Source organism: Streptopelia decaocto, assembly GCF_964273445.1.
Source record: "Streptopelia decaocto genome assembly, chromosome: 3".
Taxonomy (NCBI): domain Eukaryota; kingdom Metazoa; phylum Chordata; class Aves; order Columbiformes; family Columbidae; genus Streptopelia; species Streptopelia decaocto.
In genome coordinates, this window is record NC_138656.1 from 111,050,670 (window position 1) to 111,194,848 (window position 144,179).

General features: G+C 39.6%; 1 protein-coding gene across 1 annotated transcript; it reads right to left on the minus strand.

The window, feature by feature from the left end:
• Window positions 1-1,187: 1,187 nt before the first annotated feature.
• On the minus strand, window positions 1,188-121,429 carry LDAH (lipid droplet associated hydrolase). Its single transcript, XM_082047427.1, has 7 exons — window positions 121,299-121,429; window positions 105,771-105,929; window positions 88,084-88,218; window positions 68,236-68,405; window positions 42,337-42,577; window positions 19,684-19,766; window positions 1,188-4,447 (listed from the first exon to the last, which is right to left on the minus strand). Exons 1-7 carry the CDS (start codon window positions 121,330-121,332, stop codon window positions 4,256-4,258), a joined length of 1,014 nt encoding a protein of 337 aa, XP_081903553.1. The 5' UTR covers window positions 121,333-121,429; the 3' UTR covers window positions 1,188-4,255.
• Between the last annotated feature and the right edge of the window lie 22,750 nt (window positions 121,430-144,179).

Below are 144,179 nucleotides of genomic sequence, written 5' to 3' on the forward strand. Positions count from 1 at the left end.
GGCTCTAAGGTGACTTTGTTGAAGATGTTCGTAAACAGGGAATATGGGGGGCACCCTCCACTGTCTCTTTCATTGTGAATCACTCCAAGTAACATGGCAAAAAAACCTCCTTCGAGCATCTGACTGGCAAACACTGCAATCGGATACAGAGTAAGTCAGAAGTTTCAAGCAACGTTCTGCATTTTATTAGGTACTGCAAACTACTTTCCACAACACAACTACTTTCCTGCAGTAAGCGGAATGGGAAAACCCGGCATTTACCATCAGCTTAAGCATTTAAACGAAGTCTCTAATTAAATCTCTCCTGCCTGGCCCATCTGAGTGTGCGTGTTAGCTTGTTTCATAACTTCTGCATGATGCTACCGAGAGCAATGATCGCTTCTGGCAGCTCTATCTGCTGCTTGTACTCAAACCCCATCAGCTGCTCCAGAAGTACACGCTGGTTAAATAGTTCCTGGTCACTCAGAAATGTTCTTTGGATTCTTGTAAATGCGCCAGGAAAGGCAACATTTGCCTGCAAGTAAAGAGCCTCAGAAACTCATTGTAGTTGGGAGTCTGAGTGTGACCCGTGACACAGAGTAGAACAAGTCTCTTGGGTCTGGTAAGTTTATCTAAACCCAGTAATAGTTTCAGCAACTTTATTAATGATAACATTGAACATCTTGTTTAAAGTCTCTGCTGGCAATTAGCTAGACCAAAGAAAGGGAAGGGGAGCGGATGCACATATAAACCCATTTTCTGTAAAATAAATACGTAAATGACCTCAGCGGCAGAGAAGAGATTATCTGCTGTGGCTCATGTATGCAATTTGTCTCCTGTGAGTCAAGAAACTGGTATTTATCTTCGAGTCCAACCCCAAATTCTTCACCATAAACACTGGGCGAGCACTCATCAAGCTTCCTGAAGGGACAAACCTCACTAATCCACACAGTCTATGGCTCATTCAAAGCAGCAAACACAGAGCTGGAGGGAGCAAGAGGAAAAACTTATTATTTTGGAGTGGTTCTGGATAAAAATGCTTAAGTGAGTCAGGTGCCTACCACCCTCTGATTTTATCTGTGCTCAGCAGATGTCTACATCGCATGTGAAATTTGGGGTTTAGCAAGTGTTTTTGTTAAATTTTGCGTGGATGAAGTAATGAAGAAGGTAAACTAACACTAAAGAAGTTATCAAAATAAAGAATCAGGTTGCATTTTACAATAAATGTCTTTATTTTCATTACTGGAGTCGTGTACATTTTCATAAAAGGTATTGATCTAGCAAAACACTTGAACATGAATCAAAGCTCTTGAAGCTAGCAGGGTTACTCATGTGGTGAGAATTAAGCACAAATGTGAATGACAGAGATTAGGTGCTACTGCATACAGTCAATTCATTTGTGACAGGTTTTCCAGGAATTCTAAAACAGTCTAAAACAGGCAAGACCACACTGTGTTTTCATGGTAAGTTGGCACATTCGGATCATAAGCACTTTTGACACTCTTTGCCTGGGGTCACGGTGAACACCACGGGCTTCAGAGGAGCTGGATTCTCATTGAGTGAGATCTGCTCCTCTTACAAAATACATCTGTGAAAACCAGACCCGTGTTTTTTTGCAATGAGTAGAATAGCAAATTTTCGGATTGTAGCCTTACGGTAAGAGCTTCTAGGAGGAAGGTAGCAATTGAATCACTATGGTTTGGATAATCTTAGAGAAAATTCTTTTAAGAAAATCGTAAGGCATTATTCTGCAGTAGATCTGGTCATCACTGACCAGACCTAATCTCAGTTTAGGTCTCAATGCAGTCAGTAGGATTGATTACAACGGATTAACATTTGTATAAAAGGAATACACAAGTCAAGTACAAGTATTGCTAAATTAATTCCTCATACAAAGTATATGAATAATGTACTGTAAACAACTGCTTCTCGTAAGTGCTTCAGTTTCCAGGCTTTAATAGTTGCTTGTCATCTTTGGTTAATGCAAGATTTTTTCTGTCCTCAGGAGATCCACTACAACAGCGGAGCCTTCACAAACTGAGTCCTTCATTCCATGTACTTTGAAGAACAATTGTTTTGTTCAACCAGATCAACATGTAAACCAAAACAACCAAGTGAACTGTATTTTGATGTTGCTAACATACGAACATGTGCATATGTATATATATATACGTGTATGTATATGTATCTCCACGTATGTGAACACCCCCCCTCCCACTCTGTTCACAGGGAGCACCTTGGCCAACAGATGCATTTAGCGCCTGCCCTAAGGCCATCCAAAAGGAATGCCAACATCTGGGGGCTATTTAAACACACACAGACACACAACTATGGATTTCCAACGTGAGCACAAGAATTGTTTCGATCATGACTGAATACGGCCCTCCAGAGAGAAGGAAAGTCCCACAACTCTCTGATAAACAGAATCAGTTGCGCAGTCTCAATCCCTTCACGCTGAACGCATCTGGCTCTTCCCCACGCTGCTGCACCCGTGGTCTCAACGCTCCTGCCTCAAGGTTCAGTATCTGCTTCATGATGTGGCAGTGTAATCTGAAAATTCACTGGCTAGTCTCAAAAACTAAACCAGTTTCTGGTGTGAAGAAGGTCACTTAAGTCCACTGTCTGGCTAGAGGTTTGCAGACTAGTCCAAAATATCCAGAAATTTAACTCTATTACAAATTGGTCTAAATATCGGTGAAAGATTTAAAGGGGATTTAGGAAGTGGAAGGTGTGTACATAATCGTGTAGGAAAAGGAATTAATTGGTCTTTCTGCATCTCAGAGAACATTCTCCAGTACCATTCTCTCTAGTACCATTTAAAAACTGTTAATAAATCATATAAGTCAGATACCCAATGCATCATCTAAAATCATCTGTTTGCAAGGGCAGGACTTCCCCTGACTATATTCTGTAGTGTTTTATTTATTTAGAAATGTCTCTATGAACTCCATAGAGAGAATACTTCACAGGTTCATGGCTAGAAAGCTTTTCCTGATTACACTTGGCTCTGTTCCCCTTCATTATTTTCATTTCTAACTATCGTTTGTAATGTCTTCTGTTAACAAAACTGGCAGGATTTTTTTTTTTCCTTTTTTTTTTTTTTTAATATCTATAAAGGAGAGGGATGAACAAATGTGAGGAACAGTGTACTTGTCAGCAACGTGCTTTAGCAAGGATCTGGTTCTCTATAGTAACACTTCATGCCATTTCATGGGTGCAGCCATGGCAGAGTAATAGCCATTTTCTCACAGTGGACTTAGCTAATTTGTGGCTTGGGATAAAATGTCATACTTCAGCCTTTGGAACTGAAATTTAGGCATGCATCAAAACTGGTTCAATTCTTTTAAGTTGCTGAGCAAGTACTGTTCCCATGGACTTCATTAGGACAGTTAGGCCACCTGTAAGTAGTTATATATGAATTCTGCAATCTGTTTTAACCTTTTAATACTGGCACTTTTCACTAGTGTCTTTTACCTTCTCTACAGTCAATCAAAAAATGAAATACTTGGCCACGTTCCAGACAAGAGCTCCATAGGTATTCTCTTGCTGAGCAGCCACAGTTACCTCACAGTATTTTTAATACCCTGCGGAGTCCTGGCAGCACCTTAAACCCCTTCTGAGATTTGGAGAAACTGCACACCTGCTCTGCACATCTCCCTTGTACTCATCCAGAACTCAGCCTGACCTCCGATTGACCACCAGCCCCATCTGACCTGGAGGAGACACCATTAGGCTTGTCCTGGGGCCTTGGGTTGTTCTGGCTGTCATGTACCAGGGTTACATGGAAGATGAGACATATAGAGAGGGCCAGGTCTTTCATAGCACACCAGGATCCATCACCAGGATCCATCCACAGGGGGATTTTTATCTATACGGAGCAGCCTGGTATTTCTTACTACAGCAGCCCAGCTGGGCTGCCCCAAATCCACCCCTGACAGTTCTCCAGCAGGTGAAGGAGGTTGTAGTAACTCACGTTCACCTGTAGCCAGTGAATCTAGTACCAGTGTTGTATAGAGTGCTGGCAGGCAATAATATTGCACCCTTTGCCAAGTCCTGCAGAGTCCTGAAGACACAGGTTGAAGGTACATCACCACTGAATCATAAAACTATACTTTGGACCAGCCAGTCTCTCTTTAACTTTCTTTAAAACATCTCCATAGAAAACAAGCCATAATCTATAATAAACAGAAAAAAAAAATAGGACAGACTCTCTCACAAAAAATTACACGTTCACAAAATAATTACATCGTTTTCTTGTTAATCACTAAATCCATGTTTATAATTTGGTGAGATCATCCCGTAACCAGTCTGTAATCATGGCAGCCATCTCCTTGCTGGCATCCAGCACGAAGGCGTGGCGGAGCCCCTTCTCACAAAGCCGAATGTCCCCATCCGGAAAATCCATTTTGATCTCATCGTAGTAGTGCTGTGGACACCATTTGTCTCCAGTTCCATAGTAAAAAATCAGCTAGAAATCAAAGCATATCAAATCATTAATTTGAAAAGTTACTGATGAAGCAAACAGTATGCGAACAAAGAACACTGAATTATTTGGAAATAAGTGATGCTTCATGACCCAAAATATGCTGTAAGGAATAGCAAATTAGTAGTTCTTGGTTGTTTCCATGTCTGTAACTATGACGAAGCCAGTTAAATGCTCTGTGACTCAGTTTCCTCATCAGTAAAACTGTGGAACACAAAAAACAGAGATCTGCTGATGAAAGCCTGAATGTCTTAAGAAATCCGTTATTATAAATCAAATAATTTAGTTGTCCATGGAATTGACCTCTACCAGACAAGCTGCTGTGTTTTCCCTAGCTATTAGCTGTTTTCTGTGTTAGCTTTCTACCTATTTAATCAAACAGCAAAACTACCAGTAAACTTGATGCTATGTCCCAGCTGAAGGTGCTAACCATTAAGGCTTTCTTCTGGATCTAAACTAAGAGAAAGCAGGAGGCTACTCCACCATCTGTGAGTAGCTCAGTGTGGCATCTGCTAGGTGTGATCTCAAACCACCCGCCTGCTTGGGGCCTTAGGCGGAGCAGTACCTATTTTTCTTAAACTCAGTGTTAGATGTAAAATAGAGGTGATTTACTCAGCCATGTTAGAAGAACAGCAATTATGGTCATTCTCCGAAGCAAAACTTTTTTGTGTGGAGAATTTTATAATCACAGAATCTCAGAATCAGAGAACAGTTTGGGTTGGAAGGGACCTTCAAAGCTCACCTAGTCCAACCCCCTGCCATGAGCAGGGACATCTTCACCCAGGTCAGGTTGCTCAGAGCCCCGTCCAGCCTGGCCTTGAATGTCTCCAGGGATGGGGCATCCACCACCTCTCTGGGCAACCTGGGCCAGTGTTTCACCACCCTCAGTGTAAAAAATTTCTTCCTTATGTCTAGCCTGAATCTACCTTCTCTAAAACCATCACCCCTTGTCCTATCGCAATAGGCCCTGCTAAAAAGTCTGTCCCCATCTTTCTTATAGGCCCCTTTAAGCACTGAAAGGCCACAATAAGGTCTCTCCAGAGCCTTCTCTTCTCCAGGTTGAACAATCCCAACTTTCTACCTTATTTTTATTAAGTGCTGCCCATGAAGAACACAGACACCTCCCAGAGATCTATAAGCAATTTTCTTTTCGGTTGTAATGTGGAACTAAAATTCTACCACAGTCCATTTTGTTTTGATCTTGACCAAGTAACCTTGTTTAATGACACACATGAAGCAGGTGCTACAGGGCCCACCTAAACACAAAAGTGATAAATTCCAGGCAAATATCATATTCAATGAAATGTCTTTTCTCTCTGTTAGAAACACTCAATGTCACTCTTTCCCAAGTCATCATTTCACCTCATTTCATCTAAGCTTTGCATGCTATATCTATGTTTTTCAATTTCTATAAAGTATTTGGAGGGATGGTGGTTGTCTTGGAGATTAAAAACCTACAGATTAAAAACTATACAGAAAAAAGATTAATGATGAGGACTCTTTATACTATAATGTTCAAATGCAGGTACCAGAAGGATGTTGATTGCTCAACGTATCACACACACAGCCTGGCCCAATTCCATCACTCTCATTTGTTTCATATTTCATTTCTGTACTTCAGTGAATAACTGAGCAATGCTAACATGAATTAGGGGACAAGAAGTTTTCCTTTCATCACAAAAATCTTCAATTCCATAGTTTTTTTTTAGCCATGTGGAATATTAATAAATGCACCCACTGGGGCAGAGGTGGGCTAAGAGCCCAGATTGCATTTCACAAAATGTTACAAGTTTTTGTCTAACTCGCTTTTCTCTTGTTGAAGTGTACCCAAATCTTGGACATTACTGATTATTCACTGTATGCAAAATACAATATCTCAGTTGCTCAGACACCACCCCAAGTTACACTCTACATATATGCAAAACATAGAACATAAACCCATCCCATGTTAACAAACATTATTGGTTTCCTTTGTCAGTCACTAATTTCTGGAAACAAGGTATGCCGTTTGCTTACTTTAGCAGAAAATTTCATAGAATCATATAATCGTTTAGGTTGGAAGAGATCTTTGAGATCATCAAGTCCAACTGTTAACAACCTAACACTACCAAGTCCACTTCTAAACCATGTCCCGAAGTGCCATATCTACACATCTTTTAAATAACTCCAGGGATGGTGACTCCACCACTGCCCTGGCAGCCTGTTCCAATGCCTCACAACCCTTTCCGGGAAGAAATTTTTCCTAATATCCAATCTAAACCTCCCCTGGTGCAACTTGAGGCCATTTCCTCTCATCCTATCACTTGTTACTTGGAAGAAGAGTCCAACCCCCTCCATGCTACAACCTCCTTTCAGGTAGTTGCAGACACTGATAAGGTCTCCCCTCAGCCTCCTTTTCTCCAGGCTGAACAGCCCCGGCTCCCTCAGCTGCTCCTCATCACACTAGTGCTCCAGACCCCTCACCTGCCTCCCTGCCCTTCTCTGCACTCTCTCCAGCACCTCAAGGTCTTTCTTGTAGTGAGGGGCCCAAAACTGAACACAGGATTTGAGGTGGGGCCTCAACCAGAGCTGAGTACAGGGGGACGATCACTCCCCTAGTCCTGCTGGCCGCACTATTGCTGATATAAGCCAGGATGTTGTTGGCCTTCTTGGCCACCTGGCCAAAGATCTTTTGATCTTGCCTTCTATTCATAAATCACAGGATGTCACACTAGCAAAAATTCTTAACAAAAGCCAATGTAAAATGGCCAGCTGTATTCAGGCCTTTTGAAAGCCAAACATCTGACTGAATACTGTTTAACCCTGGGCTCCGTTACCAAGAGATACAAAAATAAAGATTATGAAACTGAGAAAAAAAGAAATGGAGCAACACCAGTTTAGTGGAGTAGTCCTTGAAATTATTAGATATTTTGATAGGCTAATCGTTGAGTCTCATCATATGATCATCTAGAAAAAGATGAAAAGCCATTTACACTTATAAAGGTGGATAAAATACTTGGCTTAGTCTGCATGAACTGTGAAATGGGCTGTTCTCCAGGTAGGGTTGTAAACTCGAGAACTCACAGATTTGGAAATGCCTAAACAAAAGATTTATGTGCATTCTTAGCCTGCATCTGGTATATTTGCATTATAGTTTAATCTTTCATTGCATGATCCAAGGGATCCTTGACTCATTCAATCCACTGACAGGGTGACGTTCAGCTGATGAGCTGCTATTTGATAGTATTTTTTGCTTTAAATTTTGTGTGTGGTCTGAGGATTTATTTACGACATATTTCATGTTTTACAGACAGAATCTAATTTCTTATGTGCATTCCTCTGGCACACACCACAACAGGATTTGCATGCTCACATTTATTAATTTGGTTTTGCAACACCTTAGTGGTAATTTTTTAATCAATTTTGCAGATGGGGAGCACAGAAGTTAATTACATTAATTTGTAAGTATATAGTGTAGTTGAAAACACCGAGAGCTGGTTTTCCAGTGTGAAGAGCATTACACAGTATTGAGTATGTTAAAAGGAGAGTGCTCCTGCACTTCATTTGCGAGTGCTCTGAAACACTGTTTACCTCTCCATAAAACAGTATTCAAGGTCTTAAATGAGACAGGTACAAACTGTGACCATCTATGAAAAATATTAATGACTTCACCACCAGCCCATTCTTGGATGTGAAGTTTGGGTGCACTTACCACGAAGCTATCTATTTTTACTTAATATAGTTCCCTGTTCCTTTCAACAGGTGTTTTACTGCTTCTGCCACAAAAGAGGTAGTTCTTCATCCTGCTGTCTCCTTCATCACACAGGTCTTTTGGTTAATGAAACAGGAAGAACGAAAAGTGACGTTTTAGTGAAAGACCAACTCTTAATGCCTCATAAGAGGCATCTGAATTAAGATTGGTGCTCCCTAACTTTGAAATGCTTGGTAATGCAGTATCAACTGGTTGTAGCAGAGCTTGTGCATATACTCTGCTGGACTTCATGGAGGTGAACCAAAACCCAGGTATTTTACATGGCTCCTACATGAACTGGCAACAGTGTTGGCACCTCTAGTTCTGCTGCTTTAGGCCTCTGTCCCTTAAGGTACCATGTAACTGGAAAAAGTAGCACTGTCAGCTTCGGGCCAGAGGAACATGGGACACCTTCCTGCTGGGTGTCACACTGGAGGTCTCCAGCACAGAAATTAGTTATTTAGTTTGGATCTACTGCGTGTTTTGGAAGCAAATATCATGTTTGTCCAGAATTGCCATGCTTTGGTTCACGTTGTGGAGCAGCCTTGGAGCATATGGACTCTTTTCACCTGAAACTAAGGAAAAGATGCTCTTCAGGATCACACTTAGTGAGCTCCAGTCACTAATGGACATGGGACCACACAGCTGTTGGCTAAAGTAATAACCCTCTAGAGATGCCCACATTGGGAACATCAGGTCTTCATCACTCACTGTTTATCTCTACAAATTCTCTTCTATTGTGTTGCTCCTGTTTTGAAGGCAAATATAGCCAAAGGCACCTGCTGAGAACAGAAACAATAAGATTTTGGAAATTTGAATCCATTCTAAGCAGAAAGGGTGGAATATTTACCAACTACTCGCCCCGCTGCCCAGTTGTTTGTCCAGTCTTTCAACGTATGACTTCTTCTGTCTTGTCCCTTTGTGGTCTCAGGACTGTTCTACCTGGCTTTGGCTCATTGTTTCAGCTCTGTTCTCCTTACCTAGTGTCCTGGTGTAACCCCAGCTGGCAACTAAGCATCACACAGCTGCTGGCTCACTCCTCTCCACAATGGTGGGATGGGGAGGAGAATTGGAAAAAAAAAAGCAAAACTTATGGATTGAGATAAAGACAGTTCAACAGGACAGGAAAGGATCAGAAAATAACAAAAATAATAATAATAGAATATACAAAACAAGTGATGCTCAACACAATTGCTCATCACTTGCTAATGATGCCCAGTCCATCCCTGAGCAGCAATCTCCTACTTTTTTCCTACTTTATGTACTGAGCATGATACTATATGGTACGGAATATCTCTCTGGCCAGCTTGCATCAGCTGTCCTGGCTGTGCTTCCTCCCAGCTTCTTGTGCATCTCCAGCCTTCTCCCTGAAAAATCCTTCACTTGGTATGAACACTGCTTGGCAACAACCAAAACATCAGTGTATTATCAACATTTTTCTCACACTAAATCCAAAACACAGCACTATACCAGCTACTATGAAGAAAATTAACTCCATCCCAGCCAAACCCAGGACACCTAGTCATTTCCAGTTTCCTTCTGCTTCTTATTCTAGTCTCAAATTCTTGCCCTGCCAAACTCCACATTTTAGTCTTCTGGTTTCTTTGTTTCATTCTGAGTCTCAATTCCAACCCTAGTTGCCTTTTGCCCCAGGAATTCTCAGTCTAGAACCTCTATTTCCCAGCCCTATCCCTCAAATATCTTTCGAACTATCAGTTATTCCTAGTGTTAGGGTTGGGTTCAGTCCAGCAAAAAAACACAGGTAACTGTGTTGTGGTGTTTATATGGGTACCAGGCATCCAAATTCCCACCATACACTTATGAAAGATATGCTCAATAAAGTCACTGGAGCTTAGAAAGCTATTCAGCTGAAACAGCAAGTGTCTACTGTAAGGTGGGTGAAGCTGCACTTTAGGGTCAACTCAAGTGCCTAAGAGTAGGTACCTACTGCCATTTGACATGCCCTAGATATCTAAGGCATCTGCACAAGACTGGCCAGTATGATCCACAGCTTTCTGGAAGAACAGCTGGAGGCCAGATGGGGATATTCTACAGTGCCCCAAACTAAACCAGATGTCCATGTTTAAGGGCCAAATTCCACCTTGACTTCTTCAATAGATTTCAACTGACTTTAATGGGGTCATCTGTACCTTAATGCCTACTGCATCTGTATATTCCTACAAGTAAACACATAAAGCATGATTCAGGTGCCCATACATAAATATCTAGTAGCGTGTTAGGTTAATGGTTGCACTGGGTGATCTTAAGAGTCTTCTCCAGCCTACATGACTCTACAATCTCACAAAACTTAAGATTAAAACGGTAGCATAGTCTGGTCTCCACTGATGATACAGGTAGCTCGTGTGTCTCCTGTGCCAGTCTTGCTCGGGTAGCTCAAATCTACCCCCTCATACAGCACCAGAAGCCCACCCTTGGCCAAAGAAACTGAGCCTTTGTGTCTTCATGCCTCCTCCTCCTCTTCTTCCTCCTCCCTGTTTACCCCTCACTCACCAGTTCCCTCTACACCAGCTCAGCACGTATTCCCCCTGCACTGGAATAAATAGATTCCTGCTCCAAGCCAAGAATTTTTACCATGAGAAAATGATGCATTTTCCCCTGAGCCTTATTTGTAGACATTGTAGAACCTTTTGGACTGAAATAAAAAATAAACAGTCAAGGCAGGATAAACACTTGTGTCATATATGCAGTTAAAGTTTGGGCACATTATAACCAACTAACAAAGAACAGTTTGGTAACAGGAAGACTTCAGGAACTTTATTTGTTGCTGCAGTTATTTTGTCTGCTTATTTAGTGTGCATTCTGTGTATCTGTGCGTGTATGCCTGCAAATCGAAAACGTTAACACACATGTTTCTTAACTAGAAACTGCCAACAGAATTCAGAATTGTTTTCAAAATGCTTCCCTATTAATGGATTATGCAATAAAATCTAAAAGCAGGGTTGCAATTAAGGTGTAAACTTCCAGTGATCCAGATGGTGGTACAGGGCAAATGAAACCTGGCAGATACTTGACTGCCGTTTGTGGCACTGAGGGCTTTGGTTTGAATGACAAAACATCTGTGCTCTTTGCCTATGGCACACACAGCCACATAATATACAGATGTTAGGATGCTACCTATTTTTCTAATATATCAAGACAGATTCATTTTAAACATATTTAAACAGAAGTTTCCAAAGTCCAAATGTTCTCGTCTTCATTTTAACCTCACACAGGCAGGCATAATTAACAAACCATGTGTAACCAGAGGCACATGGGATCCTCATTAACGGTAGGAAACACTATATGATTTGCATGGATCTGTACAGTACATATTTTCCTGTGGACGGTGCATGGCTGTAAAGACATCCTGAGTCAGCACAACCACTGTACCAGCAATGGAAAACTGCTGCCAACCAAAGCATTTAAAAATGGTGAGTCAGGCCCCCAAAATAATGAGAGCAGCTTAGAAATAAACAGATTTACCAAACAATAAATAGAATGTTCTTTCTATATTTCTTCTGGGCTTAGAGTTTTCAATATTTGCATTTTTAAACTTTTCTGCCATAAGGGTGAGAGGATTATTTTTTATTCTTTTGTAACATTGAATGCTGATACTTTCAGGTATTCCTGACTCAGAAGGGAAATGGCAGCTACCACTGGACATGACAAAGACTTGACATGATTCCCGATACAACACCCTGCTTGTTACGAGTGACTAAAACGTCCTTTCAGGATCTGACAATGAGGGCGGAGTAAAGGGGATGTGGGTTATCTTTGCCGGCCATTCCAATACCGTGTTTGAGATAGTTATGCAGTTTCTAATTTTCAAATAGTTTTAAAATAACAGCAATATTCTTGTAAGCTGTTTTAACATTAAATTGCTCAGAAGTATTTTCAGTCTTAGCTTCTGTAAAATGAAACACAAGTCAGCCTAGTACCCAGTAATATGGTATGTGTACTCAGACACTGCACAATGATGGCAGCTGCTAAGTAAACACCAGAAGAATCTGAGATTCATATCAACAGGATGTTTACATTTTAAACAGTTTCTAAGAAAATAATAAAGATTTCCTGCATTTGACTTCACTGTCACTTGCTTTACCATGTATGACAGTTCACAGAAGTATAAATTACAGAGAGATTTCTTTTATGCTTCTCCTGTAGCTGTCATAGGTCAACACTGAAAAACAAATCGAAAAAGTTAAAAAATATTAATTGAATTTCCTCTATCTTTCTGGAATGTGGTACATGTTATAATAACTTTAGGATCTTATTACACGGGCAGGCACCTCTCCAGCTGATGGCAAAGAGCAAAGGACTGATCTCTGTGGATATAAACTAGCGGCACATGTGCAATGGCAAGCAAGACCGTACCAGTGACCTTGCTGAAATCCTTGTCCTCTGATACATTAAATTTTTATCAGTGTTGCTCCCACGTGCATTCACTGGTTGAGACAGCAGCTTCCCTCTGGGTGACATCTCTCAACAGTAACCAGCAAACAGTTTCATTTGCTCTCAGATGACAACTAGCTTAAAAGGTATTAGCCCACAATTAATTTTAGCTTCAGTCAACGTTTATAGAAAATGACTTAGGTTCTCTGGAATTATGGAAGTGTCTCCACCTTATCCTGCCAAAAGAATAGTATAAACAACATGGGAACAGACTGATTTGGGACACGTGTTTTTTTCTTTGGACTTGCTTCAGTTGTGCTTTGGCTTTACTAATCAGCTTCTGGGAAGAATTCAAAGAGCTGGCACTGCCCTAGGAAGCCCTAAATGCTTTGGGATCTGGTTCTCTGAAACACCATCTCTCTCCCCTTGTGATCCTGCCGTGGTTGAGATCAGTGGGTTTGGTGGCAAAGTCTTTGGAACTTGCTTCTCAGCTTGTTTTACCAGAACTCAGATTTCCCAACTTGCCAAGGGCAGTGTGAAGCTAAACCTTTTCTGCTGGACCCCTTTGAGAAGAGGCAGTTGACAATCTGGGGTACACAATGTTTTTTATAAGTACTAACCTGTAGAGGGTGTAGTAAAGGTGTAATGCATAGTTCAGGTACTTGTGGAGATTTTATTTAACATAAGGAATGTGGCCAGTTTTGTTAAACCAACATAAATAATAAACAAAACCAGTTTCCCTGTCTGGAAAGGGAGTGGAGAAACATTTTAGAAAAAATTAGGATGCAAATCCTGAGACTCGGCCAGGCATAGTGGCTACTTTGCGCGTGATTCAAGATGCGCTGCTGCTCTCCCTGGTATCAGGTACGGTGTTCTACCAAAGGGAATTGGTGCTGGCTCCCTGTTTTCATGCTTTTGTCAGTGTTAACTGGAAATCTGGTAAATCGAGGAAGGGGCTGCTATTTAACTTTGCTGCAGTTTGGTAGCAATGCTATGGGCTGACGCAAGAGAGCAAGTGAGGCCACTTCTATATCCACTTTCTCAATGCAAAGTAAAAACGCCCTTTTAAAAAGGATGCACAGGACTTATCAACAAATCAGGGTGATTAACTTACTTGTACTATCCGTGTTACTTTTAAAAGCATTTTGAGGGTATATATTTAGACATATCAGGAACATGCATATTTCAGTCTGTATAAACACCAAAATAAAACCAAACAGACCCGAAACCACTATTTAAGCAATACTATTACCAGGCCAGATTCTTCCAGTCACATTCACTGTGAACGGTATTTCCCTCTGAACATCAGCCTGACACTGTCTACGTTCAGTGAGACTGTACTGAAGGTGAATCAGTCAGATATCTCTTGCAACATCAGGATCAGCATCTGGCCATAAATAGCGCTTTTGTTCCCTGCCATACAATGAGCTCTGTGGCAGAGGGAGAGAAGGTAAGTGATTACCGGGTAGCAAGGGTTGGACAGTAACTTCCTAAGCATTCTTCAGAAGGTTGGGGAAATATTGCTGTCTTTGCCCATTGTGTGTAGCACTCACCTTATATCCATCCCCAAAACCCTGCAAATTAATGTCATCGCTTATTTATTAGAATACCACACAGTATGAGCGATGTTAGCAGGAGCTCAGTTACAGGAGAAGTGAAATATCACAGGTAAGTGTATCGTGGTACATTGAAGTTTTTGAATGCTCACTGGGATTCTTTTCCACCGAGGAGAAAAACTCCTGATCCCAAATGAGGCGTATTCTGGTTGCTTCAAAGAGAAGGTTGTTCTTGTGGTTTAATGACACAGGCACCAAAGTCCCCAAGCACACGTGCGATTTCCCTGACTTCGACTCTGCCCCTCCAGAGAGCACAGGCCAAAGAGGATGTGAGAGCAGCCAAAAAAGAGGTGTTGGCTCGAGAGAGCACTTTGCACCTATTCAGAAAGAGTGTTTGGAAGGTTTTTCACAAATGTAGGCAGGCAACTCACTCAAGCAGTGGGCAGGCAAAGTATTTGTAGTATTCTTTCAACCACTTTTCTTCAGATCATGCTCCTCTCACTGGGAATAACTGTTAATACTAAACTCCTGTGGACGTCTACAGAGACCCAAATAAAAACACTGGGCAACATCAAGAGAGCTGCTTCAGGGCTCAAAATAGTTCTTCGTTGCTCAGTTTTAAAATTTTTCTCTAGTAAAGACAATTTTTCCAAAAGAGAAATGTAGCACTTTTCAGTGGAAAGGAAATACTTCATTTTTGCATTTTTTACCCTAAATCTCTGCATATAACTGTTTAGTTGATACATTTTCTATGGTATTATTGGTGTGACTTAAACTCGTGTTACTTTACATTCTAAATACACCATTGAAATAAGTAGGGAGTTGTAAACATAATTAATTAATTTAATTTTTTCAAACTGAATTTCTTCCCCACCTAACCACATAGATATGTGGTTATAAGCCACCCACAACACAGACTTCCTCAATCTGAGTGAAAACAGGTTCATGTGTCCACAAACTTCCAGTTTATACTTCTTCCCATTTGATTAAATATTGTTCTTCTTAGACTACAGTTTTGTTTTTTCTTTTCACCTTTGTATCTCTACGTCAGATGTTTCCTGTCTATTTCCTTATAAACTTACTGTATGTGCGACACCAGACCACTGGCAAAGCTAAGCTGAAGAAGCATATACATTTTTTTTTGGTTTAACATGCTAACCAAAAGAATAATGATTTTCAGTTGCTGGAGGAGATGATTTATGGTCTTAAGAAATTATGAGCCACTACAGAAAGTTCACTGCCAAAGTGATCCAAGACTTCCTGAAGTCTGCGGGAGCTCTTCTATTGATTTAGATGAGCTTTGGAGCAGATTTTACACTTAAAAATAGGACTACTGTGTACTATCCATGAAGTAATGAACAAAATATTTCTCAGTAAATATAAAATCTGAGGGGTGATTTTTTTAAAGCAGAATTTCCTCTGTAAGCACCATACTTTTTACCCTTTAATGCAGTATCTTCTTGGTTACAACAGGGTTATAAGTTCACTTGATAGAGTCAATAAGTCTTAAAGCAATTAATGTGGCACGGTGCAGATTTAAAAAGTTAAGTGCTATAGAGAGCCCCTTATGTGGAAATATCATTGTCCATTACAGGCATGTTAGTGAATGCCGAACATAACCATCTTCTCCTTCCTTTCACAATTTTTATTCAATTTGTAAAAGCTCCATCATGCTCAACGCTGATCTATTTTTTAACAATATGGAATTACACCCACTTCCTTTTGTGCAAAAATTACAATAAACTTCCTCAAATACAGTAGTATCTTTGCCTCCAGTTTCTGTTAGGAAAGGGAGTTGGTGTTATTACAGTGGAAGAACGTAGCTCAGCTGGCTTAGACACAACCACCTCATGATAATTAACCAGCAAAGCTGAGCTAATCTTACATCTGTACCCCTTACCTTATTTGTATGGATTTAGTGATTTATCACAAGTCCCTGTGTCATTGCAATAAGAAGCCTACATTCAGGTACTGCTTGTGCCAGACACATAGCTTTAGAGCCAGTATTTGAAATATTCTATGATATATTATTATAATAGAAGACAGGTCTCCATCCTCCTCACACAGCTCCACTGGTATTTAATGTGCATAACTTCTGTCTTTAGAAGATTATAAGTGAAATACCTCACTTAATTATCCAAACAATATTCCAGCTCCCATTCTTTCAACATAAATCTGAGCAATTAGCATTGTTAGACTAAGAATTTGAGGCCTGGAGATAGAGTTTCTCCTGGTCCCTAACTAGTAATAATTACAGTTAAACCTGGGCATGGAAAGATTGGAATAATTTAGTGTCTCTTCTTCTTTCTTCTTCAGATCACAGAATGCAAATAAGATCCAGAAATAACTTTTCTATTCCACAGCAGCTGGCAAAGTCAGGTGTTAAGATTGGCTTTTAGCATATGATCACAGCAACTACTAAACAGTATAAATTTTTTGAAGTGACAGCTTGCCAGTTCTATAGCAACTTGGACTACAGTTCCTGTTTTTATAAACTTCCAACCTTTATAAGTTAATCCCGTTTTCATTGTCAATACACTTCAAATTCAACATAATGCCAACTCAGAAATTTTTCCTTAATTCTTACATTCCCAGAAATTACTAAAAGATGAAAAAAGAGAAGCATTTAGCTTCATTTTTAGACCTGCTTTTTCTTCTGTTTGCCAACTGCTTATAAGCTTGCCTCAGCTTTTTGTTTTCTTATGTTTGCCACTTTAAAAGTATGAGGAATCAATAAAAGAAAGTTAACAGGTTTAAAAAAGCTCCTGCCTGCTGAAGCCATACTTAGATCGACAGAGTCAACAAAAGCACAGATGAAGCAGACTAGGACACCTGCAAACTCTTGCTGTTGGCTATGGGCCTTCATTCAGTACAAGAAATAAGTATTTTTGTAATGTGAAGCATCTGAGTAGACCACTTAAAGTCACTGGAGCTGCACCTGATTGCCACCATTATTGTCCTCATCCAACAAAGAATTTATGTGTAACTTCAAGCACGTGTGCTTGGGATTAAAATTTCCAAATGCACCTCAAGTCCTGATCTTGTAAACTCTTCGCTTTTGTACCCTAACACGGTGACCTGCAGAGTTTTACCCTCAGTTTCAGGGCACTATCAGACCTCACCAGCCTCGCCTGGGACTCTGATCCGCCCATGGGTCCAGGGTCTCCATCTCTGTCCTTTGCCTTTAGTTTCTGCCTCTCAAGTTACGTTGTAGGAGTATCCATCTCCAGTTCTGTGTCCTGTGTCCTAGATTGACACTGGACCTACACTGTACATAGCTTGTCACCTGGATGGACCCCACCTTGCAGCTTGCCTTCCACCATGTCTTTGGCTGTGCCTCCTGGATGGATTTTGGACCCATGTTGTAGCCTGGTCTCTAGTCCTCTCTCTGGCCCTATCTCCTTTGGCTCCTAACTGGATTCTCTGGAGGGACACTGGACCTGGTTTATTGCTTTACCTTGTAGCTGATGGAGCCCTGTGTCCAGTTCTGGGCTTCCCAGTTCAAGAAGACCATGGAATTACTGGAGTGAGGCCAATGGAGGGCTATGAAGATCATGAGTGGCCTGGACCATCTTTCTTATGAGGAAAAGACTGAGAGAGCTGGGTCTGCTCAGCCTGAAGAAGAGAAGGTTGAGAGGGGATCTTAGCAATGTTTATAAATATCTCAAGGGTGGGTGTCAAGAGGATGGGACCAGACTCCTTTCAGTGGTGCTCAACGACAGCATGAGGGGCAACGGGCACAGACTGAAGCACAGGAGCTTCCATCTAAACATGAGGAGAAACAGGAACAGGCTGCCCAGAGAGGCTGTGGAGTCTCCTTCTCTGGAGACATTCAAACCCACCTGGACACCTTCCTGTGTGATCTGCTTGGGTGAACCTGCTTTAGCAGGTGGGTTTGACTAGATGATCTCCAGAGGTCCCTTCGAATCCCAGCCATTCTGTGATTCTGTGATGGACCCTCTTACCTTGCCCCACCAGGGTGCTGTGAGACTGGACCCTGTGCTGGGGTCACCCTGGGCTCATGGCTCCTTCAGGGAACAGGCAAACCCTGTAGCTCCCTAACAGCTGGAGAGGTGATTCAGTCAGCAAAATCAACTAGTTTCCTTGAGTTCACTGGGCTTTGGATCAACCCATGGAAATTTGTGTTCAAAACAATGAGAATATTTGCAGTCTGCAAGATCAGCCCTTTAGTTTCTTCACTGAGATTCCCCTGAAGTGCAGAACTCTGAATGCTCTGCAATAAAAATGTGAAAAGCCAGGCATGCCTAGTGCAGTGTAGTGTTCCTTGTTCAGGTCTGCTATTTCGACTCCTTTAAAAAAACTAGATCTGAAACATGTGAACATACCTTTCAAAGTGCACAGAAGGCAAATGGGATAAGTAAAAAACAAACCCATTTTCAGCCAAAAAAGAAAGACTGATTTATGAATTGAACTTTGTACTATATCTATTTACAAGGCACAAAGTAATCTTACAGAGATCTAGGACCTCTGTCCTAGAAAATTCCATTCTCCAAGGAAAATCTCTGCCAGTGCAAAGTGCTGGAATCATTATTCCAGCAAAAACACAGGGATGATACCAAAAAATGTAGGGAAGGAAGAGGACACAGCAGAATAATATGTTATACTGATTATATACTCACAGGGAGGCTACACCAATAGCAGTTTATAAAATGTGACATTTTTTTGGCTCATAAGCCATCTGGAATTGTCTGATCATGGCCATGCTATTAAATTCTCTCAGCCTCCAAAACAGAGTGACCACATCAAAACTACAATTAGGAACAGCTCGTGGTCTGTGCCAACCCCTGAACCGTGCCTGGGAACTGGCTGGGAGAACGCGATCGGTCCAGACCAAAGCTGTATCATGATCTCTTTCAGCAATAAATCTGCACAGACAAGAAAGTTCAGTGCAGGAGAAAGGTCCCCAAAACTACTTGCACTACTTGCAAAACAGTAGTTCCAGTCCCCAAGGAATGCACTTTCTGTATCTTTCTCTTGCAGTTGAATGACTGAAACTGTGGAGCTTCAGTAATTTTGCTGACTCCTCTCCATTATGTTTTGATGTCATGGAAAAATCAAGCCTGTAGAATCCCATGATGTTAACTGACACCACACAACACAGACGGTACACGTTCTGCCTGACCTGTTCAGCAGCAAAGTCGGAGGATTTGGTCAAACAGCCTGTGCTTATGTCCTGGCTGGACACCTGCCCGTCTGACCAGAACCCAGGCAACCACTGGCCTCGCTGGGAACCACATCTCAGGCTTAGCCACAACATGGACTGTTCCACCTCCACCAAGGAAAACACACCAGATGTGACACTACATCTGATAGTGGTGAACGCTACATCTACAAAGCTATGGATCAATGACACTTCAGTTGTCAGTGACCCCTTAATGGCTTCTCCAAAGTCAATGGCATTACACTAATATAAAAGCAGAACCAAGCCTGCTGAAATTCTGGCTTTGCACAAATATAACCAGATATAACATTTCCTCATGCATGTGGGCTTCCTATGAAAACTCTGAGGATTAAATAGTTACCTTCTTTAAATTTTGCTTTATGGTTGTACTGTCTCTTTCCACAACCTTCATCATTTCTTGGCTTGCCATATACAAGATGTTGGCTGCAGAAAAAAGAAATATGCAATAATGTAAGTACATAGCAAATCTTTTAGAAATAAACAATATGGGCCCAACCCTGCAAAAAGGTAAGGCATGTAGAGCAGTCATCATCTTGACAATCCCACTGAAAAGAAAAGGCAGAATTTATCTCACCTAACTGAATCATTAAAGAGGCATATAGACTAAATCAAGTCACCCCACATGAGTTAATTCCATAATTAATGGAAAGGAAAAGATACATTTGGAACATAACTCTATTAATCTATCTTACAGACTTCTCAATCAGCCCATATGCAAGTAATTCAAATATTCAACATAACAAATAACAAAAGTAATAGCAAATACAAGTATCATTGAAATAATATTGCATGATATTGATGGTACTTACCAAGACAGGACTGAACTGAACACCAAATGCCTAAGCCTTACCTTTCTGGAATGTAAAGTATTAAAAGTGGCTCTGTACTATTTATTGTGATTTGGTCTGCAATATACTGTTTCAGAGACAGAAATGATTGAGACTAATGTTTGGACATATAATTAGAAGCAGTCTAATTTTATGAGGTGTTGAGTTCTGTCAGGTCCCATGTATGTTAGACAGCAGGAGGAACTAAATACTTCTGAAAAGTGAGTCAGTTTGCCTGAATGCTTAAATATTCATAGATTTAAACATTTTGACACAGAAGAATCACACTGTGTCCACCTACTCTGGCTTCTGTTACAACAGAACCTACAGAAGCTCAGCAAGACAAACCTTGGCTTTGAACAAACACCTGCCTGTTAGATTATAAGTTTTGCTGCTAGAATGAACCTCATGTGTTCAGTTGCAGAATCAAGAGTTGCTACATGACCATCAATATTGCATGATGTCTGCAGATAGTGAGGGTGATTCAGACTTCCCCAGTTTTAATGGGAGGTATCCATTTCTGACATCTGTGCTGTACTGAATTAGCACTTCGTTTACCCTTTTTTCTTCTCAGTCAGCTTACTGTGCTGGTAAGACAGCCAAGCCCCTCCTGTCCTCACAACCTGAAGCTTCTGTGCTTGTTGGATCACAGAGACATTCATAACCTATATGTGGGGATGAAGGGAAATATTCTTCTCTTTTCTGACCAGTTAGCAAAACCAATGGAAGACACAGAATGGCTAAATTACCTTAAAGCATTTCAATTTCCAGGCCCTAGAATGACTGAAAGTATCCTAAAATATTAAACCCTCTCCTGAAAACCAGGAGAAAATGGAAAGACTCTTGACACTTTTTAAAATGTGAACCAACGAAGTTTTGTTAACAAATAGTTAATGACAGTGTTGGATCTGACACTGCCCTGAGCCAGGAGCAATATATTCTCACAACGTGTGATAATGGAGGAAATGGCAATCACATAGGTCTTTGGTGGTGACCAAAACACTGAGTTGGTTGAACTCCAGCAGTGCTCTAAGGAAACAGAACGCCACCAGAGAGGTGACTGATGGCTCCAGAGATCAAATGTTATAAGACAAAGCCAGTGCTCTCAAGTGAAAAAAAAATAATCCTAGAAAATGTTATCTGTGAGCGGCCAAAGAAGATGCAATTCAGTTATAAGCCTGCAGAGCTCTGTCTTTTTCAAATAAAAGCTGAACGCAGCTAGTGCAAGTTCTTTCTTTCCTAAACAAGACTAAAGGGTTGCAGATGTGACATCATACAGATAATCCAGCAAATTTGCTGGTCTCCTCCTATTCTATTGGGCAAAGGAGACTCTGTGCAGTTTTGTGTCTAGCAACCCAGTCACCTAATCCTGTGGTGCAGCTGGCAAAAGTTTGTCCATTTGTTTGGCATTCTTAAGTTAATGCCCTGAGAACAGTCTTCTTTTTCTCAATTCAGCTCCAAACAGTGATGAATTATACACCTTTGTGTTTAGGACACTCATCTCAGAATGCACCACCAAAAATTATCTAGGAAAACATGAAGAGGTATGAAAGACAATGAGGAATTCCATAGGTATTTCACTAATTTCAGTTTGATTCCTGTTTCTAATGTGACAAATATCACTTTAACGCTCAAACACCTACCTATAAATGCACCTTTCTGTCAAAAGCACTGCTCTGTGTCAGAAGGAAGGGCAGAACATGGGGAGCAGCCTTTGCCACGCTAGGTGCTGGTTCTTCAAGTGATGGATGTGGCTTATTATGTATTGGTAAGATTTCACTAAGCGCAAGAGCCTGGATTTGGCAGGGTATCTGTGGCCATGGCACCTGTACCCAAGCCATTATATGAGGATTTTAACAGGCCAGGCCTTTTACTTTCCAGTCCAGAATAAGGTTGTTGACGGTAGGACACGGTGGATAGCCTAAATGCAGCCAGAACTTTTGTGATTGCCTTGCAGCACCAGCAGTGGATGTAGGCAGGGATGAAAATATGGGTGGCCACCAGTGCAGAACCTGACACATACCAGTTAATTCAGCTTCAATGGGACTCTGCAGGCAGCTCTCCACCTCCAGTTCAGTCATACAGCAAAAGTGGGCACAGACAACACTCCCCTGCTTCTCTTCTCCCATCTTACTGGCTTCTTTGTCCTACCTCTTGTTCTTGCTGTGTTCTGCTCATATTTCTGAGTTCCTCGCGTGTTTTTTTGCAGTAAAAAAATAAGAAATGAAGTGGAATTCACACTCTTAGCAAACTTAGATGAGTCATAAAGATCCCAAAAGTAAAACTGTAAGACAGTAAAGGCAATAAGGACACTCCTTTAAAAGGAACCGTCTCTGAAGGCTGGTGTCCTGTGCAAGGAAGGGAACCAGGAAGGCTGGATTAAGCACAACCGGATGAATGGCAGGGTTCAAGAGTCTATTTCAACCAAACAGAAATCCTTCGAATTTTGGAAACATGATCCTAGGGAAGCCAATAAACAGGAACTTAAACTTCAGCAGGCACTAAGTAAGAGGAAATTGCAAAGAGCAAAAGTAGGTTTCCAAGAACAAACATTAAAAGATCTAAAAATAAACAATAAAATATTCCTTAGGTATATCAGAAACAAGAGGCCTACAGCAGAATTTCTACAGGCTAAGGGAGTTGCTAAAGAAGATAATTACACTGATGGGAAGCCAAATGATTTTGCTATTTTTTTGCATGCACCGTTCTTGTTCAAAACATTCAGGAGGTTTCTGCTCTCTGTAATCTTTTTCTGGCCATACTACTCTTTGGGTGGTGAGGTATCAAGAAGCAGCAACAGTGGAGAATTCAGAACATATCAGGCCTAGAAGGTACATTTAAGAGTTTGGAAGAACCTGAAATACAGAATTGCTGAGCTAATAACAATCCTGGTACGTAAGAATCACCCCGTCCAGTGGTTTGGGGAGTTAAAAAGAGTGTCTAATCACTATTAATTTTACAAAGCAAAATGGCGTTTTGCTGATCTGTAATTTCTTGAACATTTCAATAAGCTCAACCAAATGACAAAAATGATTTGTTTTCTAAAAGCTCTCTGTTACATTTCATACAATAACCTTTGGTTGAAACTAAACAGTTGTAAATGAAAGGTTGTAACGTATTAAGCAATAGTCTGGAAGCAAGAAAAAAGATTAGGATTAGATTAGCTGGTTCTCATCACAGCACGGAATAAGGTCTAGATTCACCACAAATACAAAAAAAGTATGATTTCCGGGGTAGGTTAGATCACCTCTCAAGATTACTTTCTTTTCAGTGATAAGGCCTTTAGACCTTAACTGGAATTTAATGCCTAAACTGAGGTGGGATTAATCCTGGCCTAATATACTACTCTGGCTTTATAATAAAATAATGGCTAACTTATTTCTTAATGATCTGGTCAACGGATAAGTAGATTATTGAAAGCAATTGCACAGGACGCAATGTTAGTTAGTTTATGAGGACCAGGTAGTGGGAAATGTTAGAGAGACCTAAAGAAGAGAGAAAACAATCAATGTGCTAGCAAATGAAATTTAAATTGAATAAATGGTAAGCAACATACATGCAGAAAAACCCCTAAATATTATTTTCCCTTACAAGCTTCTAAATTATTGCAAGCAAGGGAATCAGAAACCCAAAGACCCCTAAGATGACTGTTGCTCACTGTGCCCATTTACTCAAAATTCCAATAAAATCATACATTACGTTTCATAAATCATAGGAGGATGATGATACAGAATTCTGCAATGCCATTATATAAACCACACAACACGACCACACCTGAAGAACTGTGTGTGCCGAGAGTCACAGCCTCTGTAACACTGACACTGCAAATCTGAGAACGGTGGCGAAAACAGTCAAAGAAGTACAATTAAAGATGTGCTCTTCATGTTCATAATACTTCATGTACTTCATGATACACTATTTTTCCCTCTCTTACAGCATAATACATTACAATGCAAAACAATAAAAGGAAGTACTTTTTAATGTAATATGCAATTAACTGTGAACCTTAGTGCCATAGGAAACTAGACGCATATGTATTTGCCACATTCACATCTAAGCATGTTGCCCTGAGCTTCTCTAATCATAAATACAGCTCATGCAATTAATTTTAGAGCAAATATCTACAAAGACCAGATAACTTAAACCTCCATCAGTCTCTCCTTCCAGATACTATCCTCTATGTCTGCTATCATTCTTGCTTGATTTCCTCTGGATACATTCAGTGGCTCATTTCTCTCTTGAATTTTACTGATACAGTATTTCAGCTTATGCTGGAGAGTGTCTCTCTTCAGCAGCAGAGCTGTGGTTCTTTCAGCCCGTGTACCTCTTCTTATGTACGAAAATCATATCTCACTTTACGGCACAACATATTAACCCACAGAAGCTTACGACCCACGATATTCCCAGTTGGTTTGTTTGGTTTTTTTCCTGCAGAACTACTGCTTAATCAGGGATTTACCATCCTTGTATTTAATTTACATACAGAACAACTCGTCTCTTCGAGGAATGACAGACAGCATTCTCCCCTCCTTGCCAGACCACTTTGCTTAGCTCATGAAGGTAATTTTGATCCTATCCCTCTCAGCATCTCTGCAGCATATTCTAGCATGGAGCTACCTGTAAACTCAGTAAACACGCACTGTATTCTGCCAGTTGCATCCCTAACGACTACTGAATAGTAAAGGAAAGAAGATAAAACTGTTATAAAACCCTACCAGCTACATCTTTCCAGTTTCAAAAATCCTCCTGAATCCCATTTTCCAAACAATAACACATCTGTGTAGTAGTTGTTTCAGGTATGTCAGATTTCCCAAACTTTGTTATAAGAACATAACAGGAGACACTGTAAAAATCTTTATTAAGATCAAAATATCCTAAATCTGCTGCTGCTCTCTAATCCACATGACACTGTAAGATGCTTAGTGTCTGTGGGAAGCTATACTGAAAGAGATACCATTATAGAGCAGGAACAGTCACATTCTCTCTCGCTGCTGTGGAATGTCAACCCGGGCTTCTTCGGAAAAGCTATTTTTCTCAAAAGCTAAATCACAAGTTCAGGGAGAAATCTCTCTGCTATTTCCTAATGCTATACTCTGCTAACCTTGGCATTTTTTGAATATTTAGTTCTTTCCTTTTCAAAAAAACCTCGTTCTGTTTCCTTATTTCACAAATACTGAGCTGCTTTTTCAAAGGAAATAACTCAGAAGAATTCACTCGCTTTTTGTGTGTAATTGGAAAATAATCTCGAAAGGCTCCCAGGGACTGTTACTATGAGCATTTCAGCAGCTCTGAAAATCAGGTTGTGAACCGGGCACAACCAGAAGCTGACGCATACCAAACGAATGGCCTCTGAAATCTTTCATTAGGCTACGCAGAGGAAGGTCGTCTTGTCAGATCACTTTGTCAGCGCTTGCTACCCGGTGCTACAGTCTCTGGAAAGACTTCCAACCTGTGCTAACACTTGCTTGACCTGAAAATCTCCAAACATTCCCAGAATCATTACCAAGAGTCGTTGAAAAATATTTATTGGTTTTGATTGTCATTGTTTCATGTAATATATAAAATGCAACCTGGAGCCCACGTGCTGAACGTCCCGAGTGATGAAGCTGTCCCGTCAAAATCTGCACAATTAGTCACTGCACAAAATAAAGCGCATCCAGGAGTTTGCAGGACCCTGGCTCAAAATGCAAATGTAGGGAATACCCATAACGGGCTATGTGGAAGTTCTGTTGGGAGTTGTGACCTTGGTGTCCATGCTGAAGTTAAGCAGAACATGTAGCTTCAATCTGTTTGGCATTCACCACTAGATTGCACTACTCACTGAAGAAAGGAACTTCTGGGGTTTAGTAAAGACAAAATAAGATTGAAATTAGCATTTTGAAAAATCATTGCATGTGAAAGGTAAGGAATTTTCCTGAACTACCACTGAGGTCCTGCGAAACTCTGTGCAGATTACAAAATCTGTGTGTTTCGGTTTCCTCATTTGAAAAACATGCTTCAGGCTGCTATGACAATGAAGTGGTTTTTGTAGACTGTCTTAAAAATACTTGAAGTGAAAAGCATTGTGTAAACATAGTGACTATTAATTAGTCCTTGAAAATTATATTTCTTTAACAATAATGAAATTTACAGAGCCAAATTGATCATATCCCATTAGAATTGCCCGGTACTACCTTGAACATTGTATTTTAGACTGAGCAAATAACAAAAACTTCAAAGCTATCCAATGAAGAATACATCAAAACCAGAGACAAGGGCTGGCCTGTAAGTACCCAAAGTCAAGATGTGTCTCTGTGAGAAAACTTTACTTATTGAACTTCAAATCTTTCTCTCAACTGGCTTAGTGAAGCCAGAGCAAAAGACTTGGAGGACACGATTCTGTGCACACATACACTTCTGCATATGACCTGCTGCCTCTTTGCTTTTAACAGGAATGCTTGAATTGATAACATTAAACACTTGAAGGATCAGAACTGTCCTGTAGTTTGAAATAGGTATCATAGAATCATAGAGTGTCTTGAGTTGGAAGGCACCCACAAGGATCATCAAGTCCAACTCATGTATGTCTTCCATCAATCCTTGATATTTGGTTCAAATGAAGTAAGCTGATTTGTCATAAAATGAAGGTGTATGCAGTGTTTGAATGAGCTTTATGAAAAGTTGTGCAGTTGATACAGTTTTCTACTGAAAGCAAACCAGTTCTACCTGCTTGCTGAAGGAGGAATTAGCTAATGATAAATCAGTGATAAATTCAGCATCTGAAGGACCCCACCACAGCACAGCTGTGATGCGACGTGTAAATGAGATGAACACCAAATATATTGGTTCCTTTGGTAACTTCAATATTCAGACCCCAAAATGATAAAGGAGTTCTCATGGACGTGAATGTGAGCACCACAGAACTCCTGTCAGAGACCCACACAATGACTTGAGAACACTTTACTTGGAACGGACAGTTTGCTACATCAAGGCTGGCACTGAATCCTAAATCCTGGCTTGCAGAGATTGTCTCAAGAAGCCTTCTCTATCCACTGAGGACACACAGACTGCAGTCCTCTCCCAAAACGACTTTGGAAGAAAGGATCAACATTTATTCTTTCCTCATCCGGTATGGCGCAAGCCCAGTACCTCTGTGCTCTCGATTCCCATCTGGAAAACACGCTCCTAAAGATTTGGTCTTGAATCAGCCTAGGATTTCTAGGAAAGGAATGTTTAGAAGCTCTTTAGCTTTTCCTGTCAATGCACTTTTGCTTATTCAACTTGTTTATCTGGTTAAACAACCTAAAGTCAATTTCAGCTGTTTTTTTTTCTTAATTTTTATTGTCTAGTCCCATTCCTTCAAATCTGTACTTATGCATATGGTGGGCTGACACGTTATGAGTTGGCCTGGGTTAGTGGGATAATCCAAAGCAAAGAAAGAGAAGCTTCTAACATGAATCTTTGCAGCATTGTGGCCTCTGTAAATATTCCTTCACATAGCAACTAGGAAAGGAAAAGCACTTCTCAAATTAAAAAAAACAACTGGCCAATGTACCTGGTGACAGCAGGAGAACTCCAAAGCATTTTTATTACATTTTATTCCATCTCAAGTTGCTGATACCCCTTGTAATTTATAACCAGGTCATCAGAGTTTAATGATGAAAAAAAATCTATTGTTAATTATATAATTATCATAAACAATAAAGCCTTAGAGCTTAAAAGTGAAATCAAAGTTTTAACAGACAAATATCATGTTTATCATGCTTTTTAACACATAAATGCCTTCCTAAACATCCTAACTTTTTATATGCAGATCTTTTATACACCCAGAAGCCCTTCATTTATTCCCAGGTCAGGCTTATGAAATTAACTGCCAACTTACTTTCTCCCCATGATCCTGCCAATGACCTTTCTCTTGCCCTGGTAGGATCATTCCCTCTCCATGGATTAAAGGTGATTAAGGATCAGTGTCAGTTTAGTCTCACACATTTGCTAAGCAGAGACGACAAACTGTGCCAAAATGTGTTTGATTTATTTGTGGTGGTTTTGTGATGGAGGAACCCTGATTGGACTCAAATCAAGGATCCAGAAAAGAAAGGAGTGCTTTATATCATTGGTAGCTCTTTAACCTAAAGTGTCACAGCAAGGACTTAATATCTTTCAGCTAAATTATTAGTTTGCACAAACAATAATGACTTAAATCAATCAAGCTTTTCAGAGCTTAGGGTTATTTAACCACCAATTCAATTAGCCAGTTGTTAGATTAATACCTGTATCTATTGAGCTGAACTTCAAACACATTGATAAATCCACAATGCAGACAAGTAAATAACATATACAATAGCATATTTCCTGATTTTGAAGAAAGACATGTCTTGCAGAGTTATTATTACTTTCTACAGATTTTAGAGCTATATCCTACACCAGTACATTGTCAGTTGACTCTATGGATATCAACAGGTCTCTGCTGGACCTTGGAAAGCTGTGCTCATTTCAGGGAAGAAACAAGATTCTAACTCGGGACAGATAAACTTTCTCTTTATACTTGATTCTTGAAGCACTACAGAGGTTTCCTGTACTTGGACTGAAGTATGTGTTTTTCCTGAAGTCTTTAAACTTCTTGCTTTATTATTGAATATCCAAAGATCATTTGCGTGCTTATTTGCAAGGAAAAAGATTAGATTAGGGCTAAATCAATGGCAAACTAACACTAGAAACCAATTATGTTGCCTGTGGAAATTCAGGATGAGTTGGATCTATGTCTGTATGGAAAGAAAGCTTAAAAAACAGGACTTACACATGGTGCACATATTCCTAAAATATAAAAGAGGGCTAAGTATTTCCAACTTAATGCTGATAAACTTTGAGAGATATACATGACCTTGATTAATTGAAAAATCAACTCTGTGTTGTGGTGCCATGACTAGATCTTGTTCTGTGTGGTTTTGCTCTGTAGTCGGTATCTTAATTATGTAAAAACAATATTGTATTCTCTGCTGGGCTAAGGAGATGAATTTACTGTGACAGAAAGAATAGACAGAACGAGATGCCATACTAATGAAACAACAGAGACAATAAGAAAGAAAAAAAAATTCTTTTCAACTTCATTGGCTAGTGAATTTCAGGAAATAATCATAATAGTTCCTTTTCCAACAAAAATGAGTGGTTGTGAAGATAGCCCTAATCTGGACACTTTAATGGATGCGCACACACATTCTTTAATAGCTTGTTCATCAGACTAAAATAAACATAAGACTACAAAGGGTTACCCGAACTCACTTCATTTCCCTACTGCTGTTGGCTTCAGATTATGTTGACTCTATCAACAAGATTGTGGCTCTCCGTGCAAATTTATTAAGTCCCACACATCAAAATATTGCTCTATTTTGTAAGTTAGTAGGAGTTATGCTCTGGAATGGGTACAGGGAGAAACATGAAGCCAAATTTTTACTTCAAGGTCCAGGCAGCACAATTTCAACAGCATTAACCTTGAAAGAACACACCATATGATTTTCCAGAGTGGACAAATCCAGAGAAAAAGGAGACCACAGCTCTACCTTCATCATGCTTCCCAAATGTAAATCTGGTGCCACTACCCACCATATTTTGCCCAACCGATTCCCTGAGCAGATGAATTCAGAGAGTGGAGAGATATGCTGTCTCACTAAGGCCACCATATACTAAGGCATTGTCATTTTTTCCACCACGAAATGAAGAAACTATCTTTAGCTAGAACTGGAGGAGGTCATAAGAAACCTGTGATCCTCTTGTGACTGTGGTGCAGGCTCTGGGTATTTTCTGTACTTTCAGATAGTTTTTTAATAAAAGACTGCTCATCGTGATTAAAACCCGCAAATCTGAAGTGCAACCAGGCCCAGAAGAGATCTTTTCAGTTCTTCAAAAATCTTTTGCCACTCATTTGTAATATAACGGAGCATTAACAGGTAGAAATATGAGAACCTGTAAAAGGAAATCTATTTTACAGCACATATGATACAGCACATAGGATACAGCCCTTTCTAGTAAGAACATCTGAGGGCAAATAAATTAGCAATTGATAGCAAAGACACTGAAGTCAACAGGTACTTAGAACTCTCTTAATAAACTGCAACCAAATTTAGAGCTACAGACTATTACAAAAGCCTCAGGTCTTAAAGTCTTTACCCCTAAGAACAATTAATTGGGAGACTTTTCTACAGCAGAGTTTTTTTCCTTTCTCGGAAGATTTTTGTTCTGACTATTGTTGGAAATGAGGGACTGGACAGGACGGATTTTAGATCTCATTTCCAGATATTAGTTCCTATGTAACTTAATAGTGTACTTCAATTACTATAATAATAATAATAATAATAATTATTCATCCAATCTTGAACTAATTTTTGAGCAATAGTTGTCACCATCTCTAAGAAAATATCCTGCTAGGTTAGTACTGTACTATCAGGGTCGCAAGCACTGAACATCAGTTCTGCTTAATTCAGGTAAAAAACTGAAGAGTCGCTACAACTTGTTTAGTTAGTCCACATTTCTTACATAGAACTTTCCCCTTAAACTCATCCTCAAGCCTTCTTTACTAAATCTTTCAACGTTAACCCCCTTTTCATGGTTAAGGAAGCCAAAGCCCCCATGACATTGGTCTGACTGATCGTGCTCCAACCTCCGTACACTCGTGCATACCTGCAAATATTCTTTCGAGGAAATATAGGGTTTTAATAACCCTGTGAAAAATACGCAAACTCATTATGCTGTCATTAGTTTCTCACTCTCTATAGTTTGTTTCCATACATCTTTAGTTCCCACATTGATATTGCAGTTTCCCAGGACAGTTCGGATGCTCTGCCTTGCAAACCCATCATTTACTGTCACGTTTTTTGCAGAACGCATCTGCTATTTCACCATTTGCCATTTAACTGCTATTATTGCTGTTACTTTAGATTGTTGTGTGTGTTGGCTGAGGACCACAGTAGAGACTGGGGACACGTTTTATCAGGTACTGCACATAGAAAAGCTTGAAATGATGCTTTCTTCTGTCACACAAGGGACTCCCAGAGAACCTCCACAAGTTCTTAATCTCCTTCTCTCAGAAGTCTTCACTGACACCTCCCTTAGTAAAACTGCCTATCAGAAGGATAATTTCACAATAATTTGGTGTTACAAAATGCTTGAGAAATATTTTAAAATATGCAAAACACTGGAAAATTTTAATTCCCATTCCTGGCCTCTGTAAAGGTAAATTGGACAACACAGAAATAAATGACAATTTGATGGTTATCGTAGCAAAAGGGAAGAGTCCTAACTGATTGCCTGGTTGGATAATTTTGTAACTAAGGATTAGTTATAGTGTGTGGGAGTGCTAAAGGCTCCAGTCAGGGGTTGGCTTCAGTGTCAGGCTATTCAAATTATCAGAAAAACCCATAATTTCTGCTTCACAGATTTTACGGTCTATTTTTGTATCCATAACTGCTCAACATTGAGTTGTAGAAGCGTTTTGCTCGTCCTTCTGAGGGGCTACAAGCAGAGAGTAGAGGCAGGAAGCAATTTTACTTCAATGGGACAATTACTTCCAAAGACTACCCTGTTTCCCTGAAAATAAGATACTGTCTTATACTAATTTTTGCTCCACAACTTATTACTTTTTTACATGTATAGCTGCCTGGACACTATTTAAATTGATATATTTTTTTAATGAACTGTAACTAGGGCTTATTTTTGAAGTAGGGTTTATATTTTGAGCATCCTGAAAAATCATGCTGGGGCTTATTTTCGGGGTAAACCTTATCTTCTGGGAAACAGGTACTACTTTCATGTGAAACAGAGCTCACCTGTACTTTGACATGCTGTAATATGACTCTTTCAGAACTCTAAAGCAAAATTGCTTGATTGCAAAGTGATGAATCAACTCTAGGTTGGATTCCCTAGCTAAGTTGAAATGCTCTGCAAAGAGTAGGTCAAACTTTTGAAAACAGGTTTTCCTCAGGGAACGTACAACTATCTGGTCAGATTTTTCTTCCTGGCAAATTGCCCTTCTTGTTGTAGGGTTCCACAAAGGAGTGTAACACTAGTTTCCTTTCCAGTTTATCCTTCACTCTGTAGGAAGAAATCTCTGTCACTCCTCAGAAAGAGTCAGAAAACAGTTCTAAAAACTAATAATACCAAACAGCAGTGTAATTTCCTACGGGGAAAACATATTTTCTACCAGTAACTATTGCCAACAGCAATCTTGGAAATATTGTATAACTTATTGTTTCAAACATCAAACAGAAGGAACTCCTCAGTACCAAGGATGACTAACGCAGGAACAAGTGCTTCCACACAGGCACATACACATTAGATAAAATGTTGATGTTTAGAGGTTTACAAGATATAAACATTGACTTTGGGTTCTGCTTAAGTTTACACTTGAATTGAGAATGAAAACACACCGATTAATATATAACCGTGATCATCACAAATAAGCAGAAATAGCTGCAATTGTTAGGACAGACTTCTCCAATCTGCCTGGTATTAAAGTTGCAGGAAGATCAGAACTATACAAGAAAGTCAGTCAGCGGGGCTTGGGAAAGCACAGTAGAGGCTGAAGGTAAAAATAAAAAGGTATTCGACAATTATACCCAGCTGTTGTACAAACAATAGATGCTTTGTTGAGGAGTGTGAAAAAGCCTCATTTACTTAGTGTGAGGAACCACGGGCAGGTGAAGTGAGGTGTGTGATGGAAACTGAAATGTCTATAGACTTAATCCTGCCCTAAGTTGTTTTGGAACAACTCCCATCACCTTCAAATGACATAACTACCCCTTAGCTGGAGAAATTAATCTCCAATTTAATTTCTCACAAATCCTCGCAGATGGCTGTGATGATGGGATTACTGCTAGGGTCCAGATTTTTGGTTGTGAAAGGCATCTGCTCTCCTACTTGGGGGTATGAGATGCTGGAGAGCAGGTCTGTGGAGAGGGATCTGCGGGTTCTGGTTGATGGCAAGTTGAACATGAGGCAACAGTGTCCCTGGCAGCCAAGAGGGCAACCGTGTCCTGGGTGTATCCAGCACAGCATCGCCAGCTGGGCAGGGAGGGGATTGTCCCACTCTGCTCTGCACTGGTGCAGCCTCACCTGGAGCACTGTGTGCAGGTCTGGGTGACACAGGATAAAAAAGATATTAAGCTACTGGAGACTGTCCAGAAGAGGGCTATGAAGTGGGTGAAGGGTTTGGAGAGGAAGCCGTATGAGGAGCGGCTAAAGTCACTTGGTTTGCTCAGCCTGGAGGAGACTGAGAGGAGAACTCATCACAATCTACAGCTTCCTCACAAGGGGAGGAGGAGGGGCAGGTGCTGATCTCTTCTCTTTAGTGACCAATGACAGAACCCGAGGGAATGTCAGGAAGATGTGCCAGGGGAGGTTTAGGATGGGCATGAGGAAAAGGTTCTTCACCCAGAGGGTGCTGGAGCACTGGAACAGGCTCCCCAGGGATGTGTTACAGCCCCAAGCCTGACAGTGTTCAAGAAGAGACTGGACAACGTCCTCAGACACATGGTGTGAACTGTGGGGTTGTCCTGTGCAGGGGCAGGAGTTGGACTCGATGATCCTTGTGGGTCCTTCCAACTCAGGACATTCTATGATTCTATGATTCCCCCCTGCAGCGGGGCACAGAAGGGGCTGGTGCAGGTTGTGCTCAGTCCTTCCAGGAGCAGCAAGGACAGACTGTGTCTGCAGCCATTTAGCATCTCTGCACTGTGGTTCCTGCCTGAGCTGTACCGGGAATTCATACGCTCTTCTAGAGAAGAGCTGATGCACGTGATTGGCCATAGGGAGGTCAGTTTAAGTGCTTTTCTGGATTAGAACCTGATGCTGACTCTTTCTTGAGGAACCCTGATGAAATTCAGCAACTGGATTACCCCTTCTTTGAATGAGGTACATTCCTCTCAGGTGAAGTGCCTTTGATTGGTATGAAAGGTGAACATTACACCACCCTTCATTAAACATAAACCACTATTTCTAAAGCTCATTTTAAATATATCTGACCATTGCACTAACCTGCAAGCAATCTCCTGCACCACTGGGTTTGCTCAAGATAACACCAGCACTTCTTCCACAGATCCATGAAGAATCTGTAGGCATTTTCTTCTTCTCAATATCGTCATGTTAAAGAATTAGACAAGGGAGATGGTGACTGCTGGTGGACATTTTCATGACAAGAAGTAGCTGCAAAGCTGGCTGCAATATTGTTTTAGATGACTGTAGGAATTGCATCCAGACTGGTGTCCCCTTAGGGTGCATCAAATGACAGCTATTGCATAGCTAGCAGCTTTGTAAATGTCATTTTTCAAAAAAAATCCTTATTCTGAGACACAAATGCCTATAGTTTACTCATGGGTATGGATTCGGTGAGTGTTTAAGTGTTTTGCTGTGACTGCATGATGAAGGAGCTCAACGAATCAAATTAAATTCCCAACCAGTAAATATAAATTATGACAAGAGCCACAAGCTCTGCTTCACATATTCCTCGGGGCAGTTTGGACAGACACCTGAGACAAAAGAAATGAGCCTCCTGCAGAAGGGAATCCTTCCTCTGCATCCAGGGTGCTTTGCATTGGGCCTAGGAAAAATAAAGTGCCAATCTGCAGATGACTATCTGGCCCTGGTAACATGAAACAACTATAACATCTAGCACTTAACTGGCGTACACTTATTTTCAACATCCTTTCTGCTTTGTTGATGTTACTCCTTCCTTTTTCATGCCATTCACAACACATCATTAGACTTGCTGCAAATTTGTGGGAGTAAATCGTATCCCTGGGGATGAAACCCCACCAGGGGTGAATAAACAATCTCCCGTTCCCCAACCAAATCCCAACTGTGCCTCACATTTCATGGAAATGATCAGAAGTTCCACTATCAAAACATTCACACCTTATGAGTAATATTTATGATGGGAGTTTTTTGTGTTGGGTTTTCCCCCCAAGAAGAAAAAGAGGAATAATTAACAGAAATAAACCCAATGAGAAATTTCCACATTATTACTATTATTTTCACAAGCCTTCCACAGGAAAGCAAAAGTTTTTGCAAGTAATAAAAGTCCTTGTTAAACATCTTTCTTTGATTTGGAAATGGGGTAAATTATGAAGCAGATTGACTTTAAAAAATAAATAGGGCTATAAATACATAAAAGTTGTTGCCTTCCGCCAGTAATTTCAAATGAGCATCCTACTCTGAACTAAGGAAAAGTTTAGTTCACTCACAAAAAGAATAAAGCAGATGTGAGGTTTTTCCGTCAGCTTAAGTGCTGCCTTGGTACAGTGAGTTGTCCGGCTACATAAAACAAACATTTTAGTCAGGCATCACACAGGAAAATAAACAGTAGCAGAGGAAACATGAAAATATTAAAGACTGTTATTCTTTGGCCCCTTTTCCTGCAAAGCAGGTGATAAAATATTACTGTGTTTCCACAGGTAAGGAAACACGCTCTTAAACACTTTGCAGAAATACATATTACGATCATCACTTAAAATGTCAGCAGTGGATAGGAGTCAGCAGTGACAGCCCAGAGGAGCCGGCCCAGAAACGCTGCAGGAGCAGAGGGTTTAGCACGGCGGGGCAGGCTGCTGGGCCACCAAACACAGCCTCTGACCCCCAGCAATATCTGGCAGTAGCAAATTCAGATATAGGCCAAAAACATCTTGTAAGAGACAGCTGTAGAGCTACCTGGTTTCAGTAAAGATGACTTCTCTTGAATCCTAACTGGATGGTAGTGAGAGGGAGGGCGATGGAAGATTGTCTGCTACACCATTTTAACTTCTTTCTGCCCCACTGAGTAGCAAAGAATGCACATAGGAATCACAGAATCATAGATTCATTTTGTCTGGAAGACACCCTTAGGATCATCAAGTCCAACCATGACCTAACTCTAGCACTAAACCATGTCCCTAAGAACCTCATCTACCTGTCTTTTTAGCCCCTCTGGGGATGGTGACTCCACCACTGCCCTGGGCAGCCCGTTCCAATGCCTGACAACCCTTACCGCGAAGAATTTTTTCCTAATGTCCAATCTGAACCTCCCGTGGCGCTACTTGAGGCTCTTTCCTCTTGTCCTATCACTTGTTACTTGGGAGAAGAGACCAACCCTCTCCATGCTACAACCTCTTTCAGGTAGTTATAGACAGTGAGAAGGTCTCCCCTCAGCCTCCTTTTCTCCAGGCTGAACTCTCTCAGGTCCCTCAACCGCTCCTCATAAGGGAGGTGACCTGTTGAGCTTCATCCTTCCTGCCCACCTGTGATATACTACACTACACTGTCCAGATTTAACATTATTTAGTTTATGTAGATGTAATTGACACACTATGTCAGTCATTTCTGTTCTCCACGAAATTTTGCCTAGTTATATACCATGTCTGAAATTCTATACATATTTAAATATAAAAGTAGAAAAATATCCTTGAAATGTTTTCTGTATTATAGCCAGAAAATATCTAAATTTAACATTTATCAGAAGAAACAAAGCAGTCACTTTTTACTGCCAGAGCTTTCATTTCAGGAAAATCAACTTGAAAATTTGCTGGTCTGTGTTCAAAGATCTGCACCATTGCCTATTGTCGAGGTGGGAGGGAAAGCTTTTATTCTCCTGCCCATGATGAAAAATGTAGGTGTGAGATTGCAAGGTGCTACTGAAATCCTTCGTGGTATCAGTTTCTGCCATAGAATCACAGAATGGTTTGGGTTGGAAGGGACCTTCAAAGGTCATCCTGTCCATCACCTTGTGCAATGAGCAGGGACAACTTCACCCAGATCAGGTTGCTCAGAGCCCCGTCCAGCCTGGCCTTGAATGTCTCCAGGGATGGGGCATCTACCACCTCTCTGAGCAACCTGGGTCAGTGTTTCACCACCCTCAGTGTTAAAAATTTCTTCCTCATGTCTAAACTGGATCCACCCTCCTTTAGTTTAAAACCATCACCCCTTGTTCTTATCACAACAGGCCCTGCTAAAAAGTCTGCCCCTCGTCTCTATTTTAAAATACATGGCATGGATGTCAGCCTGTCCAGCCACTGTGGTTTGTGGAAGCTGCACATATATATATATTTTATAAGGTTATATATATATATATATATATATATATATATGGTTAAGCAGGTTCAGTAGATTAACTGTTGCCCTGGGATGTAGATCTATGTACAGTTCTGCTGCTGACCAGCTATGTGATGGGCAACAGGCCCTTGCTTGCCTTGAATGCCAAGTTCTTTTGTGAATGTGCTACTACAGTGTTTGAAATAATAAGACCTAGATGAGAATAAAATGGGCAATGCCCCCTAGGCCTTACATGCCTCAATGGAGAGTTTTAGTTCCATACAACAAAATGAAAAGAGCTCTGCCTTCCATGCTGAATTTAGAGATGCTCATCATATCTTCTGTTACTTTTAGAAGTTAAGTTTTTAATTTCAGTGCAAGAAAAGAGCACAGTTTTAATTTAAAAACAAACGAAGAAAAAGAAACTAAATTTTAGCTATGTGGTTATATAGCTTTTTGTTAAATACTCTTTAGGGGCAAAGCACTCTTATTTTACCAATTCAGGTGAATTCGTTTATGAAGTGCCTACCTGATACATTAAACACTCTTTTTTAACTCTGAAAAATATGAGCAGAACAGGTGGAGGGGCCATTGAGTGCCAAGAACACAACAGCACACACTGTGCCAAGTATTTCAGTTAGATACGTATTTCTACAGCATTTTAGTCCTCAAAAAAAAGAGAGAACTCTCCCAAAATTTCCCATCTTACTTGTCAGGAAATGGAAGTGAGATGTAAAATGAATTTTCAAAGACAGCAGGAAACAAACAGGATTCACTAGAAACCAGCTGTAAATTCAACAGAGCCAAAGCATGGGATATCTGACTGTCCTGGCAGCAAGGGTAAAGGCTGTATGGATAATTCAGATCACATTGTTTTCTGATGTCTACAGCAAAACGAGCAGCCAGTAGATACAGAATGTATCTCCTCTGATTTTTGTTATCTAATAGAGCATGTCCTTTTGCGGTCAGTAAAGACAAACAGTCATCTGCAGGGAGTGATTCACCTGTTGTGCTTTAGATGCCAGTTGCTCAGACAGTATGATGTCTGCAATGGTCAGATGAAGACCACCCATAATGTCATATTTAAAATCTCGCTGATTAAGAAGAGAGAACTGGAACAGAAACAGATCTCAAGACACGACAACTCCCAAAGTTGGGATAATTCAAACCCAGAAGGAAACTTTCCAGTTGGCTCCCTGGAGATAAAATTTTTAAATAACTTAGTCAATGTAAAAGCTTGCATTTAATTTTCATAGCAACTGGAAGGCTACGTTTCACTGGCTTTTGATACGAATTTATCTCCCAGATGTTATTTGACAGTTCTGCAAATTTTATCCCACAGGAAAGCTTTTTACTCTATGGCACTTCAGGGATGTAATTTTGCCATCCTGTACGGCCAACAGAGAGAAGTGGCTTCCTGTACGGTCCTGTGGGCATAAGAGTGGAACGCCTGGAACTGCTTTAGCCCTTTTTTCTCTGTAAAATGAGGAAATGTAGACACTCCACATGAAATGTGAATGTCTCCAAGATAAAATCTGAATCCAAGTTCAATCTTAGTTTTTTGTCTTCTTACAACATCTCCTGGACGCTTTACATAACCTAGAAATCTACTGTCTCCAGCATAAACCCATCTGAAACCCTTGTTTCAGGTTTCTGAGTTCCCTCCTGCACAACCAGCCTGAATTGCACAAAACAGACCCTCCCCTGCCCCTGGTCGCCCTGCTCCCCAAATAGGTTAAACAAACAGGGAGATTCCTCCAGGCAAGTCACAGGTTCAAGATCACAAAGGACTCAACTGAGTTTGGGCCAGTTGGAGGTTTTTCTTGCTATTGTGCTTATCTGTATCTTCACTGTCATCCAGACGTTAACCTCTGACCTGCCAGCCCGTCTCTTGAAAAAGCCTTGCGGTGTTTACCCATTGTGTAATGTCTGTGCTTTTGTGGAAATTCTACAGAAACAAATGGAGGAAGTTTGCCAGTCAAACGGCTGGACAATAAATCCTGTCCCATGTAGATAGAATAGTTTACTGTCACTGTGAGTCTGCTACTGGCATCTGTCACCGAAGAAATGTTTACAAATTTCAATGTGCTGGAGTGCCAAAGTATTCCAGCATTGCAGGACTGTACAAGATTTGTAGAACAACCACCACTGTGCTAGATAGGGGTATCCTTGTTTTGCTAGCCTGAATAAACAGAGTGACAATGTTTCAGATAACTCAAGGTCACTAATGTCCAATTTTTCTGTCTACTAATCTCCTACGTTCATGAACACAAGTACCCAAATGCTAGTTTGTCCACTGCAATGTTTTTTCTGCCATACCATATCTTAGCTAGAAGTTAAACCCAGGTAGGCAAACTGTCTTCAGACCCCTTTGCTTTTTTCTAATACGTCCTTTATTATTCATGCCTTCCTTTTATTATCTATGTCTTCCCATCCTTCCTTATGATCCATTTTCTTTACAGTCCCTGCTGTCTCTCCTCTTTCTGCTCTCTGTCCTTTGGGACAGATGTTCTGTTATCTTACCCTTCTGCACAGTGTCATCGCAATGCCTTCTGCTGTGTTCCTTCTACATACCATCAGCTATAAAGTTAGGACAATGGAAAGATGAGTTTGGATAAGCAGCAGAGGCAAACATAATTTGCAACAGTGGGATAGATAGGTAATAAAATTCTTCCTTCACTGACTCCTTTAACCAAGGGCCTGATTCTGCTGCCGCTGAATGGAGCTTTTCATTCTTGATGTCAATGGGAGCCGCACCCGGCCTTACACTGCTGCTATAATTAAGTTTTCAAATCTCATTTCCTTTCAGAGGAGAGAAAACATTGTTGTGACTAAGCTTTGGATGTGGTAACAAATCCCTGGCAGGTTGGTTTGTTTTAACGGAGGTATTAGTTTTAAGGAAGCTTTTACCATCTTTTCTGCCCTTAATCATGGCTTTTATTACAATTACAGTAATGCAACACATGTACATGCCAAAGGCAATATGTGTATTTTTAATGAGTTGACATGCAACCTTCATGAAGAGGAGAAACAATTTCTTTTGCTGAATGTTTCTGAACCATATTTAGCAGTTAATTAAGGGACAAGGAATCAATCAGAAAAGCATTTACTGCAAACCAGGGGCTTCGGTAACTCAGAAGACAGACTCAGTAGTTGTGCTAGGTTTAGTAAATTTTTGCTGAATGGTAACATTTTCTATTGTCCGCAAACAATACAAGAGAGGTTAACAAGCAGTATCCGGAAAGCCCTAAGATTATTAATCCACACATGTGGTCCTGAGTCACTGGGCTGTAAAACATCACCAGTTTCCAAAGAATAAACCAAAGGGGAATTCTGCTTGAGAGAGATGTTATCACAAGTGCAAAGGAACCAGTTGCATCAATAAGGCCTATTTATGCAAGTTTTACAAGACGTTGGCTCACAGGGGTTTTCATTCTGGTATAATTAATTCAGTCAACAAATTGAACATAGACAGAGATCACATCCTACGAATAAAGAGCTTTTGGCCTGCTTTCTTGCTTCAGTTTACCTTACAGCTTGGACACGGATCAGGCACTGGTGCACACAGAAAATTACAACAGGCCGACATGCACACAGCAACCGGGCTCATCTACCTGGGGACTAACGAGCTCAGAGAGTCAGGATCTAGCAGCAGCACACAAAATCCATCCTGTTCAATTATTCCTGCCGCTGCTGCGGTCTGGGCCAAACAGCACTCACAAACAATGGCTGGCCACATGTTTTTTGGAGGTTATTGTAGGCCAAGGACCATTTGCAATACAACCCTGGATGTGGATAACCTGTTTTGAGACGTAAAAGTTTATCTGTGGGGACCAGAGAAGGATTCCTGGCTTGTGGAGATGTGATCTCCGCAGACCTTCACATACCTTTCTCTGAGACTAAATTACCAAAGGAAGAAGCCCAAAAGCCTAGTGTATGTATGACTGCAGGCTTGCCTTCTCCTCGGTCATCATAAAACTGACAGAAATTAATATGAACAGACCATGTAACTCCTATCAGAAGTTTACATTATCAACCAGAAGCCTGATTTTGTCAGGCACAGGGTACTTCAGTGCAGCAACTGTCTTCATGGCAGGTTTATACAACATAAACGGGGCTCTCTAGGCTTGTCAGCAAGAACAATCACTGCCCATCCTGTTTTTGGTCTCTATCCAGTCCCAGAGCGAGCCCCCAGTACAGACCAGCACATCCACAGAGATCCACCAAAGCTATAGGACCTTGCTGCAACCACAGTTATTCTGGCACATCTGTTTGGATGATTAGTAGGTAAAATTTAACTGATAGAAGACAGAGCACAACTGGAAATGTAGGAATGTGTTTTTACAGCTATTAATGCAATCAAAACTTCCTTCTTGCTATTATTACTGTGTTAGCACGTCAGTTCTAGTCCAAATTGTTTTCAACTGCTAACTTACCAAAATACCTGGAGTATAGCACAATCCACGTTCTGGTTGTCATTCTAAACCTAACATAATTTATCTGAAATTACTCCCTTTCTTAAAGTGTTTCTCTTGCTAGAATGTGCAAAATATGCGTACAATAAGCACCGGAGAAACGTCAATCTTCTTTCTTCATATGCCCCAAAAAGCACTGAAATTCTTCTGTGCATAAAATAACTTTTATGTGTCTTTGTACGCTGAAGGCTCTTTTCTGAATTTACCAATATTCTCATTCAGATGACAAAATCTATAGAGCTGGTTAAATCATAACTTTAAAAAGAGATGCAAAAAATCCTTTGTGAAACGTGTTCTGATTTATTTTCACCATCCAACATGAATGAAATGCAAAAAGTAAGTAGACACAAGTAACACAAAATAGATTGCAAACCGGTGTGTTTTAATCACACTATTGTTAGTAGTATAGGTCAGTTCTCTGTACATATTCTTTGGGGAAATATTTTACTTGCTGTTTTCCCCTTAAGACATTTTTTTTTACCAAATTGACTAATTTGAGATTTTCCTGTACCCACGGTCTTAACTTAAGAAAAGATTAAACCTGTTCTTCAAAATGCATTCATGCTTTAGTACTAAACTTTTGCCCATAAAACTACATCGACATTTACCAAATGCGAACAATAGAACAGTTGGTAACAAAAGAGTAAAATAAAGGGTGCTCACCAATGCAGTCCAGGCTGAAGAGATTCACAGAGGTTGTTATGGAAGATTCATCACAGGTCTTCATTCCTCGCAGAGCAAACCGCACCAGGGAGGCTTTGACTCCCTCTGGCAGAAAGGACAGCAGGTAGACGGGCATGTACAGCACGTAACGAAGTTTGCAGAGCAAAGGGGTCATGAGCTTTCCTTGAGGGGACTGAGCCATCCGCTCGATCGTCGGAAAGAGCAGCACAGAGCGAAGAACCTGTTGGGTCATGAGAAAACAACTGTCAGCAAAGCCCTGCAGCACATCTCAGCCTGGGAGACTTAATTTTTAAATGAGCCTCCACTGGAAATGAAGTTGAGTTTCCAGGCGCGCTGCACCTCAAAAACGTAGCCAGGCTTCATGGGGTGGTCTGGTTAAATTTTTTAAAAGACAAAGCAAAGAAGAATGTGGTTATGAAATGCTCAGTTGTATCGGTTTTGAACTAAGTGCCCAGGAGAGTGAGCACAGCCCCTTGCTCCGGGATGGGGACCCCAGCAGAGGGCAGCAGGCAGGAACCCTCCGCTCAGTCCAGGCAGATTTTTGATGTTAGCAAGAGTACGTGGCTTTTTATGGCATTTGGTGAACTATTTTAAGTAAATCAACCAAAAAAATTACAAAATGTCAGCCACTGTGACGGCAACCTTGCAGTTTGACAACACATGGAGTTTTAAATTTACAGTTCACTATAGGTAAATGTGTTCAGAACAAGAGTCTAAGCACGCATCCCCTTCAGTGATATGTGTACAGTGGTGCACAATATTGCTTTTTATATGTTCACAGAATCACAAAATGTTAGGGATTGGAAGAGACCTCAAAAGATCATCTAGTCCAATCCCTCAATGAATGAAACAAACATATTATAGAGCTGGTAATTATGCTATGATAACACAGGGTGTTTCAAAAAGATGGACCCAATTTGTTATTATACTGCTTTGAAACTGGGCCCATCTTTTTGAAACACTGTAGAATACACTGTAACCTTAAAAAATAATGGAATAATTAATTAAAAACCCACCCATACTAACTAAAAGTGAATTAATATCCCTATTCTCAATTATATTTCAATGTTAAGATCAAACAAATATTCTAAAATGATATCTGCTGTTTTTTTCTGGAAGTAAAAACATACTATAAGAATTCATATAGGAAAAACCCTGAAAGACACACGACTACGGCACCTGACAGAAGTATCAAAAAAGTAAAGTAAGAGAGAATGTGGACATGGCATTCGAAGACAATTAGGTATAAATCTCTGTGTTTCATTTGTCACTCAGTGTAAATCAAATAGATGTAGTTATATATGTCTGCTTACTGCACATGGCGCTCTACGTATTGCACAAATAATGTAAAAAATATTAAAAAATAATTGGTTTTATTCTCAGATGAGACTCAGCTAATGTATGTCACTGCATCTGTCTCAGCAGCTCCAGCAGAAGGCAGGACACCCCACCAAGGGATGCTCACAAGGTCTGTGCATTATAACACAGCAAACAGGAGAAATTTAGGAAATATCAATAACTTGCCATACTGTACTTTCTACAGTATTTAAAAACCAGACTTGGAAAGTGCTATACCGAATACAGAACTATTTTAAGAAATGCTTCAACTTTGCAGTTGACACTACTTTGGTTTTAGACAAAGAAAAATACATTCTCAGGGAAATCAATCCTGGGCCTCTTTTTATTAAAGGCAACCAGCAGCTGAAGTACAGGAATGCAAGACTTGTACTAAATTATATGGTAGTTTCGTGATATTTCAGCGAGTTGCTGAACTCAAACTGTTGTGATCAAAAGCAGATTTGACCTGTGTTCCCAGGCACACATTAATCCTTTGACATCACAGTTTATAGATACAGGATTAGTTGCTTGGAGTGCTGCACTAAGCGCTGAGGGAAGTTGCTAAACCTTGGAGGAAAGAGGACAAACCAAGAAAGCTGTTCCAGCCTCCCGTGCATTCCTGCACTTTTTAATGGCACACAAATTAAAAAGATGGTGGTAAGATGAAGGGCAATTTTATTTAATTTCTTTCTCTTTTTAATCTTTTGCAGACAATAACATAGAAATGTGAAATTCACGTTTTTCAGACCCTTATCAACTATTTCTTAGTTTACTGCTAGTTTCCCAAGACGGGACTTTGCAACGTGCATTTGACTGCAGAATTGCTTAAAGGTGTACTTCAACACCTTTGAAATACAATTGCAGATACAACAGATTTAACGTATTTTATTATCATCTCACTCATGTTCTTAGAAGTATGTCGTATTTGTGTCTTGAAATAAGAGAACTAGAAATATACAGGTAAAATGAAGGAAATTAATGAGATTCAAATGCTCAACGCCAGTTAATACACTTTTTACTTTTCAAATGCCAGGATCTTATCTATTAATAGATGCAATTTACACTAGCTGAAAACAAGCAGATGGCACAGAACTGTACTGGAGTTATAGCTTTAAGAATTATTATAAGAGCAGTCATTCTGAAGATGAAAGGACATTAACTACCATAAGCACCAGCTATTGGTGTACCTATGAATGCCACAGTATATACCATTAAATAATGTGTGAAGGTTGATGACACCTTTATTTAGGGAAACCATTCTCATACTTAATGATAGAAGTTTCTTGTGGTAGCAATCAGCCAAAATACAAACAATATTACACATAATGAGAGAGAGAAATTCAGATTTACCTGGCTTAAATTACCCCCAATTCAAAGTCCAGTTATTTTTATCGGTTAAGTACAGGGCAAAGCTGGGAGCTGGGTAACTAGAGACAGCAGTCACAGAGACCTGAGCAAAACTGGGGATTTCTGGAAGCTGGCCAGTTAATCTACAGAAGGCAAACACACCTCATTGCCACGAATTGCTGAGAGCTGTGGTCGTATCACCTACCCTTGCTGTGCTTTGGTCAACCTGAGAAAAATACGACGTGTATTCTTACATGTTACTGGAATCGTCACTGTTGATTGTTGTGACAATAAACAGTATTTGTAAAACTGTCATTTAACTTATTTAACAGTTATTAATTTAATATCATATTAAACTGCAAGATTTCAACATTCAAGATGACACACATATTAAAGATCGATGCGTAAGGAATAGATAACTCTTTGGGTTAGTCACCAGGTAGCTGCTTCTACTTTCATCATCAGTTTTTAACTCTTTAAATTACATGCAATTCAAGATCTGAATGGTTCAAGGGACTATAAACTACCTACATAAAGAACATATACGTTCCTGTACATCTGGGCTTTCTATCCAGCTAAAACAAGATGACAAGGTGACAACTGAGTACCATCAAGTCTTCACTAGATAATGGTTATATCAGCATGCTTTTGGATTCACAGAAACAGCTGAACGTTTTTTTGCTTGGAATAAAATCAGAACAGAGTACAAAAAGACAAACGAAATTACAACAAATTGTTGTTTATCACTGCATAATTTAATAGCCTCAACTACACCAGCAAAGGACTTTAAAAAATGTTTAAGTGGTTTCTTTATCAATACACTAAAAGTACGTAAATCAGATCAAGAAAAAAAAACAAAACACATTAGTATTTTTCATTAACGGCTTCTACCAAAAGTGTTGAAAGACATTTGTCAGCTATGATTTGAAGTTTGAGTGGGTAATACTACTTGTTACAAGGACTAGTAAACAACAGTACTGAGGGGGTAACATCACACCTAAAAACTGGATGCCACGTACAAGCAGTATTCAAAAAAATGACTCGATTTTCAGAGCTGTTAACTCCTGTGATGCCAACGAGAGGAGCTTAATACCTTTGAAATCAAGCAGTTTTGATTATGCACCAGAAATGCTGGTTACACCCTCCTGTGGCCACAGACACCAGCCAAGGGCCCAGAGAGGCCTGTCACACAAAGCTGCTGGTTCTTAATACAGAGTGACGTTCTGCTCAGAGAAACAAAATGGGAGAGAAAAGCCATCAGGATGTGAAAAGGCAGACGCTGACCGACAGAAAGGAGTAGGAGCCATTTTAAAGATTTGTTTCAGAAGAGACCCCAAGTAGGTGAATTCATTAATTACAGCCAGGCTGTGTCAGTCCCGCATCTTGGCTCGCAGGCACCGTTAGATCTCTGTACCATAGTCATAAACCAACAAGACTCTGACCTACTTAAGAAAATATCCCTTCTACACCACCAGAAAGCAAACCTCCTCAGAAATAACCTGCTGGTTCACTCCACTTCAGTGGCAGCAGTGGTCGCTGGAGGTTCACACTGACTCTTGAGTGGGGAAGGTTTTGGGAAATATTCACTCCTGCTGAATGATGTGTTCTTAATCACCGGGGGTGTAAAAAAGGTTAATATAATAGCCACGAACAAAAAGAATCACACAGAATCACAGAATGATTTGGGTTGGAAGGGACCTCTGGAGATCATCCAGTCCAACCCTCCTGCTAAAGCAGGTTCACCAGAGCAGGTCACACAGGAATGTGTCCAGGTGGGTTTGAACGTCTCCAGAGAAGGAGACTCCACAACCTCTCTGGGCAGCCTGTTCCAGAGCTCTGGCACCTCAAAGGAAAGAAGTTTCTTCTCATATTCAGATGGAACCTCCCGTGCTTCAGTCTGTGCCCGTTGCCCCTCATCCTATCGTTAGGCACCACTGAAAGAAGTCTGGTCCATCCTCTTGACATCCACCCTTGAGATATTTATAAACATTTATGAGATGCCTTCTCAACCTTCTCTTCTCTAGGCTGAACAGACTCAGGTCTCTCAGTCTCTCCTCATAAGATACTTCAGAGACCTCATCATCTTTGTAGCCTGTCACTGGACTCCCTTCAGTAATTCCTTGTCCTTCTTAAACTGGGGAGCCCAGAACTGGGCCCAGTACTCCAGATGCGGCCCCACCAGGGCAGAGTAGGGGGAGAGGAGAACTTCCCTCGACCTGCTGGTCACACTCTTCTTAATGCACCCCAAGATACCATTGGTCTTCTTGGCCATAAGGGCACATTGCTGGCTCATGGTCAACCTGTTGTCAACCAGGACTCCCGGGTCCCTCTCCACAATGCTGCTTTCCAGCTGGTCAACTTACGTCTCACCTGTACTGATGCATGGGAACATAAAGCTCAGATCCTGCCCCCGTTGTGCAACACTGAGCCCACAAAGAACCCCAGAGACCAGAAGCAGACACAAGGAGGTGATTGTTTACATTTGATAACAGACCCATTGCAGCGACCGATGCTCGGTGAGGAGCATCTCAGCCCAGCTCCACAGCCACGCAGTCCTATTCTGCAGCAGCAGCATCACTATCTGCACAGCTTCAAATCACAGGCTGGAATGGGTGAGGAAGTTTTATTCAAAATTCCTTCAAAACCCTACAGAAAACAAAAGCTCTTTGTCTGTCAAAAGTAACACTTCTTTTAATATATACTAGTCCATGCCATAAATTAGCTTGTTCTTCCTCTATTGTTTTGGCAGAGTAAAAGCTATTATCTGTCAGGTGAAAACTTGTAAATTTTTCAGAGATAACATAATGATGCACTTAATGGTAATCTACAGTCTACCCTTGACACGGAGTGCCACATTAATCACAACTTCTTTTACTCAGTATGCAGAAATCTGCCGGCAAAACAAGGAGAGTCAGGGAAGTATTCCCTGCTTTATTATCACAGCTGTGCTGAGCAGATTTCCAAGAAAACGCACAGGACAAACCAGTCAGAGTTGGCTTGGGCTTTCCTCTCACCAAAGATGGACTTTCTGGACTTGACCATTCACTTCGCTCAGTCATTAATTTATATATATAAAAGATTATGTCTATACTACGTAATATAATATATAGTTATATAATGTGTAATTATATATAATGAAATATAAAATGCAATTTAAAAAACTTTTAATAATTTAGTCTTCTGCTGCTCAAGCTGCCATTTGTTTTGTTGTATCAGCAAGTTGTCTGTCACAGCTCAATATGAACAAAACCTCACCACTGCACGACAGCAAAAGAACTAAATAATGAACACCAGTGACAAAATATTATTTCACTCCTGGTGTGAAATAAGAACATACTGTGTGTACTTTTTTCTATTTTATCTTATGGATCTCCTGTGATCCTAAATAAATGTTTGAGCATATTAAATGGGCAACAGAACAAATATTTCAAACACAGTTAACAGAAAATCTTACCACTGAAAATTCCAAAGTTCTTTATAAGAATTAAGTCCCATAGAGAAGTCTCACCATACTTATTTTAAGGATCAATAAACGTAAATTCAGGAAGTTACATGACTGCACATGAAGATACACATTGTGAAAATAGAAAGATTTAAAACAACTGAATGGTAATTCACAATTCTCTGCTCTAACCAAAGCTTACTTTTCAGGGTAATCAAACCGTTTCTGTAAAACAAAGTGGTAAAACAAATGTAAATAACCAACATTTTGTAGAAAAGCTTGCATTTTTTTACCATGGACGCCATGGTTTGTTAGTGGCTGCTTAGTCCAAGAAAGTCTGTTACCATCTTCTAAAGCCCCCTCTCAAAATGCTGCTGCCAGGCAGCAGCATCTGCACTTCACACTTTCAAACAGATTTTCTACATTTCCTAGTTATTGGTGCCCAAATTTTCACTTTGGCACCAGAATAATTTATTTCTTTCTGTTCCTTTCATTCCCGACTTGTCATTATATTACGTATCGTCTATAAGACTAAGTGACAGGAAGGATTTTTTTTTCTTTAATTTTTCTAAGAAAACTTTTGTATGTCAGGAGTATAATTTGCTCCCTGAAGAGCTTAATTTGTTTTCCAAACAAAATCGTAGTTAGTGTACGCAACCCTGTGAATGTGCAGGTAAAATTCTAAATAACAGACTTACATTTTCTCCGATGGGCAGAAGGAATTCTCACTCCCTGGGAAAAGCAAACCTTCTGAGTGCCACTGACAGGATCACGGCAATGTCTGCCAGCTCGACTTTACTAAGGGGTATTTGAGTTTTCATAGTTTGAGACTGGATTGGATCAAGACTCTTGAACACAGGACCTCCTGGTAGAGTTTTCCCAGGCACACTGAGACTAAGATAAGGATGGAGTTCTTCAAGGAACCGACTCGTGCAGGGCTGTGAAGGCACGTGGAGGACGTGCAGATCTTCATGGGCAGAATTTCTCTCACAGTGTCTGAGGAAATTATGGTTCAGTTGAGCAGAATTACTTAATGCCATATTTAAGCATGCAATGACCACGTCAGCCTTTTTATGTAGGTGAGGGCACAGTAGCGTAAATGCAACAAGATAACAACACAGAGCAATATCTTTAAAGATAAATACTATTTTAAAAGTCAGGATTTTTTTTTTCCTTTTATACAGACATATGTGAATGCAAATAGTAATACCCAAAATAAAAACTGTTAGCATATAAATGTCAATATAATGCTAAGGACTAAGCACAAAAGCATGCAAGCAGCCCACAAAATCCATTAGCCAAACAAACTGTGGTTTGAGTTTTGCTTGACAACTTCTGTGCGGTTACCACACACACACACTGCCCAGGTACATGCTTCCAATTCTTTACTTAATAAATACAGCAAAACCATCCAGTACACTTGTTACATGAATATTAAGGACATCTTATGCTAAAAAAGCGAATTCATGATACAGAGTAATGAAAAATACAGAACACGCTGATATACATCTTGTGAAGTTGTACATCATCTCCACAACTTCACAGTATTCTTCTGTGGTGTTAACTGTTGCAAAATATAAGGTCGTATTAAGATTTTTTTTTTTTTTTTAAAGGGAAGATTAAGCAGTTGTACTGTCAATGTTGTCCTCAGTGATATTAGAGAAAGTCACTATTCATAAATGGCACACAAATATATGTAAGACAAGCAACAGTTAATGAAATTTAAGGGGAAAGTTCCTTTTTGTGTATGCTGGTTCATTAACCACCAGTTTTCTTGTGCCTTCCTTTGATGTAATCAAATGCAATGCGATGGATCACAACAAACTGAATTGTTATCTCTCCCCACTCTACAGACTCTTTCACAATGTCAAAACTTTTTCCTTAGTTTTCATGACTTAATCAGAGAAATGTTATTTAAAAAAACATTAAGGAGCATGTCCCGCTATCATACTCTGCCCCTGCTATATCCTTTGCCTATGTCACCATTTCTGGGACAAGTTAGTTGAAGGCATTCTTTTAGCTGTGGCACATAGAGCAGCAACAAACAGCCATGCTATTCCTTACTAATGAAATGCAGAAGTAAAATTAATATGCCAAACCACCTCACAGGAGGTTAAGCTGTGCTGTAGTTTTTACAGACTATCCTGATAAAAGAAGACAGGAGTAATTTAAGATACAAACAGACATTAACTTTTAGCTGATTCTATTCAATGCCAGGAAAGCAGAAAAAACAACGTCCCAGCTGATGGACTCCCTTATGTAAACCAACAGAACTACAATGAATTGTTGTCAGCAGCAAAGAGTCTCCTTAACTGAGCTGCGTATCTAGAACAGCTTTGCTTCTGTTCTGTGTGATAAAAGTAAGAATTTAGCAGAAAAAGCAATTAGTAGGATGACTTGAAAATAAAAGTTAATGTACCTGTTCCACAGCATTTTAAAAATTATACTTTCTCCCAGTCTGTCCATTTATGACTCATACTAACATACAGTTTCTTATATTCAATATATCCAATATTATCATAGAAATTATACCTCCTTCAACATCTGAATTTGACTCACTATATTCAAATATATATAAACCACACATTTTTCAAATGAATGAAAACTTTGGTTTATTTTTTTACTATTTTCCTGCAGATTCTCCCTGATGATATTCTCATCTGTTCAAAACGCTCTACAGTGATCACGAAGCTTTTCCCTGTCCTGGCACCCTCTTTATTTAACATACATTATCCAATTTTATTTGAAGTACGTCTTAATTGCCCCAAGCCTCCAGCGCTTCCTGGCAGTTCCACTTGGATGGAAACAACATTCAAGGACCAGCATTTTTTTAATGTATTTGTATTTTGAACTGTAGTCTTCAGTGTAACAACGAATACAGTGCTGGATTCAATGATTACGACCTTAGGCATGTGGGTTCGAGTGTCATTTGCACCAAGGTGAGGTGTGACTAAATTTATGCCTACTTTAAGGCCACTTTGCACTGCCTTAGAATAAATTTGATTCTGAGCCTTATATGTTGGAATACTGTACCCAAACTCATTGGACCAGCCATATGAAGAGTCCTTTTAAAATGTAAATCAGATTTCTGCAGTGGTAACTTTGCTTAATGTTATCAGGAGTACACTAAAACTCATTCTGCAGAGTTTAATTACAGAAGAACTAAAATGGGATGACAATACCAAGTGAGAGACATGAAAATCTTGGTAGTATCTAACTTCAGCTTCCAAGAGTAGGAAATTACTTTGCCAAAGATGTGGCTGGTCGCAGGCCAGAGTAAACAAAAAGGCAGAGGCCTAAGGAGGCCGCAGCACGGTCGATATCCTGCTGAACGCTTCTGGATTCCACCCACTGTCCAACTGGGTGTGTGATCTTGCTCCCGTTGAAACTAGTCACAAAATCTCCATCAATGTGGTGGCCTTAATTCTGCCCCACGAATAAATTCTGGTGAAATTACTTACTTTTCAGTCATTAAGAATGGCAGTCTATAGTCAATTCAGATCTCACCAAAGACACAATATTCCCTGCTCTAGATACCACGATTCTCTTATCTATTCTTGGACAGACAGATCAAGGCCTTGGCTGCCGTTAAACACTTATCATGGTAGTTACAGAACAACTTCTTGCATTGAGAAGTAAATGGAGACCTTTCACAATTCCCTTCGAAATCAATGTGCTTTCAATCACATCTTTCAAGAGATTGTCAGTATCTTCTGCAATACCTGACTTCCAATGCTGGAAACTGTTTAATGACAACAGGAGAGGGACCATCCCGACCTCACCTTACAAGTGGGTCACAGCACAGGAAAAAATAATCTGTTGTTTTATATTACTTGAAATATTTTCCAGTAAGAAGTACTTCCAGATGAAGCCTAGAATTCTGCTAAACCTACAAAAGGCTAGAACCCAGAAGTGTTCTCTACAGACACTGCAAACCATTTCTTAGCAGGTCAGCTCTACATACTGAACTATTTGCGAATTATTAAAAATATTAAAAATATTAAACACACAGACTGTTCATTACATTTACTAGTCTCACAGGGCTGAAATGCAAATTACTCTGTACTACAAATATTTAGGTAACTGAAGACTTGCCCAAAATGTTTGGAAAAAAAAAAAAACTTTTTATGGGTTAAGGTAATAATGAGAAAACTGTTCTCCCAAAAATCTGTATCTTATTGTTGGCCTGGAAATAGTTTAATAGAGAAAATATTCATTGACAGAGCAGTATTTTACATAGAGAATTAAGCCCCATCAAAGTGGGCAATATCATTCCATCTACAAGGAAAGTGCCAGAGAAGACGGCCAAAATTTGCAACGGTGTGATAATACCAGCAGGGATGGATTTGTTGCTATTATGATTAAAGCATATAAACAGAAGAAGATTAGGAGGGGTGAGAGTGAAAAGAGAGGAAGAATAGTTTATTGGTTGGAAGAAGGGCAGGGAGAAGCTTATGTTGGAATGCCGTGTCACAATTACACACCATAAAGCTTTCAGTTGCTCCCATTACATGAATGTCAGAAAGCAGCTGCCACTTTCCAGGAGAAATTCTTTCCATTTTCATTTTGGAAGTACATGGTGGGATTTTTTTTTCAGTGTAGCACTCCCATGAGATCACTGCATTGCATCTGCAGGTACCCTTATGGTACGCAGACTGGTAAATGAGCTCCTTGTAGATGTGATCTGAGACACCACCTATGATGAACCATAGAATCATAGAATCGTTTTGGTTGGAAATGATCCTCAGGATCATCGAGTCCAACCATTAACACTGTCACTGAACCATGTCCCTAAGAACCTCATCTACGCGTCTTTTAAATACGTCCAGGGATGGTGACTCCACCACTTCCCTGGGCAGCCTGTTCCAATGCCTGACAACCCTTTTTGTGAAGAAATTTTTCCTAATATCCAATCTAAACCTGCCCTGGTGCAACTTGAGGCCATTTCCTCTTGTCCTATCACTTGCTGCTTGGGAGAAGAGACCAACCCCCTCCATGCTACAACCTCCTTTCAGGCAGTTGTAGACAGTGATAAGGTCTCACCTCAGCCTTCTTTTCTCCAGGTTGAACAGCCCCAGTTCCCTCAGCAGTCTTGTGCTCCAGATCCCTCATCAGACTTGTGCTCCAGATCCCGCACCAGCTTTGTTGCCCTTCTCTGAACTCTCTCCAGCACCTCAATGTCTTTACTGTCCTGAGAGGCCCAAAACTGAACAAGTTGGGGCCTCACCAGTGCAGGACCTGGCACTTGGCCTTGCTGAACCTCAGACAATTGGCCTTGGCCCAAAAGTGACCAGTAACCTGCCCTTAAAGTGGAGAGATGGCTCAGCAAGAAAAGAAGTATTAAGAACCGGACTTTCTGCTGTCTTGAACCAACTGCTTTCACAGTCATCAATGTACAGCCATACCTAGCATACAACAACAACTCATTCTGTTTGAGGAAAAGCGGCTGAAGAAAGTGAATGAGAAACCAGCCCTGCGATTATAATCTCATTTTGCTGATGAAAAGGGAAGGTCATGATTTTCCATCAGAGCCTTGAGATCCTTGGACTTGTATTTTTAAGTGCTCCGTGTAAGACATTTTGAAGGGCACCCAGTCAACCCAAGCCCACAGCCTTGCTTGGCTAGAAGGCTTAGTAGACAGATAAGAAAAGCTGAACTGACAGATGATGTCAGGAGTTCCGTCCATTCACATTTTAACCATTTTAAGTGGCTTATTTAATGACATAGTCTGAAGAAGAAGAGTAGAACAAGTCTGACTCATGATATCAGTGAGGAACAGAAGGATGAGTGAGCCAGGAACGATACACTGGGAAGAAATGGAACTCACCAGCTAAACTTTGTATTTTTGTGAAAGGAAGAAAAGACAAAAGTAATATTTGAGGTTCAAGATAGAACTTACACCCCAAAATCTTGTCAGAAGAAGAGAAAAAGAGAGGAGAGAGTGAGGAATTCTCTCAGTCAGCTCATTTTTCCCAGAACTATAAGCAATTTAAATAATAGGGAAAACTGCAAAATTCCTTGCTTCGCAATACTACAGACCGCTCCTAGCCTTAATTATTATGACAAATGGAATATAAGTAGGAATCTGCTAGAAGAGCAAAATTATCATATCTAATTTATCACACAAATAAAACTGCTCATCAGGTAGAAATGCTTTTAGTGCGACTGGGAACAGGAATTCGGAGAATATCTTTCTATTGCCAATGCCAGATAAAAAGTCTGAACTCTGCCAGATGCCATTAAATGTCATAATTCAAATTATATTTATTGAGATTTGGGGTTTGTACCTTTCATTTCAGTAAAATAGACTTACAGTAGTCACACTGCTGCTTTAAAATAAAGGAGCAGAAGTTTAATGTTTTCAAGAACAATTAGGCCACAGTGAATTCTACTCCTCATACAAAATTATGCTTCATTTTGGAATTTGAAATGGAGTGGAATGTTCTTACAATTTTCCAGTGACTAGAAATGTTGTAACAAAGTTATTAGAAGCATATTTCCGTTAACATTAATTGAAATTTCTTACAGGACTCCAAAGGTAACAAGTTTATTAAATATATTTGTGGTTCCTGGACTTCCACTTAAATGTATACTTAACACTGAATTCCACATGAAAGACCAAACTCCAAAGATTTTCTTTTTAATTTCACAGTTAAATAGACTTGCATCCAAACAACAGAAATCAAGCATTTCAAATATTTATATCTTGAAATAAAAGGAAAAGGAAGCAGACTTCTATTACATTTAATTTTGAAGATAACATCATAAGAGCATAGAGGGTGATTCTTAGGAAGAAATCTAGGGCTCGATTTGGTTCTCTAAACACAGCTGTACAGTCACTCAACACATCCTCAAGTTCCTGCTACATTGTGGCACTGGCAAAAATTCCCCTAAAATAATCAGTAATCAAAAAAATACTAAAAAGACAGGGAAAAGAAAAATCTCTATTCTCTAGTATTTATCTGAACTTTAGAAACAGCCTAAATGCAGTGAATGTGTGATTTAAGGTCAAGATCTTATAACTGTTCTGTATAAATTTTGTGTATTTTTCCGATTCCTCCCACTCCAGCAGTGAACTCTTCAAATGGGACGCAGCATTTGCCAAGGCAGAGGGACACATTTTTCCACTCTAGCTTCTAAAGCGAGCATCCCTAGACTCCACTGTAAACCACGGAGAATGAACAAATTAACAATATGCTGGAGCAGGAAATATTTGTTAGTTAAAGCACTGTCCATTCTAAGTAATCTCTTTTAACCAGGAGATCCAAGCCAAGTCCTTCCCCTGCTAGATGATCACACACAATGAGAGGCAAGAGCTGATCAACTTCTTTGTTAAGGGTTCAGGATTGCCAGTGAAATTACATTTTAATATAGCACTTCTAGGAACAGATATTGGGTACGAGAGTAATAGCCATGCTCAAAGTTTAACTACATGCTTGCAAAGTCTGTGTTCAAAAATTACACTTTGTCCCTTCACATGCTCCTTTCATGAACAATTATTTAATTCTCTGCTTTCCCATTTTTTCTACTCAATTTTGAATTAGCATGAAAACCACTGATTTCTAGCTGTATTGTCTTCTGTAAAGGCATATTAATTGCTGTAGAAAAACAAAACAAATTTAAGCTCTGTATGACATATTTTGATACTGAATTTTGATTGTTTAGTCCAGTTTTCTAAATAGCGGATCTCTGATTTTCAAGTACTGCGCATACACATCTGCAGCCAGGATTTCAGAAGATCCCACCCTTCAGCACAACAAGATCTCTGGGAAATCCAGCTTTCAGAAGGGTGTTGAGCTCTTCTGAAAACATGAGCTAAAAATCCTAACTGTTTTTGAAATTCACTTCTTGTTATATGCTTATGAATCCTTCACTTTTATAGAATCATTTCACTTTGTTATTACGATATGAATCCAAATTTTTAGAGATTCAAAATAACAAGATTTTATGAACAAATCTGTAAAAATCCACAGTACTTAATAAATCCTGTTATTCTGCCATTTACCATTCTAGCCATCTTTTTCTTTTTAGTCCTTAATTTCCTCTTCATTCTCATGTTTGACTTTGGATTCTTGATGAATGATCACAGAGTCCGTTTTTCAGTTTATTTTTCTTCCTTTTCTGTTTGTACATTTGGCTACTTTAATGTCTTTTAACTTCCTAGAAAAAATAATTTTTATAGGCTTATTTGAATTCTGACTGCATACATCTGAAATCAGATGTTTCATTAGCAGTGGAATAAACACACACAATGTTATTAAAAAATTCAATCAAAATTATTATACTTATGTTTTCCTATTTGCAATCATCACAGACCAAAATCTTGATTTTTCATATTGTTTCCATATTCAACTGAGCTGTAAGATAAATACATCAAAGAAGGTGACAAGTTGAACTGAACATTATGAACAAAATATGATTTTCCTCAGAAAGTCTTGGGAATTCATTTTTTCCTCAGGCCTTATGACAAGGTGATGAGCTAAACAAGCTAATCTTGATGCAATGGCACTATTGACTCCGAATCCTCACTCTTAAAAATGTGATCCATGTGAAAACCTGAAACATGTATTCATATGTTAGGTAATTACGTTCTGATGAATATACTGCTGCTGAGTTTGTCAAGCCTGTCTTTCAATTGCAACAGACACAAATTTTAATTAAATTTGCACTTGTGCTTTTAATTATCACTCTACTATTTACCAATCTCATCTGACCTTATCATAGAACCACAGAATCAATTTGGTTGGAAGAGACCCTCAGGATCATCGAGTCCAACCATAATCTTGAACATTTCTGGACTGTAAATTTTGCCGACTCTGCAAAGTACTGAATTATATGTAATCCAGTATTTCCCATAAATTTCTAGGCTTGAGCAGGTGGCATCTACCTACTTCACCCACCTCAAAAACACACAAGCTATGCTATGTATACACATGGCAGCACTGTTCAGAAATGAGTTATTTGTTTTCAAAATACATATAAGGCGGTATTAAGAATGAATTGTATTTCAAAAGACTTCATTAGAAGGCAAAACAGAGCTTTAATACTTACTGTACCTTATCTTTCTGGTATCTGTATTTCTGGTTTTAGGAGAGATATTTAGGAATCAAATTATAAGACAAACTGTCAGTGTTTGGCATTTATTTGGTAGAAACAAAAAGAGCAGATTTAAAAATTAGTTTTGTTTAATCTAACATATAACCCTTTTTATCCACTCTTAAGCTTGCCACATTGCAATCTTTAAGCTTTTTCTTTTCTAAACTGACTTTCTATACTGATGTTTTTCGGTCTGACACCCAACTCAACTAGGCAAACCCACAACTCAGCCACCCCTTCTCGAGTGTTGACAGTATGATGAACCACAGCTTCCATGTGGCTGAGAGGAGCTGAGCCATGGTGTACTAACACAATATAACAGAAACATGGCACAAAATACCAGTGAGCAGAATAAAACAAAGCAGTTGAAGTCAAAGTTAATTTCAAAAAGCTTTCTTTGGACCAGATAATTAGGCATGAGCTTTGGCCCAGTAGGCTGAACAAGAACCATAAGCCTAACCCAACGCTTCCATTCATGTGTTCTCGCTGTAATCTAGGTTTTGGTTGACAAGTTTAAGATCTCAATCACAAAGAAGATCTTGAAAAGTGGCATAGTTCAACAGGTAATCCTTCCCAACAGGGAACTTTAAAATTTTGCATGTCCCTGATCTTAAAGCTTTGTTGCCAAAAAATCAAGAATTTTATCATTATTCGCTGGTAACTTGACACTCACCTTTCGTTGTTTCTTGCTTGCTACCTCTACAGTTACAAGGAAGAACAAGTCTGGTTTGCAGATATATCTGGTTGCAGATATATAAAGTAGAGCCCTCTGGAAATCTCTTTTACTTTTAGTCTCTCTCCCTTTTTTTTGTGGGGAGGGGAGATAACTTCAAAGCATAAATCTTATTATCTCATTCTAGAGGGGATTGGACTGTTAACTAGCAGACAGTTATATACTGTTGACTACAAGATATTTGGTTAATATAAGAGTCTGAAGATGGCATCATGTGTAACAGATGACACAATGGATGATTCAAAGCTAATTTCTCTGCTTAAGAAAGCAGAGAACAGAAAAGCAGGCAGACACAAGGCCACAATGGCCAGGTATGTTCATACCATGACCGAAGACTCTTCTCAAGTTCTTAATCACATTTCAGTTCCTGATAGACTTAGTTGTTGGCTTATAATTGATAGTTCATGGCACTTTGGCTTATTTAATTTGCCCTCAGGCATTTTTACAAATGAAGACGTACCACCTTCAACAGTTTATCGCTCATGACAGTTTAACTTTACTAAATTTTTTTTGTACCTTTGAGATATGTCACATTCTTTTGTCCACTAAATTATAAGGTGGGTTGTTTGTCTGTGAAGGGAAGAGTAACGTCAGGCAGACCTGTGCAGCACACGGCAACCTGGACAGTGCCTGCTCCTATTTACAAAGGTGGCATCCAGTGAAGGTTATACAAAAACTCCCATCTGCCTGTTGATTGCTGCCTTTTCTTACAGTTTACATTTTTAATGCTTTATTTTGGTGGCAACATGCAGAACATAATATGACTGGGACTGTTAGGACTAGAGAGTCTGTCATCAAGCCAGAGAAAATAATGGTTGCTAATGGTCTCTTGGGTGAGCTGACACTCTCAAGCCCATTCCAGAACTATCAGCCTTATGCCAATGATGTTCTAGACTTCTGTTGAGCTTTTAAATTCAGGCCAGTGGCCTTTCATGAGTGTCTCAGTCAAAGGTCAGTACCTCTCTAATAAATCTCTGTTTGCCGTGAACTCACCCACTATTGCTCTTTGCTTTGCAGACTCCCAGCCCAAAGAGAGATTTTATGTTTGTCTTCACCTTTCACATGATGGTTGTTTCCATTTTTAACTCTTTTTTAAAAAATCTCCCCATAAATCTTTGTAGAAAATTCCTTGATGCTTCAAAAACACAGTATCTTATTTATTTTATTTGGTCAGGTTTAATAAATCATCTGCATTACGTCTTGCTTTGTCCAAATAGGAGAGCTGCACAATGTTTGCACACGCATCAAGTTCACATTGCTTACTTTTACTGGCTATTCCGCTAGATTTACTGATATTGCCTGAGGTGTCACTGAGAGAATATACCTGTCAGAACTTTTTGTCATCTGTTGCAAGGTGGATTATGCAGCCTCTGCAATGTGTGTATCACCAGCTCTGCCCTGGTGAGACCGCACCAGGAATATTGTGTCCAGTTCTGGGCCCCTGAGTTCCAGAAGGACAGGGAACTGCTGGAGAGAGTCCAGCGCAGGGCAACAAAGATGATTAAGGGAGTGGAGCATCTCCCTTATGAGGAAAGGCTGAGGGAGCTGGGGCTCTTTAGCTTGGAGAAGAGGAGACTGAGGGGTGACCTTATTAATGTTTACAAATATATAAAGGGTGAGTGTCAGGAGGATGGAGCCAGGCTCTTCTCGGTGACAACCAATGGCAGGACAAGGGGTAATGGGTACAAACTGAAACACAAGAGGTTCCACTTAATTTTGAGAAGAAACTTCTTCTCAATGAGGGTGACAGACACTGGAACAGGCTGCCCAGGGAGGTTGTGGAGTCTCCTTCTCTGGAGACATTCAAAACCCACCTGGACACATTTCTGTGTAGCCTCACCTGGGTGTTCCTGCTCCGGCAGGGGGATTGGACTGGATGATCTTTGAGGTCCATTCCAATCCCTAACATTCTGTGGTTCTGTGAACTAAATCAAATTTTAGTGTAACTGCTGGCTCAGACCACCTGTGCTTCTTTGTATATGGTCTCAAAGGCTTCCTTTCTATCAAGAACTGATAGAACTGTCAAAAATGCATGTTTTTTACAGATATAGTCCAGTTCAGTGACCACCTTAAGTTGGTCATCTGTAAAGTTAAATTAACACACTTCTCACTGAAGGCAAAACTGTGTTAGATTCCTTCTTTTTTTACTCCCTCAGCACTTAAAGGGGGATGAAGGTAGGTGTAGCGTTGTTTGCTTATTTTTTTAATATGCAGCTCATTTACCTGGAATGGACAGACTGAAGGAGAAGAAAAATACATCAGACTTAGTTTAGTTTTATATTATGGTGTAGAAATGTGCAGCTCTCTTCACAAGACACACATTTCTTTGAAATGTGTACCAATTCCCTTCTGAGGTCTGCTAAATATAGCCATCTATTTTTTTCCTGCATAATAATTTTGCGAATGTTGTCATTGGGTTTGTGTTACGGTAAGTCTTTTACTTATTTTATTTTTTATGTTGGTTTTTTGTTTTGTTTTTCTTTTTTTTCCACTTTATTATTTAAGCTTGCAAGTAACATTAAATTCATGTAAAAATAGCATTTCTCTATTCATTTTCTCCAGATCATGATCCTTACTGCTACACATAACCACATTTCCATATTCCACTCATCACTGCAATCCATTAAGGAACCAAGAGCAAATGGTTCTCAGCAAGGACAGATCAACACAAGGCTGCACAAACCAAGGACATTCATTCAAGCTTCTGCTGTGCTGTTGGTTACACCACATCCTGGCACACAGGTTTACAAAGCATAATCCCCTACATGAGAGAAGACATCTTCTCTCTTCAGAAATCTTCTAGCGATTTTTCTATTTTATGCAGTCTCACTGTACTCTTCAAAAGATCTGAGACCACCTTACTTTTGTAAGAGAGCATGCAAGGTGGTAAAAAATATATTTGTATATTTTAAACCTTATAATCATCAGTTGAGGTCAACAGAAGTGAATTTACTCAGACAACAACTATGTAAACTGACCTTGTTAAAAGTACCGTGACATAATTTAGGTAATCAGCATTTGAATTAGATGCCATTATGTTAAATAGAACTTTCAAAAAAAGGGACAAAAACTTATATTCTTGTTTATCTCAAGTACTTTTATAATTTCATTTTCTTTCTATTTTCAAACGCACTACAGCTTCTAAGGAGTCAGAATCTGCTAAATTAGTGTCCTTTCAGAAGATATTTTCTGTAATGATGACACCACCACTGTTGAATCACATACTTACCTTCTAATCTCAGCAAAACAGGAACGGAACAAATGTCATTGCCTTCACACAGCCTTTCCCTCATCCATTCATGCTGCTGAAAAGATTCCCCTGTTATCGCAAAGGTCAGACATGCTTAGCAGTTCCTGTACCATTAAAAAATCTCCCTCTTTTAATCTTGTAGTCTCTGTGGATTTCCAGTGATTTTATACTAAAGAATTTTGTTTTCTTATAGAAATGCCCATGTTCAAGATCATGGTGACTTCACTCTTTCCTGACATTATGAAAGCGCTTCCCAAATTCATAATCAGACTTTCAACATAAATGAAAACAAATTATTCACGTAAAGGGTCACTGCATTGAATTCTGTATCACAATAAATCACTTAGCAGAGTAATTATAGGATGGAGTAATGCTGGGCAAGACTCTAAATGGGGAGAAGAGTGGACGGAGAGCAGTCCTGCAGAAAGGGAGCTGGGGGTGCTGGTCAACAGCTGCTCAACAGGAGCCAGCAGTGTGTGGCCTGGTAGCCAAGAGGGCAAAACCCATCGTGGGATGCATCAGAGTGGTGTTGTGGCCTTACCTTGAGTGCTGTGTGCAGTTCTGGGCCCCACCATTTAAGAAGGAGGTGGAGGTCCTTGAGTATGTCCAGAGGAAGGCAATAAGCTGTGACAGGGCTGGAAGGTATGTCTTATTAGGAGCAGCTGAGGATTTTGGGTTTGCCTAGTTTGGAGAAAAGGAGGCTTAGGAGCAACCTCATTGCTCTCTACAGCTTCCAGAGGAGGCGACATGGACAGGACATGTGGAAATGGTTCAAAGCTGCACCAGAGGAGGTTTAGACTGGACAATAGGAAGCATTTCCTCACAGAGAGAATGGTCAAGCATTCAAACAAGCTTCCTAGAGAGGTTGTTGATGCCCCAAGCCTGTTGGTGTTTAAGAAACATTTGAGCAAAGACTTTAATAACATGTTTAAAGTTCTGGTCAGCCCTGAACTGGTCAGGCAGTTGGACTAGGTGATCATTGTAGGTCCCTTCCAACTGAAATATTCTACCCTACTCTACTCTACTCTACTCTACTCTACTCTACTCTACTCTACTCTACTCTACTCTACTCTACTCTAATTCTATTCTATTCTATTCTATTCTATTCTATTCTATTCTATTCTATTCTATTCTATTCTATTCTATTCTATTCTATTCTATCCTATCCTATCCTATCCTATCCTATCCTATCCTATTCTATTCTATTCTATTCTATTCTATTCTATTCTATTCTATTCTATTCTATTCTATTCTATTCTATTCTATTCTATTCTATTCTATTCTATTCTATTCCATTCCATTCCATTCCATTCCATTCCATTCCATTCCATTCCATTCTGACATGTTTCTCCCTCTTATGGCCTAACCCTACTTGCACTAAAGTTAGGGGGAACTTTCCCAGTATTTCATAAGAGTGTTAACCAGAGACAAAAGAAGCAACTTTACTTAAGGCAGAAAGGCAGCAGTAAGACAACCTAATATTTGTTCAAGTGAGATTTTAAACCATTACAAAACAATTTACACACTCCTTCCTCCCTCTCCATAAGTAACTATTCTCATCACACAAAAAGATGGGAAACCAACTGATTTAGAAGGTGGGATCTCTTTGCTATGATGGCTGATTATGCATTTGCTAACACTGGCAAAATAAAATTATCTCCTTGTCTCGTTTAGCTCTTGGGAGAACCGATAGATCTAAAAAAGAGAAAGAAAAAAAGACACCTACTTGAACCTTCTGTCTCTAGGAAACCTGTATTTCACAAAATTATCTGTGCCAATAAACTTAGGAAAAGCTTTGATAATTTACAGAACTGATGTTGACCAAGAGACTTGGTAACTTAAAGACTAAGTAAAGAACATCTAAATGTGAAAATATTCCAGAATAACTTCTTGTGTGAATGCTCTTGTCCAGAATGAATCTAGAATACATTCAAAACCATTTCCTTAATATATTTTGAAAATAGATTAAGCTATATCAGAAAAAGACATCTGGTTTAGAATCAGAAGGCTTTAACATGACTTATTCAGGAATAGTTAATTTGCTTTACACTTCACAATGTCTTACTGCAAAACAGTATTTATGGATAGATGTTCACACATTAAGACACATTTTCTTTCATTTCTTCTGCAAGTAAATACTTATTTCTTGCATTCTATGTTGCATACAAAGATACATTGCACTGCAAACTCTATATTGCCATTTTTCACTGTTTTAGTAAAGCTTCTTTTAAAACTAACTGCTTTCATAGGTAAAGGTTATTTCTGAAAATAGGCAAACCCTGGCCAAGAGATGGCAAAGAAAAGAGAATTTCTGAAATTTCAAAACCCAATCAATGTCTATGGCAGAAAGGTCATGTGCAGAGATATCTTTTCCCACTAAGCTGTGCTGCAAAGGGCTGCAGGCAATTGAGAAGAAGCAGATTTCTAGACAACAGAACAAAAAATAGCTAAAAGTGTCAAGACATCTGTCATTCTGTTGTGTACCTGTGGGCCATCAATATTTCCAAGCAAGCTGTTCACAACAGATGGAGCACGGCCTTTTGGTTCAAGTATGAAACCACAAAATGAGGGCTACATGTGTCACGCTAAAGGTGTGTGTGATTTAGAGGAGACTCCATTACTAACAATGGAACAACAGAAACTTTGGAATGACAGAAGACCATTACCAGCTAAATTTCAAAAAGAATGATAAAATGTATTTCTGTCTTTTTCTGACAACAGAAGTAACAACAATAATGCTCTATAGATTAAATCTCTTGCGCTTTTTAACTAAATTGAAAAAATTAAATAAGCAGAAAGAAATGAAACTACCATGCACATATAGGAGCATCATCTAAAATAACTATATTCAAAAAGCTCCAACAAAAGGCTTCCCATTCAGGTCATTCAATCCCTAATAATAATAATAATAACAATAATGAGATAAACATTTTTATATGGATTAGAAACTGCCTAAACAGACAGAAAACCAAGAGCATAGATATACAGCCAACTGCAGTAATTCAAGACGTTAACAAAAAATGCCTAGTACCTCCTGTTAGGCATGTTTAATTTATTTATAAAAGGGAATGAAGAACACCAACATTTTATAAACCATAAAATAATTTAGAATAGTTATCGATAAATAAACATTTGCTTAACTCAAGAAAGGTTGTTTAGTGGATGCTTTATGCAAGCATCCACCAATGATCCTGACAGGTTAAAGTCAGTAGCAACTTAGGAAGAATAAGACACATTGCAGAAACCTTCTAAGCTACATACATTACCAGATCCTGAACAAGCTGTAGCTCCTCAAGTGAAAGACCTGAATGCAATTCATTTATGGACAAAAGAAAAAACATGAAAATATGCTTATGCTACTGTTTAAGTTTGTGGAATAGTTAAATGTGAACTGTTATTTTGTTATGCTTATCAGATTTCTTGAAAAAAAGTACAGACCAAAATATTTCTGTTTGGAAGAGAACACAGTGAAGGGAAGATAAGGCAGATACACATGATCGTGTGCATGGAAATGATGTGACAAGGTTTCAAGGTAGGAACTGGTTTTATGCACAACTATTCCAACTTATGTTAGCTATTATTTATGAAATCAACCAAGTTCTAGCAATACCCGATATTCTGAGACATAGTAGCAATGCATGATTTTGAATTATATATTACAGAGATTTTATTTGCCTAAACTGATACATACTCAGGGGTTTTGAATTCTTCCTCCTCAATGAGTTTCATGGGAAGACCAATGTTTACATTGTATGATAGTTTTGCTCATTAATAAGTGTTAATTTATTACCACAAAAGTCCTGGCATTTCAAAAGCATGGTTGCAAATGAAAGATTAATGCTGTAACAGATTGAATTTCATTAGCAAGGAAATGTGTCAATCTTTGGATAAAACTAATGATCAAAAGGAGTGTTTTAGGAAACACTCAGTAGTGTTGCCAGCAAAGCACAAGGAAATCCTCCAAGTAAGGATTCGTATTTTAGAAGAGAATGCCTGGAGGATGTAGCATATTTATGACTTAGGCTCAAGCTCCAACAACTGAGAAAATAATTTTATCACTCAGCTTCATTTTTCAGCTCTGCTGGCTGAGCAAAGAGCAAAAAAGATTATGAGGTTAATACCGAGTATCAACTGTGCATTATAGTATTTTTCCATCTCTACAGAGTAAGGCTGATTAACATTTTTCCTTCTCAGTGACAAAATTTTTTAGCAGTCTGACAAACTCTGGATGCTCCACTTCCCACAAAGGGGTGAATGTTGTTATGATTTGATTCCCACCATGACAATTCAGAAGTGTTCCTGGTTACACGTGTGCCAGCAAACAGACCGGCCAGGAACTACTGCCTGGTCCTGTCACTGAAGAGGATGGCATGGGGTGGTCTGTGTCCACATGGCTGAATTTCCCCCTGCCTCAAAACAGGATGTCTGCACCCAAACTAACTACTGGGAATGGTCGTGGGCCTCTACCAAGGCCAGAACCATGCCAGGGTCTTCTAGGAGTCACTGGTTCCTTTGGGCCAAAGACTCTTAAAGACTAGGCCAAAAACTGCACAGTTGGCCCAGTACTCAAACCCATGTAGCAGCCCCACAAGTATGGATGTAACCTGTGTGGCCCTTCTCTACTAATCAGATTTAGTGAAAGACATCAACCTAAGACTAAGGGTTCTCCTGATGAAACCGTTAACAGAAACTTCCCTGAGAGTCAACAGGAAAATAGGGATGGGGTCCTGGGGTAAACCATTAATTCCTGTTTCATTTCTCTTTAAATGAAATAAGAAAGCATTATTTCACAGGGGTTTAAGAAAAAAAAAATACAGTAGCCTGTTAACCTGCAGAGCACGAGGGGCCAATAAATTAACGACATGCAAAACTGACAGCTGAAGAGCAACCAAGAAGGAGAGATAAAGAGATGACTTTCTACTTTCCACACCTGCCAGCTTGAGTTCATTAGGTTCCCTCATCATCGTACGAGAGAGGTACAGTCTAAGCTACTATATATTTCGTTAGATTATGAAAGGGCTTTAAATTGGGTAACAAAAATCAAATCTGCTAGACATACACTTCAAATATATACATTTACTGAATTATTTGAACAATAAATACATTAACCTCTACCTCAGAATAATAAACTCTAAGCAATCAAAGGCTCTTAAAGCAGAGAATTTAAGACCAAAACCAAAACTCATGTAATAAAAAAAAATCACATAAGAACTACACAAAAATAAAATCAAATGATCTAGCTACTAAAATACACATATGTGCTCAAAATCTTGTGGGAATCAAATATTCCAGTAAAAACAAAGGGAGAGATGGAAACACAAGTTTCTTATTATCACACTTCATATGTTATAAAACCTAGCAGTTAACTTATTTTTGGCAAAAGGACAAAGGTTGCACAACACTCTGGCTTACACAAATATTTTCTATTGTTAAATGCATCTTAAATGTAGCTTGTCATATATTTCCTTCAGGCACACAGTGCACCATGCAAGTCTAAGGGTGTCCCAAAGACACCTACATTTCAAAACACTGATGAATAGCAAGCTGCCAGCATCCAGTGAGCCAGGTGTAAAAAAATTACTCAACAATTCATAGTTTAATTGAAACCAGATAAAATAATTTGTGTAAAAAAAAAGATTGTACAGACGTTGACCAAAGAAAAGTTGATATTTTTTTGACAAATTATTGCATATGATATTTTCTAGAACATTCCCTCTTGAAAAGATAAAACAGTAATAAAAGTTTCTCAGAAAAATGCCTTTGTTTATAATCACATAGTGAAATAGGCATGTGGAAATATACCAGGTTAACCTCATGTTTCATGTTTTTAGTTGCTGTTTCCTCTAAAGGAAAAAAAAAAGTGCAGTGGAAATGGTTATGAAGAAGCAGAACCTACTCATGCATATATTAAACACAGCCTTTACACTAACACTGCACTTCCTTCCACTAAGATTTTACGATATAAAGGAAGAGGCAAGGATTTAGCAAAAGTGAATGTTTAAGAATAAAAATTCAGAATTTTTCATTCATCACCACTGGTAGAGCGAGTTATTACTGAGCACTGTTTGCCATTTCCAGAGTTACAAGGTCACGGTCCTGCCTCAGCCTCCTTATTGCTGACACACACAAACATGCAGGAACACGTCTCACTTTCCTCAGCTCACACAAACCAAGACTAAGCTGCAGAAGCAATGATATATGCATAGGTATTAAATTTTAGAAGCAACATCCTTCACAACATACTATTATTTTCTGTACATTTCGCCATGTATGGTCAGCAATCTGCTTGCCCTAAGAAGCTGTTATTAAAATCATAACCAGTCCCAAGTTTGGGTGTAGTAACATAATGTAATTGCCAAACACCTAGTGATCTGTTTTTAAATTATTTAAAGATGAGAAGAGAACAAGAAAGTCCTAAATATATTTATCACCATTCCTAATTATTTATAAGGGCATTTAAACATCCAAATTCAGAGTCAGAACTTTATTTTACATCAAACTACTTTGTTACATGTGATGAGGATTACTCATTAAAGTTTTTATTGCACTTTAACTGAAGGTTTGTGTATAGCAGCATAGAGCTTCCACAGGAAAGACATGACATTACCCATAGGCCAAGTATATGCACTGCTTTGGTAAAAATATAACCCCCATTCTATACGGTTAAAGTACCTGAAGTTCTGATGCTCGCTTCATCATCTCCAGTGTGATGTAGCAACCAATAGAATGAGCAATCAGTACCAGCTTTATATCTTTTGATACGTTCTTTTTGAGGAAGTTCAGCTTATGCTCTACTTGTCCGTTAAGTCCAAAAACATCCTCTAGCTCTTTGATATCTGTGTCTGAAATATAAAAGAAAAAAAGTCCTTTGTTTTAATGATAGAAATTTCAAGTATCTCTTTTTTTTTTTCTACTTCTTTGGAAAATTTTGAAACAAATAAACTTATTAATTAAAAAAAAACCCACAACACCAAGCTTAAAAATTAATTTTAACTTAACACCACTAGTAAATACAGAATGATGAATCAGATGTACAGGATGTGAAGCCTTACGTATAGCTGGGAAACAGGGAAGGAGATGAAAACACATGGAGATTCATGGTCAATCATTTAGCACTGTGATCCCCTTCATTCAGAACAAGATCAAACTCAAGACATTGGATCAGCTTAAATCAATACAGCTTTACATCGAAAGATCAGGACCTACAATAGCAATACTGCCCAGGAACAAGAGTCCCTTCACTCAAGACAAGCTACCATATGTTACCATTCACTAAGAACCTTCAGATATCTAAAAGCTCCTGTCTCAAAATAAAGATGCACAAAAAGTCCCATGGAATGAGGAAAAATAGAAAATGCATATGTGTCAACAAGGAGCACTAGCACTTAGATAAACTACCCCTATTTATAAGTTCTTCTCATTGTCAATCCAGCTACAAAAAGGAAGATCAAGTCAGAGCTTCGTGGTTCTAAGTTAGGGGGTAATTTCACTCCTGTTTTGCCAGGGACCTCCCAAAGGAGCTTGGGCAACCACTTACGATGAGGACATTGCTACTCATCTCCTGGCCAGTCAACATGACAAGGATGATCTGGTGCCTGTAAGGATCTACAGCAATTTGGGCATCTTCAGCTCTTGCTCATGATGTGGGTGACCTGGCTCTCAAGTTCCCCCATCTAAGGGGGTTCACAGCTCTTTCATCTGCTGGAAAAGTGCTCTATCCACTACACTAAAAGCTATACCAAGGATACACCACTGCAGTTTAAGCTGGACAACTCGATGGAAAAGACTAAGAAGAAATACTGAAAAAAAGAATGAAAGAAAAGAAGCAGAAAGGATGAAGGAATGTATTCCTATAGCTTATTTGAAAGAGATGCACTGGTAATAATATCACTTAAATCACTTAATCTCTTAAATCCATGCTATTATCTCAGGGCTCAATTTCATACTCCAGTTTAAACCTCTGGTCTTTTACACTCCTTACATGTTGACTTGCAATGAAGCTTGAGATCGAAATAAGCTACAAGTCCTGGCAGCAGGGTTCAGACAAATGATGGGGACCAGCTCATTACTGCGCTGTGTTCCTACAGACAGTATACAGATGCCTGCCAAAGGCCACACACCTCTAACACCTCCGGAGTAGCTACCAGAGGTAGTACACACACAGCCCCAACCAGCACACCAAGTATTAGGTGTTTAACTTCTCACTTGGTTTCTTCTGCATCAGTTCCCTGTGTGAGAAATAAATGCGGAAGAAAGTATCTACCAGGCAGAGATACCGTAAAGATACATACATTAAAATGACTGAAACGCATTGAAAAACTAGTGTAAGAGAAAGTCAGATAGCACTGCACATTCATCTCAGATACAGCTGGTTTTGTGCCTGCTTGGAGAAAGTGTTAACTATGGAGTTAACTGCCTATAACTGTGAACACTGTTTGTCAAATTATGACAGCCGACTGGTTTCTTAATCCACGTGTAACCAATTTGATGGGAATTGGTCAGCAATCTCAAATGCTAAAAATTACTAAAGCCACAGCGGTGAAGTTATCAGGGGTTTGACAGCGATGGTATTAAATGTTCGTCTAAGTAGGCTGGCACTGTGTTACCTTTTTGATCGTCTGTATGAAACATAACCTTTCAAAGCAAAATAATTGCTCAAGAATGTGTTCTGATGGCTTTTTTCTGAGCTCAAACTGTTACCACTGAGGTCACAACAAAGAAGTTCTTCAGTTAAACTAATATTTCTACTAAAACTGCTAATGATCATATCCCAGCATAATTTATAGCAGTTTATCCTAAATGAAAAACACATTCAATAAACAAAACACACTCGAGGAATGCAAAATTATATGAAAATTAATATTTTGCTTTTAGGTTTTCTACATCTAATGGAAAAGGAAAAGCTTATTCTGTTTTCCGAAACCCTAAATAAAAACCTAAGGCCAAAACATTGTTTTTAAGCTTAGTTTCTATTTTTAGTGAAAGCTGTCTTTCCTGCTTTTTATTTATTTACACAGCAGCTTAACTTCATGCAGGAGTGGGCTGTCTAAATCACAAGTTTAATTAAGAGCATATATATCACACATACAACACTGAATACTGGAAATACGACAGCCCACTGGATACAGCAACAAATGAAAGAGCATGTTATGTTGAGTATTTACCATGTGTTGGATTGAGCAGGTCAGTTTTCCCTCGTAAACATTTGCTATCATTTCTATACTGTTTTATTAAAGCATTGCCACCTGCAGTAATTTATCAGCGCATGTTTTAATGTTTGACATTCCATTCATAGCTTTAATTCTTGAAAATAAGTGATTTTACAAGAATTTCAGCTTATTTCCAGGTTAGAATAGGGAAAAGGAGATAAAACAGGTGTATAAATCTTTTAGAGAACTTCTCGTGGTTCACAAGACCCAAGAAACCAAGCAAGAAGCAAACCAAATTTTTAGTTGTCTTGTTCAGTCTCATGAGGTTAATGGTTGCTTTTCACTACCCAAATTCAATATCTGCTACAGAGATGCTGAACATTGCTGCAACGCAATTAATAAACGCTACAGCAAATACAGCCTAGCCCAGTCTCAATATTTTCCAAGTTAAGGTAGATAACTATGTTAGACAAATACATTTAATTATTTTAGCTAGGAAGACATTAGCTATCTAATTTAATTTTTAGTTACCTAATAAACATCAGCGTAGAGATTCAGGGCAATGTATTCATAGCTATTACTGATTCCAGCAGAGATGTGCCTATTCAGAAGCAGTTCTGTTGCCAAAGCAAGAACCCCAAGGAAGGATATGTGTGAGGATTAAGAGCAGAGTGAAAATAAGGGCATTTTTCTCCTGGTATTTGCCCAGAATTGAGCTTAGGACTTGGGCACACTCAACTGAAGCCTGTGCACTAGAGTTTCTTAGAGAGCAGGGGACAGCAGAGCTTGCAGAAGTGGTTTTTAATTGGGTGGGTTAATCAGGATTGATGATGATCAGAGGTAGCCATTCTACTGCGCTGGGCCAAAGCCTCCGCAGCACAGTCCTGCTCAGCACTACTCCGAGTGAGGCCGCTCAGGTTCACAGGTCTACTGGCCTGTGCTACACACACATTCAAGTCTCTTTTAGACCGAAAGTGAGTCCAATGCTGACTCCAGAGAATTGTTTCAGCTGTGTAATAGTTTTCCTTTTCTTCTGAAATACTGATGTGTTGCCAAAACCAAATCACATTGGCTCTACTCCTAGAGAAGCCACACTGGAGGATGAGTGTGCAGCGTGGGGTCGTCAATACACACGCGGAACTCTCCTCATCCCCGAATGACCCTGCCCTCATGTCGGGTGAAACTCCAACATCACGTCACCATGTGTTGAAATATTCATCCTATTTTACTTCTGGACAAACACAAAATTGCCCACGCCCCGTGTCAGTTCATGTTTCCCCAACACAAACGCTACAGTTCCAACGGTCCAAACTATGTGAGAGCTGGGCTGCGTCACAGGTTTGGAAGATTTATTTATTTATTTTACAGAACAAAATCGCCCAGGGATTATCCAAAATCAACATGAATTTCTTGGGTGGAGAAGCTTAAATGGATTCTTTATATAAGCAAACAGACTTGCATAAACATACTGGCAGTCAGCTCACCAATGGCTCTACATCAGAGAAGGGGCCTGAGTTACTTCACCTCAGGTGTGGAATAAATGGCACGTCTGAAGAAGAGCTCAATTACACAGTTTTCAGATAGCAGAAATTATACGACTTGTACCTTATGCTGCAAACACCTCATCCGGGCCAAGGCATTTGATTTTAAGACTTTATTTAGCTGAAGTGTATTAAAAGAAATACTGTATTTCTTTATTTTCTTTAGCAAAGCATTAATCTTATTATGTGCTTTTGGAAAAACAAATGCACCATCACTCTAATGAATCTCTTTTTTCTGACCTCTGCTAAACCCACAGGCAGAAAACAATGATAGATTAAAATAAAGTGTTTGCTCTCAGATTAGTCGACAAGTTAATCTTGCTCGGAAAGAGGACTTGGGTTTTCATGGAAATAACAAGAGAATTGTGTTTGTTTGTTTTTCTGCTGTGTATGCAAGGGAAATTCTTAGGCAGAAAAATAAAGCATATCAGTTATACAAGCAGACTTGAGACTGGAGATTCATAAAACTTAGCCTTTCGTTAAAAATTTTCCAAAAATCATAAACTCCTTTTTACTGGATGATTCAAAAAGATACTGGAGGCCAGATTGCCCAACACCACCCTCGAATTTGTGCATATATCCCGAATTTCACAAGGGAATGTTTGCACATCCAAACTCCCAACTACTCTCGTCACAACAGGTGACTGAACGTTTGAGCTCAGTACATACGGACACTTGTCCACCTGTCACAGAGTGATTTAAAGTCTGTCCCAGGATCCGCTCATACACAAGGGCTCCAAATTACTCATGAACAAGTAAGGAACTGTGTGAAGAGGCGACTTGTAATTATATGCCATGAAGGAAAGGGAGGTAAAAACCACTGCCCTACCTGCACTGTATCTTCTTCTCTGGGTCATTTACTCTGCAGGGTAGAACTAGGACATCTAAGGACAAACTCTAACAAACCACCTGTATAAACTCTTGTGGTGAAGAATTTTCAGAACTGGACCTTTTACATGACAAGGACAAGAATCTGGGGCCTGAACCAGGGGACTGGAAAAAGATTCACCTCTTCCTCTGAAGACGTTGCTCATTTCAGCTGAGTGACACATCGCCCTACCGCTCAATGTTAACAGTGAGGAGAAGTAACAAGTTTAAGCATAGGAAAATGCAATAACATCACAAGAAAGTATCAAGAGGAAGAAAAGCAAAGAGGGAAAAGATATGGAAAGGTCAGTGATGATATCAAAACGTATGGAAAGGGAAGGCACAAAGCATCAAGTATGGCCAAACAAATAGCTCAGGAGAGCTAGTGCAGGGTTACGTTAAGTCCACTGCATCTCCATCTAGTATCATAAATCTGACCAACATATATATGGCCAAATGTTTCAGACTTTATGTGCCACCTCCTTTTCCCACTACAAATACATTAGAAACACTGGTGGGGAAAGCAGCAGCTTTGAATGAGTCAATACTGTTTAGATGGAGTGACCCGTGGAATGTTTTATCTTTGCCTTCATGCAGTGACAGACAGAAAACAACCCCACAACTACATGACTTAGAAGGATTATCGGTTAAAATGGCGTGCATAGTCAGAAGTCTAATTCTGCAATTTAAACAAATAATTTGTTTGTGTTCGTTCTTATAGCAAAAAAAAATAATTCTTTAGAATTGAATTATGCCATCTGAAAATGTTTAAATAGAACTGCAAGCTTAAAAACTGAGATTTCAGGTTTGTAGGTCTAGTATGGGTAAATGTGTTAGAAAATACATCCCCTAAAGATATATTGCTTGGAGCCTGAATGCTTCATTCGGTCTTCCATTTGATTATTGAACCCTGGGTAATTTGTATCAGCAAGCAATAAAATGCCAAAGAAATGAGATGGAAACAGTGAAAGAATGTTCAATAAATACTGAAGAACTCCTCCTGACACCAGGAACCAGGTCTTAAAGCATTGTGTTTTAGATTAACCCTTAGACCTTTATCTGGCCCTAGTACCCTCAGGAACTGTTCATGCAACTTTTAAGATAAACACACCACTCATTAGTGTTTATTGGAGCAATTACTTTTTGTAAAGGTATCCTCCACAAATAAATTACCATTACTCAGGATACTAAAGTCGTCATATGTATTATTTGCTTTATTAGAAAAATAACAAGACCTTAATTTACAAATTGAACTACTGATTTCCTTTGCTATCTACAGAGCTATTGCTGGGACACTTGTTTAACACCTAATCTGTTTTTCAAAGGAAGCTGTATTATTATTAAATTAGTTCAAGCATAGTCTGACAGAATGAACTAATAAACATGACAAACACTAAACCCATTTTTTTATTAAAAGCATACAGGAGCACACTGAACTTATTAAATTAAGATATCTATGAGAGGCTTCTTTTCATTTTGCATTTCCAGTCTTACTTTCCTCTAACCAATTAGTGTAACTACAACCAGCATATGACGAGGTAACAGTACAAAGTTTGAGGTAGAGTTTTTTTGGTTGCCTCCAATGTTGGCACGGCAAACGCCATTAAACAGTGTTTTATTATGCAGTTCTACACCAATCTATGCCTCCAGAATCACTTTAACATGCATGAAGCAAATCTAATATATCTAATATGGGTGTTTTACAGAACACAGAGGGAAAGGTTTCCTGTGCTTGAATGACTGCATTTTACAGTCAGTAAGCTGAATAACCACAGTGCAATTTATAAGAATTTTCAATATCTTATTATTTAAAAAAAATAACAAAATGAAAAAATTCTTGGTAGGGTAGAGGTCAGAGAACCATCACTGTATAAGAGCAGATCTAAATTTCCATTGTCAAGTGACCTCAAGGAGCAAAAGCAAATAGGTCTGAGCCTTTGGGAAGCTGATTGTTCATATTACATTTGCTGAAGCCAAGTGAAAGGCTCTGTGAGTTCCCTTCTTCACTTGCCCACACCAACACAACTGGAAGGGCCTTCCGTGCTGAGGCTGATCGCTAGGTAAAATGTATCTCGATACATGAACAAGTATAAAACTCATTGTGACATTTTTAGTCTCATACTTTCTCACTTCTAAGCTGCGCCTTGGATGGCAGCACGCTACTCGCACTATTAAGGACTGCTTTTCAGTGGACCTCGTCATTTTGAAGAAAAAGACCTGCAACACCATACTCATGTATGTGAGTTGGTTGTAAAACTTGAGTAAGGTCATTCCAACACACCAGATATCCCACTCAGCACACCTTTTTATTTTGCAGAATACCCTCTATGAGACAAGTAACTACTGAGCAGAAGAAAAAATGGTATGCCTTTACTTTATGAGAAGGTAGGCTTTTATCTACGCCTTACTCATTTTTTTTCCCAGTGTCAAAGCCATTTCATGTCTAGGTGAGCAGGTCTACCCTTGTGAAATAACCAGTAATCTCAGTACTGGCAAACCTTCAAAATCTTCCAGCAGTTTTCCCCTCTTCCAATAATCCCAGAATGAATCAGCTCTATCACAGCTTATTAAGGAAGAATCACTGAATGTGGCCTGAAACGGTTAGAACTGTATACAAGTATATAGGTACCAAACAAAACCAACACCACCAGTGTAGTGGGAACACCTGAACACTGTTCCTGAGGTGCTGAGGTCCCTGGATGTTCCAGAGTAACAGCGAAGACAGGTCACCACAGCAGCTTTGGACGCAACTGGGCTCAGCCTTCCCATACCAGGCACACACCTTTTTGGCATCTCAGGAAAAAGTAAGATAAAAAGAGAGATTAGAAAGAAAACAATGAAGTAGTCTTGCATTGGCAGAGACTTCATAAACACTGAGATGAAAAAGAGCTCATGTACTTCACAACTACCTGAAAGGAGGTTGTAGCATGGAGGGTGTTGGTCTCCTCTCATGAGTAACAAGTGATAGGATAAGAGGAAATGGTCTCAATTTGCACCAGGGAGGTTCAGGTGGGATATTAGGAAAAACTTCTTCCCAGAAAGGGTTGTCAGGCATTGGAACAGGCTGCCCAGGGAAGTGGTGAAGTCACCATCCCTGGAGGTGTTTAAAAGATGTGCAGATGTGGTGCTTAGGGACATGGTTTAGCGGTGGACTTGGCAGTGCTAGATTAACAGTTTGTTTTGATGATCGTTAGGGGTTTTTTCCAACCTAAATGATTCTATGATTCTACTTGAAGATCTGGTGGTTGAGCAAATGAAGTCAACAACAAGACCTGAAGGAAAAAGTGAGCACCTAGGTCTGTGCTTCTACCTGAACAGGCTCCACATTCAGTCTGGACGGGATCATTGTACCAACAATGACTGTCCAAGCAACACGGAGAAGATCTTGCACCTTCCATTGCCTTGTTGATTTGCTGAGCTTATGGCACAAAAAAGGGCTAGGTTGTAAAAATCAGTCTAGGCCCCCCAAAACCCAATTTGACTCTCAAAAAAAGTCTATTTTTCTTGCTTTGCCTAGCAAGTGGTACTCCTGAAATGTCTGCCTTGCATGTTTCCCTTACAAATACTAATTTTACATATCATCTGATATAGTATAACCCAGCTTTTCAAGGGCAAATGGGTTTCACAGGTCTCTGAGTTATCTTGAACCATCAGGCCGAGGCATGTGTCTCTCCAGAAATAATGCACACAGAGTACACTGTTCCTGAAAGTAATTCTTTACTGAAAAGCATATCAGTATCAAGACCTCTTCATGTTTGGCCAGATGTAATGTCTTCCAGTTTAACACAGGGAAAATTCAGTCCTGAAATTGAGGCACAGAACTTTCTTACTGGATGCAGTGACTAAAAACAACTTCAGGAAATATCGTATTTTAACAACAACCTGCACTTTTACATGTTAACAATGGAAGAAAAACAAAATAAGGATATTCTGCACATCACCAAGACTGGGTAGATACAGCACTGGAAGTAAAGAAAGGACAGTGGCAATTGTATGAGTGTTGAAGGGAACAAAACAGATGAATATGACTCCACGGGAATTTATCCAGTCAGTGTGTGATAAATGAGGTGCTGCGCTGCAGTCTGACAGTCACACCTATTGGAAACAGCACTTCAAAACTTTGGGAAGTTTAAACAGACACAAATAGAGAAAGAGGGACTGAAAGCAAATAAGGGAGAACTGAAGTTTAGAGAAGACAGCTGGCCAAGGAAGACAACCCACGTTATTCTGCAGGCAGGGAATAAAAGCACTTATTTTAAAAGTAGGAGAAAATTACAAAAGTGCTAGGGGGGGGGAAACATGAAAAAGCTGGAGGGGCACATAAACAGTAGCACAAGTAACAATACAGAATTTGTACTTCACAGCGACCGGACAGGTCAATGGGTGACACTTTCTGAAGTGCTTGATGCTTTTAAAGAATCCAAGCTAAAACTTCAAACTGAATTTGTTAGACAAGTCCTGTTTTCTCTTGAAAATTCATACAAAAAAATTATTTACGACTGTGATATAGACCGTGAGGGGTGACCTCATTAATGTTTACAAATATATAAAGGGTGAGTGTCACGAGGTTGGAGCCAGGCTCTTCTCGGTGACAACCAATGGTAAGACAAGGGGTAATGGATTCAAACTGGAACACAAGAGGTTCCACTTAAATTTGAGAAGAAACTTCTCAGTGAGGGTGACAGACACTGGAACAGGCTGCCCAGGGGGGTTGTGGAGTCTCCTCCTCTGGAGACATTCAAAACCCACCTGGACACATTCCTGTGTAACCTCATCTGGGTGTTCCTGCTCCGGCGGGGGGACTGGACTGGATGATCTTTTGAGGTCCCTTCCAATCCCTGACATTCTGTGATTCTGTGACTGAAACGTTCAAATAAGTACAACTGTTCAGAATAATACTAAAATAATACCTGTCTTTAGAGTAACACTAAAGTAACACTAATGCATTTCCTACTTCGGTAGCTACTATGATGGCATTAGGATGGCATTCCGTATAACTTTGTCCTTTTTCTTTACTCTCGTGTGTATTCATGATGGATGATACTATTTTAATAGAAGCGTAAAGGAAAGTGTAGGCTTCTGTCCTCATTTGTCCACGGAAGTGTCAAATTTAATATCTAGAATAACTACCTGCAGTAAACATGTCCAAATTATTTAACCACACTGTCCAGAATCCTTTTTATTTGAAGGAGTAAACAACCTGCTTAGGCAAACGTAGTATTTTTCCATCTTTCATCTGCACCCTTCAAAATTGATGGATTATACGATATTTTCCAAATTATTATCTTAGATCCTCTGAGGCTGTAAACCGGTGCCACACCGCTGACTGCAGAGACCTGTCTCAGTTTGTTCCAGCAGAGAACACGACCCCGCAAAATATTTTGCAATGCAGTGCTACCTCCCAGCGCTCAATCAACGCTTCTAATCGCTACCTGTCTTAACGAGCCTTGGACGTCTCTATTGGGCTCGGCTGCTCTCAGGGTTCGCTGCTGCCTGACATGACACGGAGAGAATCCAGCGGCCGGGAGAACCGAGTTCTCTGTCTGACACTCGCCACTGAGTTACGCTTTCTGCCGTCATGGGAAAAGGCCACAATTTGGATTGAGGAGAGGTCCATACTCCATCTTTCATTACTTTGCACAGCATAAGGCAAACGATAATTGGACAAAGGAGTATAGGTAAAAGCCTGAATTCAGTAAAATAAGCAGCAAAACTGAGGAAAGGACATACAATTTCACCTTGTACTTTCTTTAAATATAACAGGTTTCTTTATCAGTTGTTGATGCTTTAAATAACCATCTGCATGCACTGTATAGCACAAATGTTATATCTTTGAGTATGAAACACATATTTGTCAGATTCACAACTTAAAATTATGATTTATATCTTCTCCAGTACTCTGTTACACCATTTAAAAATTAATTGGCAGATTTATTCCCTATTACCAAGAAAGCTGTTTCCTTTTTAACTTCACTGAAGAAAATGCTGAAGGTTCCATTCTTAGTCGCCTTGCTGAACTGCCTCGCATAGCAAGGATGGCAACATGCCAACGATACTGTGATGGCGTTATTTCTCTTGAAGTTTTGCATTTTAGCTGGAACAGAGACTAAAGTGCCACCGCTACAAAGCCGATGTGTCACTATGGGTGAATAAGGGATTTTTTTGGTCTCCATTTTTATGCAGGTGAGATGTGCTGCATAGAAAGCAAACTAATTCACCTGTGACCCAGAAGCAGTGCCAAAGGTCACAGCTGGGCAAAGGTTGATTTTCTCATTCATTTACATTAGCAGACATCAAAGCCATGGCTCGCTACAAACTCTTTGAAGCTGCCTGCGGCTTTACAATATAATTTATATAAAAAGATAGCAACCGAATTTGACCTGCACTCTACACATAAACAGATCCGAATATGATTATGTAAAGTTCACTACATAGTAAAGTGCCTTCAGAAATACTGAAATTGTTTTCTTCATTCTTTAATTGCAGATAAAACTTCTTTCTCCAATTATGTAGACATTAGTACAGAAGTCAGTGGAGTCTCTGACAGCAAAGACTCAGTGGTAATATGTTCCAAACCACAATTTTGTTCTGAAAAAAAATGACACAATGGCAATCCCAGAGAATTTTAGTAATGTGCTATAATATTTAACCCAACAGGGATTCATTTCGCAACTAAGCAGTCATCTGACCACACCAGTAATTTGATAGCTGTAGTAGATTAGATTATTTTAATAACTGTATTAATGCACAAAATACAAGATTCAACCTTTAGAAATATAAGAATATGTCTAACTTCAAGAAAAAGAATAGTCCCATGCAGTACCAAGAGGAGGGAAAAAAACCCCTTCATCCAGCAAGGAGCAATGAGACGCCCTCATTGAACCCGAGTGCACAGGACTGTATCATGTTCTCTCTCCTCTGCCATTTCACAAAGTGCTCAGCCCTTACGCAGATCTTGCTGAGAGAAGCAGATGCACTGGAGGTAGGAATAATTAATTAATAGAGCTGATTATCTAAGAATGAGGCCATTTACAGCTACTTCTTCCTGCATGGTCCTGCCTTACAGTTTCCTGCATTTCCCTGAGACACCTACATCGCTCCTTAAAGAAAGGGAAAATCCTAAAACCAAAGCGAACAGAAAGACTCCATATTCCAAACCTGATTATACTTAGAATCTGGAACTATGTTGTGCATTGCTCATGGTCCCTCAGTCTTACAACTGCAGATCACTGCGAATCAATAATAAAACTGCTGTTAAATGATGGATTGACGCCAACCAGATCTGTACTATTTGTTGCAAGCTCTGTGGGTATCAAAATTAAATTGAAAGTCTGTATCATTAAGTAGAAGTTCTTAGTAATAAATAAAAGTACTGATCAGCTTTCTTCCTATAGTTAACCTATGCAGGGACTAAACTTTTTGACTCAACTGTCTAAACCAAACCCAGACCTGTTACACCTTCAGACAGAAGGGATTGTTCTCTGCTGCGGGGATAGTTTGTTTTCATTCTGTTAGCAGATGCAAATATATCTTTCAAACTGACTTGGATTAAGAGATTCCTAAGCATTCTCCCTGGGGAAAAGAACCTGAATCATCTCAATATTTTATTAGATTATTTTACTTTTTTACATTCCCTACAATAGTATGGTAAACACTCCAACGAGTTGCTCTGAATCATCACAGCACTGCTCATCTTAGTGAACTGCGACGTCTTCTGAAGTCAAGACACCAAAAGATATAAATGTTACCTTTTCATAGGGTTCACATTCTTGAACACTTTTTCCCCCCCACTAACAGCCATCTGCATCTAATTAGAAGTGATGGTATCAGCTGGAGAACATACCTATGTCATGGGGTGAAAGGCGGAAAATGATCCATAAACAATCTCAAAACTTACATCCAAAGTTTCCTGGAATGCACTAAAGACATTACAGTGTTCAGTGGATGAATGTAAATTTTTTAAAAATGTGTTGTTTTCTGGATAAGCACCCAGAGGACCGTGTCAGGTTTCAAAAGCTGTTACTTCAGAACACATCTTTAAAAATAGAATTATATTTGCAGACATGGATGAAAAATTCTCGTTCTTTTAACAGGGGAATTAGTTGAATAAAGTACCGGAATGGATTAGAAATCTATTCATGGACAATATGCCTACAGGTATTATGTTGACAGACTCAGTGGAAAACCTTGAAAGAAACAGAGAATATAGAGAACCTATTTTTCATACAGCTATAAGAAATTTAAAGAAAAAGTCCTCTTCTTAGTAACACTAGCACAAATTGGCTACTACTCCATCAAAGTCAATGGAATATAAAGCTATGCATTAAGTGGTACCAGAATCAGCTTAACAGCGTTTAAGTGATCATTACAAATAAATACATGGCTGTTAAGGTATGATGCTATGAGCACTTAAAATTGATATCATTTTGGTTGGCCAGAAAAGAAAACAACAGAGTAACTTAGAAATACTTCACATATGGCAAAATTTTATTTTCTTAGTTTTGATTTTGAATGGAACAAGATTTTTAAACACATGCTTAAAATTAAGCAGAACTGATAAAGTCAGTGCCGGATGCCAAGATTTCACTCAAAGGATCCATTTGCATAATTCTAGGCATGATTATAAGACCTCAATGAATAATTAACTGATTGTGGTTCAAAGGAAAGAAGTAAACGGAGCACTGCAGCATCCCCAGGGCTGCTTACTTCTCACACATTTAGATTTGAAACATTCCAGTGGGTTCATAACATGAAATGATAATTTGTTTCCTTAAAATAGACACCTAGCTCTAAAACCCTACAGTAAAATGCAGATCTTACCAGGCAAAGACAAAAACCTCATGATTTAAATGCCTCATTAATAACTTTTACATACACACACCCCCTTTCTTAAGCTGCCGTTTCCAAAGCCAAGGAAGGAATCAGGTTCCTGGGCAGCAGGACTGAGCTGGTGCTCCCTGTTCCATCCTGTTCCTCTGCACACTCCCTGATGGGGACCCCATGCTGTTGACAAATACCATGTACAGAGCTCAATGTGATTAATCAGTGCCCAGGCCAGCTTTGTAAATGGGAAGCTTCTCCTCCCTATACATTAAAAGAAAAAAAAAATCACACTTTGATATGAAACGATCCTAATTCTACCTGGATGGCATGCTTACAACTTGGTTTTTTATCTGTCTACAGTGTGACACCACTGGACTGGGAGACACCTTGACATACAATTCTGCACTAAAATTCAGTAGTGCCATGTGTTGTGGGACACAAAAATGAATACGAAGCTCTCTGGGTCTATGATATTTAAACATGACACATCTCCGGAGACATCCAAGGCCAGGCTGGACGGGCCTCTGAGCAACCTGATCTGGGTGAAGATGTCCCTGCTCATGGCAGGGGTGGCACTGGATGAGCTTTGGAGGTCCCTTCCAACCCAAACCATTCTCTGATTCTGTGATTCTATAACTGACTAAACCTTGAAAGAATTTTTATTAAAGATAATCCATTTTTCAATATTTTAGCCTATATGCCTAGGAAGCAAAAAAAATATTGTTGAAATATAAATTGATGTGAAATAAATGTGGGTAATGTGAATTAAATGTGTACATGCATAAGCTTTAAGTATGCACGTGAGATGCTAGCTCAGCTGCCTTTCTTCTGCTTTTCTACTTTTATTTGTATAATACAAGAGATAAATGTCTTTTAAGCATTGCTATCACTGTGTACCTGAATGTGGACAGATTCCTATCACTAATACAGTGGTTTGATATCTCAATGAACAGTGCTGATGCTCAGAAAAGGATTCGCTGGTCAAAACACTTCTAAGCACTACAGACACTAATTCTGAGGCGTTTTAGTACTGTTTAGTACAAACAGATTTCCAGTAGCTCTGATTCACCTGATTCAGCAGTGCACGTATCCTCCAACATCAGCAATCATTAAAACATCCATACTTCTTAAAATAAATGAAAGTCACAAGTTAGCTAAAATTACCAAACACGTACTGGCTCCCTGTGCCTTTGTGTAACTCCTCTCCTTTGGGGTTACACACAACAACAAGGACAAAGGCTGTTAGCTGAGGATGAGTCCCTATTTTTAGGAGCCCAGTTCTTGGAACATTTGACTTCCATGAAGGCCACAGTCCCACTGCCCCCATCCCCACACATCCATGGTTGCACATCATCTCCAAGGGCACCGCAGCAAATGCTTACACAAAAAAAGGGTTATTGGAAAAGTATTCTTAGCTACCGTTCATTCCGCTTAGCAAGTGGAAACCGGTGAGAGAGCCAACCCCATCTGATCAGCCAGTTCTTCCTGGACCACAAGCAAGTGTCCTGGGAATCACCGGTGGCCCACAGACCGCAGACTGGGAATCATTGTCCTAAATAACTCACAACCCTCTTATTATAGCACACTATGCTCCTTGTCTTGCTCAGACTACTATTTTAGGTGTTTTCCTGCCAGGACAGCATATCGTGATGGTAGAAACTTAGGGCTCATATCTGCTAATCCTGCAGACACTTATATCTGTCACTTGGTGGACAACTATCTATCAATCACCAAGATGATTAACTTGCTGAAGTATAAATTCAGTATAACCCTAATGATTCTAGACTATTTTTTTTCTTTAGTAGATTTATATCAGTTTATCTAGAGGCAGAATCTCTCTCACAGTCAATTCTGCAGTTTCATTGGAAGTCAGAGGGCTGGAAAAGAAAACTCCATTCAGATGAACTGTAAAAACAGTTAAGAAACAATATATCAAATAAATTCAAGCTGCACATGGCTTCCAATTTTCCTGTAACACTAGAATACTTTTTTTTTTTTAATAGAAAACTTCATTTCAAAAATTCACACTGATAGTACATTAACATTTTGGCATGACATAATCAATGTCTTCATAGGTAATTTATTATCCCTCCACCACTTCTGTGCTTTTTCCCATCTTGCTTCTTAAGGATATAATTCAGTTTCAAAATGGTATGAAGGTCCTAATCTCCCTGCATAAAGAAAAAGCAAAGGAAACACTCTTTTGATGGGCTATAAATCAATGCTTATCTGCCTCTTTTTATCATGGAAAATGAACTAAGGTTAGTTTAACAGATTTTAAGGACAAACTGTTATCTTCCACAGTCCATGGGATATAAAAGAATCAAACTAGAATTTTTATCTTGTAACTTGGCTATTAAGAATATCACTCGGATTTCTCTGTCATTCAGAAGTTACCTAATATTGATTCAGAAATGAAAGAACAGGAAATCCAGTAGAAAATCTGCTCCAAAAGATAAACACACCTTGCTAAAACAATAAAAAATATTTGTAGTATGATTGCATATAGATCAATACTCATCTGTGGTTTAGAAACTACAACAGATTTATCTTTTATATAATTTATCATGTGATCCTATATTGTTTCATTAAGACACAGAATCATAGATTGATGACCAGCCATTTGGTTAGGTATGCATTTCAATGCATCAGTTGTGTCTCTTTAATCAATTAAGATACAAATCACACATATTTCTATAGCACTTGGCATATACAGAATATGACAAAAAAACAGTAAATAATTTAATTCTGATTTATTTTTTTACTTCTCAATCTTACTTTGCTACAGAGAAAACTATCTTAGTGGTCCTGAGGAGAAACAAAACCAAATCTGTGGCCTTCTATTCTTATTTCTTTCTGAGTCGTTACATTTCTTATCAGAAGATATCCACAGAATGAGACCATTTTAAGACCTGGCTATGGATGTACAGCTGCTGTCTACACAGCCTGTACTGGCAAAAGCCAACCAGGGTGCTAAAAGGAGGTGAGGGATGAGTCAAAGAGACTGAGCATCAAGGGTTTCCTATCTAATCTCCTATTTTCCACAGCTTTTAAAGATATTTTGGGTGAGGTTGAGTCTTTCAATCTTTATTTTAAAGTGGGATATTAATATCAGAGCACTTGAATTAGCAACGCATATAAAAGTAGCAAGGAATAATTTAAGGATTTTTCCATTGATATGTGTTAGTTTTCAAAAGAAATTTGATTCCGAGCAAAAGAAGTTGAAAGGCTGTTGAAAAGCTTCCAGCTGGCTACTATTTGTTGCCATCAGAGAAGCTAATCCTAAACACGGGTCTTTAGTCCTCCTGCAGTACTCAAGCATTTTTACTCAACTGGATTTCCTAGTATAAAATACAGAGCTTCAGTCTCCACAATTCATAATGTATTGTAATGCCAACCTCCACAAGCTGAGCAGCTACTGGTGTTTTGACATAATAATTTGAGTGTGAATAAATATGGAATATTTTGTATCTTATTTTTCAATTTTACCCTTATGTATTTTTTTTAATCAAGATGTTTACAAAGTATTTAAGAGTAACATTGTTAAATAATTTAATTTATTTAAAACCACAAAAGTACTTTTTCATTCTTTCCACAAACTGGTTCCTGTTTAAGGGAAATCATGTTTAGGAGAGAGCAATGCAACACAATTCATTTTCTTCTGATTTCACTACCTATAAAATGAAACATTAAGAGATGGCTACATACCATGAAAACATGACCTGCTTTTAGTCTTGCAACTAAGACAAAAGACCATCCATTTAATCCCCAGGTAAATACTAATTTACAGATATTAGTGTTCAGGCAGTAGTCTCTGTTATGGCAGCAGGGGCGCTGAGCTACAGGGTATTTCTAACACATTCTTACAGAAAACAATAACTTGCACTTTAAATAAACCCATAAAACATCTAATAAGTTACTTGGTTAGATGTAGGAGAATATCTTATCAGATCAGAAATCTCAAAAGAAGTGTCATGCAAATTCTCCAGTGGAGCGACACATTAAAAGAAGCTCCAGAACGTAAAAGAATAAATCAACTGTGGGTATGTCTGCCTTTTATTTTTACTTTTACAGAAAAAATTGCCATATCTTAATTATGATCTATTTGCACACAATCTTCCTTTCTTATTAATATCTTTGTAAGGTAGCGATTAAGCAAATGATGTGCAAATACCTGCTCCTTAAAAAGACTTACAATCATAAAATATATGGGATGGTAAACTATCAGAGTAAGTGGTAGGCAGGGTTTTGATATTATAAAAGAGTCTATAGGTAGCATCTGTTCTAGAGGCATGAACACCTTAATCATTAGGAAAACTACGCATCAAAGTCTCAGTATCAGGCACTGAAGAGAAAAAAAGCAACACTCTTAAGACTATATGAGCATTTATAAAGCATATATAGATTATGCCAGTTTTAAACAAAATAACTAAGAAAGAGCTAGAAAACTACTCTCCTTCTGGTAATTTTCCTACACCTAAGGACTGATGTTGGCCTGTTTTACAGTCACAAGAGTGTTCAAAACAATGGCTTTTTTAAAAGCTAGGGAGGAGGATAAAGTTCTTGAAATTGAGACAAAACTTTTTTCATGCATTCATCGAGTAAGAATAAGTTTCCAATCTTCTTGCGCAGTGGATTGCTCGCTAGGAGCAGAATTACAGCAATGAAATGTCCAATGAACGCTGCGTGTCTCCGTGGAGCACAGCTTGCGAGAGCTCCCTGAACAGAAGGACACCAGACAGAAGTCAAAACGAAGGGTGTAGCTTTGTTCGGTTCTCTGCTCGCTATGTGATGTGTCTCTGGTACGTTGGGCAGCAGTCTGTGATTGATGGCTGCTGTTGGAAAACTTGCTTTAGTCTTTCTGACAGCTTCAAAATCTACTTGATCTAAATATAACCAGTCGTATTATTCCAGCACAGTTTCTTTCATTTAAAACCCTTTATTACTTTACATACAGCATTATTTATATATTAAGCATACTATATATTTATATAGTTGCACGCTCTAAATCAGTGGTCTCCAAAGTGGCGTGTACACGCATTGGGGAGCAGAAAGAAAATATTAGGAATTCAGTAACACATGTATACAATTTATATTAATTTTTAAAAAGACATATTGGGGGTGTATGATGAAAAACTTTGTGCTGATAGAAATTATTTATTGATAGGAGTGCTCAATCGAAAATGTGTGCAGACCACTGTTCCGAATGAATCAGTATGAACTAGTCTTTTATAGTAGCTTCCCCCCTTATTTTTTTCATTTGTTAGATTCCAAACAGAAAAAAAAAAAACAAGAATCCATGGTGCCAGATAGTAAAATGTTGTATTTGTCAATTTATGCCCTCATCCTTCTTATCAAGAAATCCTGAACTTCGTCTGAGGATTTGCAGGAGGTTATTTCAAATGAAGAATTATGAAATGCCCATCAGAAAGATGAAAGAATATGTGGAATTTTTACAATACCAGTTGTATGACTAGTTCTTTGCCAAAATATCTCCTTTTTCTGGTTTTGTGCAGCATATTAATAACTGATGTGGTTTTCACAATCCTATATAGTGGTCCTTGACACAGGAATTTTGCCTTAGAAATCCAGAACCTAGAAGCCAATGAAGAGCTGCAGAAAAATTTGTCCCTATGAATGTGCTTCTGTTGGTCCTTGGAGTTCTGGGGTATTTTGCAGTAATGCCACAAAACACCAATTAAGAACTCCTGTGGGATGCAGGAGAAGAACAGCAACAGTGAGTCCCTGGCACCCTGTTCTTTTCACTCAGTCACTTGGGAAATTGCAAAGATGCTCAAGCTTTTGTTTAGTAATTTGGATCACACCTTTATAGTCAGTTAATGAAAATTACATGTTTGGAAATAAATAAGAGAAAATGAATCAGCTTCTAACATTTAGAAGTTTCTTCTTATTTCTTTTGCGTCATAAGGATGAGGGAGAATTACCCCAAATCTCCTCTCCCACTGCAGACAACCTACATTGTCATAAAATGGCAAAACATAAAGCCTTCTAGCCACTTTGTGCTTTCCCTTGAGTTTGTATCAGACAAACCATATTTCTTTTGCTACATTCAGGTGCAAGTTCTGTTACTGAAATCAGAGGGGGTACAAATATTTGGATGTACAATTACAGTATTGTACCTTCTATCATTTCCATCCCACTGGGAGGCTTACAATGTCCGGCATGGCTCACAACCCACACGGGATACTGCTGATTCAGCCCACAATATAAGGCCTGGATAAAGGTCCTGTAATAACCTGCCAGTCCAGGGTTACCTGCCAAAAAACAAAACATACAAGCACAGTCAATATTAACCTTCCAACAGTAAGTAATCTGCTTCAAATGGCATCATATAGCAATTTGTTAATTTATTTTCTCTAGCACACTTCCAGTCTTTATTTTCCCAAGTGCAGGGTCTACACCACTGAACTGGTTTACTTCCATTGATCAAAGGCACCCATGAGAAGCATTTTAAAGAATTGCTTTGACATTGCAGAATCTAAAATTGAGGCCCAACACAAGAGATTATCTTTTCCATCAGAGGTCAACCAGCTTGCTTATCTATGCCGTTAAGTTACAGATACGGGAACACTGGGCAAAGCAGCCCCCAGATCTTACAAAAATATCACAAAGCCTACAGCGTGTATCACTTGATCCAGATGTGTGCCCGCCAGAATATCTCAGTATTACCACTTCAAAATAGGTATCTGGTATCCTGACAATACAAAGGTTTGTACTGACCCTAAAACAGAGGATTATTTTATTTTAAACTCATTGGGCTGTTTTTTTTCTGCATGCAACGTCATATTCTCTCTGTCCTCTTCCATGTCTCTTGAGAAGCTCTTTCTTTTTCAACCCCTGTGCTCTAGAACCACAGAAGAATCTCCTGTCCCTCCTGCATCCCATCAGCTTTAGAGAGACCTTCTCAAAAGAGGTTGGTGTCTGCACAAATCTGGCTTGCTTGAAATCCATTGATTAACAGTGACAGTATCAGCAGTCAGGCACCACTGCTGAAGTGGAGACTGAGGTAACTGTCCCAAAGAGAAAAATATATATCTGGTAGGGATTTCAGGATTTCCACCCAAAACTCTAATCTCTGTTACTCCTTGTTTTCTTTCTTTTGGGTATCAGTAGTGAGAGTGTCAAGGGACTTCAGTTGCAGAGTAAATCCATATGAAGATGAAAGAGATTTTGTTAGGATGCATAAAAATTCCATACAAACACAAAACCATACAATTCATCTCTACTTATTTATTAATTTTCCAGGGTAGTTCCACTGATTCCTTATTAACATTTCATGGGACGAGTGTGTCAAACGGACAACTTGCACAGTGAATTAGAACACAGGGGGGTCACTTTACTTGGTGTGCCCATAAGTTGCAATAATTAAAGGACTCCAACCACCTCCGTTCTTCTCCATAATACACACATTTCGTCCAGCTACTCTACATTAAGCCAAAAGTTTTTCCATTTTTAACTTGAAGATGGGAATCCACATCTTTGTTTTCCGATCCATTCCACCCACTGCTAAAGCAAAACAGTAGAGAGTGACTGAATGTGCAAAGATGTGACTCTGAGCTATATTAGGAGGTAAATATTCTCCATATATACCTACTGCAGATACACGCTTTCACAAACAGGAACCACTACTCTACATTCACCCACATATTTAAAAACATTAAACTTACTTATAAACGTGCTTTTGTGTGCCTTTCACTTTCAAACACTTTTTTTTTAATGCTTTTTCCAGTAAATCAAAAATTTAATTACCAAATACTTCCTTCTTATGAAGACAGCTAATAGTGCAAAAAGAACAGTTTGTACAAACTACGTATCTGTCCCAGGACATCACTGACAAAGAATAACTTTTACCCTGGTTTCACATGATTTCCTATGCAAAGCGTCACGAAGTCAAACTTGGCCTGTCTCAAAATGAAATATGTATTTGAGATGCTACACTTCCAAAAAAGAAGTTACTCAGACTCCGGAAGTTTGAAGTCAGACACAGGGTGTCATCCATGTAATTCAATCAAACTGCTTAATTCTGAATGCAAAACACAAACATTTAACGCTCATTTTAAAAGTCACAGAGCACAGATACTCCCCACAAGCAAGGACAGCTTTTGTGGCTTACAAACTGTCAAGCATTTTAAATTCTTCTGCAACTGAAAATATTAATGTGAAATGTAAACTATAATTGAGAGGGCACTAGCATCGGATAACCCTGTGCAAAAATAATTCCCAGACCTACTGGGTTTACTTACAACGTAAACCACAACAGCAAAATGTTTCAGGTTAGAAACAAAGATAAACACTAAAACACACAGGAAAAGTCTATGAACGAAACAGAGAAATGAAATTGAGACTCAAGTGAAACTGAGACTAAAACACAAAATGAAAATAATTCTTAGCAGTTCTGGAAGGGAGATCTAAATTAAAAGGATTTATTTAAGCAGCCTACAGTATATGCCAAGAGTCATGGGAAGTGTAGAAGAAATTTATGTGCAGCTAAACCACCCCAAACTGCAACGGGGTTCCTTGCAACTTGTTTTGAACCAAGACTTTGGGTTCCGTGCACTGTCCTGTGACAGGTTCCCTGGTGTTTTCAGTCGTGTCTCCAGAATTCTGACCACGCTGCTCAGCTCTGCTGCTTCATGTCTCCTCCCACCAAAACGACTCTATGATTCTATGCACTTCTCCAGCAAGTTGCTTTCTGCCTGCTCTGGGACCTCAGCAGGACCAAAAAGAATAAGGGCAGCTACATGAATAGAAGAAGGGAAATACACAGCCAAGAGTAGGTTTACAGAGAACTTTAAGGAACTGGAAAATACGCCAGCAATTACCATGAGTTTAATTTTAGAAATAATCCACAGTTTCAGAATTATGTATGCTGCAGTATTTACACGATCATCTCTTGCAACAAAACCAAATGAAGACTTTTTTTTTTTTAATGAGCAGCCATAAATCAAATATGAAATCCAGGGGTGCACAGCAGGACCACACAAAAGTCGTTTCTGTGGCAAGGATCCTCATCGCCTCTTCGCAGAGCTGCCAAAGCTCCAGCTCCAAGAGTCCCAATGACAAGCTCCTCGCTCAAGGAAACTTAATCGGCCTTTGGCGCCTGACCAGCCACCATGGAAGAAGATGCAACTCCCCTATGTTAATGAATGGAAAGCAGCCCACGCAGATGTCAGAAGGATTTAAATGGAGCATGTAAAAAACACAATGATGTTCTCACACTTGGGAGAAAACTGCAGGAACCGGCTGATGCTCCGATCTTAAAAGGAAACACACAGGTTTCTGCCATGAGCAAGGTTAATGGATTTCAAATAAAACAGGTTAAATAAAGTTTGAACGATCATCATAAAGCCACGTCAATTAAGCTTTCACCTGTTTGCACATCCAGGGGACTGGCATCCTTTGCGCTATATTCCATTTATAGCCCATACACCAGGGGAGCAGCATCAGCCAAAGAGCAAAACAATTGCAAGGATGTTGTGCAGAAACACATGTGAGAATGCTGTTTGATCCCCCCTAACTCTGGAATCATGAATTTGGCTGGAAAGCACCTTAATATATTTCCTTGGGTTGTGAAAATAGGGAATCTCAGAAGGATTCAGCCAGGTGCCTGTAACACAGTTTATTAGAGAGGTTTTTCGAGAACATTTCACATTTTTTCCCTATATATGTGTATATACACACACACAGCTTTTACCTTGATACAGCTATAAAACTTAAACATAGGATTTTATAATACACATTCTTTACATGCATTCTGCAAAGCAAATAAGCTTGCCTGCTGTTCTCTAACAACATTTCACCTTTAGGACAAATGTGGGTTCATTTACCTCTAAAGAAATCTCATGTGGAGCCTGATAAACCTAAATTAACCCAACACAGATAGTTTGGCTGAAGAGACAATCGAGCCTGAAGCCTGTGAATAAAAATTCCCCGCTAGAAATTGTGACAGGACAGCACATGCCTCTCTTCTCATATGAATGATTAACAGCATTGTGATACAAAGTCTGAAATCCTGATTTTGCCCACTGCAAACCTACTGGACTTTGTGATTAAGTGATATTGAAAAGGTCATAAAGTCCATAGATCTATTTCAACGGTTACCTCTAATGTCTCAATCAAGTAAGACAAGTACATAAATACAAAAAAGTTTTGATTTTACTAATGATTTTTAATTTGCCTGTAAAGTAATGGTTCGTAGAAGGGAGCTAAGACTGAGTCCATTATGGAATAGTGTTTTTTTCACTACATTTTTTAAAGGTAGAAACCAGGATTACAATTAAATACCTTTGTCCCATTTTCTCCACAGCAAATGAATAATTTACACAACTAATTGGGTTTCCTGGTACACACCTACACATACGAAGTCTCTTAAGCATCTGCTTATGTAGATGAAGACAGATATAACTACTTCTAGCACCCCAGATGAGTTTTGTCTCTCAGATCCAACCCGTACTACAAGCGATGCTGGCAGAGGCTGCACTGAGCTTGGCACCGGCTCCAGAATTCCCAGCAGGAATTTTTCCGTCAGCTTCAGGGGCTGAGGCAGAATTGGAGCAGCAGCAAACAAACCTCCTTCGCAAAGAAAAGGGGCGAACAAAGGAAGGGTGCACGAGAGGAACATCAGACTTGGTGTCAAATGGGTTCACAAGAAAGCATATGAAACACATCTGAATAACAACAACCCTGATGGGACAACATCAGCAGGAAAAAGACAAAAAAAAAAAAAATAAACAATTCAAAACCAAGATAACCGCAGATTATTTGTTTTGTGCAGATAAACAGCTCTGCAGAGTTGATCACTTTTGAATAATATACAAGGGGAAGGCAAACAATATATTCAAGAGGCACCAGAAAGTACATTTTCAAATCCGTATCAGAGATTTTTCTATGCTGCACCACTGGTGAGAATTACGAAAAATAAAAGCATAGGTTTGGGGGATTTGGGGTTATTAGCTTTTTGGGTTTGTTTTTGTTTTTAAGTTTTTAGAACAAAATAACAGATGGGGAAATAAAACAACAGGGAACATGAAGACAGCTCATTTCAGAAAAAAAAGACTAAAAATGTGTTTCTGCAATTTTTGTGCGTCAAGTCTGTCAAGGGAATGTAACACTTGAAACAAACAGACCAAGGTGATTTTGCAAACTATTTTTGCATTTGCATTTATTATCAGTCTTCAAAAACACAAGATAAAAGAACAAACTGCATATAGATAAACCAAGATTTACCAATCCACAGCCCCAGAAAAAAAAATACTTGCATTGACACCACTGTATGTCTAATTAAGAAAAAAGGCCCTGTAGTGAGGATATGAGTCCTGGTCCTGAGTAGACGCTCCATGAAGACTTCAACCCAAACGTTTCATTCAAGCAACACTTTCCTCATTCATAAACACAAGTTACTTCACAAGCACAAATCTTCAGCCATTTAAGACTTACTGTCAAGAGCTTCTGCCTCTTCAGAGAAGGTTTCAATATAAGATATAAAAGATCTAAATCTTTAAGGTGGAAGGCAGTATGTAAGTATGTATTACTACATATTTATTTATGCATTTATTTATTTATTCTTAGGGGAGTTTCTAAATCCATCAAGAATAACCAAGGATTTTCTTTCAAAACTAGAAATCAGGACAGCGATCAAAATCTTCCATTATGCCCATAACAGGAAAACGAGAACAAGAGCTATGACTTACTGAATTTTTGGCTCTACTGTTTTCCATAGATATTGAACGTAATGGGTAAAATATATTTGTAATATAGCTTCAGTGTTCCATAGGAGTTACTATTGGGTTATAAACAAGGCCGTGTGTTAAGTAGAATCTGAAAGGAGGTATTTATTTTCTATTATTTCAGTGTTAACTAGGTCAAAATATTTAATATCAAAGCAAATCCATACCAGCTCAGGTATTTCAGGCAGTAGCTTCCAGAAAGGAAGAATACCATATACACTGGTTCTGTAGCTTTAAACATTTTAGTTGTGTTATTTGTACACTATGAACATAGAAACACTGGATTTCCTTCATAAGTAGGTTGTTCAGCAGCTAATTTCTTCTTCCCTTCCACCTCAGACATCACGTGAAGAGAAACAGATCCTTTGTTAAATGGTCAAATCAAGCAAAATAACCTAGAACACAACTTTTCCATAACTCCGGCCAACTGAGGGAGGTGGGAGAGGAATCACCTCCTCCCCGAACACGCTGCCGCGGCCGGGCAGGGAGGATGCGCGCTGGAAATGAGCCACGGCAGCGGGGACAGGACACCGAGAGACGGCCGAGAATTGAGAAATTTCAGTAAGTCACTTCAGCAAGTCACATCTGCCACCCAGATTTAGTGGAGGGAAACACTGTCAAGCACAGTTGGACGTTCAACCATCCTGTCATTACTCTGCCTCTTCAAACTTAACAAGCTCCAATGTGCCAAGCCCCCACCGGAGGTACTGTGGAGCACTGGGAAATCCAACAAAAGTGGCATATTTCAAGCCTAGATCTGACATACAGGCTCCTCTTTGCAGGAGGAAGTTTTTATTTTTAATGAAAGATTTTTTTCTTCTCTGAAGACAATGGAAGCTGGTGGGCTGACCCAGTAAACAAAGCACGATTGTCAACTATTTTAAAATATTAGTCACAAACAAAGAGCCCATAAGCAGTAAAAATAATGGAGAGTAGTGTCCTAAGAGCTGAATTTTCTAATATATAATATAGGATAGAAAACACACCTTCCCTTCAGGGTGTACTCTATCAGTGTGCACGCCTTCTAGCCAAACTCTTATTTATTTGGTATCATTTTGAGACCTCTATCTCTCAGAAAAAAATGGGGAAAATTGACCAACGTACTCAAAGCTTTATGGGGGTTAAAAACAGAAATCAAATAAGTACGGACAAATTAGTGTTATCTCCCAAGAATAATATTCTCAGGAAGGCCCTCAAAGAACCTTGGCCTGAGTTGCGACAGCACATCCCGTTGGTAAGTCCTCAAGAACTTGCCTAAGGGAGATTTATTTCCATTTTATGAATGAGGAATAAATGGACCAAATAATATATGCATGAAAATTAAAGCATTAGCAACCACTGAGAACTCCACCAGTTAACAGTACCTTATGTCCATTGCCATCTGAGAAAATACATGGACAGTTGAAAATGAGACTGATCTCATAATTAAGGCATGAATATTCATGCTGGAGATAATGAAGTGGAGAGAAAAGCTGGAAGAAGCTTCGGATGTATCAGGAAGATAGGGTTTTTGTGTTTTGTTGGGGTTTTTTTCCCTTTTTTTGGTGTGCTTTTACTTCTGTGCAAATGCAAATTTAAAAAGCATAGTCATGTATAATACATATCCCATGCAAGCATGTGAATCAAAAGTGTTCTGCTGCGTTTATGTCTCACTGAAACAGAAAGCTCTGCTTTTCCTGCTTTATCCACTTATAAGACCACTGGTCATCATAGGGAAAGGGGACAACATGACATCTTGTGCTATTGTAGACCCTTTAACCTGAATTGCTACGCTGCACTAACTTTGAACTCTACAGTGTAGTCTGTTCTCATTGATTGCTTTTGCATCATGGATACCAGTTACTGGAGAGTAGCAAAGCTCCTTTCCCACTGGCAATTTTTTATTCAGAAAAAAAAAATCAAAACCATGTAAAATACAAATTCATCATTTCAAAATCCGAGAACTCAGGGTCAAATGCAAAGAACTGGCAGCTTCATCTGGAGCTGCAGTGTAAACAAAGGCAGAAGCCTCGAGGGAGAAGCATCGTTCTCAGCGAATCGTGACCACCTGGGGCACCAATGTCTTCCAGAGAAGGCTCGAGACTGAGCGTGTGAACCCACATATATGCACTGTATGTTCCGGACTGACACCCTAATTTAACGACAAAGTTCTGCAGTAAGTCCAGCTGAAGGAACTCCCACCTTCTCTCTCGTCCATCATTCCCACCCCCCTGCCATGGCTCACAAGCCCCTGAATTACACTGGCACAGCTCTGTGGGGCCACGCTGTGAACCCAACCAGGGAAAACTCTGCCAGCTTTAAAAAGACCCCAGAAATAAATGTATGCATTTATTTAATTCACAGCATGGTCTCTCAAACTATTGTTCTGGCATAACCGAGGCGTGGAGTGGCACAGTGTGGTGGGAACAGAAATACCTTATGCCAGTATTGTTGACAAACATCTTGGATTGTGAAATAATGGCCTTAGGAAGTTTTCTAAGTGCTCCAAGCACTAAGCTCTTAGATTTCCAGTGCCTGGTGGGTCTTACTGTACTCTCCACAAACAGTTTCTAACTTCCACACTACTTTAGACTTAGTAACATCTGCTTTATACCTGATTTGATGGTTCTAAAAGCTACCTGGAGGTGAGCACTCTATGAATAGCCCAGTCCTGACACCCAGTCTCCTTACAGGCTGCCCAAATCCAAATAAGTTCAATTAGTTAAGTCTCACCTGGTAAAAAGGCAGGGAATGTAGAAAAGCAAAGACTTTCCAGGAAGACTCTGATCATGCAATGTTGATCACATAAGGTCATAACACAGGTGGGATACAGGGAAAGATGCTCTTGAAAATTTTAGGAACACCAGCTAGCTTTTCCAGAGCCGGTCTGAAGAGCAGCCCTGCAGGCAGGTAATACATTCATAGCATCAAGTGATTGCTTCCAAAGTCCTGTGCTGTAGCTGTGGAGGAAAAGTCTGATAAAAGAGCAAAGCGTTTCTCTTCCTCCCTCCACAAAAGGGCTGCAGGTTCACTGCCATTCTCCCCTGGGTAACTCGCAGTCAGGCAAGATGTCCTACAGTGAATACTCTGCTCAAGTGTAGTATCTTCAAGGTTATTTTCAAGTACTACAAATACCACAGAACTGATGAATGTTGATGCTAAGCTCATACCTAAAACAGGAACCTTTCTTAAATAAATAAATAGAGTCTCTGTGTACAGACAGAGGGGATCCAGCTCAGCTGTTTGGATGTAAACATCTACGTCAGGAAAGAATTTTAGATGCAAAATTGAGACTTTTTTGGTTCCTGCTGATTAGATGCCTCTCACTCAACTGTGCCAGCTGGACTTGATGCCATTTCTGAGCTGCATAATCCTCCACATGCCTTGTCAAGGGAGCCAAGACTGCAACCAAACAAGGTTCTTAAGTTGATTCCCTGGACCAGGTGTGTTAAATAGCATCACCTTCATTTCTGAGCACCTATATTTCCCTTCTCTGCTCTATTGCCTCAGCTGAGGAGGGACACAGCAGCACTGCTCTACATGTGGTCAGAATAAACACAGCTATTAGAACCTGTGCAACTTCTTGTATCTTACACTAGCAGACGTAAGTGAAGATAAACACATTGTTAATATGATGGTAAACACACATCCACAGAAAAAAAACAGCTTTTCAGCTTCAGGTCATCAAAAATATCTGATACAGGATTAAGAAAAACAAAGTGCAAGTTAGTGTGTAAACAGGAGTCCTATATAGCCTATGTAGCCATTATACTCTATGACTTTAACCCAAAAATTCTCATTGCATCTAAAAGGAGTACTTAATTCAAACCACCAAAATCCAAAGTTCAATGAGTGATTCCTTTAATAAAGATGTGAGGTACCTGATTATGATTAGTTATTTTCAGCAATGTACTTTGGGTATTTACTGCTGTACAATCAGACAATGATATACGTTCTGGTGTCAGAATTTCACACCACCAGTAAGAGTGGAGCTGCCCATGGAGCTGGTCAATGATTTAAATATTCCAGGAGGGGAAGTGTTTGTTGTCTCACTCCAGGCAGCTAGGCTTTTATTGTTGATTTATTGCTGATTGTAACCGAATGCTAGTTTAGAGACTTGGATGGTAGATTATATACATTTTGCAAATGTGAACGAAGTTTTGTTTGGTGGTTTGGTACAGAATTTGTGAGGATGACTGTGCATATGCTGAAAAGCAACCCAGTGGAAAGGCAGGGAACGGAAGTCCCAGCAGTCCAGTCCTTCTATTTGCTACAAGATTTAACTGGACTTCCCTTATTTCACTCCTTTTAATGCAAGTAAAAGGCATTTTTATGATCCCAAACAATCAACATGACCAACCAATCACTGTCACATGCATGGTGTTATAAAACTACTGGGTTTTTTTTTGCGATGTGCATACAGTAGAGGAACAGTCAGTGCTTACCTATGCACACAGATGTGAGCCTGAAGCCTGCTAGTACATGGTATACATATACATGGCTACTACAGCAACAAGCTTTCCAAAAAAACTATATTTTTTTGTGTTCTTTAAAACAGCTCCCTCTTCTGGCATACTCTTTCCATACAATGTTTAAATAATATAATTCATTCCTCACCAATTTTTTACTCTATTTGGTTCCTAACACCCAGCAGACCCAATTTCATTGTTAAGGCACTTGCCATGCAGTATGGCTGTGACGGTAAGGAGATGGTAACTCAAATTACAGAACTTGAAATAGTGGCTAATTCTCAAGTATTTCTCTAAGTTTAGCCACATACTTATCTTTACTATCTTTTAAGGGTACTCCAGAATCGATCCAGGTCAGAATCCTGGACAAGGAGCCTGGATGTCCAGTCCCTGGGTCACACTGGCAGGATCACTGAGGTCAGAAGGGATCACCTGAGATCGCCCAGCCCAGGCCCTGCCCACACAGAGTCAGCTCCAGCAGGTCACCCAGGGCTGCACCCAGACAAGCTTTGATTGTCCCCACAGCTGGAGACTTCACAACATCTCAGGGCAACCTAATCCCTCAGCAGGCAGAAATGCTCACAGCAGTGCCCATCCCTAGCTACCGGTTACACAAAGTACCTAGGAATTTAGGTTCCTTATTTCAACATCTTAATTAGGTGGTTAATATTAGGTTGGATGAAATTGGGCCTTAGAGTCTCTTTCTGAATTAGGTGACATGGACCTAGCCTGACCCTCAAAAAACAAAACAAAAAACACAAAACAAAAAACACAAAACAAAAAACCAAACCAAACCAAAACAACAACAAAAAAACCACCACCAACAAAAAAAAACTAAAACCCTAACATAAAACCACCAAACACCATGCCAAACCAAAACCCCACAGGACATCTCTCATAACCAGGCTCACAGTGACAAAACTGCAGAGGTAAAGATGAGGTGAGGCTGGATGAACATCTTTTGCTACTGCTGATGCTCTGGTGCTCTTCAGTCCAAAAAAAACCCAACCAAAAACCCCCACCAAAAACAAACAACTCACAAAACCAGAAAAAGGATAAAACCAGCTTTTACTGCCTAACACATTCAGCTAGAACAGGTTCTTGCCTTTGTTCATAGAGTCGTTGCTGAAGCTCAGTCAGTGACTGTGAGCACAACAGGTATGGAAAGACCTTCCTTGAGTAATTTGGTGGTGTCTACACCAAAATCAGGTTTTACTTCATATCAACACTTCTGATCTACCTTCTTTTTTATTGGTTTAATTACACATTAAGTACCAAGATTCATATATAGGATTCTTGATTGCATTCTCACCAAGATTGCTAGAAACTACATACAGCAACCTATTCTGCCGATACGAGCCACAGAATCACAGAATCATTTTGGTTGGAAGAGACCCTTAAAATCATCCAACTATAACCTAACTCTGGCACTAAACCATGTCCCTAAGAACCTCATCTACACATCTTTTAAACCCCTCCAGGGATGGTGACTCCACCACTTCCCTGGGCAGCCTGGTCCAATGCCTCACAACTCTTCCTGGGAAGAAATTTTTCCTCATATCCAATCTAAACCTCTCCTGGTGCAACTTGAGGCCATTTCCTCTTGTCCTATCACTTGCTACTTGGGAGAAGAGACCAACACCCTCCATGCTACAACCTCCTTTCGGGTAGTTGCAGACAGCAGTAAGGTCTCCCCTCAGCCTCCTTTTCTCCAGGCTGAACAGCCCCAGTTCCCCCAGCTGCTCCTCATCACACTTGTGCTCCAGACCCCTCACCAGCTTTGTTGCCATTCTCTGCACTCTCTCCAGCACCTCAGTGTCTTTCTTGTAGTGAGGGTCCCAAAACACTCCAGGATTCAAGGTGGGGCCTCACCAGTGCCAAGTACAGGGGGACAATCACTGCTCTGGTCCTGCTGGCCATGCTAGTGCTGATACAAGCCAGGATGCTGCTGGCGTTTTTGGCCACCTGGGCACACTGCTGCTGTTCAACACACCCAGATCCCTCTCTGCCAGGCAACTTTCCAGCCACTCTTCCCCAGCCTGTAGCGCTGCCTGGGGTTGTTGTGACCCAAGTCCAGGACCCAGCACCTGGGCTTGTTGAACCTCATACAATTGGCCTCAGCCCAATGATCCAACCCGTCCAGATCCCTCTGTATGGCCTTCCTACCCTCCAGCAGATCAACACTTTCACCCAACTTGGTGGCATCTGCAAATTTACTAAGGGTTCACTCAATCCCCTCATCTAGGCCATTGATAACGAGATTAAACAGAACTGGCCCCAATACTGAGCCCTGGGGAACACCACTTGTGACTGGGTGCAAACTAGATTTGGCTCCATTCACCCCAACTCCTTGGGCCCATCACCCCAGCCAGTTCTTTACCCAGCGAAGAGTACCCCCATCCAGGCCCTGAGCTGCCAGTTTCTCCAGGAGAATGCTGTGGGATATAGTGTTAAAGGCTTTACTGAAATCTAAGTACACAACATTCACAGCCTTTCCCTCATCCACTAAGCAGGTGACCTTGTCGTAGGAGACAGGCTGCTCAAGCAGGACCTGCCTTTCAAAAACCCATGTTGACTTGGTCTGATTGCTTGGTTGTCTTGTCTTATATGCGGCACATGATGTCACTGAGAATGATCTGTTCCATGACCTTTCCCGGCACTAAGATCAGACTTACAGGTCTGTAGCTCCCTGGATCCTCCTTCCAACCCTTCTTGTAGATGGGAGTCATGTTAGCAAACTTCCAGTCAACTGGGACCTCCCCAGTTAGCCAAGATTGCTGATAGATAATGGAAAATGGCTCAGTGATCACCTCCACCAGCTCCCTTGGCACACCTGGGTAGATTCCATCTGACCCACACTTGTGGGTGTCTAAATGGTATAGCACGTCCCTACCATTTCCCCTTGGATTATTGGGGCTTCATTTTACTATCCAAGGCAGTTCTTGCAAATGGATGGTTGCAACATACAGACTATGTTCTAACAAGTACATTTTATCATAATTTTTGTATAAATCAAAACACATTCTAAAACCAAATTGAAGAGAATTGGAGTAAACATGTTTTACACAATTTGTACAATAAGGAAATAGATTATTTTATTATTACGCAAACCCCTCAGTCTCGGTGGCAACAGAAGATCTCTGAAAAACTTTTCATTCCAGGGAATGCTGAGCAGAGTGACTGATTAACAGCTTAAAAAATATGTTTTAATGGGAGCCAATAAAACCAAAATCCAGCATAATTAAGCTTCAGGACTATACAATTAGCTTAAGTCCAAAGTAGTATTATATAGCAATTCTTAATACAACCTTTCTTATGTAAATGTTGAGGGTGATGACTTTTAAATATCAAAACAGCAGATGAAGACAAAGCCAGAAAATGTATGAAAAGCTTTTCAGAGTCCCTACATTACAGTCAAAAATAGAACTTCAAAGACTTTGAAGTTAACAGGCAGTCTCACTTTAAGGGAGAACACATTAAAGACTTGTCATAATCCAGGCAAATTGTTTGCACTATTTTTACTGCTGAAAAATATTTAAGTAGTCTTTAAGTGACAACAGTCTTGCTGAAGTAAGTACGTATAACTACTCCTAGGAGAACATTAGAATCCAAATCCTCACCTTCTGTTGTGCAGAAAATCATGAGCAACTCTTGTCACATAGCATTACCTCAGGAGATTAAATCTTTATACTTCAAAAAAGTGTCTGGTTAAGTCCTCATAGGCCTTAAACATGAGCAAGTCACTGCATGAGTTGGTAAAACAATAAGATGATCCAATAACCCAGCAGCAATCCAACTGCAAGCAGGCAGCTCAAGAAACATGGCAAGCACAGGGAGTACTCTTGACAGAGGCAAAAGAACATTATTTCTGACATTATTTCTGTATATTAATGAATAAAACTTGTACAGCATGCTTTACCACAAAAATGTTATTTACTTTATACATTATCAATCATGAACTAAGCTTCAAAACTGCCTAGTTTACAGTAATGGTAACAGAAATTAAGAAGCTTGGAATTGAGGTATTACAATGCACTCCTGCAACGAAAACGTGGTGAAGAGCTAAACTTCATAAATTCAACAGCACGGTGGTTTTAAAATTTGTACTGTATTTATTTACAAAGTTAAATGTTTCATAAATACACAGACACAAATAGACAGATGCTCTTAAAACAGTAAAAAAATATTCCATTACACTTTGTGGATCCTGGTTTCCAATGAACCCAAGCAATGTTAAATATTGCTGTAGTAGATTTTATACTTCACTGCTAATTTTACACTAAACAAACACTGCAAAAGGGAAAACAGACCTTCATGACACAAGAGGAAAAAAAGTAATTCCTGTCCTTTCCATAATGCCTACATTTCCAGAAAGCCATGGACCTGATCCTTCAACTGTACACATTTAATTTTACACTCATGAGTAAATTTCATCTATTTTAACAGAAAAAAATTCATATTAAGAAATACAAACAAGTATACATATATATTCTGGACTGCTGAAAAACCGGGCTTTTTACTCAGTAATTACTACAGTAAACCCCTTATTACTCCTATACAGAGGTTTTGCTCACACAAGGAAAAAATGTCACAGAACAAAAAGTGCACATTTCAACTAATATAGTAAAACTTTATTAAAATCATCAGTTTTCACAGGATGCCATTAATAAAAACATCAGCTTGTTGTAAGTAAATGAGATGGAACTCTGCTGTATGTTCTGTATTCCAGCTGCTTCAAGCACAGTGACCCTTCAGGAGGCAGAATCCTGCCCCATTTAATGGGAATCATCACAGAATCATAATAGTTTGGGCTGGAAGGGACCTTAAAGCTCATCTAGTCCAAACCCCTGCCATGAGCAGGGACATCTTCACCCAGATCAGGTTGCTCAGAGCCCCGTCCAGCCTGGCCTGGGATGTCTCCAGAGATGGGGTATCTACCACCTCTCTGGGCAACCTGGGACAGTGTTTCACCACCCTCATGGTGATGAAACCCATGTTGCCATTGGTTTCAGAGTAGAAGAATGGTTTGGAGCCAGCTTGCTCCCTCTCTCTCCTTTTCCAAAAAAATCAGTCAGATCAGAGAGAAATCCTCCCCATTGTGAAAAAATTTGATTAAAAACCAAAAAGAAAATAAGTATATGGGATTTATTTTGAACTCACTTGCAACAATTAGATTCTAGCAGAAGCTGAGAATTTTATCTCTATTTCTCTTTGATATCTACCTCCCCAACCCCATTTTGTTGGATCACATATAAACAAAATCATAGGCATGAATTCATTAAGTAAAAATAGTCTGTATCAGAGGAGTTTAATACACAGAACAATATATGACATGTAGGAAAACCCTGTTCAGTTCAGGTCACTGAACACTTTGGCTGTGTATCCTCTCCTTTTTGAGTGAGAGTTGCCCTTGTCTGGATATTTCTTTCCTTGACCTGTACCACACTATCCTTTTGCCCATCTTTATTTCATTCCATAAAGAATCTCATCCAGGGATACATGCCTTTCAAGTGTGAAAATTGCTGGACTCCAGAAGGGCTCCACATTTCATACTCGGGCAGTTACAAAAGCATGAGGGGAATGCTATCTAATCCTAACTGCTTAGGTACACGAACACGTTGCCAGATGAGCCAAATGTCCAGATCTCTTTTAAGGCTGTGTTTTTTATGTTGGCAGATAGAATTTCCCCTGAAGGCTAAAAATGAGGCGTATACCGGTAGGGAAAAAAAAAGTATTTATGAGAAGCAAAACTGCATTATGTTATGCCAGGTCCTTGTCAGCTTCCTGCCAGTCACAGCTAAGAGCGTGCGTAACTCGATTCACTACTGAATTTGGGTACTAAAAAATGAAGATACCATGATTGTGGTTACTGTGTCTTTTAAATTGTTTTCCCAGTGAGAGAACTTGCAGTTTGTTACCACCATAATCCTGAAAAAAGAGCAAAACCATACATCGGGTGTTTGCAAAAGCTTGCACACTATGACAGAAACACTCCGAATATTTCACTGTTGGCTGTTGGACAGCTTTGTAGTTAATGTGAGATGCTGTTAAGAAGTCTCCACAGAACTGTTCTGCTGCAAATAAGCTCCATGCAGCCCTGCCACTACATTTTCTCACATGGAAAGCTTCCTGTGGTGAATATAGAGCCCATTAAGTCTGTGCAACCCAGTATACTCCAAGCAGACTAACTGGCATGCCTCGTAGAGGTACCTTGGCTTGGATGCTAATGTTTGACTTTTGTGCTCTTCCCTTACAAATCTTTCTACTGATTTAAGTCAGCTTTACATATTTACCCTGGTTACAGGCTCTACCACCAACCCAAACACAAGGGCATCACAACCTGAAGGTAGATGAAAGCTCCAGAAGTTGGAGGAAAAAACCACTGAACTCAGCTCTTCATTTAAGCCTTCCAGAAATGCTCACTGGAAGAAAGCAGCAATTGAAAAGCATCAAATCAGGCTTGTACACCTGGAAAACTGTTGGAGGATTTGGATCCATACGGATAGTCTCACTAACAAGTAACTTTATATGGTATCTAGCTTAAAAAGTTTTTCCCACAAAACAGTAGCAAGATGTAATCATAGGACACTTATTTCTTCAGTTCAGGAAAGAATTTAAACTTCACTGTCACTGGTTTAAAAGTTACACTATTATTCAGCCCCAGGAGACAAGGGCATAAAATCATTGTGCCCAAAGAAACAACCATAAAATATTTCACAGGCCTTTCAAAACCCTGCAAAAAACCTGAAAACCAGAACCTGTGCTCTCTTCCACCACTAAGGACCAAGCTACATATTGGCCTGTAAACAGCAACTGAATGTACTTGAACAGAAACAGTAAGTCAAAAATCTGGATAATCTGAAGAGTCATTATTCGTACCACTAATTTTGGGGAAGAAACAGTAGTCTCCGAAACATTCAAATAAACTATAGGAAGCATTAGAAATCTGCAAACTCTAAGACAGTGAAAGAGTCAAAATATCTGTGCTTGAGTGGGTTCAAGCTCTGCTTTTGCTAATGGCAGAACTCCTACAGTTCACTGGCAGACTTCAATGAATTCAGGGCTTCTCCATTAATTTTAACATATGCTAAATGAAAGCTTAGAGCTTTCGCTTTAAGATGACCAGATTTAAATACAATTTAGAACTATATGACACTGCTTGAGTTCCAGAGGCTCATCATAAAAATTAATGTACAAACATCTAAGCTAAAAACCATTTACTATAAAAAACCCTTCCAACTTTAAAAAAACTACTGTATCCAGAATTTTCCCCTCAAATATTGTAACTTTCGTCTTTCGTTTGGACACAGCTGACATTGCAGCACCACTTCAACATGCATGAAACAAATGGAAAGAGAGTAATGGAGAAAAAGATCCTGCAATGCTATAATTAAACCATCAACACAGAGTAAATGAGGAAGACATCCTAAGTTCTCACTTTTACCTTACAGCACTGTTATGAATGCAGGTAACAGTAGTAATCAAATATAACACAGAAATTTCACCATTGCAATGCCGTTGATTTTTTGGCCATATGCACAGGCCAAATTCTACCACATAACTATTTTTTTAAACTGAATATCTACTTTCCAGTCGTGGCATTTTTAGACTTAAACAAAAAAAGACCCTTACCAGGAATAATCATGAATAAGAGCCTGGGCAGATTTTTACTTTCATCTTTTGAGAGGTCTTTCCAGGGCCCACACTTTAAGACATGGGTAGCAGCTCCACAACAATAGATGAATTCTTCATGTAATGGGACTGGCTCTTCTGACGCGGACCTCATGTTTGCTGTTAGACAGAATAAGATACTGTTATAATGGATCAGCCAATATTTACATAGCTTATTCTTTGCTATTGTAACTTCCCATAGAATAGTTGTAAAAAAACCCCAAACTGCCCTCCCCCAAGAGCTGTTATCTCCAATAAACAGAGGCCCAACTCAATATTTGATGTTTGACTAGGTTATAAAAGTTGATACATGTTACTATTATATGTGGTAAAGCGTCTCTCAGGTTTTGTCACAGAAATATATAGTGAGGAACTGGACAATAAGATCTATTCTACCTTAGACGCAAATGATTTTAAATTTCTTATTCACACTGAAAAGATCCAGTTGAAACCTATCCGAAGGCAATCAAAAGAAAAAAAAACACCAAACAAAGAAAACTACTTCATTAATGCCTTTGTAATTCTGTGCGCCTCAACTACAGGAGCACAGCTTCGCTTAAAAACAACCACCAAAAAGCCCCAACAAAAAACAAGCAAAATAAAACCCCAAAGAAAATTCCAAAGCCCAAAACAAACATGCTAATTACTAGATTGCCTTCCAGCACAAGGTGGGCTCCTCATTTTGAGTGCAACATAACCTACTTCTCTAGAAGTTTTCAAAGGATTAGAGGAGCCTTTGTCAGTCAAAGCTAATCAAGATTCCACCAGCTACGCAAATATTTATGCTAACCTTTATAACTTCTTAAATGATTTCATTATCTGAATACAGTAATGGGAAATACAACAGTATGTTGCCAAATAAACTAGGCATTTTCACCAGTTCATTTATTTATCTCATATGTAATCATCACGTCCTAATAGGCCAGCACTTTGGAACTGGCTGATTGACCCAACCCCCTTATCTTTCCTTCCGTAAAAATAAGGCCACTTCATCAGGTGATTACTTATGGATTAAAATGTCGTCAAGATGAACTACAACGCACACAAACATGTGGCAAAATAACCATTCCCCATGCGCAACCACAGGTGCAGTTTCCAAATGCAGAATCAGAGGCCTGTCCGTGTCAGGTCATGAACACACACGGGCAAACCCTGGAACACGGACCAGGGCTTGGTAAGTCCGCAAAGCTGCTTCTATCAACCTCAAGGGCTACTGAAGCTCTACAAAATATTAACAGTCTTATAAGAACCACATTTCAGGCTTCTGAAGCAAAATATCTGTCTTAAACAGTTCAAAAACTTGATTAAATTATTATGGGAATGACTATGCATTCTTGATCCAATACATGGCCATCTATAATGAAAAAGGCTGCCCAGCTTAACTGTTTCAAATGTAATAAAATCATAATTAAAGTCACACACAAGTGGGGGAAAAAATGGAAAGATTAAGTCTAATGACTAATCTAAAAGATTAGTCTTTAGTGCCTCTATCTAGTACACCCTGAAAGTTGACTGAAATATATTATGCAAAGAAAAAAGTATAATGAGATAGTAAACAAAAAAATCCCAATATTTTAGGCCAGCAATTTGCAAAAATAACTCTCAAGGACTTCACACTCAGCCAGAGCAGGAAAACTTTTTAGTAAGTTGCATCTTGAAATTAACTGACAAAAATGCAACGACCTTTAATATTATTTAAGATGATCTTTCCCAAGCTCAAAAATCACTATTTTGTGCATAATGTAAATAGCAGCAATCCATCAGCACACAGAATAAGGGTAAATAATTCAAACAAAATGAACATATGATCAAATAACATGCAAAAAAAATATAACTTTACAATAAAACTGAATATTGTTGCATACCACCGCTATCTTTAAAATATCAAAAGCGTTGAGTTAAGGATAACATTAGGCCTTTCAAATGTTTTTGCTAGGTGAAAAAGAACCATTCATTTCTGGGTACAAGGGTCCAAATTCTATTTCCTATTCAGTTTGTGAAGTTTAAGGCATGTACACTAGAGCCTAAGATCTACCAGGTTTGCAGGACCATGAGGTGGGGCAGCACGACCTTCACATATAGTCACTGGGAAATTCTGGACAACTTGAAAGGAACAGCTCCAAATGAAGCTGTCACATGAAGTTAAAACAACAGGAAATCCAGAATACACAGATCATGCTCTATTTTGAACTAACAAAAAGTACATTAAAAAAAATCTACTATCATGCAAACAGAAAATGCTTCTGGAGAGAAGGGAGAAATGTTGTTTAATACTTTCAGAACAGTTCTCTGGATAAAGCTTTTTTCCCTAGCTCCCTACTTCACCCCTGATAAAGTACATGTAATGCCAAAGTAGACATCTTTACTACTACTTTATTCATCACATTATCACCTTTAACTTACAGTGACTGGAACATAAGTAATTGAAGTAATGACAACTGAATATTGTGGAACTATAATTAGGTATATTTTGCAATGCATTATTCCTGCTTTCATTTCTTCATTATTCCAAGCTGAAAGAGCTCAAGAACAGCTCTGACAGAGAAACCCAATTACGTCAACAACTAAAGTAAACATTTTGCATGTCATCCTTTTTCTGAGGTGTTTACAATCCAAAAAGCAAAAGTTAACAAGTTCTTACCCGGTTTTATACAAAGTTTCTGATCAGTAACCAATAAAATCAGTTGTAAAGTATCATTTTGAATTGATTTCACTCAACTACTCCAAAAGGAAATCCCACTGTCATATCTTCATTCCAAGCAGCAACGGCAACTGGAATGGTAGGCTTTTCAGGTTCAAACAGACTCTTTTGTCCAGCTTTCAGTTTATCTTAACTTCTAATTTCTAATATGCACAATGTTGCAGTACCTGAAAAGCAGGACTGCACACTAGAGAACAAAAGGTTTTCTGAAAAGCTGCCTGAGACAATCCTAAAAAGTTTCCTAGTACTAACTCTATATAATATCTGAGGGATTTTATTTATTGTTGGGGTTTTAATTTATAACTTTATAGCCTTTAGTAAGAAAAACGGACTGAAAAAACAGAGAAGGGGGATATACTCCTAGGATACTATTCAGACCTGTTTTAAGACGAAATCAGTAACACCCAAAAATACCTCTGAATCTCCTTCCCTCTTCATGCACGAAGCATTGAAGAACTGTATTTCCATTACTGCATCTATCTTTGGCATGAATTGTCTGCATGAATTGTCTCCTGTAGAAATATCTTAAGAAGGGCTTTCAATTTCCAAACACATTTGAGGGACAGGGCTCTTGAGAGATGAGACTTTGACCAGCTCAGCCAGCTGGCGGGAAGGCACAGTTTGCACCACTGGTGCAAGAAGCCGAGCAGAAGACAGAACCACAAGCCTGAGCAGTGGGACTTTCATCACAAAGTAATACAGCGAGAGATGCAACTATGTAGGAAATCAGGCCTCGTTACGTCCCATGCAATATTTTCTTTGTTCTCTCCAACCCCTACCCATTAATTCTCTAAAACATAGGTGGAAAAATATTACGAGAAAGGCAGCTTCTGTCAACAGCACTTAATGTAGTAACAAAACTTCTGCTAGAATGCTTAAACTTACAGCATAGGGCTTTAGCACTAGATTAACACACCCTTACTGTGGGTGTCTACTGAAAGCAAATTGCTATTACAGGATACCACGGTCTGGGCAACAGCAGATGGACTGATTGGTGAATAACCGTGGGACCAGTCAGTAGGTTTCTAACCCCTGGATGAGACAAATCACCCCCCAGTTAGCAAAGCCTATAATGAGACCTTAGACATACACTTGCACTTACAAACCAACACATATATTTAGGCTTCATATTACTAATCTGGACTCCACCTACTGTCATTGTTTCAGATAAGAATATTTGGAAACAGAGTTACCCACAGCGAGCAGATTACTTCTGCCATGAGACTAAGTCTCATGAACCTTTGGTTCAACTGACTCCAAAGTAAAATGCTGAGAGTAAAACCAAGATTCCTTTGTATACGTTGTGCTTAATTATTTATGCAGCTGTTCTGATAGGGTATTAACTGCTCCATCCTACACTATTCCTTGGACTTGACATTTTATTTGAAAGATAACTTGGGAATGGCAAAATTTGTGATTTGCATCCAAAACAGTGTTTAATGAAAGAACTGTCATAAACTCAGTCTAGCACCACATAATGTAATCAGTCAGTCAGTTGAGGCTCAGTCTACAAACTATCCAATCACCAGACAGGCCGAAGAGGCTGGCGCACCCAATCTACAGCAAGAGATGCAATGGTAACCACAAAGGCAAAGATCATTTGCATAAAACAGTGGTGGAACCAAAGTCAAAGCAAAAGGACCACTGAAGCTCATGACCAGGGTCACTGTCAGGCCACTCTGTCCTTTTTGATGCGTCACAATGACTGGGGAATGTGCCTGCAAACTGCAAAAAGCCAATGATAGCGCACATGTTCAAGATGGAGTGTGCAAGGAGCTACAGGCCAGTCAGCCTCATCTCTGCTCTCTGCTTTCTTTCTATCAAAGAAAATCCCCCCCAAAGTTGTACCCAAGGACATGAAAGCAACTGGGAGCACACCCTGCATGGATTTGGTGAGGGCACATCATGCACAAATAACCTCATTTCCTTCAGTGATGAGATGAATGGCTCAGGGGATAAGGGGAGAACACTAGATGCTGTTTAGCTTAACTTGAGCAAAGCTTTCTACATTGTCTCCTGTAGTATTCTTATAGCTAAGCTGGGGAGAAACGGACTATAAGGTGCTCTTGGGGAACAAAAAAAAAAAAAAGAAACAACACAAAAAAAGACAACAAACAAACCACAACAAAATAACCCCATTAACTTACCAGCAATATCCTTCAAGGATCAATATTGGGCCAATACTGCTCAATATCTTCATTAAACACCCAGACAATGGGTTTGCACTCTAAACAGGTTGATGCATAATACCAGCTTGAGAGGAGGAGAAAGACACACCAACTGAAACACTGGACGGCAGGGCTGCTACCCAAAGGGACCTCGACAGGCTGGAAAAACAGGAACCACATGAAATCCAAGGGCAAATGGAAAGTTCTGCACCTAGAGTTCAGTAGCCCAATGGGCCTGAAGGCTAGGAAGTGGCTTTGCAAAGAAGATGCTAGTGCATAACAAGTTGAAAATGAGTCAGCAGTGTGCACTTGCAACCACAAAGGCCAAGTGTATACAGGCTCCATTAGCAGGAGTAGCCAGCAAGTTGAGGGGTGTGATTATCTCCCTCTTCTTGGCATTGGAGAGACTGCATCTGGAGTGCTGTGTCCAGTTTGAACTCTTCAGCGTAAGGGACACATCTACCTACTTAAAAGAGTCAATTAAATAATATGGATGCTGAAGCATGGGATGTATGTCCAAAGAACAAGGGCCAACAGTCAAAAGTTGCAATGAAGGAAATTCCAAAGACAAAAAGCATATTGAGTATTATTAAATGATGGAAGATGTTGCCCAGAGAGGCTGTGCAATCTCCAGCCTTGGTGATACTCAATGCTGGACTGGACAATGCTTTCTGCAAACTAACACACTTCGCTGTTTTTGAGAAAGGAGCTGGACTACAGTTTAGGGATGACCTACAGAAGATGGATGTATGTGAATTCATGAGACTGGACTAGATATGCCTGAAAATGCCAAAAGAATTGGTTGATGCAGTTGCAAGGCTGTTGCTTATCAACGAATCTCCATTTTCATGGAGAAAAAAAAAAATAGGAAAAAATACTATCTAAAATCATAGCCCTTTTCAATCAAGAAAGGTAAGGAGTACCAAAGTTACTACTGGCTGATCTGGCTCAGCTGAGTCCTCAAAAGAATTGTGGGAGCATGTGTTCTTCTAATCACATCAAGCAAAAGACATTAACCCAGAAGAGGAAACCAATTTCCCAATGGTAAATCATGCTCAAGCCATGCAATTGCCTGCAGTGATAAAATACCTGGCTAACAGAAAGAAAGAAAAGACGTAGATACAATGCACACTGACTTTTGAAGACTTTTGGCACTGTCTTCCATTGCATTTTCCTTTAGGCAAAGAAAATGCAGGCTGAATAAACTGACTCGCACAGTTTGAAACCAAATGAACAAGATTAAAAGACAGTCAACTACTGGCTGTCAGCTGAATGTCAAACAAGTCAAGTAACCTTGGGTCAATACTGGAGGCCTATGAAGCTCAACATCATCATCAGAAACCTGGATAATGAGACAAAAAATGCAAACAATGTTGAATCATCTGGGATGTTAGATACACTCAGAGCAGAACTTCAGAGGGTTGTTTCCTTGAGAATCTTTAGGACTGGGCCAACAAATCCCTTATGATGCTCAACAGTGGCAAGCACAAAGATCTGCACCTGGAGCAGAAGACCACACTTCAGAAGGAGCTCAGAAGTAATTGGCTGAGTAGCAGCCCTGCTAAAAATATGTTTGTCACACTGGATGCCAAACTGAAAGACAACAATGCATTCTCACCACTGAAGTTCAGGCTGAGACTGGAGAGGTCTGGCCAGCAGTTTGAAGGAAGTTACTCTTCCCTTCTATTAAACAGAACTGAGGACATTTCTGCAATACTGAGCCCAGTTTTGTTCATCCCGCCAGGTCAAGAAGGACATAGGGAAACCCAGGAAGGTCAAGTAGATGAGCAGCCAGAGAGTGAGCAACCTAGAGCACATGAGCTCTAAGGAAAAGCTTTAGGAACTCTGCTTTTTTCCAGTCTGCCAAGAAGAGGATAAGCTGTAATCAAATAGCAACCTAGAGCTATTTCAAAGAGACTTGCAAAGATAGCATGGCCAAACTTTTCTTTGCAATGGCAGATGGCAAAACTAGAAGCAACAGCCACAAGCTGTGTCTTGACAGTTTAAGACACTACAAAAAAAAACCTTGCTTGGAAGGAAATGGGAGATGGCTAAGGTGGCAGTGGAACCTCTTTTTGTTGGAGGTTTTTAAGTCTCAGCTGAACAAAAAAATAATTTTGGTCTGAACAGAAGGATGGACTACATTTAAGTGTTCTATAAATCAAAAGTTTACAATTCTTATGGCCCTAAAACACCAGAAGAAGATAAGGGGTGAGGTGCAACAGGGGTTTAATTCAATTTTTCTAGTACCTTAGCAAATGCAGAGGACTTCATGAATACAGTAAATGAAAATAACTAAGCATATAGGTCAGAGAAAAGGAATCTAAACTAGATAACCCCCAAACACATAGGAAACTGAAGCAGATGTATTCCATGGATTGGCTGTACCAGCTTAAATATAAAAGAAACATTGACCTAATTGGTGAGCTTATGTGATTGAACTCAAGATCACAATGCAAAAGAAGAACTGAAAAAATAGAAAGTGAGATCCCTTCACTTGCCTGCTATGCTAAGGTTGTAACAACTTCTGCAATATTATCCCCAGAAGAGAATCATCCAGACCTGACAGAAGCTCCTTGACTCACAGACTGGAAGGAACATGTTCATAGCTAAGAACTAGCAGGGACAAACTGACCGACCTGGTAGAAAACCTGCAAAGATGAACAAGGGGTGGGAGGAACAACACGGGTTGCCTAGATCTCATCGAGGATTTCTTTAGACAAACTACAGCCAAACAGCAGATGCCAGATTCTGTACAGAAAAACAACAAATGTAGGCCGAAGACTTTGCAGGCTGTTGTGACACCAGTCACAAATCCCGACCAATTCCATATAAGAAAAGTAGGAGCAGCAGGCAACAGCACATAAAATGTAAATATTTCTTCATTGTACTTTACAGTACAATTCTCTGTCAAAGGCATACAATGGCAAGAACCTGCCAGTGCCTTTCATATTAGTTCTGAATTAGGAAAACTGTTGGGTATTAGCTGTAAAAACAAGAAAAGCTAAAAAGTTATCACTATGGACACATCAAACGAAGCAATGTAGTTACATGAAATAACCCAAGAAAACCCAAACATCTATACCTAAGGCAGCTCAGACCAGCAGGCTGTTTTTGTCTAAAACAAGTAAAGCAACTCTGCACCATTCTTTTCAGTAATCACTCAATGACCTAGCAATCTGATGCCTGCAATTTGTTTTGTTTTGTTTTTTCCTGTGTCATTCCGCCCATGCCACTCCCTCAAGCAGTAAAACAGCCAGGAGAATGTCACTGATGACTGGGCAAAAATATCTGTGAACTGCATGGAAATGCGGTACAGCTTATCCACGCTTAGAGCTGTAAAGATAAAAGCCTCAAGTACAGAATGAAAACTGGAATCAGATACCATACAGGGAACTGTGCACAGACCTAAGCAGGAAGAAATCTAGTTTTAAGAACCAGACCTACAGTATCATCCCCAAACTGGATTTCATTACTGCTAACAATGCTGTGGCAATCACCAAGAACGTGTGTACTGTCCTGGTAGAATGGAAACAGGGAAAATAACTTCTGGGTATCAATTTTGTACTGGACAAGTGGTCAGCGCCAAATATTATAAAATCATATACTGAGACAGTTTTTCAGTAAAGCAGCATAGTATTTGCAAGTCAAAAAAGCGTTATCTTGCAAAGGTCCAGATTTTGTGGATTCAGATCAGGAAGAGATGGATATCCCATCGACTTTGTGCCAACACAGGCGCTTTGCTCTGATATGAACAATTTGAAAGTGCTTTGGGATAAGGAAACAAGAAATCAGAGAATATTTTCAGATCCCACAATGATACATGTCTACATTAGTCTCGTACAAAATTATTTAACAGAAAGGATGGTCAAAACCCTGTGGAAATATATTAGGAAGGCCCATCATAACTTTTAACCAATCTTTACATCTGAGTGGTTTGGCTTTAAAAATTTTAGCGTATACTAATGGCTACAAAAGTAAAAGGGAGCTCTTGTTAATTATCATAATAGAACTATTAGAGCACTCTTGGTATTTATTTACAAACTACTCTCAAGAGCATGAAACAGCAAATGAAAGACTTCCATGGAAATCAGGCACAACGGCAACCTATAGGAAAGCAGTCACAAGCTTGGAGGCATCAGCTATTGCTCTACAGCACTCAACATAGACAGTAAGGGGATCTGACATTTTATCATAGTTCTGGCATCAAGACACCAAGTTTTATGCCTGGCCGTTTGCCTTTGGCAATCACACACCTCAGTTTTCGTTTGTGCTGATGCTCCTCTCACAAAGGTCTCAAAAGACCCAGTACTCAAATAGCAGAGCCCACATCCCTCGTTACTGTGTCGATCAAATGGTCCTTTATTACCATTGCATCTTTAACACTCAGAAACACGTAGCGCTGGAGCCATTGCAAGCATGAGCAAATCATGAGAAGTTACCCTGGTGTGGCTGAGGGTCCCCTGAGGCTTCATACAACACCAGAAACTATAAATGTACCCAAAAGAATAAAAAGTCATGACATTCTTTCTAAAAATGGAATATGTTTTATCAAACACATTTCAATATACAGTGGAAGAGGTCCTACATAGCATGTTCTGTCAATCTTATTTAATCATACCCAGAAGGTAACTTCCACTTTGTCAAATGAGCTAAAACATCACAAACTGGTTGTGAACTGTTCAGAGCTATCAGCAAGAAAATCGCCCCAAAAGAGTTGCCTGGGTTTGTTTGGGTTTAGTTTTTCTTAAGGTAACTTCATAAGCACAATTAAAGTGGGTAATCCCACAGATTACAAGAAATTGATAGCTACACTCCTAGCTACTCCCTCATTTCCCAATTAATACAAAAGCCTGATGACAAAGCTAATCACGTTGATGACCTAAAAAGAAATGAGCAAGAAAATTGCTGCTTAAAGAAGTAAGGATGGTTTAATTTGCATGAAAACAAATAGGATGGTTTATTTTGGTGTAATATCAGGTAATTTCCAGAACAGAAAATGGAATTTTGGAAAACTTTTTAGTCCCAAAGGAAAAAAAAAAAGTTCATATATGCACATAGTATTAAGATATATTAGACAAATGAAGTAACTTTCGAACACAGCTTTCCCTTCAAATAAAGTATTGCACCCAGAGGAAATCTTGAGGAGATTAAAACTGAACTCTCATGGAGGAATAAACAGAAGGCGGTGGGTCTGAATAACAGGTGAGTATAATAAATATACTTTAAATATATGTTCTGAGATTAGATTGCAATGCTAGCAAAACCTCAGTCAAGTAAAGAGAGAATTTCTATAAATATTCAAAGCTGCTGTTGCAGTACAATATCTTCATGCTAAAAAAGGTTTCCAGGGAGAAAACTATGCCAGGTCTCTTCTAACCAGCAAATTTCACAGAAAGAGCAGACTCCTGTCAAGATCATATTGTAAATTAACTTTCCCGGCTGCCTGCAGGAAAATCAAGCAAAAAGCAAAAATTCTCCACTAGAAAATCAAAGGGAAAAATCACAGTTTGGAGTGGACAGCATGAGAAAACACTCACAAATACAGTAAAGTCCGCAAAGCATGCAATTCGGTTAATTGTTTACTTCAATGTGTATTCTGTTAAGTATTTCAGGAGCCACTGGGCAAAACTGAAATGCAACACCAGGATTACAGACTGGGTTAAAATCCTGATGGAGTCAGAGGTGGGAATGTTACACTTCACAAACAGGAGCCCATCACACTTATGTATGGATACAGATTAAAAAAAAACACTAGAGGCCTTCAAACTTCAGCACATACCACCATTCAAAACAGAGCATGTTCAAAGTTGAACAGGTATGTGAATTACATGGGAGAAAAATTAACATACATGGCCTTTCACAGGGTATTGCTTCAACAGCAAGGAGAGAAATAGTTGAACATAGTGCAAAAAGTGAAAGAACCCGAAAATCAAGGATAAATGTACAAGAAGAAACTGAAAATGGTATTGAGAGAGAAAAAACATGCATATGCAAATAGGTTTGCTTGTGGTCTAATAGTTTAGAAAAAAAATGCTTGCTCACTACACAAAGATGATGCTTCTGTGCCATTTGATTCCTACTGTCTAAGGGAAAATGATAACTTTGCACCTTTTCAAAAGAAAAAAAAGTCTACGAACTATTTGGCTGTGCAACCATATGTTCTATACTATTATTATTTCTCCTGCATTAAAAAAAAAATACAAGCCCCACTTCTGTTGGACAGCTGTTTAAGTATTATAGCAAATATGGGCAACACTCAAAAACAAACAAAAAGCAAAAAATTAAAGTAATGGTAAACTATCTATGCATTTAAATACAACACCCAAATGTTAAGCATTTGAAGACACTTCCATCTTTCAGCAGCACTAATGACAGGCAAAAGCAGTAAAAAGAAATTGCTACTGCATATTGTGTTAAATAACTCCTTTTCCACCACCTATCAGAATAAGATTCACTACTCTATGTAGAGCACTGTTCTTTCTTTGTTCTTGAGCTCACAGAGAATAATGAATGCTAGCAAGAAACAGATAGCAAAGCAAAAATAAAATGTACATCAATCCAATTAGCATCACGCTGCCCTCAATTTGGCTTCCACCATCCTTCGCTGTGCTGTTCAGCGTGAATCTCCCTATGGATATATCTCTAATTTTTACATGTTTTTTTCCATATTTCCATGTTAATTCTTCTCTTTTAATGTAACGTGTGCTCTGTATTCAAAACACTTTTTTTTTCACTTCTTCCTGTTTTATTATTTCAACTTGCATGTGTTCCTACATCAACTGTTTATCCCACCTTCAGCTTGGCTCTCTAGCTACTGATGGTTTTCTTGCTTTCTAAAAAGGAGATAAAAGAATTAGTCAAAATACTGTCTACTTACAGTGGATCAACTTACTAGTCACAACACATTCTCCAGTAATCTCTCAAGCTGTGTTTGCTGCTTACCAGCTTCTTCTTATGTTTACTGCAGCAGCTGTATATTTTGATATTCACTGACTAACCTAAATGGGCTAAGAAGGCACTGCAGGCAGAAGCATGAAAACAAATAGACTGTGTGCAGCTCTGTGCAAAGGACAAGGGAAATCAAACAGGAGAATCAATGAAGCAGAGACATAAACAAGAGACTACAAAGAACAATACCAGGTAGCATTAGATCCCTTTCTGAGTCACTACAGTAATACAATTTTCTATGCTATTCATATGAGGCCTGGAGTCCAAGTCCTTCCCAGTAAGAAGCAATGGTGACGTTTGTCATTCTGCAGATCAGGTGTATGGGAGAGGGAGTTGAACAGTCAGGATGGAGAAAGTGGTGCAGTAGCCAGAAAGTTACCCTCAGAATGGGTGCTGCAGGAAGGGCTGCACAGGCTGGTGCTCTGACACGTGGACCTACACCGGTGACAAGGGGATCTAAGTTGATTCACCATGCTGGAAACACCACTAGCTTGTTCCTCAAAACCAGAGTGACCCCTGAAGTACCACTGTTTTGCTTCTCCTGTCAAAACAATCCTGCCAAACCCTGACAACACACCCCTACCTACAAATACATACAGAAACAGAGCCTGTGTTCATCACAGGTGCAAATAATAACCCAGTTATCATCTGATACTAAATTTTATTTCCAAGTTGTGCTACAATTTCTTCTGAGAGGTAAAATTGAGGGGGGGTCAGATTTCCACAAAAAGTTTGTATCAGTACTGAGGTTTTTACGTGTTTCTAGTTGGTTCGTTGATTTGGTTTTCCTTTTTTAATAAAATAAGAATAAAAATTGAGTAAAGAACCTGTCTGAACAAGCGACAAGTGGAACATGATCTAAACAGAAGTAGATGAGACAGAAGAAGGCAAGAACCAAAAGAACAGCACAGTTACTGGCAGCAGCATGAGAAAGCAGGGATACTGAGGAAAGAAATGAAGATACCGACTGATGAAAGAAATCCTGCCATACTTGGAGTTGTAGCATCTCTGGTTAGACACGTTCTGGCACATCAGCACTACCTACCAATTAACAAGACACTTGCCACACAAGGCACAGCTGCACTGGGCGGTTGTGCAATTCTAGACAGGTAAATAAACAGTTCATATCTCTAGTCAGCTTTGTATTCAGGCTAATACTTCAGTGTGAAAATTTGAATTTGTTTCAAGCTTAAGACTCTGTTGAGACCTTTCGTATTACATGTTTCCTATTATGAATATTCTTTTACTAGAATTACTTATTTCCCCCGGTGTAAACTGTTCACAAACCTTACCGGACATCTAAACGTTATCATCCAAAGCATAAACTGGAATCAAATTTACTCAAACATTTCACTAAAAATTCACAGACATACACAGTGGTTTGTCAAGAGCAAAAAAAACATAGTTATACTGCTATTTAGAGCATGTCCTATTTAAATAAGCAAAACCCACCCGTCCTTCATATCCTGCATGTATATTGTCTATACACACTCTGACACCACTAAAGCTTAAACCTTGAAATTCTGCTCCTAACACTCAGTAAATATAACCTAGACATTACCCAAAATGGGGGCTACCCCTTTCTCCAGACAAGGTGCCCTCATTATAATAAATCACAATAATAGAAAAAAAATGTAATTTAAAAGAAATCAAAGGTATCAGTTAAGCATAAATAAATAAAGAAATAAATTAGTGAGAACAGCACTATTAGGAAGCTTTAGAGTAAATCTTGTCAAATTTACTGGTCAGTTCTTTGGCTTGGCAGTCATATTGGAAACTTTGTTTTACCATTACCCATGCACAATTTACTGTAATTGCCTTTGTGAAACACATAAAGCAGATAAATAGGTAATAACTCATCAATGTATCTTCTAATTGAAAAATTAGGGAATAACAGATAGTAGTAGCAAGTGTGTTCAAAACCAACAGAGGTGCCTCCTGACCCACAGAACTACTTGAGGCTGGATGTTGCCAACACTAGAGCTCCGCATGGGTGCAAGGCAAGGATGAGCTGATGGAGAAGAAATCCATTGTGGAACTTTAAGTTTTTAGTGCATCTGTTCCAGAAAGTTCCCCAGCTGCACTCTGTTGCAGGTTGAGTGGGTAAGTACAGAGTGGGGCTAGATAAAGAAGAATTATATATGCCTGCCTCTTTGCCAAGCATCTGCTTAGGGTACTGTCAAAGATTCTTGAAAGATCAGTGACTTCAACACCTTTTATACAATCCTTGAAGTAACACTATGAAGGAAAACGTTAAATGTTAGTGCTGTCACTTACCGAGTTCTGCAAACACGTGACCCTTTCTCTCACTGACATCATAAGCAAGCACCACAACAGGGAACTACAATAATCCTAATTAGTAATTGAAGGCTTCTAGTCTCAGCGATACATTAAATACAAATTCATATCCAAATTCTGCAACAGCTGCATGCAGATAGACTCTCAGACCTTAACTGGATATCATGAAGTCCCAGAGGGCTGTGAGTATAGTGCACCTTAAAAAATAAGGGTCTGCATCATTCAAGCTATTCAAGTCTTCTGATGATAGGGCTTTAATATTATACTTCAGTTGCAAGGAAATAAGCTATTTCATCATTTTGGCAACCATAATAAAAAACCTACGAGTAAGAAAGCCCTCAACAACTGTCACACCTCAACAGTGCTTCATCATTACCATCATTTCTGTCACCATATCACTGTTTCACAGTGCTTCCCGAACCTGCTGCTCACCTCCTGGCACAGACAGTTGTTCTCTTTTGCAGCTGCCACCTTCCAGCCTGTACGTACTGACAATAATGATGCTCTGTGACCAGAACAAACCTGACAGAGGGTTCCTGAAGGAGGGTGTGTACATCTGCTAGACTCTGCTTTTCACAGAATCACATAATGTTAGGGATTGGAAGGGACCTCGAAAGATCATCTAGTCCAATCTCCCCACCAGAGCAGGAATACCTCGATGAGGTTACACAGGAAGGCGTCCAGGCACGTTTTCCAAACTAATTATTTCTCTATTAAAAGACACTTCTTTCCACTTACAAATCTCATCCTCACTTTTAACTTCTAAGCATTCATAAACTTATATGCCTGATTTATAGGCCCTTCAGGCTACAGACGTTTTCTTCCTACCTGTTTTATAACTTGCTGCTTAGATAATGAGCATCAGTGAGCTCGAAGAGATGTGCCACAGGAACAAGTACCGACATATAAAACAAACACTACAAGTGGCATCACCGCATCTATTTTCTGGAAAAGTAGATGCCGCACAGGACTTGTTTCTTGAATTCTCCTTCTAATCCATGGAAAAACAAGCCAAGGGAGCACACACGAAGCACTGCTTACTGCATGGGATGTGCTGTTCCACCCCGAACCTCACGCCTAGAAATCGCCAACGCTATTCAGTGGAACACGAGTGTATCAACCTGATTCCTGCTGGGCCGTTACATAAGGGCTGGGGGACACTGAGCCCCGGCCCACGGGCACCGCCCCAACCCCTGGGAACCGGCTCGGCGAGGCCCAGGGCCGATCGCTGCACGACACGGGGACCCGACACCGGGCAGGGAGGGGAAGGGAGGGGATGGAAAGGGAGGTCCCCGCCACCCCGGCCCTCCGCCCGCCCTCCGCGCTGTGCCCCGAGGCGGCGGGGAGGGGAGCGACACGGCCGGCACGTACCTTCCCCCTTGGCGGGCTCCCCGACACCCAGCATAGCGGCGGCGAGGCGGCAGCCGGGGCCAGCGGAGTCTGCCAACGCCGGGCGGAAGCAGCCGGCGAGGCCGCGCAGGGCGGCGGCGGGAGGAGGAGGCGGGTGCGGCGGGGCCGCTCCTTCCGCCTGGGCCGAGCGGGGTGGGCTGAGGCCGGCCCCGCCTCCTGCCGCCACCGCGCGGCTTCTCCCGAGGCGGGGGGACAGCCCTTCCCGGGCGGACACCCGGGGCAGCGCCGCCCCTGCCTGCCGGCCCGAGCCGTGGGGCGACCGGGCGGCCGTTCCGAAGTGGGAGTCGGCGTCCCCCCCGGCCCTCGGTGTCCGCCGCCCGGCAGGGAAAGGTCGGAGCAAGAGCTGAGCTCCCCCGAGCCGCACGTCCTGGGGGGTTTCCTTCAGTTTTTTTCATTCACGCTTGGCCAAACCTTACGGTTTCGTCGGGAATTCTGGCATTGAAAACGAAAAAACGTAGTGTTGAAAAAAGTAAAGCAAGCTGAGGTGCTTATAAAGATGCAGAGAAGGGGTAGCAGGAGCACAGTGTCATTATTTAAAGTGTTTCAAGTTGCATCTAAATGAGGAGACTGGACCTGAGCACCTGGATGACACCACCATGGTAAAGAAGGCTCAAAAACAACAAAGATTTTGAGGGTCAGCTTGCAAAATCCTGCAAGTTCATGCCATGGAGTTGCAATGAAGTGTGGAAGGAGCTCTGGGAAAATAACACTAATGAAAAACCTAAACTCTGTGTTTGTTAGAGGACCTTAGGGAGGTTTTCATGCTCAAATGCTGCTCTTTTGAGAAATGTGTTGGAGGAGCTGTTTCCAGTTAGAAGTTGTGGGATAAGGTAAAAAGAAAATAAATTTAATAATAGGAAATTTGGACAATCATATGGTGTTTATCCAGGAGTTACAGAGGGATTCAGGTATAAAACAGTTGTAGTGCTGAACAGGACGTGTACCCACGTGCTAGAGATGGCGTTGGAGGGCCAGAACCAAAGCATCCAAGCATCAAAACATCCAAGCAACCAAGAGGATCCCCCAAGGTTGATGCACATGACGATCAAATTGGTGGAAGGAATAACAAAGACAAGAGCAAGTGGAACAGGAATAAATATGATGTACCAGAGAAACATCAGCATTGTTATATATGGAGGGACATTGTGCCTTGGAATCAGTGGGAGTCTTTGGACGAGCCAAGTGACCACGCTTAGCTAAGGCAATCCACATTGATGACCCTGGATTTCCAAAAGGTGTTGGGCAAGAGCTTTTGTCAAAGATTCTAAGAAGACTCAGCTGTCGTGGGATAAAGATTATGACCTCCAGATGGATGGATACCCAGTGAAAAGATAGGGAAGAAAAGGTAGGAATAGATCACCAGCTTTTTCAACTGGTTGGCGTAACACGTAGAGTTGTACAGGAATTTGTGTGAACATCAGTACTGTTCAATGTAGTCATGAGCAGCCTGGAAATGGGGGTGGATAGTGGAGTTGTGAAATCTGTTGTTCGTACTGAGTTATTCAGGTTAGTAAAAATAAGTCAGGTTGCAGAAGGACCTCTGAATTCCTACTGATAGAGCAGTAAATTTATAACGTGTTGACATGTGAGATAACACTGTTTAAGCAGAAGAAAAGGCTCTAAACAAATGATTGCTCTTCATGTGTGAGACCTTGGAGTAACAACAGATGCTCCATGAAATCTCAGTGGTTTGTGCTTGGCAGTGGTCAAAATCAAGTAAGATTTGGTAACCATTTGGAAATGGACACCATAATTCTTTCTCTGCTTGGACAGGGTCTGCAGCTCTAGCAGTTCCCATCTCTCAGAAAGGGTACAAAAAGCTGCAATAGATGTTGAAAAATGTGCCAAAGCTTTTCATGAGTCTGAAATTCTTTTGTATGGAGAGCACTAAATAAAATGGAAGTCTGAAGACAAACTGATGGGAAAAGGAGGCTGGGGAAATAATGGCAAAAGCCTGTACAGTGGTGTGTGAAACTGAGTTGCATGGACAGTGATTCCTCATTGTTTTTTCTAATGTGAAACTGGGAAAAGCAAATTAAGTTGATAGGCAGCAATTTCAAAACAAGAAGTATTTTAATGTAGTGTTAAACTTTGTTGGAAATGTCACAGATTCCTAAACGTTTGCAAGGGTTTGCAAAAAGATAAGGCAGATTTATGGAAGGCAAATCCATCAGTGGCTATTAAACATGAAGATGCTGCTTAAAGGCTCAGGAAGCCCCAGGAGCCATCAGTCTTCTGGAGGTTGTTCCAGGGAAACAGCCCAATTTGCTTGGTCTTTCCTTGTCTATCCGATGCTATCAGAGACATTTCAGGTTCCTATTTTCAGCTAATGTTGCTTTTTCTGAAATTCGTGCCAAGTCCTGCAGCCCATTTCTTATTCCAGAACTCATACTAATGTGCATTTAAAATATCAAAGGGCCACCTAGTTGCTTGAGGTACTGTCGATCAGAGTACACTGTTTTATTAAACTGTTTTATTATAAAACTCGTCAGCAGCAGGTAAGCACATGGGTGAATATTAAAATAATGACCGTGTGTATTACATCTGACGTGAACTGGAGTTGTGAAGTTCCTACAGTGAAGTCACAAAAAATACTTTCTTTCACTTTTCTACTGAAGAGCGAGACCAAGTTTGCCCTGGTGTGTTCTGAATGAATGTTTGAAGGAATCGGAATTCCACAGCTCTTTCGTGGGTTTTACACATTAATTTCTGTGTTCTTTAATAAATCATTTCTGTGTTTTGGTATTTGGGTTCCCCACTTAAAAATATTAGTAAAAATAGCATAAAATGCAAGGCTTAGATGCAAATTCTGAGGTTGCTGGCTTTGCCTCTTTGCCAGAGGATCAACTATTAGGCTTTTGCTCAGTGGTTTGTGATCTGATTGCTTAGCTGTGATGAGGGCAGATGACAGAAAGTGGGAGGACAGGGTCTGAATGGTCACTGCCAGTATGATCATGCCGATATTCTGTTTATCAGTTGCTGTGTTTTGAATTGGCTAGGCTTATTTTCTTAGATTTATTTGAATAGCTGAGATAGATTTCCTCACAGGAGTGTAAGCCATAAAGTTATGTGTGGTTTGGTATATGTTTTTAGAGGGCAGGTACTCGGTGACTTTTAATTTCTTAAGTGAGACCATAAAATAGCTGATCAGCATGAAATTTCATCGTGGTTTACACTGGGGAAGGGACTGCATGACAAACCCTTCCGCTGGGAATATATCGCATAGGGGTGGCCTAAAGCATCTCGTGCGTTTTGTTCTAACAAGGTGCTGTGATGCATTTGCATTGCTCAAGAATTTGCTTATATGCACCATTAACTTTACCACTACTAATAATAATTTAGCATAAGATAGCTATTTGTTGGTTTGTTTTCTGCCTTGATATATGTACTGTGCTCTTTTGGTAGGTGTTATTTGTGAATTAATGTTTCTGAATAATACAGTAACTTTATAGATTACAGACGTCTAGTTCATCTGGGTGTAACAAAAATAGAGGTTAATCAAACCAACATCTATGCTAAAGAATCAATAATCTAGTGGTGGGATTTAAGAAGTAAATGAAGCAGGTGGTGCAGATATTTTGAGGGCAACATATCTTTTGCTTAGTAGCCCATTGTCTTCGCTCATCACTTGCCCTAGTTCCTGTGTACTTAACTGTGACATTAGGCAGTAATTCCTTTTATCACCATAATTGATTTTTAGATATGTATTTCTATCACTTACATCCTCACATAAGGGAAGAAATGTCCTTACTGCCTTAAAAACACCAGTTCCCCAATTTATGAACTCAATTCTTAAGCCAAGTTTCTGGGTATGAAGTAGGACTCAAAGACTTCCAGTCAAGCACCATCATTCCATCTAGAGAATGTATTTGCAGGAGATCACAAACTGTTTCTAGTTTTCTAGTTTCTGTTTGCATATTTTTTAAGTTTAGCAGTAAAGTGAGACATTATATATGAATGCATACATACATATCGATAAGACACACCTGCTGATGTACTGTTTTCAGTAATTTTTCTGCAAATATGAAAAACAGTCATCTTAATACTCACCGATTCATATAAATGCCTTTACCCTCGAGCTCTTTGTTGCTTCTGTTTTCTGGTGCTTTGAATGCAATGGAAAGATGATTCTGGTCTGTGTGGCTCCTCTTCGATGCACTCACAGAAATGAATGAAATAAATTAAAGGTGATAAAGAGAAAGGTGATACTGTAAGAGTAGCCTATAGTCAAGATACAAGAATTCAGTGATTCTGTTATAGTTAAAACATTAGTCTTAATGTTGCTAAAGCAGAGCATTTTTGGAAACAGTTTCCCAAAAGCAGAATTACAATAGAGATAAACTGGACCTGTCACAGGACACTGATGTACTGCTATTTGAAGAAATCCATGTGTTGCTAATATTTTAAATTACCTGTTTAATCAGTGAGAGAAAAATAACTGTCTCTGTGCAACTTTATGTCCAGCTTCCATGACAATTTTTATTTATTTACAATTCTGTTTCCCTTTTTAAAATTATTATTGTTTTTCCTGTTCTTTGAACTCACACTGTACTAGGTAAATGGAGAAATTTGACTGCACAGGGAAGGCAAACAATAGATTGCAACATTTGCATCCTGAGTAGATTTTTCAGTTGAACTATTCACTCCCTTAGTATTAAATATCTCAAACCTCTTTATACCAGGATCTTAAGATTGTAAAAATATACATGGATCATATGAATACTTAGATTGTTCATGGAAGTAGATTTCACACTGAGCAGTTAAGTTATTGTGTGCATACTCATTTTGTCTAAATACTGTCTTTCAGAAGCATGTAAAAAAAATTCCTTGTGGTTTGCAAATTACTTTTTTTTTTTTTAATTACAGAGCAGTTGGACATGCATGGATTTTAAAATTATGACTTAGAAGTGATGGCCTAGAGACAACAAAATGTTTCAAGTAGTTGCATTATCAGCTCCCGAAACAACTGAAACAGAGATTGCAAATAAAAAACTTCTTCCAAAGATTAAGCTGATTTTACATGTAGTTAATGTAAGAAAGAGAAGCATTCAGTAGGAAAAGGTTATTTTTTCATATCTGTATGGAAAAAAATTGACTTGACATGACTTGATTGGCTCACTGTGCTTTTACATGTGGGGACATACAGACCTTGTGTTATGCATCTGAGTATGTTCACAATAATATTTTAGTATTTATTGCTGTATTATAAGTCTAAAAAAGCTAACTGCAAGCATTTGGAAAATCAAGTTAATTGGAGGTTGTATATTTTTATATGTCGTATATATAATATTGCTCTCATGTGATTCTTTTTTTAAGTATATAACACCAGAGTACAGCAAACACAAAACTTGGCGCATGTGAATGGTCTCACCTAAAACGATGGTCCCAGAGCTTCTGAGCATGCCTAGACTTTAGTTATATGAACAACCCTCTTGAAAACAGTGAGATTCAAGTGGCTTCATGTTTGGTTAGATCAGGGTTGAATGGAGTAAGTAGGGCCAGTTTAAGCTAGGGATAGGGAAAAAAAAGAATTTATGTCATGAAAACCTGAGGTAGTGCTTTATAAGGTTAGATCTTCCTGAGTATTTCGCATGTTGTAGAATAGAGTTACAGAATAGAATTATAGAATCATTTTGGTTGGAAGAGGCCCTCAAGATCATTGAGTCCAAACGTTACCCTAACACTGGCACTGAACCACATCCCTTAGAACCTCATCTACATGTCTTTTAAACACCTCCAGGGATGGTGACTCCACCACTGCCCTGGGCAGCCTGTTCCAATGCCTGACAACCATTTCTGTGACGAATTTTTTCCTTATATCCAATCTAAACCTCCCCTGGTGCAACTTGAGGCCATTTCCTCTTGTCCTATCACTTGTTACTTTGGAGGAGAGACCAACGCCCTCCATGCTACAACCTCCTTTCAGGTAGTTGTAGAGAGTGAGAAGGTCTCCCCTCAGCCTCCCTTTCTCCAGGATAAACAGCCCCAGGTCCCTCAGCCACTCCTTATCACACTTGTGCTCCAGGTGCTTCCCTGGTTATGTTTTTACTGCTAAATAAAACAGGACCAGTGAGTATCCTTCAGCACTAAACCACTGATTGTCCAGACTGTTAGCTCTTACACCATTTTCTTGCATGGTTTGGGCCCATGAATACTCTTGTGAACAATCCTGGGTGCAGTTCAGGGTACAGGCTTGAACCAGGAGCCACATTTAGTAAGCTGGATGGAGAAGGCTGTGCCAGACTTGGCCTTTTTTACCTCACGTGGTCTTCCAAAGCTGTTGTAACAGGCTCTGCCCTCTCAACCATTGCACACTCTGATGCAGCACACACGCTTGGTTTCATGAAATAGAGAAATCTCAGTGGAGGGCTGCAACACAGTCTTTATGTTTTTCAGGCCCTTATAAATGAAAAAAAACCCTTCACAATATAATCATTATGCTTAATGGTCACAGTGGTACCCCCCAGGTCCAAAAGGAGACTTGGGCCAAGTATAGATGTGGCCAGACTGTGGCCCCTTGTCTAGTTAAGGGTCGCTGGTGCTGTTTCATTTAGGTGCAGGGCCATGGCCTCTCTGACAAGGCCCCAGTAGGAACCTTTCCGATAGCCACGTACCAGGAAGGCCATGAGAAATATTGGTGTTGAAACAAACACAAGCCTGGACTATTTTTGCTGGCAACAAATGAGAGGCACAATGACATTGAAACAGGCTCAAGGAGTTAGTTGGTAGTATCTCCAAGCACCAAATAAATCTGCAGGAGATAGGTTCTTCTGGCCAGGACCCTGGAGGCCATCTGTTGCGTACTTGTTTAGTAATGTAAATAACACAATAATTGCTATGACCTATATATTTAAGGCTATTTTCATAGTTCAGTTTAAAATACTTAATCCAAAGAAAGCACAATTAACATCCAAGCAAAATATAAAATACTCTTTACATGTCAACAGTTATATGATAGCAAATTCTGTTGAGGAACAGATGGTAGTGTCTTTGTTAATCTTGCCCCACAGGGTAGTGGAAATAGTTTTCAGGCAGCAGAGACAGAAAAAAGGAGCATATGTGTGGAAAGTAACATACAGAATGAGCTGTAACTGCGTAAATACATGAAAAAAAGGTTGCTGGTAAAACTTCCTGAAGAGACATTTGGTTTTTGAAAGTACCCACTAGTGTAAAATGTATTTGTAGTTAGCTGCTAATGCAGCTGTGTGTGCTGGAACAACTCACACAGCAACTGCCTCATATTTAATAGCTGCAAACTGTAATATGAAATAAAACACAGAATTTCATGAAAGTAAATTCCATTTATAAACACATTGGAGAATTAGTCAACTAATTTTTTTTTTTTCCTTTGCTTTCCTCTGTGCTATCTAAAACTGACCATGGGAACTGTAAGTCATAAATCACACCAAGGTTTGGCTAAGAGTCTTCATTAGAGATTTTCTTCTGTTTCAGGAGGTGCAGGTTTCAGCTCAAGTATAGAATTTAGTCTGTTGCGAAAAGTCATCTCTAGCACTAACAGTTGCCTGTGCCCGGTGAATCCCTTCCCTGCTTAGCCTTTGCAGAACAGTGAATTTTATTCTGAACTGTTATTTATGATTACCTGTGCGTGGTCTCCCACTAAGCAATCATAGTCCCATATGCAGAATTAGAGGCAGACAGTGAAATCTAAACCAGTAGAAACTGGCAAACTTTCCAAACACCTTTCTACACTTTTTCATGCTTGTTATTGATGCAACCAACTACATTTCCCCTGAGGTCAATATTCAGCAAAGACCTGCTGTGGTAATGTTTTGGTTTTAGTCCCTCAGCAGATAGTAAATTAAAATTCTTTATGCTTCAACCATTTTAAATATACAAAATTATTTTCTTTTACAACAGCTTTTGCACAAGTTTAGCTACATTAAATGCCTCAAAGCCTGTGTATGTTGTGTCTGTATCTTTGATAATAATGCAATATTATTAATGTTCTAGAACTGTATTCTCCTGGTGAAATACAAGCCAATACTGTGACCAGTGCCTTTTAATTTAGCAATGTCTTATAATTTTCACTTAGTGTATGTCAGTGTCACGTGAAAGAAAGTTCAACATTTTCAGATCCTCTTTCTCCCTTCCCTGCCACCATTATATTGGTTCAGTACTTTATAGTGTGCAGTAGGTGACATTTATTTTCGGTTTCCTTGTGTAATTTTACAAAGACATGTAGTTCCAAAGCAAACATGAAGTTTAGACATCTAAAGAAAAAGAGGTCACCCTGTCTGCTCCTGAGTCTTCCACAAATGGCGAACAGAGAACATGGACAAGTGTAGGGAGGTAGATAGAATTTTACTCTAAAGCATGGGACAGACAAAACAAATTTTTAATTTTTCATCTTTTATATCTGCACTTTTAAACTACACTTACAGATTCTCAGACTCAGGGATGGATGACGTTGGAAGGGACCTCCAAAGACCATATAGACCAGTGCCTCTACTCAATCCAGGGTCAGCTGCAGCAGGTTGCTCATGGTATTGTGACCAGTTGGGTTTTGCATCTCCCCAAGAATGGAGACTCCACAAGTTTTCTGGGCACCTTCTTTTCCTAACACAGCCCCAGGATACTATTGGCCTTCCTTGCTTCAGGTTCTTCTCTGCAAAGCTGCTTTCCCACTAGTTGGTCCCCATCGTGCACAGGTGTGTGGGGTTATTCCTTTTCCTGGTGCAGGACTTGGTGCTTTGTGGAACTGCAAGAGGTTCCTTTCTGTGCATCTCTGCAACCCATCAAGGTTCCTATGAATGGCAGCACTCTACCTCCACTACTCCCAGTTTTGCCCAGGGTGCGATCTGCCCTGTTGTTCAGATCAAGAATGCAGAGGTTAAACTGTACTGATCCCAGTTATCGAACCCTGGGTGCACTATTGGTGCCTTCAGCTGAACTTCGTCATAGCCAGCTTTCAGTCCACTCCACTGCCTTTTTATCTAGCATGTACTTTTCAAGTTTGTCTATGAGGACTTTACAGGAGATAGTGTCAGAAGCCTCACAGTAGTCTTCTCAATAAGGGAGGCAGTGGCAGATTCCTGCTGTGATGTCTCCTGTGTGTTCCCCTCTGATCCCTGTCTGCAATCTCTCATCTGACTCCATCTGTTCTAAAGCAGAGCTCCTTGCATTCCAGCCTATCTTTTGCAGAGATCACCAAGTTGTTCTGCTTAACTTCTCAGCCTGCTCTTCAAAAAGGAGCTTGCCCACTGGCTGGTTCTGGCTTTTGGTTGGCACGTTTCTTATGAGAAGAGATTGAGAGAGCTGGGTCTGTTCAGCCTGGAGAAGAGAAGCTGAAAGGGGATCTCATCAATGTTTATAAATATCTCAAGGGTGGGTGTCAAGAGGATGGACCAGACCCCTTTCAGTGGTGCCCAGCGACAGGATGAGGGGCAACAGGCACAGACTGAAGCACAGGAGGCTCCATCTGAATATGAGGAGAAACTTCTTTCCTTTGAGGTGCCAGAGCCCTGGAACAGGCTGCCCAGAGAGGTTGTGGAGCCTCCTTCTCTGGAGACATTCAAACCCACCTGGACACATTCCTGTGTGATCTGCTCTGGTGAACCTGCTTTAGCAGGTGAATTGGACTGGATGATCTCCAGAGATCCCTTCAGACCCCAACCGTTCTGTGATTCTGTGATATTTTGCCATAGTTTCTGCAGTTTCACAACATGCAGTGCATCAGCTTTTCTTACAGTTTGCATGAAATAACCTAGAATGACTCTTCCATTATTCTCGGATAAATTTTTCTGCCTTTTCCCTGTAATTAGTGCTTCTGGCTTCACAGGACATCTTTTTTCCCCTGTACAGAAGAAGAGAAGCTTATTCTGGCTTATTTATCTTTTCTGTCGTTTAGCAATAGTGGAGAAGCTTTTCCTGTGTGCCTCCCTCCGGAACGCTGCCTGGGCACCGACTTTTCAGCGTCTCCGTCTCTCTTTTTGTAACATTACTCCACATTTTCCTTGACAAGCTTCTAAAAGGTGTCAGGCTTTCCTTCTGGCTTACCGACAGACACATCTCTCCAGTTTCTACTAGTTTTATAACTTGGGTCCAAGGCAGGTGCATTTACTACAGAATTTGGGGAAAGGGAGGGGAGAAGGCCAGGAGTTATGGTCTTTTTTTGTTGCTCTGGGATACCTACCAATTAAAAAAAAAATATATATATATATATTACAAGTATACAAATGTTTGTGGATTTCTGGCAGCCAACTGTAAACAAACTCCTGTTCAGTTGCAAGGTATATTGAGATGATAAAAACAGGAAATTGAGTTTCAGCAATACTCTTCAATGTTCTACAGTTGTTTTCCACTCTATCTTGGGGATATAGTATAGTTTTGGGGAACCTGTTTGGTTTTGTTTTGGGTTATTTTTTGGGGGGGTGCATTTCAAATAGTTGCTATTGTCAAGACAGTGCTTTTTTGAAGTAGCACAGAGGCAGGTTTAGGCTGTTATTGCAGCTACTGTTCTCTCAGCTTTTTTGCTGTTGTAGCAGTTAATGCTGTTCATTCTATTCACAAAGTCACTGGAAAGTGGATTCAGCTGCCTAAACCCAGACACCTCATGCTATTTGAGATGTTCTTGTGCATCTGAGACATCTGCAGGGGTACGGATGAGGTGGGACCTATCAGGCACTTTCGGGTCTGGCAGCTGGTGTCTGAACATCTCAGGACACTAGAGACCTACACTACGACATCTCAGCCAGCACTTTCACATATGTTTATGCAACTTTATCCGATCCTGGCAACCAAAAATCATTGAGTGGATTCCAGTGAGCAACACAACGTTTATCAATTGAATTTAAAAAGCTTTTAGAATTAACAGCATTTCCAAACTAGCCAATAAGTTCACCAAATTACCATTGCATGAAAGAGGGCAAAAGACACATCTATGAATGTGTCTCCTGCCCCCTGACACCTGTACTTGCAGAATGTGCTTGTCATGTGCATTGGGTTGGGATTTTTGGGAAGACTATAAAAAGGTCTTTAATAAAATTACGTAAGACGTGGCAGAAATAAAAAAGACTGGATACTTGATTAAGAAAACCATTTACAAGCTGGGAAGGACACACTAGACTGTGCTTTAGACAACAGGAATTGTTTTCTAAAATTTCATATATTTTTAGAAGTTTTTAATAGATTATATTACGAAAGTGACATTGTTGCATTGAGTTTGAAAGTGTTAACTTGCCTCAGCATAAATGTACATTAAAGCTGCCCTGGTTGAGCCTGCAGTGGAGCTGGAGGCATTGTACTTATGCAAGTGCTGAACTTTCTCTGCTAATTCCTGGGCAGGAGCCCCGTAATCCTCTGGGAAGATGTTTTGACAGTCGGTTTCATTGCTGAAAGCTGTGCTGAAAGGAATTTCCTGCCTTAGATTTCAGAGGTCTGTTGGAATCGCTTGCCTTGCTGGGGAGACGGACTCTTCAGCGGCCACGGTCGGGCAACGTTTGCTCCGTGAAACTTGGCCTCGCTGTGGCTTCCAAGAAAAAGAATGGAAATTGGTCACTTCTTTCTTCAGCCTCAGAAGTCAGCAGCAGCTTGATATCCCATAGCCTCGCTCTGCATTTTTCAGCCTTCTCTCCTTCCCTTGTGTTTCTCTTGTGTCATCTGTATAATTTAAATAGAACAAGTGTGTTCAGGAATTTGCTATCAGCTTTTCCTAGGTCATATTTCTGGAGACCTCACAAGCATCACGCTGCCATTTGCCAAAAAATTAACATAAGATAAAGTGAAATTCCAGTATATGGCTGGAAGAAGTCCAAGCGAGTGCAATGTGTAAATACTCAGACTTTCAGCTTCTGCCCTGTGTTAAAGGTGTTTCCTTTGTTACAATCAGTTTTTTATAATTTGAATATATCATGCCAATCTTTTGGTCACCGAATTCTCCACTCTTCCTAACTTCTGCCTCTCTCTAATAAAATAGAAAAAAAAGTATGTTTTGCTAAAGCATATTGGGTTTAATATTAATTATTTTTTTCATAGGGCTTCATATTAATTTAACTTGCAGTATCTCTTGTTTATTTTAGAACTTATATTGCTGAAAAACAGCGAAGAAAATTAGGAGTGATAAAAATTAACACTTCTTCGGACTGCTGAAATTCAAATTCAAATAAATAGAAACATTTAGCATGTTTTTTTTTTTTCTCTTGAAACTGAGATAATGAACAGACAACCAAATCTTTCACAATTTCAGCTGGCTAGATCTAGCTACAGATTTATTTTAAGCACATAACCCTGTTACTGATGAATATTTTATATGTTCGTCTTCACAATATCTCTGTGAATGTAGGAATTGCTGTTGTCTCTTGGTTTCATGAAGTGTTGAAACAACCTTAAAATCTGGCCTGACTAGAAAGCCCAGTTTTGGTGGGGGTTTGTTGGTTGGTTGGTTTCTGTTTGTTTTGGTTTGGTTTTATATACAGTTATATTCTTGCATGAGTTTTCAAAGATGTCTTTCAATTATTTGTGAAAAACAAAATTCTGTAATATCCCCTGAATTCATGTTAATTGGGTCATTTAGTAAATGAGTTAGTTAATTCTTCCATCCAAAGCAGTACAATGCTGTGAAACAATTATTTTACTCTAGCACCGAAGGCAATTTCTGTGGTTTGGGGGATGTATTATTGTGAATTTGAGAAGGAAAAACCTATCTTCCTGAGCTGCCCTGTGGTCTGGGTACTTGAGCTGAGTCTTGCGTGGCTACAACTGATCTCTGATTTCTTTTCCTATCAGTATCTGTCTGGCAGATGATGAACCCAAGCAAATTAGCCAGCTGCAATCTCTTATTAGTTCAGTTAACCCCTGTGCTGCCAGGTATCAGCCAGAGCAGCAAATGGGCGTGATTTATATAGGGTTTTGCAGATACTGAGTATTAGCAAGTTTTGAGTCAGCACCGCAAGCCTCTGGTTGCTTGTGCTAAAATCCTCACTTTGGATGCTGAGAACAGACATTAACAAAATAAAAGGTTTCAGATGGTTTGGAGGAGTCTGCTGTTTCAGAGGTTGCCTTTTCTTTCACTTCTTTTTAGAAAAAAAAAAAAAAATTAAGCTTTAATATTCTGGAAACATTTTTTTAAAGTGTAGTCTATGTTTACATTGTCTAATAGTATTTGTATAAAGTGGCTGCCACCTGCATTTAATTTATCTTGTGACGTGTCTTTCCTGCCTTGTTCTAAAGTTCTTCAGAACGCAGGAGAAATTACTGTTTTCTGCTTGGACTTTCCTGGCTAGCTCCAGTTTGATTGTTGTGGGCCTCTTAGAGCCTAAACAGATAGCGTACACTCAGCACACGGGTTTTTAACTAATTACTAATGTTCCTAGAGCACTTTGAAGAGAAAAAGCGCAGTACATGTGTTAATTATTATTAAGAACCTGGCTTTGAACATCGTGTTCTGATATGAAAAATGTTTAGTGAGTCCTCACCAAATCATAGCATTATAAATGTATTTCATTAAGAGATCATTAAGACATTAAAAGACATCATTATTAATCTATACATGATCTAAGCTTGGCAAAACTCTGTAATCCAGACTCATTATATTAGCGTGAGTGCCTTTCCGGCCAAAAAAGTGCTGAGATTTTGCATGGTAGCGTTTCAATTTATCAACGATATTACGGATGAAATAAAAACTTTGATTTTTGGAAAATCTCCCTTTCTAGTCCCATTACTTTTTCCTGGGCTTGATATAGTGCAGTTGTTGTTTCTGGCATTAATGCCTTTTAGGTTCAGCATTGCACACATTATTTGAATTGAGTAGTCTTATACATGAAGTGCAAAAGATCTTCAGCAGGCCCTATCCAGGGGTTTCTTGGATGTGCATCAGTGGATTTTGTGGGAGAAAAAAATCCTTCTGGATTCGTTCTTTGATAATGTGTTCTAGAGAAACTGTTAATTTTTCTAAATTACTAATTGTGATGTGTAGCACAATAAATAGACTGTTGAAAATTACAGTGATTTTGTTTAAAGTGTGTATGGTGAAAAAAAGGAGTAAGTGATGAACTTCTAAAATGAAAAATCCTCAAAGAAATCTGCTAAGAAAAATCAAAAAGAGCCAGTAGGTGCCTTTTCAGTTTTCCTGCTAGCTTTTATCTGTCATTTATAAGTGCACAGTTGTTTCTTAATTAGAACTTTTCTGCTTTGAAAACTTAAAGTGTGGCCAGCCACTGACATGTGAAGGAGAATCCTGATTTTCTTCTTATTACGATTAATTACTCTAAAACACAATAAGGAGATATTTTTTAAAATGTGAAAGCAATTTTGCATGTTAAACTTGATGCTGCCAAATGTGACCATGCATTTTCAGGGATAATTTGATGTACCATAAGCAAGTGTTAGAAAGATGTTAAAGAGAAAATGTGTCACTTTAATATAATTACAAAGATGCACAAACCCCCTTTTGCATGTAATTGCACCATATAGTAATGGTACTGTGCAATCATCATGTCAATATTCTTACTTATAAATTCTGAAGCATTTCACCAAAATCATCTACTCCTGCCAATTTATTTACTTTATTGTAAAATTAATTTTATGCAGAAGAACAAAGAAGATTTTTGTGAGTCCTGTGCTTGCAGACTCTCACTTATTAGCTCATCTGATGTCAGCACTTAAGATACTGTAGAACCAAAACGCATAGAAATGCTGTTCTGGATTTTGCAAAGCTTCTAAGGATCTAATTCTAGGTATATAGTAAAAATCTAGGGATTTTACCACTGACTTCCGTTAAGCTCTTTTGTAACAGAGTTCTGGTTAATATGCTGGCTTGGAAAATCCTTTCTTTCCAGTTATGGACATGTATGCCTAGTAGCGGATGCCAAGTAAAACTCCTGTTGGAATTCAGTTTAGATTCAGGTGCAGCCATCTAAATTGAGATGTGTACAGTATAGGTATTTATATGTGACCTAGGTAAGTAAACACAATATATGGGCTTGATTCAGTTGTCGGCACTTAAGTGTCTACTGCCACTTGAGATGCTCTTGGGCATTCGAGACAACTGCATCTGGCTGGCAGATGTGGCACAGGAGCTGTGGGAGATCTTTGGTCCTTTGGGGGTGGCTGGAGCCAGGTGGGATACCCTGGGCATCGTAGGTGGAGCCTGATCTTAACAACTGATGTCAGTATCTACTGTAAGGTGAGACTACTCTAGGCTGCAGGGACTCTCTTGAGTTAATTGTCATGGGCCATAAGAGGAGCTTAGACATGTAGCTCACTTGTAGATACTTTGTATGGTAGACATCTAAGTTCAGATGTCTGAATCTGAATCTCATTCCTTGGGCTCCATTCAGTTGCCTGGAGATACATACATAGCTATTTGAGATGTTTACAATATCTGGGACATCTACATTAGGCTGGCAGGTGGGAGAGAGTATAGGAAAAAAAGTGCTTTACTCAAGCAGCATCTACATGCTAGACTGTAAATTCTGCTCCATCTAAAATGACATGAGCAGCTTATGTGTGCACAGCTGAATCCAGCTCCTTATATTTATGATAAGATGTTTCTTTTTGTCATTAAAGCACTTCCAGATTCCAGACAAAGGCATAGAGTCTCCCCGCAAATCCTGAGCATAGCATGCAAGGTTACTTCTAAGTAGGTGGTAAAGAGGCTTGCATGAAGGGAAAAATATTTGAGGTCCTCAGGAGAGCATGTCATGATGATACTAGACTGGGGCAGTTATATTGGAAGCTGTGAAATTTCACTGTTTCTCCAGTAGAATAACGGGTCTCTCAACCACAGGATTCGATAACTGTGCTTCAGTTTTGCAATGTAAAAAAAAATCCACTAGAGGCTCTAGTGGTACCAGCCAAGTGAGTGTGAGCCCTATTTTCAAAGGTGACATAGCACTTTTAGGTGAAGGTTTTTGTTGCTGTGATGCAGTGCCATATTAGAGATTCTTGAGTTGTTTCCAGACAAGCTGGCAGGCCTGTACAGCCCTTGGTCTTGTGACTTTAGCCAGGCTCATTTTGACAAATATTCTTGAGTAAGGAAAAGTTAACAACTGAAAAAGATGAATATTTTCCATAAGATGTTATGCTACAAGAAGATAAATGATGCAAAACAGAAATTGAGAAATTGAGTAGTCTTTTAATTTTACTTTCCTGTTTGTAATATTAAGCATACAATGAAAATATGATCAAAATAATATCCTTTTTTTATTATTAAGAACTATCTTATGATGCAGCGTTAAGATTTTCTACCACAAGCGAGAAGCTTAGTACAGAAGGAGACCTGCTCCGTGTAAAGAAGTTGAGTATGTAAGACTACTTACGGCTGCACTTTTCGGTTGTCACAGACTGACGGGCTGACCTATTTATTCCAATCAGATCAGTCAAGTCGTAGCTCAGTGTTACAGAGCACACTCTCAGGTTGAGTATCAGATAGCAGACTAATATGCTACAGAGTACATTAATCTTACTTGTTATCTTTTCCTCTCTAGCTGTTCCTTTCCATTCTTTGTGGTTTTGATTCTATGTTTGCTTTCACTGTTCCATAACAAAGATTATCTTTACAGGACACAAATTATAATTATATGTACACATATTTCCTATATAATTTACTTATGACTGGTGCTTGAACTCTTAGTTTCTTTGCTATATTATACACACTTAGTAAAGGATAAGAAAAAAAAAAACACAAACACCACCACCAACAAAAAAACCTTAACTGACTTATAAGCTTTTATGCTTATCACTCAGAACAAAGCTCAAGAGCTCTTGGCTATGATATTAAACATCTAGTCACAGTCAAATTTAGACTTCTTTAGTCAGCACACACTTTGATTTTAATATCCTAAGCCTCTATGCATCAATCAGTGGAGCAATATCTTTTTTACAGAAGTTTCACAGTCTAAGAAAAGTATGTCAGCCACCAAGCTGTCCAGTGAAGAGAGAAGGAAGCTGAGAAGGTTCATTCACTGCTAAGGAATATGGAAATATGGAATATGGAAACTGGTTTTATGTTATCCAGGGACTGTCTAGTATAAACATCTAACATAAACCTATCAACATCTAATATCCCAGCAGAGTGATCTTTCCTCTTTGCTGTTGGATTTCCTATCGATCTTCCTTGTTAGAGCAGCTTCAATTTGTAAGATAACCAAATGTCCACTGCTGTAGTTTTTGGAAGATAGTTGTCTGCATCCTAGCTGGGTACTTCAATATCGGCAATGAAGAGTCAGGTTTCAAAGAGTCACCGACTCACAGTACAGCTGAGGGTGGCAAACATCTCTGGAGATTTAGTCCAACCTACCTGCTCGAAGTAGGGCCTATGAAATCCACTTGCAGAGGACTTTGTGTCCAGTTGGCTTTTGAACATCTCCAAGGATGGAGAACACCCAAGTTTTCTGGGCAACCTGCTCCAGTGTTTGATCACCTTCACAGTAAAAAAGAAAACAAAACAAAACAACAAACAAACCAAGGGAAAAAAATATAAAAAGGAAAAAAAAAAGTATTTTTTTTTCTTTTATTGAAATGCAATTTCTTGTGTTTCAGTGCTGCTCATCCTGTCACTGGGTAACACTGGGAGGAATGTGGCTCCATCTTCTTCACTCCCTCCCATCTGAACTCTTAGAGCTAATAAATCTAGTCAGCTTTTAGTTCTATAAACTGAACAGCACACTTTTAGATACTAAGCTTATTAAAAATTATTGTAGTTCTGTTCCAATACGAAGGCTCATCTTTTCAAAAAGGCACAGCCAAAAGCTTGAGAAAAATCTTGAGCAAAGTCTTATGAAAAGTCATACCTTGTCCCAAAATGAGTAAAAAAGATGAAGAATCCTAGAATGGAAAATACCGCTGAGCATACCACACTATTGATAGAAATTAGTGTTTTAATGTATATGCTCTAATGTCAACCCATGCTAGTAAGATTAACTGTTATAATGGTTTATAAAGACGGGTAATATCTGTCAGTTTTATATGACCAAAGTCATAATGGTTTATGTATATAAAACCCACAACCTTCAGTTCCTTCCAGAGACAAAAATAAACCTGAGGAATGATTGAATGAATTTTCCCTTGACTAAATGGACTCTTCAAGGCAAAAAGTGTTCGTAAGTACAGAAGAAATATACGAACATTTCCAATAAAATCCACTGACAGAAAGCTGAGGAGTATCCCCAGGACAGGGAGAATCACAGAATCATTTTGGTTGGAAAAGACTGTCAGGATCATCGAATCCAACCATAACCTAACTCTGGCACTAAACCATGTCCCTAAGAACCTCATCTATACATCTTTTAAACCCCTCCAGGGATGGTGACTCCACCACTTCCCCGGGCAGCCTGTTCCAATGCCTCACAACCCTTTCCAGGAAGAAATAGTTCCTCATATCCAATCTGAACCTCCCCTGGTGCCTTGAGGCCATTTCCTCTTGTCCTATCACTTGCTCCTTGGGAGAAGAGACCAACACCCTCCATGCTACAACCTCCTTTCAGGTAGTTGTAGACAGCAATATGGTCTCCCGTCAGCCTCCTGTTTTCCAGGCTAAACTGCCCCAGTTCCCTCAGCTGCTCCTCATCACACTTGTGCTCCAGAACCTTCACCAGCTTTTTTGCCCTTCTCTGATCTCACCCCAGCACCTCAATTTCTTTTCTGTAGTGAGGGGCCCAAAACTGAACACAGGATTCCAGTTGGGGCCTCACTCACACTGAGTACAGTGGCACAATCACTGCCCTGGTCCTGCTAGCCACACTATTCCTGATACAAGCCAGGATGCTGTTGGCCTTCTTGGCCACCTGGGCACACTGCTGCCTCATGTTCAATAGCTCCAGATCCTTTTCCTCCAGGCACTTTACAGCCACTCTTCCCCAGCCTGTAGTGCTGCCTGGAGTTGTTGTGACCCAAGTGCAAGACCTGGCACTTGGCCTTGTTAAACCTCATACAATTGGCCTCAGCCCAACAATCCAGATACCCTCCAGCAGACCAACACTCCTAGCCAGCTTGGTGGCATCTGCAAATTTACTGAGGGTTCACTCAATTCCCTCATCCAGATCATTGATAAAGAGATTAAATAGAACTGGCCCCAGTACTGAGCCCTGGGGAACACCACTTGTGACTGGGTGCAAACTGGATTTGGCTCCATGTACCACAACTCTTTGCACCCGGACATCCTGCCAGTTCTTTACCCAGTGAAGAGTACACCCATCCAGGCCATGAACTGCTGGAATATCAGAAGATCATACAAGAAGAAAAATGGTTGACTTGTGTGAAACACTATGCAGTTTGAGTCATAGGTGCTTAAGAAAAATTAGCACAAGCTGGAACATAGTCATGATAATAACATGAGAAGATGATCACTTATGGGAGCATCTAAATAGATTGTTTGGAAAAGCGCATAATTGCTATCTCTAGCTGTATCAAGAAAGTGACCACCAAAGAGGTAAAAGAGCCAATTAAACTTAAGAAAAGCTTAAGGACAACTGGATATGAAAAAGCTGTGACTAACTTAAGTTGGACATTAGAAAGAGACCCATGGCCTTTGCAAGAGTCAAGAATAGAGAGCAGCCTGCAAGATTTTAGGTAGGTGGGGCAAATAAATTTACCTCTTGTGTTACAGATTTTAAAAAGTTTACAGAAGGAATACATGATATACAATCTGTGTCGACAAGTGACTGGATGGGGTTAACCAGGGTGTTCTTCTAGCCCTGAACTCTTAAAAGGTGTGAAATGACTTCATGACATGGAACTTGAACTTGAAAGTGGTCTTCTGGTAAGAAACAACGATTTAATTTCTAGATGAGAAATTATGAATCAACATGAATAATCCTGAATTCAGATAACTAGTCAGAAAAGTGCTGCAAAAGGCAGAAAGACTTTATTGGAACGATCTCTTGTATCAGTGAAGACCCTACAGGCTTTGATCCTACGAGATAATAAGGAGGTAGAGGTAACTGTTGTGCTGCAAGAAATTATAGTCACTGAGGATCAGAGCTGGGCAAGTTTTTTTCTGATTAATGGATTTGTGCTAAATGCAGTGTTGAGTTCTTCAAAAATATTCAATCTGAGGTTTTTAATGTTGAAAGATCAATATGGTCCCAAATGTAATTACATTTAATTTAAAAGTAAAAGCAGAAAAATCCCTTTAAAAACGGAAATAAAACTATTATTATGCAGCAAATACAAAGCCTAATTTTCTTTTACGATGTGACATTGTTAATTCTTCTCTCGTGGTGTCTTCTGAAAGCATAATAGTCATGTTCTGTCTCCTATTATCTAGGTCATTAATGAAAGTATACAATGTGGTGTGCTGCTCATGTGCTTAAAATTAATTGGGCACATAAATGTTTGCAAGACAGATTCCTTTGTGGTGCATCAGTCTTGGAGGTTTTGGTAATTTTATGCTCTTTAAAGCAATTGAAGCTTTGGGTTTTTTATTTTATTTTATTATTTTTTTTCTTTTTTTTTTTCTTCTTTATAAAGCCATAAATTGCAAAACAGGCTTTTTAAACATTTCTGATATTCCCTTGTTCTGACCATTTGAAAGACTATATAAATCTTATCTGCAAAGTTTGGAATTTCCCATTAATAATAATGAAGAAAGAGAAAAGAACAATAAATTGTTCAAGAAGAGCCTGGAATTTTTCACTGCAAGTTATCCAATAGAATAGAGGACTGAACAAAGATATAAACATCAAACAAATGAAATTTTGATTGTCATTTATGAGGAGAAAACATCTGTAATGGATATAATAAGCAATATCTTGCATCTTAATATTCAGACTTTAATGAGTAAACAGATATTTCACCATCTTGTAAAACAATAGCATTATGAGCTCAATCTGGTTAGAACTACTCTGGTGCTTAAAGACAGGCTTAAGTGTTTTTCTGGATCAGGCCAGAATGGTCAGCACCCTGCCAGATTATTTCTTGGAAGAGTTTAAAAAAATAGTGAGAAAACTTCTTGTGCATAGCAAGAAATCCAAAACAGTGACCAAACTTAATCTGCATTGACAACAGGGTAAGCCAAGTTCTTCAAGAAAATGGTGTGAGGTACAGAGCATCAAAGCAAAGATTTTTGTTTGTTTGTTTGTTTGTTTTTTAATGGCAAAATTTTTGTTCTCTGCGACACTTGAATGGATTCCAGCAAAAAGGAGGGTTCTAAAACTTTCTTGCTTATAACACAGGGCTTGAAAAGCCAGTGGGTGAGTGAGCTCACTTGTGGTTGGATCTGCGGGAAATGCTAATGTAAAGAAAATCACCATTTTTCTCTTCTAAAACAGCACAAAAAACAGAGTGTGCGTAGATCTATGGAAACTGCTCAAAAGTGGAAGAACTTGGAAATAACTTGACTGACTTGCTGGCTTAATAGTTCCATCTCATTAGAAGGCAGAGTTTGTACATACTATTCATACTGCAATGTTTTCGAGAAAATATTTATCAGACTTCTTTTAATTACAGCACTTTACTTTCTCCTCCCCTCCCTTCTTTTGGGGTCACTGGAGCTCTTGCAGAATGTGGTTTGTTGGACAACAGGATCTTCAATTAAGCTCCTGTTTAGTGGTAGTTGGTGACTCTTCTGTATCCTTATCTTTTCACAATTCTTCAACCCAGTTATACTAGAATTAGTCTTTATTATGTATTTACTGCCCATCCCCTCAGACAAATTATAACTTTAGTTGTACTGGGTCTGCTTAGGGTCTTAATTTTCATCACAGCAGCCCATGTGTTGCTGCGCTTTGGATTTGTGGCTGAAACAGCATCAGTCACATGTTGATGTTTTGGCTGAACGGTGCTTGCACAGATCAAGTCTTTCTCCGTGCTTCCCTGTGCCCAGTGAGTAGGCTGAGGGCAGGCAAGAGGTTGCCAGGGGACACAGCTAGGACAGCTGAACCCCACCGACCAAAGGGATATCCCACACCATCTCACATCCTGCTCAGCCATAAAGACTAGGGGGAGAAGAAGGAAGGGGGGCACATTCGGAGTGGAGGCATTTGTCTTCCCAAGTAGCCACTGTGTGTGCAGAGGCCCTGCTTCCTGCGAAGAGGCTGGACATCTTCTGAACAATGGGAAGCAGTGAATTAATTCCTTGTTTTGCTTTGCTTGTGCACACGGCTTTTGTTTTCCCTGTTAAACTGTCATTATCTCAGTTCATGGGTCTTCTCACCTTCTTGCTACTTTCTCCCTCTCCCACAGGAGAGGGGAGGGAGTGGGTGCAGGGGTGGGCGTTGGGCTGGTAGCCAAGGTCAACCCACCACCTTGGCTAATTGAGTACTGAATTAAGTAGGAACTCTTTCATTGGATAATCTTGGAAATTTATCAGTTGGATTGATTCTAAAAATACAGGCTACCATAAATTGCAGAAAATCCTAAACTTTTTGGTTCATTTTATCTGAGCTTTGTTCTATGATGTTTAAATTTCTTGTGTGGTTCCAACTCCATGGGAGAATGTTATGTTGGCAAAAGCACAGCAGCTTTACAGGCTCCAGTCTCAGTCACGTATTTCATGTCTTCAGAGTTCTTTCACTGCCTACAGTAAAATACATCTGAAGACCTTGTCAGTTTGCATCCAATTTTACACAAGTTTTTGCACTCTCTGGGTAGACTTTGGCCTATTTTGCAAGAAGACTTAGATGATCTTGCCTTTGAAGTCTGGAAGCACTGCAACAGGGATCGGCTATTAAAGGAAAGGAGGCACAGCGCCTGCCGTAACGGGGATTCAGTCCCCATTGATCTCTTTGACGTTACCAGAGAGCAAATAATCCTGATAACATGACTGATCAGTTCAAGGTAGTCTTTAAAGATGATCCAGACTGACCCAAGCAGAGAGGTAAACTCAGTGAATTATCTGTATCCTGTATTGTCCTGTGTTTACTCAGCTCTGAATGTTGCAGTGAT

Excerpts from the sequence above, each read along its gene's own strand:
- LDAH (XM_082047427.1), bottom strand. The coding sequence starts at position 121,332 with ATGCTGGGTGTCGGGGAGCCCGCCAAGGGGGAAG. Across the intron at positions 88,219-105,770 it reads CTTATTCATGATTATTCCTG|GTAACCCTGGACTGGCAGGT; the intron begins GTAAGGGTCTTT and ends GTTTTTTGGCAG. Across the intron at positions 68,406-88,083 it reads TGGGATGGAAATGATAGAAG|ACACAGATATCAAAGAGCTA; the intron begins GTACAATACTGT and ends TTTATATTTCAG.